The sequence below is a fragment of the Pogona vitticeps genome, chromosome 5 (genome assembly GCF_051106095.1).
Source record: "Pogona vitticeps strain Pit_001003342236 chromosome 5, PviZW2.1, whole genome shotgun sequence".
Taxonomy (NCBI): domain Eukaryota; kingdom Metazoa; phylum Chordata; class Lepidosauria; order Squamata; family Agamidae; genus Pogona; species Pogona vitticeps.
Genome location: NC_135787.1, coordinates 153,936,686 through 154,080,864, shown reverse-complemented (window position 1 = coordinate 154,080,864; position 144,179 = coordinate 153,936,686). Strand labels below are relative to the sequence as shown.

General features: G+C 40.7%; 1 protein-coding gene across 1 annotated transcript; it reads left to right on the top strand.

Annotated features, from left to right (window-relative positions):
* The first annotated feature begins 57,975 nt into the window (after window positions 1-57,975).
* Window positions 57,976-143,840, top strand: KITLG (KIT ligand). The gene is made up of 10 exons (XM_020777503.3): window positions 57,976-58,136; window positions 106,904-107,017; window positions 117,334-117,396; window positions 122,274-122,453; window positions 124,035-124,197; window positions 125,765-125,854; window positions 135,334-135,443; window positions 136,739-136,815; window positions 138,010-138,092; window positions 139,325-143,840. The coding sequence occupies exons 1-9, from the start codon at window positions 58,122-58,124 to the stop codon at window positions 138,047-138,049; spliced, it is 852 nt and encodes a 283-aa protein (XP_020633162.1). The 5' UTR covers window positions 57,976-58,121; the 3' UTR covers window positions 138,050-138,092; window positions 139,325-143,840.
* Window positions 143,841-144,179: the final 339 nt, after the last annotated feature.

Below are 144,179 nucleotides of genomic sequence, written 5' to 3'. Positions count from 1 at the left end.
GCCTATTACATGCTCATGCATAAAAACATGATGCAGATCACCTAACTGTCTGTTGTGAAGATATCAGTTGTATCTGCTTTTATTTCAGTGCTACATTTTTGTGGTACAACTTTGATCCCTTTGACACTGAATACATTTTAATTGGTTCAGCTTGAGGCAATAGATAGAAGAGCTACCACATGTTTGTTGGATGCTGTCCTTGGATCCAGTAGTTTTCATGAAACTAAGATCCTCTATGAATCCAGCAGCTGTTCTGGAACTGAAGCCATCTTTGGCTCCTGCAAGTCTCATGAAACCATGGCATTGTTCAAATCTTACATTTCTTCCAGTACTGAAGTTATTCTTGGATCCAGAGGCTCTTGTGGAAACAAGGCCATCTTTGGATCCAACACCATGTGGAAACAAAATCATCCTTGGATCCAACACTTTTCATGCAGTCAAGATTCTCTTTGACAGCTCTTCTGATAGCAAAGATCCAAAGGCTCTCATGGAATGAAGACCATCTGCAGATACCACAAGGAGGAAATAATGTGCATTGAGAATCCTCCTTCAGACTTCCCTGCTCATTGTGGGAAAGCTAGAAGGTAGAAGGAAACACACAGGCATAATGAGTTCAGAACACATCTATACCTCTGCTTTCCTTCCACATGTTCTTCACATGTGTAGAAGAATAATGACTGAATGGGGTTAAAGGGTCTTGTGTGCCTCTTACTGTAGGCATGAATTATGACTCACCAAAATCCATCGAAGTTCATGCCAAAACGAACAAACTTTTCTTTAAGATGCCACATGTTTTTTTGCTGTTTCCACCACAGCAGGCTAACACAGCTATCCATCTATAGTTATCCTATATGCTGTCACCATTCAAATGTTACCTGGACAGTTGTCCAGATTGTAATCACTGCCCCATCCTTGAAAAAAAGTTTACAACAACAAATAATAATGCAACAAATATTTAAGAAACACTTACGAAATAAAGGAACAAACAGACAATAACAGAAGGCCAGGCAGGAATTGAGGTAATAGATTTAAGATAAACAGGTCAGCCCCTGTGCATTCATTGTAAGTAGAGATGGGGGTATTTGCATAGGAATACCTCTGCAGAGGTGGACATAATTGCCCACTCACCTTCTGCTGTTGCCGCCGGCTCCACACTCCCTTCCGATCGCTCTGGAGCTCACAGTCTGGGAGTCACTCTTCGGCCTGGCAGCGAGGCTCATCCTGCCGCCTCCTGCCAGGAGTGGCTCGCAGACCGCAAGCTCTGGTAGGAAGGGAGTGCGGAGCCCGCAGCAACAGTAGAAGGTGAGTGGACAGTTTGGCCCCAGGGGGCTGGACCCTCATTATGTCCACCTGTGCAACGGTATTCGTATACAAACACCCCCATCTCTAATTGTAAGTCGTGAACTGAGCTTATCTATAGTCCTGTTCAAGCATTTATTCTTGCATGTAAGGCTCTAAGCTGTTGGAAGGATGGGGCTGAAAACAGTGGCATCTTTTCTCACTTCCCAGTGCCAGCCTGCTCCTCATCCCTGATCTCCCTACATTCACTTGAAAGATTTGGCAGGCTTCTCTGCTAACCTTCATTGGAATATGTGTAGACTTTTTCAAGCAATTGGATAGCTTGCTTTATCAGGGTCCCATATGTTACTGTGATTCTTCAAACCTCCCAGTATCAGGAGGATGGATAATCAAAGGGCTGGTGAGGAGGGAATGCAGGGATAAGTGTCTGTTCTGTATTTCTACTGAAATCATATGCTCTCAAGTGCAATTGCTACTTGAATAGGCCCTGATCAATGTTAGCAGCAGTTTGGCAAATAATGACAATATTTTGTGTGCATGTCTTCCACATGTTGTCTCTTAAAATCCTTCATATTGATCTGATTCCTTTGCCCAGGAGCACGCTAGTGAATGGAAATACAAGAATGTCTGAAGAACTACATTGTTTCCTCACTGTATGGTCAATATCATATCTATGTAACAGGGTCTCGTGCTCTCATTTAGGCTGCCAGACTCTGCCAAATTATTTTTGGGAACAGTCTTCGTAAGGCAATTGATGTTGCCTCAAACTTTTGCTGTTTGGTGAAGTACTTTGAGACTCAGACTTTTGTGTTATCCCACAGAACAGGTAAAGCATATCTGCTAGCTGCTCTTCCACTATAGAGTCACAGCTCCTCTTCCATCCACATGTGTGGCTCCCTTGATGGATCTGTTGTCTTGGTAGTAGGCCATTTTTGTATTAATGTATGAGTAATTTGATTTCTGTTGGCTCACTAAAGAAATGAGTCAAGATGAGAAGATTTGTTATTGTTCTTAGGCACGTCACACTTCACACTTCGTATACAGGTCCAGGGTGTTAGGCAGTTTTCATTTACTGTCACTCATAGTAATGACCTTCACAGGTGTGAGAGATATAAACCCTAAATGATGCTTTAAAAAACTGTAAATGAATAGTTCTGAAGAACTGCACTCTGGCAATTTTTAACTCTTTCCACCCATGCCCTGTCCCTAACCTAAATTGCCTGCCTCTTGCTGATAGCTGCTGCCAGATAAACAGCAAAAGAAAAACTGTTAGGGATCCCAACTAATAAAATAGGTAAAGGAAAAGGTTCCCCTTGACATTTAGTCCAGTCGTGTGCGACTCTAGGGCGCGGTGCTCATCCCCATCTCCAAGCCATAGAGCCAGCGTTTGTCTGAAGACAGTTTCTGTGGTCACGTGGCCAGCGCGACTAGACACGGAACACTGTTACCTTCCCACCGTGGTGGTACCTATTTATCTACTTGCATTTGCATGCTTTCGAACTGCTAGGTTGGCAGGAGCTGGGACAAGTGACGGGAGCTAACTCCGTCGCATGGATTCGATCTTACGACTGCTGTTCTTCTGACCTTGCATCACAGAGGCATCTGCTGTTTAACCCGCAGCGCCACCATGTCCCTAACTAATACAATACCTTGTGGAAATGCAAGGTTTTCAGGCCTTTCTCACCTATATGTCTCACCATCTGTTTCCAGCCTTTGAAAGGAATCAGTGTATGGAACTGCTTAACTACTTCTGGTAGTTTTCTTTTTTAAACATACTAGTACAAAAGCATTCTAACACCATGAACTGTGTTCTATGTTCTTTCCGTTGAGGTTGCTGTTTCAAATTATCAAAAGTGAAAAATACAAATGAGCTGCAGCTTCCATCCTCCTCTAATGTGGTAAAATAAGAGACACTTTTTAAGGCACTTCTGGCAGATCCACCTTCCATGACCTTTTTTTGTTCATAGGCTAGGATACGCACATCTCCACATCCTCAAAAAATTAAGTTAGGAAAATATTTAATGTTTGGGCCGTTCTCAGAGGAATAGCAGCATTGTTCCACCTACCACACTGATCAGGATGCATGTTGTTCAAAAACCTTCATAAATCTTTTGTCTAAGATGCAAAAAGAAACTGCTTGGTAAATGATTCCTCAGTTGATGTGCTACAGCAGCTGCCTGGTATACTTTCTTTGAGATGGATTAGGAAGCATGGGACCATCTCTAAGGTTACTGGCATATTTTGGTCATTTATGGAATTTGCAAATCCTAAAAAATCTCTTCTACTTGTAATCATAGGCCCACTTCAGAGATGGTTCTCTTGAATAGTCAAGTATTACTGGGCCAAGTTCACCATGGGGCCAATTTCAGTTTCCACATCGGGATAATGGACTTTGTCTTTGTGACATATCAGTAAGTCTAGAATATGAGGCAGACTGACATGAGAAGAGTCGTAAACAATGAACATCTGGGCCACCATAGATGTTTTAGTATTGCATCTGACTTTTCCTATTTCTGTTTTACTACATTCATTGTAGAAGAAGGAAAGTTGGGAAGATGTAAATCAACTCTCCCATCAATTTCATTTCATCTCCTACTGTCTTTTTCTGGCCCACAAATAGTAGTTGTACTTTTGGTTATTTCAGGAGGTAAACATATCTAGAGTAGGGTTCCTCCAATGATCGGTTATATATTGGAAAACTTGGGGTGATAATTTTCAGTTGTAATTGTGTGCCATCTTCCTGCTGAGGTAGTCTGCTTCATGATTCTCCACTTCTGACACATGTGTGGCCTGTGGAAATAAGTGCTTCAAAATACGCTATACTCACAACTGTAAGGTTGGTAGCAAGATATATGGATTTTGTTTCTCCTTGCTTGCTGATATAAAATATTTTATTGGCGTTGTCTGTGGCTATCTGAACACCTTTGCCAGTTACAAACTGTTTCAAAGCTTGCGGTGCTTTGAATTCTGCAAGAAGCTCAAGGCAATTGATATACAGTGGTGCCTCGCGTAGCGATCGCTCCATTTAGTGACGAAATCGCTTTGCGATGCATTTTTGTGATCGCAAAAGTGATCGCTTTGCGATGTTCCCACGGAAATAGGGGGACTTTCACTTTGCGATGATCTGTTCCCTGCTTGGGGAACCGATCATCACAAAGTGACCATTTTCGCACAGCTGATTGGCGGTTTCAAAATGGCCACCGGGGAAAAAACATGGCCGCCCACTGTGTTTAGGGACGGATTCTTCGCTTAAGAGGCAGCGAAAATGGCCGCGTTATGGAGGATCTTCGCTGAACTGTGAGTTTTAAGCCCATAGGAACGCATTAACCAGGTTTTAATGCGTTTCTATGGGCTTTTTAAAATTGCATTGTGACGTTTTCATTCTGCAGCGATTTTTGCGGAACGAATTAACGTTGCAATGTGAGGCACCACTGTATCTTTCATTGACTGAACAAGCTGCATGAATATCATGCCTTATGCAGTGAGTTCCTGAATTTGTTGTGTTACCATTTGTTGTCAACATCAGAAACAAGTTGAAAGGGATTACTAATTAGATTTGGTAAGTATTTCCTCCAACGAACATGATAAATTAGTTCTTGTGTTATGTGGTTAAAAGCCGGAGTTTTATACAGTGTTTGGCTCTAAAGAAACTGCTGCATGCAGACTGCCATGTGTTTGGCTAGAGATCTTTTCTTTATTAGATCTTCCTTGAGGTCACTGGTCTTGCTGTTGAATAACCCTTCACCATAAAAGGAAGGTCCTTGTTTCTTTAACTAGAGTCTTCAAATATTTCTGAAAACTTGAGTCAATGGAGCCATATCTTCCACCACAGAATCTGGCATGGAGGCCAAATGGATGGTGAAAATTGCTTATCATCCACCATTCCGCCACATCCGGAAGTGCTGATGTCAATCGTTTTTGTAGCCCTTCTGGACATAAAGGTATCAGTGATCTCTTCTAAAAACCCTGACAATTGCTTTGTGTTTTGGTGAGAAACTGATTTCATTAACTGATTTTTTTTAAAAAGGAGTCAGCTTTTGCTCAATGTCTCCTTGTGAGTGGTAGTGAGCATAAGAGGGTATACTGAAGGCCATCTTGAATGCTGATATTGGTGTCCTCAACACTGGTGTCCTCAACATTGCCTTTTGCTATGTGAAACTGATATCTTTTTTTCCTGCTGGCAATGGGAGCATAACATTTTGCAGCCATATTTGGGCATTTCCTCACTTTTGTGCTTTTCTGGGCAGAAAAGCACAATATCCCACATACATAAACTGGAGGATTATCTTGAAGAATTAAATAAACAATTTCTGAAAGAATTCTACGAAGCGACTGTTTTGGGATCTCTGTTCCAGAACTAGCAAATGTCTAGATTTTATTCTGAACAATCATGTAGGAGTGGGAAGAGAAGCTCCTAGCTCATTCTCTCCCACACACCTTATCTTTCTCTCAAATCAACTGCAACATCATAACCCATCTTCTCTACACTTCCTAATTTTTCTGGTCCATTAGGCAAGATGTCTTAAGTGAAGCCCTTCCTCCTCACTGCTGCCACCTTTTTGCCGTCTTCCTTTATACCTGACCCATAGTACCACACACTCTTTTGCCTTGCTCCTGTCACAGTTTCTTTGGAGACAGGTAGTGGGCCCCTTATTGATGTGTAGACCTAGACAGTTGTCCAATCCTGCCATTTCTTAATGCCAGTCCTGACCTCAAGGAAAGTGTCCATTCCTGAGAATCACACAGCTGCCCCACATCTCAAAGATTTGTCAAGCAGCAGTGGCTCCACGACATATTACTATATGTAGTGGTCATGCATTTGAGTGGCTAGCTTTTGGCCACTGATACATGCTGAACTGGAAAATATTACAAACAGTGTTTGGATCCACTGTTAGTTCTACTTAATTTGTTTATGGGAGAAAATGTAAAACTGTTACATAAAGATTTATCAACATTTTTATTGTTAACAGTAAGACAAGAGATGTCTAGAAAACGGAAGGATGGCAAAAATTTATTTGTAAGTAGTTGGTATGCATGGGTTAGGAATGTGGCTCTTGTCAAGATGGTAACACAAAAAGATCAAAGAGAAGGAAACAAATAGATTTGAAAGAGTATGATTTGACATCATCTCCATTTATAGAGTATGCCCATCAGAAGCAGGAAAATGGGCAGTGGCTTCCAGATCCACATGGAACTCTGTGGAGAGATGTATTGAGTTGACTAAACTGGAAGATGAGAGACCATTTAGAGAAGGTTTTATTGTGGATTTGTCTTTGTATAATGATTCCATATATGTCATTTGTCCCTGACACACATTGCCCACTGTCATGCACTGGACCCCCTAAAGGGCCGCTGGGCAATCAGCCAGAGGGTTTGACAGGCACTTATCTACCACCTTTGCACTAGGGCAAGTCCCAAGACCTCAGCAGTGTGTAGCGTAAGCCCTTTGAACAAGTCTGACCTAAAAAGAACACTTTACACTTGCTTAGCACTTCGCAAGTATAGACACATGGGCTTTGTGATTCCTTAGAACTCACTAAAGCTCAGTTAGGTAGGACTCTTAAATGAAAGCTAGTTTGTGGCCCTCTCCACCTCCTGGATTTAGCCAGACCCTGCTGTTCAAGAGACCAGTCCTTTAGTTGAATTTTTTATAATTAATTTTTATTAGAAAAATAAAGTTTCATTAGAAATCAGTTTATATTGCATAAGCATTAGCATCAAGAACTATTTCCCATTTAAAATAATAAACACTAAAAAGCTGAAACTAAGGTGGGCTATAGTAGGCTAGCCCTGCCTCCTTCTTTCTCCTTACTTAGATCCTCTTTCCTTCATGGAGTCGAATCCATCATACAACAGAATATAATCCACTGAACCAACAGAATCACATTTCCATACTTTCAGTTGGAATATCTCCACATAACCCATCGTCCATTTTCTACTTTCCCAAACTCCTCTCTTCTTCATGACCTTTCTGGCTGTTAACCAATTAAATTAAAGAGGTTGTACTCCCTCTCTCCTTCCCTTATTCCCATGAGAGTCAAGGTGTTGTTTATCTCTTCTCTAACAAGCGTGGAATGTTGAGTCTTCCAAGGGCCTCTCCTTTCAGTCTTCAAAACGCTATCTCGATCCAGACTGTAATGGTCTTCAGGAAAGCACTCTCATGACGCTTAGAAAAACACCTTCCAAAGCCTCTCAAATCATCTCCAAACAGAACCTGCCTGACTTCATTTTATATTTCTCTGACTCAATATCCAATCATTGTGACACATTTCTGGCTACATATCCCATCATTGTGACACCCACAAACATTGTCCTGTATTTATCCTGTGCTTCTTCTTCCATGCTTTTCATTCTCTGAGAACTAGATGGATTTCTGAATTGACATGACCACTTCCTTCATTTTACTCAGATAGATAGATAGATAGATAGATAGATAGATAGATAGATAGATAGATAGATAGATAGATAGATAGATAGATAGACAGACAGACAGACAGACAGACAGACAGACAGACAGACAGACAGATAGATAGATAGATAGATAGATAGATAGATAGATAGATAGATAGATAGATAGATAGATAGATAGATAGATAGATAGATAGATAGATAGATAGATAGATAGATAGATAGATAGATAGATAGATAGATAGATAGATAGATAGATAGAGGGGGGTATCTTACACAAACATTTCAAAATTTTTGTCCACATCATGAGCCATCTATGTTGGGAAACATTCTACTCTTAAGTAATTGTTACTTCCATTTGGTTATAGACAATTGAGGATTACAACATTTCTGATTTCCTGAAGTTTATCTGACTTTGAACAGACAACCTATAGCTTGTCTTTTTCTATGATAAAGTTCATTTCTCTCTCCATCCGTACCCTCTTTTTTCCTTATTACTTGCCTCCTATGTGAAGTGTTGGCTATTAATTAAACCCAGGTGTTCTTTTTTTCAGTTAAACAGGTTAGGCATTTTTATGCAGTTAGAATAGGTATTTTCTTAACCTGGCTGCAATGGCTAGTAAGAAATTAGAGCATAGAGACATGGCATTTATAGAACACAATTAAGTCTGATTACTGTTCCTAGTGAAGAAGTAAACATGCATTACTTTGAAGTATCTGCTCTTTTAAAAGAGCACTCCTTTTGATCTTCTGAGCAATTATCTCTTCAATCTCTTAATCAATGTCATGACTTGAGAGTTATTTGCTAATTTAAAAATTATGTTGTGTGAAGCAGTCTTGCTTGGTGTTTCATATGAAGCAAAATGACATATCATTGAAGGGAAGATGTTTTCATTTCCTGGATGGGAGTAAAATGGACCAAGAATCTGGCATTTATTGATGTTTTTTTAGATTTCTTTTATTAAAGAAGCATTCTACTTTGTAAAATTTTGGATTGGAAAAGTAAGCACTCAGTGATATTAAAATTGCTTACATTGTACAATTAAACCTGTCCACTCAAAGTAATAGATGTTCTTGTAAAATAATAATAAAACTAAGGCAGGCACCTTTGTTTTACATGGCATCTACAGTTATATTCTGTCTTCCATCTTCATAATTATAAAGGCCTCACAGAGTGTAACAATACGTTGAGAAAGGACATACCAGATACACTTAGAATACAATGTCATGAACAGGAAATATAATCAGTAATAACAGACAATAATGGAGTTAGTTGCACTGCTTGGGAAAAAGAAGGCTCTTTTGCTGACAAAGACACCTAACCTGTGCAAAATAAGTGTCCCAAGGGCAGAGTGTGCCGTGCAGAGTAGAAATTATAAACAGGTGTTTGAATTCATAAGACACCAGAAGATGACAACAAAGAGTCAGCAAGAAACAGCTGTAGAAAGCATGCCCTAGATATGATGAGAAAGCAGCCCTTAGAGAAATGCACAGAAACATCAAGGTGTGCCTATCCTTCACACAGCCCTTTATTAACCTGGCCAGACAGCATTAATTTTATGTAAATATGGGTGAATGAATATAAGGAGGTAACTATGAACAACTTTGTATGTTGTGCCAATGGATATAAATATATGTGTATGTGTCAATTAAGAACTTTGGATAGAGGCTCGTAACATTATACAGGAGGCAGCAACAAAAACTATCCCAAAGAAAAGGAAATGCAAGAAAGCAAAGTGGCTGTCCAAGGAAGCCTTACAAATAGCAGAGAGGAGAAGGGAAACAAAATGCAGGGGAGATAGGGAAAGTTACAGAAAATTGAATGCAGACTTCCAAAGAATAGCAAGGAGAGACAAGAGAGCCTTCTTAAATGAACAATGCAAAGAAATAGAGGAAAATAACAGAAAAGGAAAAACCAGAGATCTGTTCAGGAAAATTGGAGATATCAGAGGAACCTTTGGTGCAAGGATGGACATGATAAAGGACAAAAATGGAAGGGACCTCACAGAAGCAGAAGACATCAAGAAGAGGTGGCAAGAATACACAGAGGAATTATATCAGAAAGATGTGGATATCCCGGACAACCCAGACAATGTAGTTGCTGACCTAGAGCCAGACATCCTGGAGAGTGAAGTCAAGTGGGCCTTAGAAAGCCTGGCTAACAACAAGGCCAGTGGAGGTGATGGCATTCCAGCTGAACTATTTAAAATCTTAAAAGATGATGCTGTTAAGGTGCTACATTCAATATGCCAGCAAGTTTGGAAAACTCAACAGTGGCCAGAGGACTGGAAAAGATCATTCTACATCCCAATACCAAAGAAGGGAAGTGCCAAAGAATGCTCCAACTACCGCACAATTGCACTCATTTCACACGCTAGCAAGGTTATGCTCAAAATCCTACAAGGTAGGCTTCAGCAATATGTGGACCGAGAACTCCCAGATGTACAAGCAGGATTCCGAAGGGGCAGAGGAACTCGAGACCAAATTGCTAACCTGCGCTGGATTATGGAGAAAGCCAGAGAGTTCCAGAAAAACATCTACTTCTGCCTCATTGATTATGCAAAAGCCTTTGACTGTGTGGACCACAGCAAACTATGGCAAGTCCTTAAAGAAATGGGAGTGCCTAACCACCTTATCTATCTCCTGAGAAACCTATATGTGGGACAGGAAGCAACAGTTAGAACTGGATATGGAACAACTGATTGGTTCAAAATTGGGAAAGGAGTACGACAAGGCTGTATATTGTCTCCCTGCTTATTTAACTTATATGCAGAGTACATCATGCGGAACGCTGGACTGGAGGAATCCCAAGCTGGAATTAAGATTGCTGGAAGAAATATCAACAACCTCCGATATGCAGATGATACCACTCTGATGGCGGAAAGCGAGGAGGAACTAAAGAACCTTGTAATGACGGTGAAAGAGGAGAGTGCAAAAAACGGTCTTAAACTCAACATCAAAAAAACTAAGATCATGGCCACTGGTCCCATCTCATCCTGGCAAATAGAAGGGGAAGATATGGAGGCAGTGACAGATTTTACCTTCTTGGGCTCCATAATCACTGCAGATGGAGACAGCAGCCACGAAATTAAAAGACGCCTGCTTCTTGGGAGGAAAGCGATGACAAACCTTGACAGCATCTTAAAAAGCAGAGATATCACCTTGCCAACAAAGGTCCGAATAGTCAAAGCTATGGTTTTTCCTGTAGTGATGTATGGAAGTGAGAGCTGGACCATAGAGAAAGCTGACAGCCGAAGAATTGATGCCTTTGAATTGTGGTGCTGGAGGAGACTCTTGAGAGTCCCCTGGACTGCACGGAGAACAAACCTATCAATTCTAAAGGAAATCAACCCTGAGTGCTCACTGGAAGGACAGATCCTGAAGCTGAGGCTCCAATCTCATGAGAAGAGAGGTTCCCTGGAAAAGACCTTAATGTTGGGAAAGTGCGAAGGCAAGAGGAGAAGGAGACGACAGAGGATGAGATGGTTGGACAGTGTCACCGAAGCAACCAACATGAATCTGACACAACTCCGGGAGGCAGTGGAAGATAGGAGGGCCTGGCGTGCTCTGGTCCATGGGGTCACGAAGAGTCGGACACGACTAAACGACTAAACGAAACGAAACGTATGTGTCAATGAATATATTGATGTCATGTACTAAGTACAGTGGTGCCTCTCTTAACGGGTGCCCTGTTTAACACTGAATCCGCATAGCGACAATTTTTTTGTGATCGCATTGCGAAGATTTAAATGGAAAAAATTACTTTGCGATGATCGGTAAGCTGTTTCGCTTACTGATATTCGCATAGCGATGTTTTCCAACAGCTGATCGGCGGTTCCCAAATGGCCGCTGGGTAAAAAAATGGCCGCCCGCTGTGTTTTCACGCTGATTCCTCGCTTACTGGGCAGCGAAAATGGTGGCCGTATGGAGGATTTTCGCTTAAAGGTGAGTTTTTGGCCTGGACAACTCCCTCTCTTTCATGGGGGTGACTAGTACTACCAAGAGTGAGGTTCGCAGCTTGGGTGTACATCTGGACCTGGCACTCACCATGGAGACCCAGGTGTCATCAGTGGTCTGTTCTGCACACTTCTACCTTTGGTGGATTGCCCAGCTGCATCCCTATCTTGATGTGGGGGCACTCAGCAGTTTGGCCCATGCACTTGTAGTCTCAAGATTAGACTACTGTAATGCACTCTACATGGGGCTGCCTTTGAGATTGACGTGGAAACTTCAGATGGTACAAAATGCCGCAGCCAGACTTCTAACTGGGGTAATGTCATGAGTTCAGCTGAAGAAGATCTGGAATCTGAGGGGTTAATTACAGCTGAGGAAAATGCTGGGCAATTAGAAGCACAGACAGATGAATCACCACTAGATTCTCCTCCCCCAATAGCTTTGGCAAAGACGCATGACACGAAGATCGCATGAATGCTTTCCATAGGAACATCAGGTCAACCAGCCCTGAATTTTAGCAGGATGAAGTGTTTAGATGACTGCTGCTGCTATAAAATATGCTCGTATCCATGCTCCTGCTTACCTTGGACCGTGTTTTCTGTACCCTTGGCTTTGGACTCTGACTGCTGACTATGGTTTGTGTTTTGGCTTTGGCATTTTGGTATCTGCTATGCATCTTCTGGACTTCTGATATTGAACTCGTATATTGGATTTTTGCCTGTTGAAACCCCCTGGGAACATGACAGATTGCTTCCACCACACACTCTCTCCACAAGATGGAGGGAGAAGCAAGCAAAGTTTCTGATCAGCTGAATGCTGTGCTTACTCAGGTGCAGTTTCTTACACAAACGGTGGCACAGCTTTAGCAGCAAAAACTGCAGTCTCAGGGCAATGCTGCTGCCCAGGTCAAATGCCCTGTGCTTCCTCCAGATAAGTTTGGAGGAAAGATGGAGGAGTTTCCAGCATTCCTGGCACAGTGTAAACTGTATACTGAGCTGCGTGCCAGAGACTTTCCCACGAACAAAACCAAGGTATTCTTCATTGTCAGCCTTCTCAAGGGACAGGCAGCTAAATGGGCTACTCCTCTACTCCTTGCTCCTTCACCCCTGTTAACCAATTACCAGGGCTTTTGGGACCATATTTCAGCAGTTTTTGCTAATCCCTTGCAAGATGCTACTGCCAACAGGAAGATTCGGGCCTTGAAACAGGGTAATTCCCAGTATTCCACTGAGTTCAGACTCTTGGCCCAAGACTTGCTCTGGAACAAGGCAGCTCTCATGGACCAATATATGGAGGGGTTGGCTGATGATATCCTGGATTTGCTGGCACGTGTAGACTGACCCAACACGCTGCAAGAACTAATCACGCTGTGCCTTCACATTGATGCGAGAGAGTCAACGCCTAGTACGGAGCGGTTCCCATCCCTCGCAGCCACCCTCAATGCCCAATAGCACTAGACAAGAGAATTCCGAGCCCATGCAGTTAGGGTCTGCTCGGCCACACCTCACCCCTGAGGAAAAGACACGATGTCATTCCCAGAATCTCTGCCTGTACTGTCAGGAGCAGGCACTTTGCCTCCGGCTGCTTGGTCAAGTGGCGCACCCCCAGCTCCACGCTACCACTGTCAGTAAAAGATTTGCCCCATGTCTGAGTGGACCCCCAGATGTGGGGCACTTAGCTGGGTCCCCTGAACCCTGTGTTAACATCCAGGGTCCATTCCTTGTGCCAGTGAAACTTTGCTTACCGGATGGGCGCTGGCTGGGGCCCACCGCTGTTTCATTGACACGGCCTTCGTGAAACAATACTGGATCCAACACCATCAGGAGCAACTACAATTCAACGTTGCACATATGCCCCGTTTTCCGCTCATTCTGGGACTTTTCTGGCTCTGAACACATAATCCCCTAGTACACTGGGCAGAAGGGGAGTTGCGCTTCAGGGATCCATGTCCGCATCTGGTTCCACCAGCCACCTTGGCTGCAGCAGGATCAAGAGACAGTCCCATGATACCTTTGGAATACAGGGACTTTCCTGATGTTTCAAGAAAAAGGGGGCTGACCAACTACCCCTGCATCAACCCTATGATTGTGCCATCAATTTGGTGCCAAGGGCACCCCTTCCTGTGACACGGATCTACCCTATGTCTGAACCAGAACTCGCAGCCTTGCAGGCCATTTTTGATAAAAACCTGAAACAGGAATTCTTCTGGCCATCCATGTCACCCCTGTCTGCACCCGTTATCTATGTTAAGAAGAAGGGCGGAGAGCTCCACCCCTGCAATGATTACCGGGCCTTGAATAAAATAACCATCTGGGACCGCTACCCCTGCCATTGATTGGTGAACTCCTGGATCATCTTAAGGGGGGCACGTATCTATACCAAGTTGGACCTCCGTGGCACCTACAATTTGGTGAGAATCCGTGCAGGCAACGAGTGGAAGACAGCTTTCGGGACTCATTCTGGCCAGCATGAATACCTGGTCATACCTTTCGGCCTGACCAATGCTATGGCTGTATTCCAGAGGCTCATGAACGTCATGTTTCAAGACCTGCTTGATCACTGTGTGGTCATTTATTTGAATGACATTTTGATTTACTCCCGAGACCCTGCTCGGCACACAGAACACGTTTGTCAGGTCTTACGACGACTACGAGATAACCAACTCTATGCCAAGCTGGAGAAGTGTGACTTCAACCTACAGGAATTCAAGTTCCTAGGCCACATTGTATCACCCCAAGGGATCCAGATGGACCCAAAGAAAATAGAATCGGTTCTAACCTCGCAGAAGCCCCAGAACCATAAAGATGTGCAGCAGTTTCTCAGCTTCGCGAACTATTACTGCCAGTTTATAGCAGCCTATGTGGACATAACCACACCTCTGACCCATCTCTTCCAGCCCAAAGAGACATTTATTTGGACTCTGGAGGCAGACCATGCCTTCACCACACTGAAAACTCACTTTACAACCAAGCCAATTCTGCATTATTCAGACCCCTGAATACTATTTACTGTGGAAACGGATGCCTCCAGTGTCACCCTGGGTGCATTTCTGTCCCAGCGGGAAAACCTCTCACAGCTACTGTAGCCCTGTGCTTTTTACTCCTGGCAGTTCACACCTTCAGAACGCAACTGCACCATCTGGGAGCAGGAACTCCTGGCCATCAAAACCGCTTTTGAGGTCTGGAGGCATTACCTTGAAGGAGCCCGTCACCCCATCCAGGTTTTGACTGACCACTGGAATCTGGAACACTTGCCGACGGCCTGACACCTCAATCAAAGCCAGATCAGGTTATATATCCCGCAGACTCAGAATCGGAAAGCTGACACCTTGTCCCACAAACCTGAATACGCTGTGTCACCCTCTGAAGAGTCTCCGACTGCACCTATCCCATCACCCTCAGTCTTCGCAGCCACTACAACCCACTTGTCCCTGGCTGAGGAAATTCAGGCCAGCCAATCTCAAGATCCCTGGGCCAAGCAACGCCCTGCTGGAGACTTTGCTCACCACCAGGGTCTCCTATTGCACTGAGGGTGCCTGTATGTTCCCCCAGGGCCCCTCTGAACCATTGTGTTCTATTTGACCCATGATTCCCCTCCTGCAGGACACTTTGGTCAGTATAAGACTCTGCATGTACTCACCTGGGAGTTCTGGTGGCCCTTGGGTTTGCGCTGATGTCGCTCTTTACATCGATTCCTGCGAGGTTTGTTATTGAGCCAAGTAGGTACCGGCCAAATCTCCAGGGCTGCTACATCCACTACCCACACCAGCCGGCCCTTGGAACACAGTATCTCTGGACTTCCATCATTGACCTCCCACGGCCACAAGTGTACACCTGCATTCTGGTAATAGTGGACCTGTTCACCAAAACGGCTCATTTTGTCCTGTGTTCCAAGCCTCCCAAAGCTCCTGAAACAGCTCAGCTCTATCTTCAACATGTTTCCATCTACATGGGCTCCCAACACATTTAATTTTGGATTTTGGCTCCCAATTCACCTCCCAGTTCTGGCAAGCCTTGCACACCATGAGTTCAGCCAAAGAATATCTGGTATCTGCTTTGCATCTTCTGGACTTCTGATATTGGACAGATATATTGGACTTTTGCCTGTTGAAACCCCCTGGGAATGTGACAGGTAAAGAGGCACCAACATATTTCCCCCACGCTGGCCATCTTGCATTGGTTGCCCATTCGTTTCCATGTTGATTCCAAAATTCTTACAATTACTTATAAAGCCCTAAACGGTTTGTGACCTCGATATCTGGCAGAGCACCTTCTCCCACCCAGTTCTGCCAGAGACACTTGTTCTAGCCAGGCCGGGCGACTGAGGGGCCTAACGCCGAGGGAGGCCCAGAAGGAAAGAATGAGGAACCGGGCCCTCTTGGCAGTGGCCCCTCGCCTCTGGAACAACTTGCCCATAGAGATCCGCCTGGCTCCCTCTCTGGGTGTCTTTAGAAATAAACTTAAGACATGGTTATTCAGGCAGGCTTTCCCTCCTGCTGCATCTTAATTTCTACATCTTGGATTTTTTTTTTTTTATTTCTATAACTATAACAAAACCAAAATCATATACATAAAACATATAAACTCAAATACAATAACTGTGTTCCCCACCACCATGTATGGGACCTCTTGCCATATTCTTCTTCTTCTTCTTCTTCTTCTTCTTCTTCTTCTTCTTCTTCTTCTTCTTCTTCTTCTTCTTCTTCTTCTTCTTCTTCTTCTTCTTCTTCTTCTTCTTCTTCTTCTTCTTCTTCTTCTTCTTCTTCTTTTGGCCTCTTCTCCAGAACTGCATAGATTCTTGATTTGGAGCTTTCCCTTTCCCCCTTATTAGCACATATTCCAAAAATTTGCCCCATATTACATAAAAATTGTTCTTTTTCAACTCTCCTTTCTTCATCTTTAAATTACAGGTTAATTTATCATTTATTGCTAAATTCCATATTTCTTTATACCATTCTTCAATTTGTAATTCAGTCTTTAATTTCCATTGCCTAGCAATAATCAATCTAGCTGCTGTTATTAGATTAGTCATCAATTCTTTAGTCGTTTCGTCATATTCCACGTTCTCATATATTGATAACAAAGCAATCTCAGCCTTACATTCTGTATCTTTTCCACACATATAGCTTAATTCTTTGAAGATTTGTTTCCAAAATCTTTGTACCTTTTCACATTCTCACCACATATGAAAGTATGTACCACAGAGCTCACCCCCCGCAACACACAAATACCTTTACTAGTTTCTTCCTATCTCTTGATTTAAAGCATATTTCTGACAGTCTGAATATTGCTGGCACCTATCTATAAATCTTTTCAGTTAGCCCTTCAACTAAATACATACTTTCCCCTGCTCTAAATTTGCGTTTCAGAGGAACACCTGCTACTCTGGTCCTTCCAGAGCTTTGATAGCCTTTGATGAAATTCCACAAAATGCAATGAATCAGTCAATATAATAAATAAATATAATTTAGAAAACACATTTTTTTTTTAAATCCTCTGTGAGAGATATCCAGATCTGGTATTAATCTGAAGTGGAGTATGTGAATGCAGCATGCCTCAAGAAGTATGAACAGTTCATAAAAACAAATATTGCTCATACAGTGGCCAGTACTGTAACTAGGGCAGAGTGACAGGGCTTTGACCCAGGGTGCTCCAGCTGCTTCTACCCAAGCAAAAGGAAACATAAAACAGGTGGGTTCAGTGCAGAACCAGTAGGTCCACATACCTGGATCCAGGTGTTCTTCCCTATTCCTTTATTCTCTCTCTTCCTACCTCAGTCTCACAACAGGGCAGCCCAAGCTTAGGCACCAAAACTGCTGGTTATGGCTCTGAGTGTGACCTGTTCTAATAGATACACCTGTTGTGTTGTTTAGTTGTTTAATCGTGTCCAACTCTTCGTGATACACCTACTATTGAGAAATACTAGCTGGTGCCCTTTGGTCAACAGCAGTGATGATCCCTCTTTTTGCAGGCCTGTTTGATTGATTACTTGGATCAAGAGCCAATGAAGAAAGATAAGGCTCCCTTTTCTATTTACAGTATGACTGATGTTTACACCAGTGCTGTAGATCTGTGATTCTCAACTAATGGTAAACATACCATAGGTGGGACACAGAAGTATTCTAATGTGGAACATAGGGTTTTCATACTGATTATTACAAAATACATTCTCTCTCAATCCCCATGTCCTCCTGCATCCATGATGTGGTATCTCCTGATGACTATATTTTGCAACTGTTAATGTTTGACTTCGTTGAAGTAACGTTGAACACACTCCACAGGTGGAGAATGTTACTGCTTAACACCCACTTGGCATTAAGTCCATCTGTGTAAATCTCAATGGTGAATGCTAGTTAAGAAGATGGGGGTGGCATATCCTGTTACACAACAGTCAAGTGTCTTGCTGCACAACAGGAAATACTACCACTGACTTCCTAAACAGCGGCAATTTACTACTGAAATTTAGCCTACGAATTTAGGCAGATGTAATTATTCAACTGGATTTATTTATTTATTTATTTATTTATTTATTTATTTATTTATTTATTTATTTATTTATTTATTTATTTATTTATTCGATTTTTACCCCACCCCTCTAGACAACGTCTACTCGGGGCGGCTTACATCAGTTAAAACAAGTTAAAAAACATATAAAATGCATTTATACTAATTAGTTCTAAACAAAAGGTTTCCAAGATGGTGGTATACAAAAAAAAAAAAAGATAGAGAAAGAGAAAAGGAAAAATGACTTAATTGACTGGGGGGTAGGCCTGTTTAAACAACCAAGTTTTTAATTGGCTTTTGAAAACCCCCAGCGAGGGTGCCAGCCAGATTTCAGTGGGGAGTGTGTTCCACAGCCGAGGGGCAACCGCCGAGAAGGCCCGGTTTCTTGTTTTCTCCTTCCGGGCCTCCCTCGGCGTCAGTCCCCTCAGCCGTCCCTGCTGGCTATGTCGGGTGACTCAGGTAGATCTGGGTGGGAGGAGGCGATCTGCCAAATATTAAGGTCCCAAACCGTTTAGGGCTTTATATGTAATCATTAATACTTTGAAGTCAATGCGGAAACGAATAGGTAACCAGTGCAGCGCAGCCAGAGTGGGGGAGATATGTTGGTGTTTTCTCACCCCACTAATAAGCCTGGCTGCTGCATTCTGGACCATCTGGAGTTTCCGCATGAGCCTCAAAGGCAGCCCCACGTAGAGTGCGTTACAATGGTCTAGTCTTGAGCTTACGAGCGCGTGGACTAGAGTAGTTGATTACTTGCCTAACAATTGGATGTAAATAGCAAATATAACTGAATGGCTGTGAACATATAAATATCTTTCCCAGGGAAAAAATGTGGGTTCTCATTGCCATGATGATGTGTTTCAGGTTCTTTGACAGAACTATTGCTATTATTTCAGCTATTTCCCAAAATCAGACTTGATTAATATTTTACTGGGTCATAAAATATCATTGTTCATGGACTATTTCTTTTTTTGCTTGCTCATTCATTCATTTCCCATTCACATACAGTGGGTACATGAACAGTTGTACAAACTTCTCACTTACAGAAGGAGCTATTCCGGACCTCCCTAGGTAAGTGATTGCTGGCCATCGTGAAGAGGTGAATGGTGAAATAACAAAGGCTGATATTTTATATAGTGTAATCTGCTATCAATGGGACGTGGTGGCACTGCGGGCTAAACCGCACAAGCCTGTGCTGCAGGGTCAGAAGACCAAGCAGTCGTAAGATCGAATCCATGCGACGGAGTGAGCTCCCGTCGCTTGTCCCAGCTCCCGCCAACCTAGCGGTTCGAAAGCATGCAAATGCAAGTAGATAAATAGGGACCACTTTGGTGGGAAGGTAACAGCATTCCGTGTCTAAGTCACACTGGCCATGTGACCACGGAAGATTGTCTTCGGACAAACGCTGGCTCTATGGCTTGGAAACGGGGATGAGCGCTGCCCCCTAGAGTCGAACACGACTGGATAAAAATTGTCAAGGGGAACCTTTACCTTTACCTTTAATCTTCTATCAAGTCTAATTTCCTGCTAATTGAAAAACTTTGGATGAGAACTGCATTCAGAGTAGTATCACACATTTCTACTGTCATTTTCATTAGTTCCTCCTCTTTCTTCCATTTGTCTCATTCATAAATTGGCCTTTAACTCAGTCATGCCTGATGCTTGGTACCAACTATTCCCAAAGCACCACTTTTCTAAATTAGATGCACTTTGTGCCTAACTATAAGGAACAATGGAACAAAACGTATGTGCCAGTTTTGAGGTTAGGTCCAAGTGTTCCTTGGATTCAGTGCAATTAGTGCGGTGGCATACAGTTAATTGATTTCATACGCCTATTTCTAAGATGGTTTCATTTTACAAATTTTCTAATTACCTCAACTAAAGCCCAAAACGTTTCAGAAAATCTATAAATCATATTACTTCTTCACAACTGCTTCTGAATGTGCCGTTTTAGGTACATTATTAACAGACCGGTGCAACTGAATCCAAAGGGAAGGCATTGGTGTGCATGCGCACACTCTCCCTTCTATACTCATATGAGAGCTAAACATTTTAATTAGTTAATTAATCAATGTGATTAAAAGATTTGGCTATAAAACTAAAAGCAGGAATGGAATGTCATAGGGTGGAACAGGGACTTCTTAATAAAAACTGATGCCAGAAATACGGGGAGGCAATGGAAACACATCAAAATAATTTTTTAAACCTCTCCCTTTAATGCCAATAAAATGCACCAGCATGGAAGAAAGCAGCTCGAAATGGCAACTTCCAAATAAGATAATCAGACTAAATTCATGACACATTTGCAACTAAGTGAGGCAGCCACACTCAGGAACAACATTCCAGTGTCCGTTCAGGGCAGAAAATTGATACTGTAAAAAACAGTCCAGAATTGTGACTTTTAAGTAGGTCTGCCCAATGAGATTTTACCATCCCATCCAGATAGATGGAACCAGTCCCAAAACATCAATGAGAACAACATTCTAGTACCTGCTCCAGGCAGGCAGAAAAACTGATATTGCAAAAAAGCCAGCTCAGAACAGTGAGGAGCTCAATAAAATTCACCCACCCCATTTGATTAGTGGGGACTCTTGGAACCAGCCCCCAAACAGCATCAAGAACAGCATTCCATTACCCATTCCAGGCAGAGATCTAAATCTAAGCTGCAAAAAACAGCCAAGAACAACAGTACCTGCTGTGAAGAACATTCCAATAAACTTGCCTTTCCCATATGAGTAGAGGGTTGGAGATGCAACCAGCCACAAATGCTCCTGGGAAGAACACAAGAATACCTATTTGTGGCCTAAAATTAACATTGTAGAGGTACAGCAGTGGTATGATGACTTTTGAGTAGGACAGCTGAAAGAAGTTCACCTATCGCATCTGACTAGAGGAGACTGATGCAACCACCCAAAACATCTCTGAGAACAACATTCCAGTGCCCTTGCTAGGCAGAAAATTTATATTGCAAAAAACAACCTGGAACAATGACTTCTAAGTAGAGCAATGAAATTCACCTGTCCCATCCAGCTTGAGAGGACTGATGCAGCCAGCCATAAAACAACAACACTCTAGCCTGCCTCCCCAAATTGGAAGCCCCATAGCTTCACCAAAAAGGCCCGGTTTGGGCTCAGACTGTGGTTGAGCTGAAGCACATTTTCACACATGCCATGCAATTGCTGGGAAATATATTGCACCAGACTATTCCACAAATGGTCCAAATTGCAACCAATTTCCCTTTGTAAGCACACCCACTATCACTGTGGCCACAAGCAGTTCTATGGGGATCTCTTATCATGTTGCGCATTGCTTTCATTCCGGCCTTGCTTATCCTGAATATTTAGGGGTACATAAGTGCATGATTCACTGGGCAAACTGATTTTGATTTATATATGTACTTATTTACTCTGATGACTTAGTTACATGTGTATCCAACCTTTCCTCCATAGAGCAAGACATGGCAAACAAGGTTTTCTTTCTCTACACATTAGGACCTCCCAAAAACCTTGTGAAGATCACACTGAGAAAGACTGACAGACTGAAGGAACATCTCCAAAGTTCCAGCCCTGTACTCAAACACATAAAATGCTCGCCATTTAGCTAGCCCCATTTCAGTATATGCTGGGATTCACAAAATTGTTCCTAAGCACTGTTTTTTGCTGAATGAAGCCTGCTTGGATCCCTGGTATGATTAAGAGAACTGTCTTATTTATTTTGTTTGTTTATTTATTGAATTTGTACCCTGCACCATCTGGCAACCACTCTGTCAATGAAGTGCAGAGAACGGAGCCAGAAGAACACAAGGACACTGGAGAGAATCCTTGACAGTTTGCTCTGGTTTGTTCACTAAACCTATGGCTGATAACATCACTTGCATCTGGTCCAGTCTGGCTGCCACTTTCAATGCAGCACAAACAATGGATGTTGCTGGAGAACCAGATCCTTGCATGATTTGGATGATTTCACTTGCCGTAGTTTGAGAGGAATGATTGGTGGTGTGTATTTATCTCTTCGATCTTTCGTTGGGAAAATTCAACTGAGAGATTATTGGCTGGGTTCAGAGGTAATTAACACATCAAGACATGAAAGAATAACATGTCCTTCTATTAGGAAGGGTTAAGCAACTGCCACAGGCAGCAAATGAAGGAGAGGGAAGTAGGGACAACCCCTTGCATGTGATCTTTTTTGGACGACAGAGCTGTGTGAGCTATGTGGTCTCTTCCACATCCCTAAATTAGGCTGCTGCCCTCAGGTGCAGCAAAGGACATTCTAACAACACCAGTGTAGATGTAGAATTTAAATGTTGGCCCAGTTAACATCTGGCTGTGGACTGATGCAGAGGTAGAATTTTATCCTCAGGTAGCGAAATGTTTTGGATGTGAAGGATACCTTCGTCTTCACACTCTGTTTCTCCTTTACACCAGCAAACCCCAACGGCAGTGGTTATACTAACACATTCTGAGATTTAGTTTCTCTTTTCTTACTTTGAGGAGCCTTGTGGCACAGTGGTTAAACTGCTGTACTGCAGCCTAAACTGTGCTGACAAGCTGTGGTTCAATCCCAGGTAGCCAACTCAAGGTTGACTCAGGCTTCCATCCTTCCGAGGTTGGTAAAATGAGTACCCAGATGCATAATTAACTTGTAAACTGCCCAAAGAGAGCTTTAAGTGCTACAAGGCAGTATATAAGCAGCATGTTTTACTTCTAATCAAGATGCATGGATGCTGGATTTAATGTGAGGGGTCCATGGGTGTGCTGCTCCATCTGTTAGTGCCTCAGGACTCTTTACTGGGGACATATTATTTTCCTTAATCTGGACACTGAATGAACGTTGATGCAGCCTAGAACTGAGCAATCCGCACTTGACTTATGCTTTGTTTGTTGTGTCTAGTAAGATGTCTAGATCCTTCTTATACTCATGTAACTAGGTGTCACCCTTATATCTGTGCAATTGGTTTTTCCTGCCTAAATGTAGAACTTCACCTTTTTTTTCCTGTTAAAACTAATTTTCAGCCTAGTTTTCCAGTTTGTCAAGGTCCTCTTAAATCCTGATTCTATTTTCTGAAATATTAGCTGCCTTTTGAGTTGCTTTTACAGTATTGATTTTCTGCCTGCAACTCTTACTGGAATGTTGTTCCTGGAGGTGCTGTGTGGCTGGTTGCATTATTCCCCTCCAGTAAGATAAAGCAGGTGAATTTGTTTGAACTCAGTCACAGTTCCAGGCAGTTCCAGTCAAGCATATATATATATATATATATATATAACCCCCCCCGCCCAAATAAGTACAGTACTAGAATGTTGTTCCCAGGGGCATTTGGGGCTGGTTGCATCAGTCCCATCTAGTTGGATGGGATGGGTGAATTTCATTGGGCTGTCTTACTCAGGAGTTGCAGTTCAGAGTATTATTATTATTATTATTATTATTATTATTATTATTATTATTATTATTATTATTATTATTATTATTATTATTATTATTATTATTATTATTATTATTATTATTATTATTGCACTTTATACCAGAGTGCATTCCAGTGGTCAAAAACAGTTAAAATACAACCACAACATAATTACAATGAGAAAAACATACAGTAAGCAATTATTCAATAAGGCAATAAGCAAACAATCAGCATAACTATAATAACAGTATAATAATTCAAATATAGCAATTTTATCCCAATAATTGCCTATTTCCATGGTCAACCCTTATGGTTTCAGGTTGAACAAGTAGGTTTTTAAGTCTCATTTGAAATTGTCCAACTCTGTTTCTACACAAAGGTATTGCGGAATTCCATAATTTGGGGGCCGCATGAGAATATGCTCTAAGTCTGGAGTTAGCCACCATGGTCCCAGGGGCTAGTAAAAGACCAAAATCTGCAGACTGAGTCCTCTATGAAGATTATGCCACAATTTCTGCTAAAAAGCTAGGGCAAGAGAAATGTAATGCTTTAAATATCAGAACAAGAACCTTATAATATGTTCTTGATCTGATGGGTATCCAGTGCAATGCCCTGCAAGAGTAGTGCGGCAGGTTTAAAACTACTCATACCATGCTATTCTGCACCAAGATGAGAGAACGAAGTGCAGAAGAAGAAAGACCAGCTAACAAGCTGTTACAATAATCCAGACGTGAAACCACTAGGACATGAACAAGACGTTTTGTAGTTTCAGGAGTCAGGAAGCGACAAATTAGGTGAATATTTACCAAATGGAGATTACATGTCTTGGCTGTCGCAGTCACAAAGTGATAGCTGATCATCCACTAGAACAGCAGTTCCCAACCTTTTTCGGTCTGTTTCGGGTGTGTGTGTGCTCCATGCACGGACCGGTTGGGGGGTGGGGCTCCCCCCGCTTACTGGTGGGCATGTCATGCTTGCTGGTGGGTGTGTCGCACTTGCAGGTGGGTGTGTGACCTTCATGCTAATACTTCCCCCAGCGCCGCTTCCCTATGGGGAAGCTGCCGTGGGGCAGCCAGCCCGGGAAATGCCCCGACGCACAGCTTTGATTCTTTGCTGGCTCGCTCCCCACCCTCCCTCTCCAGGGAGCATCCGGCTAACAAGCAGCCACTCTCCCACCCCCGCCCTTGCCTGCCTATGTCCTCCTTCATCTGCAAGTAGCCGGGACGTGGAGTTACTTGCGGGGAGTCCCTTGAATGCTATTGCTTAGTGAGACAGTATAGTTTAAGATTAAACATGAATCACACATCAAAACATATCTTAAATTGGTGACCTTCTTCATAGTAAAATATGTTGAGCTCCCTGGGATAAGAGTTTTAGAGCTATTCGGTGAGAAGGGAACAAGTCAACCAACAAGGGTAATTAGAACTACTATTTTGCAGATCTTATAAACTTGAGATTAGGAATCATAAAATCAAAGAATAATGGAGTTGGAAGGGGCATATAAGATCACCAAAACCACCCCCTGCTTAATGCAGGAATCTGGGTCAAAGTATATCTGACAGATGGCTTCCTAACTTACTCTTGAATGCCTTGTATACCCCTCCTCTGTATGACAGCCTTTCAAGTATTTGAACAGTGCTATCATACAGTTTTTTCTTGAGGATAAACATGCCATTTCATTCAGTCTTTCCTCATAGGGCTTGGTTTCAGTTCCCTGATTATCCTTGTTGACCTTCTGTGAACCTGTTCCAGTTTGTCTGCATCTCTCTTAAAGTGTAGTATCCAGAACAGGACACAATACTTAAGGCCTAAGCAGTGCTAAATAGAGGGAAATTAATACTTCATGTAATATGGAGAGTGCACTTCTCTTAATGCACTCTAAAATAGTATTTGCCTTTTTTGAAACCATATCATACTATTTGCTTATATACCGCTTGTGCTTAACAATTCCAAGATCCTTCTTGTATGTAGTATTGTTGAGCCAGGTATTCCCCCGTTTAGTAACTGTGCATTTGGTTTCCTTTCCTCAGATGGAGAACTTTGCATCATTCCTGTTACTGTTAAATTTTATTCTGTATGTTACTAATAAAAATATGCTATTATCCACACCAAGAGGCAAATTCTCAGAAAGCTCTTACTATGAGCTCATTATTGAAAAGTTTATTCAATATTTAAAGGAACAGAAAACCTATAAACATCTAGACATCCACAAAAATCTCAGTATAAACCACAAGGAATTTAAATTGTTAGACAGAAACAATTACTTTGATAGAGTGAAGGTGGTACTCAAAACAGAACTTGATACAAAGGGAAAAAATACTGCTGTCAATACCAAGGAAACCCTAGTACTAACATATTCTTTTAGATTTGTAGATTGTAAGTAGAGTAATCATGTTAACAGGAAAACTTGAGTCCTCCTCTCCATTATCAAAAGGCATGTAAGGATCCCTTTTATTTCCCATAGAGCATGAGCAGACATGGACTTGATCTCAAGAATCTCTGTATGGGTAAAATAATCAAACTTCAAAACTGCTTCCATGGGAGCATGGCCCCACTTTATCAGATGATAGTAGACAATGATAAAGGACTAAACAGTATAAAAACTTGCAAATGAGAACCAGCCATGTTAATGAAAAACCGACAGCAAATAATTTGCACTAGATATTATCAGAAAATAACTGTGAAACAAGATGTAAATGATATATGAAGGACCTGTCATGAAACCATAGAAACAATTCATCATATTATACCTGGACGCCTTAAGGCAGCATCAACAGATTATATGTGCAAGTATAACTAATTTGCAGAGATAATTTTTCTTACAGATTGTTCACATCTTTTCCTCCTTATTATGACTTCTAGACACTTTCAGTTTCAGAAAACGAAACTGCAACACTACATTGGGACAAACAAGTTATCACTAGTAATACAGTTCATTTTAATAACTGGATATTATGCTTCTGGATAAAGAACAAAGAAAAACATATCTTATAGAAATGATAGTTTCATCAACAACAACCTCTATAGAGTACAGAAAATACAATTGCAAAGTACCAATTATTAAAGCAAGAAAGTAAAAGAATATGGAAGCAAGATTAGCCCCTCCTCCTCCTCCCCATATTAATTTCAGCAACGAGCGTTGTTCCAAAATCTTGGGTTGCCAATAGTTGCTAATTGGGCGTCTGAAGTAATAAAATCTGTGATTTTTCAAAAATGTCATCTCACTTGCAAATCTTTTAGACTTGATTCCAGATTTTTAGGATTGGGCCTTTGGTCTGCCCCCAAGCACCACCGATACTGAGAAATAAATACAAAAATAGTAGCAACAGCAACATTTTTTCTGAGCACCTAGCTGGTGGAATGGTTTGGCCAGCAAAAGCTTTGATAATGGCATTAAAGGACATGACTCATTTTCCCCATTGCATCATGTGCATGGAAGTCATCTGCACAATCTAATATGTATTCATTATCAGCTTAAGATCCTGGTTTGTCACATGGCTTCATCTTCAGCATCTATGGACACAAAAAAAGTATTACATGGTTTCAAAATTGCTTCTATATTAATCTAGTTGAATAGTGCTGAAGAGTTTTAATCTTAAGTATACCTTGGCCTATACACACATGGTTTTAAATCCTTAAGATATCATTGATCTTTAAAATATTTTTATTTATAATACTTCCGTTTGAAGATCCAATATGTCAAAGCAACTATGGAAATCTTTTTCTTTTTTGTGTATTCGTTTGGTGCTTTTAAAGGGCAATTTAATTTTTTACGACCACAAAAATTAAATGGAAAAATAAATATTTTACCAAATGAGTTTGATAGACTGTTTAGATGAAAACGGCATTCTGGCCTCTCCTCTCTGAAATGTGTTCTGTGATTCTTCCCCAAAAGAGCAAGTATACAATGAATGAGAAATCTAGCTGGTGACAAATAAATAAATTTTCAGCATGTTGTATTTTGTGAGCTGATTTGCCAAATGAGCTATTGTCAAAATTGAGGAGAGCATACTGGATCATGCCTTTTCATTAAGGTCACCCAAGGCAAAATGGTCACAGCTAAGACACCAAACTAAGATGCATCCACCCTCCAAGGAAGCTACTGGGCGGCATCAGTAGCTGAAGGGGACATAGGTGGATGAGGCAATGGTGGCAACACTTTTGCTAACTTTTTCTAGTACTGTGCTGAAGATGGGAATGGTAAACCCTTGATGAACTTTCCTGACCACAAATCAGTCCAAAATGAAACAAAAGATAATGCTGGAAGGAGACTCACACGTCAAAAAGCACTCAGTCAGCTCCTGGGCAAGATAAAAGGACAATTAGAAATAGTTATATTGCTAATGACACAACTATATTAAACCCAAAAGGACATTTAGTGGCTGACATATGTAAAAGTGAAAGGAAAGACCAATGCTGCATAACAGAATTGGAACATGGCACATTAGAACTATGAATCAAGTTACATTGGAAACTGTAAAGCAAGAAATAGAATGGTGTATTTTCAGTTGGATAACTATAAAATGTTCTACTCTGGAAATGATAAACCTATAAAAATGGAGTGGCTCTAATACTGAGGCAAACTGTAGCACAGCAGTTAGGGGCTTGTGAAGGAGAGTTGGTAAAAAAGAATGTGCCGTCTCCTCCTGAGGAAAAATATTGTGATAAAGAAAGAAGGGGAGAAAGAATTGAAGGAAGAGAGAATCAAAGAGGAGAGGGCTAGAACAGAGATCTGCCTATTAGAAGAGGAGAAGGGAAAAGAGGAGGAGCTAGAGATCAATGTGTGGGAGGAGGAGATGAAAGGATCGACAGGAGAGCGGGTTTTTTGAATTCCGACAGGGATAAGGAAGAGGGAAGACAAGAGCCAAGAGAATGTGAGTGAACTGTTAAAGGATTTCCCTAATCTAAAAGTGGGAGGACTATTACCTGACCCGCTACCTGAAAGAGATGAGGTGACGATTACCGAGACTTTGGAATGGACAGTGGTTGTCTTCCCGAGAGGATAGGGTCGCTGGAAGAAGGTGGTGAGTCCTGACCCTCTCCACAACAAACCACCTCCCGAGGGGGGTTGGGCACGCCATCCATGCTGTGGCACAATCTGCGCAGTCAGAAGTGCCCCCCCCCCGAGAAACCCTACCAATAAGGACCGCTTTGGTCCGGCTTCCCAGTATTAAGAAATAGTACCCATTCTGGAGAGTATACAGAGTCTGAAGGACAATTACAAGGACTGAATTATGTATATCCGACAGAAGTTGTCACTGATACCCCTGAACACAAGTTTAATAGATCTGTTAATAGTTTGAATGAGCTGATGCTTTATTTTCCGGCGCGAAACCCGGAACTGTCTGGAATTTTCAAAGAACCCAATCACAGGGCTATAAAGATATAAAGGATTTGTATTACTAAAGTTAATTGACTTGAACCAGAAGAACTGTGGATTGAAACAAGAGATAATACTAGAGAAGAATGCAAAAATAAGATTCCTGTAGTAAAACAAAAAAACAAAACCAAATAACTCTAGATGAATGACAGAAGAAAGATTTAAAATTGTAAAGGACATGTGAGAAGCAAAAGTAAACACTGACAGAAATACTGTAGGGTCAGAACCCTGAATTTTATTTACATTAATATGCGTATTTCTGTGGGAATTTTCCTCTCCATACAATTCTGTATGCAACTTTTTCATGGAAAAGTCTGTTGCAAAATTGGAAAAGTGAATGTTTCCACATATAGCAAGATTTTGGCTTTTTAGATTTCTTTAAAAAGGGCAGAATTTGACAAGTTTGCATTTAAAGCTTCAAACGGAATGAATTTCTCTCCCACTTCATACTCTGTTGAGAATATTAACAGGTGTATGAACACATTGCCTTCTTGAACATATGGACTCCCTTCCTGTTCTTAATGTATGAAGGGACAAAATATAAAAGAAAATGAAACCTGTCTCTGAATTCAACATCCGTTAATGAAGAAATCTCAAAATATTTAATCAAGCTATTTTATTTTGCAAAATTATTTCCCATTGTATAGTGTCATGAAGCACAGCATTCCGTTTGTGAATATCATAGCTTTCTGTCAACTGAGATATGAATGAAAATATTACTAGTAATTCAAATTGGGGAAAACCTGGAAACATTTTTTTCATGTTGTAGATCACAGTTTCCCTTGTGTTTAATCCATATAAAATATGTTTCTTCATTATGCATGGGTAAAATCCACATTTTCCATTTTACATAAATGGCTTCTGAGCTGCTTCTGGTACTCTGTAGGGAAAAAGCCTCATGTGTGGGAGTCTTCCCATTTCTTGAGCACTACAAATAATGTTGAGTGATGCAATTAGAACAATTCCTGGCAGGAAGATGGAAAACAACATACCAGCAACGTTTCTAGGAGCCAATTTTTTTGGCAAATAAAAATACATGAGAGGGCATAGTTTGGATTTTATCACTGTTAAGACTTAGAATCCATGCTTTAAACACCCTTAAATGAAAAACTTAGGAATTGCCTTAAAAGACCATATCAAGAACTGCTGGGTAGTTCAGTGGTTTAGGTATCCGGCTGCAGAGCAAGAGATTGGCAGTTCAATTCCCCATTGTGTCTTCTTAACGAGGGCTGGACTTGATGATCCATAAGGTCCCTTCCAACCCTGCAGCTTTAAGATTATTCTAAGATTATTATAAAAAGACCACCTAGTTCCATGAACTGTGTTATTTTGTACTACCCATTCCCTTAATTGAGGTTTATTCATATGTATATCTGTAAAAATCCAGATCATGTTACTCCCAAAAATAAATTAGCACAAATCACTGGTTCTGTGGTTCCTAGCCCCACCTCCCATGGTGAATGCCCAACCATAGGCATGCCCCTGGCTTCCCAGCCCCCCCTCCTCCAGACGCTGCCCCCCAGAGGAGGTTGGGCTGGGAACTATCAAACACATGTTTGTCCAAAGGAGACACCAGTGCAAACCACCAAACCAATGAGTTGTTCCCGTCTCTACTCCCAAATCGGAGTGATGCTTTCTTTCTGACACGGTCATCCCACCTTCTTCAGTTTCTGATTTGTAACTATTTTTAAAGCTTCTAATGAGACTGCAGCACACACTGTTGCAGATGTGGATTTATGAACTGAAGTGAGTGGTGACATGATTGGCAACGATGTGTGCAAACCTACTGTTCTGAATTACATGCACTCCACTGCTAGCTTATGCTTCTACCAGTACCTGTTCAGCAGTACAATCCCATCTGCCATGATCTGTTCAGAAGCTGGTATTTGCACTAAAAATAAATCAGTAGGTTTATGTGCTCAAGCATATAGGCACACAAGGCAACCTTTGTGTTTTCATGTAGTATTTTAATTGAATTAATATTAGGCACTCAAAGTGATCAATGCCTGCCTGCTGGATGGGTCAGACAATGTTGTTGTTTCCCAGGCACTGCTGTGTTGCCTTCTTTAGGAATGGATGGTCTGTTGCCTTCCCCCACCCCCCCACCCCCCCCACCCCACTGCCTTAGTGAAGTAACTTGGAAATTCTGTAGAGCTTAACTTGGTACAGCACCAGGGACCCAAAAGGGAAAACTAAAACAAAAACACACACAAAATTCAGGCTTTTGGGGGACCTTACTGGAAGATTGGGCACCAGAAAGGATCCTAAGCTGAATAAGAAGTCCCCCTCCACCCAAAGACCTGAAAGAACAGTGAACTGAATGTTTTCCCATTGCACATCTTGAGTGATAATGCATATAAGCCCAGCCATTTTTAATTTTACTATATCAAAGAACATCAGAGTTTTGGTTTTGCTTGCCTTGAGATTTGTCCTCCAGCCAGGCAATCCAGGCATACCAGTTTCCTAAGATTTCAGCTGGGGCCCTGAGACCTGGCAATTGTAATGAAGGCCAGTGTTTTCCCTGGAAGATTTATGTACATGTGGGAGGTTTGTGTGTTTTGCTACATTTTATGGTGAGGGTGCAAGTGGGTGCTTTGTGTGTTTCTCCTCTGTCATTGTTGATGTCAAAAGCAATCCCACAGTGTTTTTGCAGTGGAACAATAGGCCAAAAAGAAGCTGCCATTGCCCAGGGAAGCCCAAATATGTTCACCATCCTTACATTCTCCTTTGGTGTCTTTCATTTGCTTTTTGTGAAATGGGTACTTTGTTGAGCTTTTGAGGGGCAAATATGTAATTTATCATGGAAGCCTTCATCATACACTTAGATTCTTGGGCAAATTGCATCTTTTAAAGCTTTATTAATTAGCCTTCTGGGAAATGTGCATTTTGAGACTGAACCTATGGCAGCCATTTTGTGAATTAGCAACCCCCTCCTCCCCATACTAGCCACTTTGCGAGAGTACATGTAACACAACCTCAAAATTTGAAATAGGCACACTTGTTCAAAATCTTGGGGATTCCTGTGTCATTATATTTTGTACAATGTTTTTCTATCACATTTAAAATGTCCTCAGAGAACTGTGATCGCCTTTCTAATTAAGAAAGAGAAAGCTCATAAAAATTATATAACTAATGTTAAGACCAGACATACACATCATTGGTGGTGATTAGAGCCCTCTCCACAACACATAAAGGCACTAAATAATTACTATCTTTCAGTGAAATGTAGCAGATGGTTAGAGTGAAGATACTTCATCTGTGCAAAAGCTTACAAGTTTGTGACTCAACCTTTAAATATTTTACAAGGAGCAGAACAGGTTTGATGGGTCTCTTTTAACTTCACAGCATTCTTTTGCTAAATTTGTGCTACATGGTGATTATTTTTTAAAAAGTTCTGTGTAAATAAGGGTGAAATTAGAGGAAATTTACCTCAAGCTTTGCCTTAGGTTAAAGATAGGTGACTCCAGGAAAATCTAGGTAAGTAGACTAAGCAAATCTTTTTTTTTTCCTTTTTTCTTTTTTGGCAACCGCCATGCCCACTCAGACATTCAGATAGTGAGATTGGTGTTTATTTGTGGTAACCATTTTTAATGCAGGTGAGCAATGCATGTCATAGAAATATTAAACACTCATCAGTTTCTTTACTTCCTCATGCACTGTGGAGAAGGTTGCCTTTTCACCAAGAGAGTTGTGGAATATGCAGTATCCCTGATCATTTTTTATATTGATTTATTTGCATGTGGCATGACTTATTTATGCTTTTATCAGTTAGTATGAATGTTGTCAGTCTGAGACTCAGGGAAGAAGTATTGTATTTGGAGAACTCCGAACATACCTACTTTGAAAAAAGGTTTCCAAGGAGATCATTGTGACTTTAAAGAGCATCTATACTGCAAAGTTACAGCACTTTGATGTGGATTCTGCTACTGTGGTTCCATCCTTAGAATCCTGGGATTTGTAGTTCATTAAGACAGTGGTTGTGGTGGCGCCGAGAGTTAAACCACAGAAGCCTCTGTGCTGTAAGGTAAGAAGACCTGTAGTTGTAAGATCGAATCCACGCGATGGAGAGAGCCCCCTGACACTTGTCCCAGCTCCCGCCAACCTAGCGGTTCGAAAGCATGCAAAATGCAAGTAGATAAATAGGCACCACCACGTTGGGAAGGTAATGGCATTTCATGTCTAGTCGCGCTGGCCACATGACCACGGAAGATTGTCTTCGGACAAAACGCTGGCTCTATGGGTTGGAAACAGAGATGAGCACCGCCCCCTAGAGTTGGACACGACTGGACAAATTGTCAAGGGGAACCTTTACCTTTAAAAACAGTGGTTTAGGTATCTGGCTAAGGAGCAAGAAGTTGGGAGTTTGATTCTCCACTGTGCCTCCTTGACAGGGACTGGACTTGATGATCCATAGGGTCCCTTCCAGCGTTGCACATCTAAGATTATTTTCTGCTGTAGTTCAAGTGAGGAGACTAATGCTCTCTAGCAGGAAACTCTTAAGTGCAATCTGTGACAAAGTGGTATCAAATTCTGTAACTATATTTATATTTACTGCAATGCTATATTATGTGGGTGTGCTAATAGCAGTCTAATTGTTTAAGTACAACTCAGCCTGTACAAAAGGATTCTTAAAGGCCAATATAACTTCATCCATCATCCTTCTTTAAAAATGGGTGGTAACCCTCATGAGTAGTAGGACTGGCATTGATTAGGAACTGGCAAGATAGTGTACCAGCACCTGTTATGAAATGACATGGTGTCTCTCATTTGGCTCTTTATAATGAACTCCCCTAAAAATAGGGGAAGAAAAATCTCTGTCACCTCTCTCTGAGAGGGGTGTTTTAAAACACTGTTTGATTGCTCATAATTAAGAGGAATACATTTGTTAATGAGCAGCTCTGAACAGAGTTGGGATCCACCCAGCTGGCTCTTTATCTATTAGACATATGATACTTTGAGAATTAATGAGGCATGTATTTTCTCATCCTTTTTTAATTTCAAAAATCTTACATAAGATTGCATGTAATTCTGATCGTTGCGGCAGTATAGCAAAAGAGTATGCAACAAACTCGGCATTTTGTGATTTCTGCTCAGACAGGAGCTCACTGAGTATACTTAAAAGCACCTCAATATTGTAGTGCCTTTTCTATAATATGTCCATGGTAATACTGGTTTAACTTCTAGCAGAAGTGGAAACATGTGGCCTTCCATATATCATTGGACTGCAGTTTCCATAATCTACAATCAAATTATTTGTGATTTTTTTAAATCCAAACAATTCTCATTTTAGATATTAGCTGATAGCTGATTACATTCCAAGCTGATCTGAGTACTATTCCATTGTGGATAGTGAAGTAGAAACTTACATAGACAGATAGTTAGAACAGTATATCAGTAAATACAGCAGTGGCAGAAATAGCAATTGTTGTTATTGTAAATAATTGTTACCTTGTGTGTTGCTCCTTACTACAGATGGGCACAAAGTTAATATCAAACCGAGAAATTTGTCAAAAATCACTAATTTGTTGATTTGGATCAATTTGGGTTCTTTCAAACTGGAGAACCCAAACTTTCCCAAAACAACAATTTTTTGTATGTGATTTTCACAGAGACCAGCCAGTGGCCACTCAAAATGGCAGTGATGGTGGAGGAGGAGGCAGCAACAGGAAAAGGTAATAGAGGAGAGAGGTGAAGGCAGGCTGTGTGGGTGGGGAACCATCAAGGTTCCTTCTTCTTTCTTTTTTTAGACAGCCACCAGGCTGTCAAAATATATATAAATAAATAAATCCTGAATCAACCAACAACCTGATTCATGGTTCATTCAGGAAAATTCATAAATTTGTTCTTCATGAACTTACACAAACATTTTGCTTTTGCTTTTGGGGGGAGAAAGACGCCTTGCAACACCTTGATTCTTTTCTTTTTCAGCCATTCTGTTGTAGATTTGCTGGTGTGCTTGGGAATCATTCTCCTGTTGCATGACCCAATTTCATCTAAGCTTTAGCTGTTGGTCAGATGGCTTCACATTTGACTCTAGAATAGTTTGGTATACAGAGGAGTTAATAGTCGACTCAATGACTGCAAAGCGTCCAGGTCCTGTGGCTGCAAAACAAACCGAAATCATCACCCCCTCCAACACTGTTCTTGACAGCTGGTATGAGATGTTTGGGCTGATATGTTGTGTTTGGTTTTCACCAAATGTGGTGCTGTGCATTGTGGCCAAACATCTCCACTTTGTTTTGTTTATCCAAAGGACATTGTTCCGGAAGTCTTGTGGTTTGTCCAGATGCAACTTTGCAAACATAAGCTGTGCTACCATGTTCTTTTTAGAGAGAAGAAGCTTTTTCCTGGTAACCTTTTCAAGCAAACCATACTTGTTCAGTCTTTTCCTAATTGTAATGTTATGAACGTTAACATTTAACATGGTAACCAGGACCAGTAGAGTCTGAGATGCAACCCTTGGGCTTTTGGGAATTTTCCTGAACGTTACATAGTTTGATACTCGGTGAATTTGCTAGGATGTTCACTTATGGGAAGACTGGCAACTGTCTTGAATGCTTTCCATTTGTGAATAATCCTCCTCACTATAGTATTATGGACTTTAAATTGTTTGGAAATGGCCTTCTAGCTCTTCCCAGATTGATGAGCAGCAACAAGTGCTTCTCTATGATCATTGCTGATGTGTTTCCTCCTTGGTATTGTGTTAATACATACAGTGGGCCCTTGACTTACGAACGGCCCTAGTTGTGAACGTTTCGGGTTATGAACCCGATCTCATCGCAAGTAGCAGACCTTACTTGTGAATGCAGATCGAGTTACGAACCCAAAAGGCAGGGAGAAAGGGTGGGAAATTCGAATTTCCTGCCTTTCCTCCCTGCCTTTGGAGCTTTCAAAAGGCTTCCTCCAACATTGGAGGAAGCCCTTTGAAACCTCCGAAGCCAAAAAAGAGGCAGCCCCGGCAGCATTGGGTGAAAGGAGGAACCGATTTCTCCCCAGCCGCCTGGCTTGCTTTTCCAAATGAGAAACAAGCTGGGTGACCGGGGAGAAATCGGCTCCCTCCTTTCACCCAATGCCAAGTCCCCTTCACACCGGGCTCAGCTCAGTCCCTGGCCCGGTGCGAAGGGGACTCAGCAGCTGCGGCAACATCAGGTGAACAGCCTTGCTTCCCCAGCACCATGGGAGGACTTTGGCCGGAATGTATTAATTGGTTTCCAATGCATTCCTGTGGGAAATGCTGGCTCGATTTACGAACTTTCTGATTTACGAACTGACTTCCGGAACGGATTAAGTTTGTAAATCGAGGGTTGACTGTACCTGAATGCTCCAGATCAGCAAACTGCTAAAACTTAGAATTTTTATTAAAAAATAATAATAGATCTTCAGTACTGCTAAGGACCAGATAATTTTTATTATATTCTGATACATCAAACCATAGACTTCAAAGAGGGTGTCCTTTTTTTCCATGTAGCAGTATCTGTCCGTCCGTCCGTCCGTCCGTCCGTCCGTCCGTCCGTCCGTCCGTCCGTCCGTCCGTCCGTCCGTCCGTCCGTCCGTCCGTCCGTCCGTCTGTCTGTCTGTCTGTCTGTCTATCTATCTATCTATCTATCTATCTATCTATCTATCTATCTATCTATCTATCTATCTATCTATCTAATCAGTAAAATCCAACCCAAAGAACTTTATCCATGCTCCCACTATACTAGGAAGCATCCACTCAGATCATACATACCATGCAATCTCCTAAGAAATTGCATCATCTTCCCAGCCCTTCCCAAACTCATTTGATTTCCTAATCTGATCAAGCTTGGAGATGACAACTCTTCAAAAACAGTGGAACCCATCATAGAAAGGCATTGAAACCACCTTCCATTGCAACAGGTATATCATTATCATACAATACTGTTACTCGCATAACAAAGAGCCTCATGGCACCAACTTTGTCTCTATGGAGATTGTTTTCCCATCTGAGCATTATGGCAGGATTTGCTGGTAAATTGTTGCCCTATTCAAAGGGTAAGAGATTTCTTTGCTCCTATAACAAAACAACAAAACATTTGCAATGTATTCAGATATGGGAAAAGTTAGGTTTTTTTTTTTTTTTTTTTTTTTTACTACATCTGGCTCAATCCCTAAGGTAACTTTCCAAGAGTATTTCTCCCCTTCTCCGTGGAGGGTTTAATTCTTAGATGGAGCATAAAGTTAATCTTTTATGGTTTGCATGCACATAGTGGGCAGGGCTGGAATATATGTTGACATAGGCAGGGTCACATTTGTCTTCTCTTCCCACCATCCCTTTCTTGCCTCTGTTGCTCGCTATGATTTAGCTTCCCCTTTTACCTTTCTGCCCTTCTTCTCTATCTCTGGCCTTCATCCAACAGTGTCAGTGAAGTTACTTCTTGGACTCCAATTCCTAAAATTTTCTATCATGGCTGGGGGATTCTGGGAACGATATTGCAAACAAACAAACAAACAAACAAACACTTCTACCTTCTTTTGTTCCCCATGCATTTCATTAGACCAAGGAACTCATGGAGCCTTAGGCCAAAATCTGGTGAACGTTCTCACATTCCCAGTTGTTAAAAAATATACACACAAACATATATGTAAAAATTCTCATGTTTCAGTGGTTCACATTTCTCAGCAAGAAGCGCTTGACAACTGGTTCTAAAAATAATTTTCCTTTCTCCCTTGAAGCATCATTTTGTCTGCTGGTGCTGATCTGAGTACAATAATTCAACATGAGAAGACAAACGATTTTTTGCCAGAGGCTGTTTGTTGGCATTTTTAATTCTAGAACAGGTTCATTACCTTACAGGAGGTACATAAATTCCAAAAATAACTTTCAGATAATGCAAAGAGCAGGTTTCAGCATGAATCAGCAGACAATCCACTGAATGCGAATCCAACAAAATACTCCAGGTGAACGACTGGCTACGAAAGTGATGCTGATGTGAGGGATTTGGATTTTGGGACCACAGACTATGCTTTCTGGAAGACAGGCTGCTGACAAGAGATGGGTTGCATCTCACAAGGCCTGGAAAAAATGTGTTTGGCCGCAGCATGAAATACTGTACTTCACTAGGAGGCCTGTAAACTGAATTGGAAAGGAGGGAGAGATGCAAGCTCACAGGTAAATATGATGAAGGTTTAACACACAATAAGGGAAACAGACCAAGCAGTTCTAAGGAGTTCCAATAATAATCTTCATAAAAATAAGGGTTCTCTGCAAACATGGAACAGTGAGTCTCTGTTGAGTGGGAAACGGCTAACTTTTCTAACTTACCCTGTTTAGCCTTTGGAGTAGAGTTGCTCCTCAGTTCTTCTGGGTATCTTCAGATTCTTCTTCTCCTCAACATCATTTATAAGAGTCTGTCTTAAATACAGCACTATAGGCTCCACTGAAGGCTTCAAAAAACAAGGCATTCCAGCGGAGGCCTTGTCAACTATAACTCTAGCTTCCCAGATAGGAAGTATCTTCTATTAGAGAAACCAAGACTTCTCAACAGTAAGTCTTTCAAAGGATGTAGGGAGCAAGTCTCTTAAAAAAAACAACTTGTAGAACAAAAAAGCATATATCTTGGAAAGGAGACAGGAGCAACAATCAGCACTAAGAGATACCTGGCAACACCCACATAGCAGATTGGCAGATTAATAGTCTAAAAACAGTGGGCTCATTAAAATAATAAAATGATGAAAGAGAGAGGAGAAGAAATAAAAGAAAACAAACTGTAAGTAAAGTAAAATAAAGTGGGGAATTAAAATAATTTTAGGGCTGTAAAGAGAAAAACTCTTGCTACCATCCCACACAGGAACATGAAGTTGTAGTAATGACAGACTTCAAGTACCCTGAAATCTCTTGAGAGGCAAATTCAGCCAAATATGGACCTTCTAAGAAATTCCTAGCTTGTATGGCTGTTCATTTTCTCCTACAAATTGTGGAGGAAGAAACTAGAGGAGTAGCTACCCTTGATTCTAACCAGTGGAGATGACTTGGTGGAAGATATGGCACTAAGGGGAACTAAGGGCAAAGTGATAATATTCAACTTGAGTTCTTGATTTCAAAGGAAACAAAAGCAGCAGAGTGAAACCACACAAGTGTGCTAGATTTTAGGAAAACAAATTTTAATAAACTTAGAAGAATAGTGAGGCAGATTGCATGTCAAGAGATCCTAACAGAAAACTGGGAGGATTATGTGGATGAGAGGGTGCAGAAAATGCTCACCAGATTTGTGCATGACGCAAAATTGGGAGGAATAGTTAAGACAGAAGACAAAAACAAAATTCAAAAAGATCTTGATAGGCTCAAGCCCTGATCTGAAAACAACAGAATGAAATTTAACAGGGTTAAGCGCACAGCTCTTTACTTAGCGTTAAAAATAAATAAATGCACAGTTACAAGATGGAGGATGCTTGACTCAGTAATACTATGAGCAAGAAGAATCTCGGAATTGTTGTAAATCATAGGCTGAATGTGAGCCAAAAGCAGCTGTAAAAAAAGGCAAATGCTATTTTAGGCTACATTAACAGAAGTATAGACTCTAGATCCAGTGAAGTACTAGTTCCCTCTATTCGGTAGTGGTTAAGCCTCATCTTGAGTACTGTGTCCTGTTTTGGACACTGCACTTTAAGAAGTATGTTGACACAGTGGAGCATGTTCAGAGGAAGGCAGCAAGGATGATCAGGGGACTGGAACCCAAGCCCTATAATGAAAGACTGGACATGTTTAGGTTTGAGAAAAGAAGGTGAGGGGAGATATGATAGCACTCTTTAAATACTTGAAAGATGGTCATACAGAGGGACACATAATAATGGACTCAAGTTACAGGAAGCCAGATTTCAGTTGAACATCAGGAAAAACATCCTAACTGTTAGAGCAGTACAACAATGGAACCAATTACCTCAAGAGGTAATGAGCTCTCAGCACTGGAAGCATTAAAGAGAGAATTAGACAGTCATTTAAGATATACTTTGATCTGGATTCTTGCATTTTGCAGGAGGCTGGACTTAAAGGTCTTATAGGATCTTTCCAACTCAATTATTCTATGATCTTATGATTCTATAAACTAGCATGCCTCAAATCTTTGCTCTTTCATGACATTTGACTACAATACCCACTTATTTTAATAATTTGTATTTATTTGAGTTAAGTGGCTTTTAAATGAACATTTTCAGCTATGTCCTGCCTTTAATACCAAAAATCAACTTCGGTATAATTATTAAAAAGTAAAAAGCAAAAGCAAAGCGTGCTGCTTATATACTGCCCCATAGCGCTTTAAGCACTCTCTGAGCGGTTTACAAGTTAATTATGCAGGCTACACATTGCCCCCTCCAGCAAGCTGGGTACTCATTTTACCAACCTCGGAAGGATAGAAGGCTGAGTCAACCTTGAGTCGGCTACCTGGGATTGAACCCCAGGTCGTGAGCACAGTTTTGGCTGCAGTACAGCGGCTTAACCACTGCGCCACGAGTTTTAATGTCCCAAATCTTGTTGGGATTGGTTCACCTGTGCAACAGGAGTGACATCAGCAGCAATAGGAGAGAGCTGCTGATTATAGGCCTCCTTTTGCAATTTTGGGGGTGCAGTCCATTGTACTGGGAGCAAGCCATGTACATGCCAAAATTTCAAAGAGAAGCTGGCAATGACCATCGGCTGCTGCCATTGACATCATTCCTTTTTTACAGATGGAGCTGCACAACAGGATTTCAGCCAATATTTATAATGTATTGTTTATTAAATGTACTTTGGGTTGATGATGATGATGATGATGATGATGATGATGATGATGATGATGATGATGATGATGATGATGATGATGATGATGATGGCAACATAAATTACTTGGAGTCCCAGTTTCTGGGGGAAAGGCAGGATATAAATAAAATAAATATATACATAAACACATTCAAAAGAGCCCCACTGAAGTACTGCTGCTGTTCTGCTCCCCTTTCACCAAAGTAAAACCAGTGACAGCTCCAAAACCTTTGGAGATAAGAATGAGGAAACAGACCTGAACACACTAACAGAGGTTCAGGGCATTCTTTTCTTGTGAGGAATCTGGGGCATACAATCCCCTGCAGACAAAGGAGCTCTGCATGTTTGTGCAGGCCTATTCAAGTCTTTGAGACAGGACCAACCTGAGAAAGCATTTTCCCCTTGCTTGCCATTCTCAGGGTTCTCTTCAAGGTGGAAGGTGATAGCCTGAAATGGAGAGTCTCCACTATGCACGGAGGCTCTCTATGAGATTTGGAACTCTGGAAAAAAATATCATGGCTTCTCTGCCACATATCTTCTCTACCCATCAGTCCCTGGGGAATGAGAGAGATAAGATGCTGTTGGACTCATTTCTTCTTTGTGTGATTGCCACAACTAACTGATGAGCACTATGTGACCAATAAGCTTGACTACATCAGGTTTTTAAAAACCACCTCTTGCATTCTTAACTGTAATGCTTCTATGTAAAAGGTACTATCCTGGACACCCACCAAATTTCCAGTTCCAGGAGTTAGATTCAAAACAGGAGAAAGGGAACAGATGGTAGCAGCAGATTCTCAGGAGCTGTGATCAGAAATAAGAAGGGTTGCTCATCCTGATTCAGCCTGCAGAAATTTTAGCAATTAAAAAAAATAATTCAAATGCCTATCCCACCTCTATTAAATTGGGATATTAGCCTCATAGTTTCTGATTCACGTTGAGACTCTGCCATAGATTCACTAATGATCTTATTCAAACCAGTCTCTCAACGAGAGGCAGTGTCCAGAATGAAGAAAGAATAATATTGACCAGATAAGTGGGATATTAAATAGATAGATAGATAGATAGATAGACAGATAGATAGATAGATAGATAGATAGATAGATAGATAGATAGATAGATAGATAGATAGATAGATAGATAGATAGATAGATAGATAGATAGATAGATAGATAGATAGATAGATAGATAAATAAATAAATAAATAAATAAATAAATAAATATTAAGCTACTTCACATAAATTATCATGATATTGCAGATGAACAATTTCCAAATGTGTGTGTGTCTATATATAGCCCTATCAGAGTCTGTAACTACTGTAACTAATTATTTGTAATTTATTCCTTTTCTTGGAGATAATAAAAATATGACTGCTAGTTATGTGCACTGTCTTCAGATATGTGGAAGAATGACCCACACTGGGCTAATCTGCAAATTTCTGAGGTAATCATGAGCAAAGAGCTCATAGGTATTAATGGGGAAGAGTGACACAAACATGAAACTCTTGTGTTAAATGCAGCATTTAGAATTAGATATATAATTAGAAGTAGGGAAAGAAAGAAAAACTCCTAAAGATGAAGGAGCATATGATGTTTACATTACAAATGATTCTTCCTTGCCTCTTCTGCTACCAAGTTATTGATTAAATCACCAAACTCTTGTGTCTGCGGCAAAACATACCTTTTGTTGCATAACTGTATCTTTTCAATTATAATTATAGGGTTGTAATATCCCTCTTCCACCTCACTAGATATTACAGGGCCCAAGTATGAACCCATTTTGTACCTTGTACTCTGTTGTGTGTGTTTAGATCATGAAGAAATGAACAGAAAAAAAAATCGGTTTTCTGCCAGAGCCTAGTAACATGTGTGTGACGGACAGTTCAGTAATCACTCCTGTCCATCACAATGGAATCCTGACTTAACAACCAATGGGTGAACGAAAGAGGCAGAACTAAGGATATATAAGAGAAATGGAAGACAGTTAAAGATCAGTTAGAGATGAGTTAGGGATATGAGTTAGAGTTAGGGACTTCAGTTAGGGATGTCAGTTAGAGAGAAGCAATATAGACTGTTAGGACCAGCCTGGTGTTAAAGAAGAATAAAGGGATAGAGAAAAAGATAAGAAAGGAATAAATACCTCGATTAGCATGATAAGCAAATATAAATGTTACCAAAGCACAAGTTATTGAATGAATAAAATAAGACCATCCATGATTTACTTTATATGATTTACTGATAAACACATAAATAAACATTGTTATATTGGAGAACTGTGATTTAAGAGTCATATTTAATAGAGTGGGGAATAAATCCTCTGGTGGCAGTGGAAAAGGGTTGAGAAATAAATGTCATACCCAGAGGTGAACCTGGGTTGTGTGGAAAAACGAAGAGGGGAACTGTGTGTGTGGGTGTGTGTGTGTGCGACAATGTGTAAATCAGAGTTTTAAAATAGCTAAATAGTAATTATTTCCATTACTTTTGAGAATCAATAAATTGTTAATTTTAAAAAGTGCATTCCTAATGACAATGAACCACTTTTGCAAACCATTTGAAGAAAAGTAGTAACTAATTACTTGTTTAAAAAAGCACCAACCTTCTGCATTCATTGCTATATACTGTATTTCATACTATGATTGGGTAGCCTTGGGAAATCAGTATTGTTACTGTTCCTGACCTGTTCAATGCAGTGCTGGTGGGGGTCATGGGTTTTCTTGTGTTTTTGTTCCATTTTAAATCCTGCTGCCATGAAATTAAAATGTGATGATGAATTAAATGAAGCCTTTTCACTATTAACATATTAACAGCTTCTTTCCCAAAACTCATTACGGTTACCGGAGTTAATCAATGCTGCTTTGTTTTAAGCTGATGTAAAAGGCAAAACCTTCTCTTTGTGGAACAATATGTAACTCTAAGAGGCTATTTCAACTGGCTGTAGCTGCACTAACGCAATAGAACTAACACATTGGTTTCCATCACCTCTACTGCCAACTCTGATGTGGCGGAACTTTGTACTTCATTAAGCAAAAATAATGTGGTTATGATGACAAAACCCTGATACAGTTCTGAACTGTGTGCAGATCACTGCTGATTTCATCAGTCATTGTTCTAACACGCTGTATGCGTCATTTAAATATTGATGTACGACAGATGCACACCTGACTACTGATGTGCAACATAGAGTAGATTACATGGTCCGTGTAAGCCTCAGCACTTACCACTCAGACAATTCATTGTGAACATATTTCAAGCCCTGTCAGCATAGACATTGAGAGATAACAGTTCTCCTTCTGCTTTCTATGTTTCACTTGAATTTAAATACTGAGAAGTCTCAACAAAGAAAGAGAGTACAAAATCTCCTCCACCTCTAGTGAGGCTACACTGTAATTGTAACTGGAAAAGTATAATTTTTTAAAGCTCTGATCAGAACATAATTTTTTTTCAAAGTTCTAATGTGAACCTAACCATTTAGCAGGATGGAATATCTGAGCTAGGTCTAGCATAGGCATCCTTCAGTCTCGAGAGACTATGGTAAGGTGCTCTGTATCGAGGAGTGTCCTCTCCAGAGCATGAAGCCTGGATAAAGTAATATGGAGGATAGGCTGTTACCCAAGCAGCAGATTCCCCCCTCTCCACATTGCTGAAATGGTCCAATGGAAAGGCAAGAGCCAATACAACTGGTTCCAGCAACGTCGCAGGAGTTGGCAGAACGACACAAACTGCCTTTGGGACTCCAGCTCCCGATTTTGCCTCTTGGTTAACTCTTGAAGCCTTTTCCATGAGTGGATATAGCCACAAGGCAGTGGAGGTTTGAAATCAGAGTTTTCCTTCTCCTAGATGGGCTGCCTTCCATGGCTGACGAGTCCCACCTGCACGGCCTGCTCTCTAATAGTGCGGAAGTATGATCGGACCCTTAAAATTTTCCTGCCTCCTAGGTGTAAGCAATGCTAATTGGCTTTCCTATTTCCATATTAGGGTCAGCGATAGAATCAGAGAACTTGAGAATTGAGCTAGATCTAATTGCTAATAATAACTAGAACAGAACCAACGACGGGGCTCATATAAGTGAACTTACCAAAATCTAGAGTTGACATATTCTGGTGTTCCAAATCTAATTAGTTCTTTTAAAATGACTTTATAAATTCATTGACATTGTTTTGAACTTCCCCAAAAAATGAGATTCACCTCAATTATATATAATGATTGAGAGATTATATTCATTATATTTATTTAATTTCTATCCTGCTCCCATCAGTGTCACAGCACTACTCTGGGAGGATTACAATTCATAAAATTGCAAAGCCAAAATGAAAATAAAAATATTTAAACTGATAACAATAACCCTTAAAAAACCCCAGATGGCACCGAGTAATCTCAGAGCACATGGAGGAAAAAAGGAGAGGGAATAAGAGGAGGGGAGAGAAGAAAAGGGGAGGAAACTGGTCAGCTGGGGTCGGTATGGAAAGCCTCCCTGAAAAGCAATGTATTTACCGGTAATTGCTTCCAAAAAGTCCACAGGGCGGGATTATATATATATATATGGTTCTTTATGGCTGCCAGTATTTAGAGTGATACATTTAACAGCAATTTTACTGGTAAAAGCAGACCTGGGCAAAGTGGATCCCGAGGGCCACATACGGCCCACGAGCTGCTCCTGTCCGGCCCGCCGGACATCAAAACCATTTATAGCTTTTTGTCTAAAGTTGATCAGTTGCTTATCTTTAACATACCACAAAAAACCTCTTTAGTATTTGTGAAGATTAACAAGTTTAAAATAAAAACAATCATAACATCACTGTTTCATTTTATTTTTAAGTAAAGTTGGTTTGGCCCTCAAGCACAGTTCAGATTTTTCATGTGGCACACCTATAGAAATTAATTGCCCACCCCTGGGTAAAAGTGTACTCTGTTTGATAGTACTCTATATTGCAGACAATTCATTTTATGTCTTATTTAGTCTTTGAATATTGATTGTTGACTGCAGTAAAGAAACTGACTAAATAATTGATAGATGGACTGCTTAACTGACACAAATGACCAACAGTTACCTTATATCTCTGGTTTTGCGAGAGAAACTGTTATTTCATAATGAACAACAAAGACTGTATGTTAATAAGGTTACCATCCGTATTTGCAACTGGAGGCCTAAATCCAGTGGTTAGTCACAACTAACACAGACCCAATGAATAAACTGAATTGATAGAGATGGGCCAGGTTTTACCCAGAATTCAGGCATGCCACTGTAAACTCACTTGTCCCGTCAACTGGCCTGGATTTCAGGCCTTCATTTCCAGCAACATTTTGTTATAAAGGAATCCACTATGAAATGGAACATTCTTCTGAGCAATACTCCATGAACTAAACTGGTTAACCAAGTACTGGAATTGATTAAAAACCCAGAGGGTGTTTGTGATAAAAGTAATTAAGTCTAAGATGTGTTGGAAAGACCTTGCTGAAATAATAAGCATGTGTGCACCTATATGTAAATAAAAATGAAGGTGGCTGGATAGCTCAGTGAAAACCCGGTCCCACTAACAAAATAAATTGAGAGAAGGGTTGTTGTTTTTTAATTTAGCATCAAGTCATGTGGTACTCACATGGCTTTTGGGTTGGTATATGGGTCCTCACCACCACACCTCTAGCAAAGGAGAGAGACATGGGCTGCAAGCGGCCACTGCTGCTGCCTCTAGCTGCTCTTGCTGCGGTGGTGGCCACCTGCCCTGTGCCTCAGTTGGCCAAGTGTGTGCCACATCCTCCACGGGCTGGCTGCGACCACCTCTGCCTCTTCCAGCTGCTGTTGCTGTCTCCTGGTGGCCACCTGCCTTGAACCTGGGCTAGTGGAGTGGGTCCCCCATCCTCCCCATATCCTCCCCTGCTGCTTCCCAGAACCCCCAACCACCCCCCTCTGGAAAACCTCAAACAATGGGTTGGATGCTGGGAAGAAACCAGCTGTGAGGAGCAGGACTGCCCATCAGCTGTTTGGCATGGCACCCTGCCTTGCCAGTCAGCTAATCAGGGCTTCAGAAAGCAGACTGCAATGTTTTAATTCTTTTAATTCTTTTTTTTTTTAAATATTGCTATTTGGTATAGTGGTGTACCAGGTAACAGGATTTTTAAAAAGTGTGGACTAAGAGGCATTGACATATATGAATTGATTCCATATGTGGCTTAAAATAAGCAGACCTCTGACAAAGGAGCAGAAAAAAAAATCATTGCCACCCCAAAAAAAAGACACAATGCTCTGTCACATTACTGTCAGCATGCAGGTACCTCGTGTGTTCTCTAAACTTTAAATTGATTTTTTTAAAAGCAAAATCTGATTTGATAGTGGTTCTTATTGTCAATGGGTTGGGGCTCACAGTTAGGTATCTTGCTGCAGAAGTTCAGTTCCCCACTGTGTATCTCAGAGGAACCAGCCTGTGTGGCCTTGGGAAAGCTGCAAAGTCCTAGGGTACCTCCAGAACAGTAAACCACTTCTGAATAGTCTTCACGTAGAAAAACCTGAGAAGGGTAAGTCACAATTGACATGATGGCACAAAATTAAGTAAGAATGACAAGCACAATAAAAATAGGCAGCACAATATAATTTTTATTTATTTATTTATTTTATTGATACCCCGCCTATCTGGTCATTGCGACCACTCTATTAAATAGATCTATTAAATAGGTCAGGGGTCTCAAACTCAATTTTCCTGGGGGCTGCTGGAGGCAGAGGCTGGGTGAAGTTGGGCTGCATTGGATTTTTCGCCAAGCAGAGCAAGTGCTTGAGGAAGCCGCCCAGGAGTTTCCTGAGCCCGGCTGGGGCTCCGAGGAGGACAAGGAGGAGCATGCGAACTGTTGTCGCCAGCCATGACCCCCTCCGGCTCCTTCTTCACTACTACCACCACCACCAGCAGCAGGATGAAGAAGCAAAGAAGGGAGGGAGTGCCGGCAACCGCCTAGCTGGCGGGGAGGAGGGCCTGACATAAAATTAAAAAAAACCCTCACAGAATTTGCCTTGCCAAAGGAAAAAGGCCCCCACCGGTACCCGCAAAACTAAACAGAACGGGGGGGGCACAGGTGCGTGCGTGTGTGTGTGCATGTGCACACACACACACACACATATGGAGGTCCGGCAACCTTCCTTTGAGGGGCCCCCTCAAAAACAGGCACACTCAGAAGCAGCAGCTACCCCCACCATGACAGAGGGGCAAATTTTGCGAGGTGAGCCCAGGCAGCCTCCAGAGCCGAAGTGGCTGAAGCAGGACAAAGAGGAGGAGGAGGAAGCACTGCCGGGCGCTGAGGTGGCCGCTGGCCAAGCTGGTGCTGGGGGTGCCGAGAGCGAAAGAGAGCCAGAGAGCCACTTCTCTGGAAGAGGCGGTGGTAGCAGCTGTTGGAAGCTAGGAGACATTCTTCAAGGACAGGCCGGGAGCAAGCTCCACTCTCAGGCATCACTCGGTGGCAGCTCGGGCACTCGGGGGGGAAGGGCCAGCTGTGCGCCTCACTCGACAGCTCTCCCCCAAGACAGCGCCTCTTGCGCCCTCCATCTGGAACTGCAGCCTGCCAGCCGGCAGACAGGCAAGCTGGCTGGCAGGCTGCAGTTCCGGATGGAGAGACAGCCGGTGAGCGAGGTGAGCCTCTTTTTTTGACTCTTGACAGCAGAGGACGCGTAGGCGCTTCAGGGCGGGCAGGCAAGGCAGGGGCGGCAAACTATCATCCGGCGGGCCACAAATGGCCCCTGGGCCACATGTTTGAGACCCCTGAAATAGATAGTGCCTTGCTAGAAAGAAGGGTTGAGAGAAGTCACCATCTGAAAAAGATACCAGTGCCTACCTAAATTATACATTAAATTTTAACATTGTCTTATTTGTATTGTACAAATGGCAGCCACAAAGAATTAAGATTCAAATCATGCCAAATGTGATGTTCACATTAGACCTCCTTCCCCAAATTCTGCCAAGGGTCTGTCAACTTCAGTGTAAGCTTCCTTTCTGGAACTTTTAGCTTGAGTGGAGATAATTTTTATTAGTAGTGCAGCAGTAGAGGGGTTAAAGCCCTCCTTATTATAACACAAAAACAAACTGTGCTGCTTATATACCACCCCATAAAGGAATAAATGTGGTTTGCAATTCAATTGTCCCCTCAGTAAGCTGGGTAATCAGTTTACTGACCTTGCAAGCATGGAAGGCTGAGTGAACTTTGAACCAGCTACCTGCTATTGAATTTGGATCATAAGCAGAGGTTTGACTGCAGTACTGCAGTTTAACCAATGCACCACAAGGCTCCTAACTATTGTAAGTGTCAGTAGTTGCTATTTATGGACAAACCAGAAAAGCTGTGTTTCATGACGGGTCATGGTTTGTACCCATGAACCACGAACCATCACAACCTCCCTGCAAAACCAATCAGTTCACCGTTTGCTTTTTTTGATTCATGCCAAGGGGAACTGTCTGCTCACTCTTCCTCCCCCTCCTGCCCCTACTGCCTCCCTATCTTGTTTTGAAGCTGCCACCGCCTCCTCCACCCCCTTCCAGAGAGGCAGCAGGACTGGGTCCTTTCACAGAAGCCAGGCCTGGTGCTTCTTAGGCTGGGAGTGGCGGAGGTGGCTTGAAGACAAGGTAGGGAGGTGATGGGCCAGGGGTAGGGGGAGGAGAAGGGGTGGGCATCCCATTTAGCAGAAGCAAAACGAAGTGCTGAGGGGGGTGGAAGTTCAGTGCTTTATTTCATTTCAGCAAAACGGGATCCCTGATCCAAACCACAAACCAGCCCAGTTCTGTTTGTTTGTTTGTTTTGTTTTGTTTTTGTTTTTTGTTCATGCTTTGGTTTATAGCCATATCTAATGTTGACCAGAACATATTGGCCAGTTATGGAAAAGTTGTGAATTTTATAGGTGAATTGCCATTAGTTAAGTAATCTCTGCATTATTAAGTGTACAACAGACAAATGTCTACAGAGATATCTTAATTTATGGCAATTCACCTCTAATAGTTATTCCTTTTGCTCAACTATGCAATAGGATATAAGTCTCAGTGATGACACATTTACAGGCTTATGCTTGCTTATTGCCTAAATGGTTTTTTATTGAGTGGTAAAGGTCTCTTACCCTCATCTCCAAGTATGAGATGTATGATATTTTGATTTAGTTTGATAAGCACTGCTACTACATTATTCAGTATTTTCTTTCAAGTGAGCTAATTATAAAAGGGAATTATGCAACTAAAGCTGGGAGACGGAGCACTCTACAAGGTGAGACATGTCAAGCTGGTTTGACTTAGTAATTAATAAAACTGAATGGATTATGAAAAATTCTTTGCTAATATGCTAAATAGCTTATATGGTGCCCTGAAAGAACAGTGGAATAGCTAGTGGACTTTGGGATTTGAATCCAGTTGCCTAAAACTTAGCCATCTCTTGCAATAGCAAACTGAATCTTGAAACATTCTCTGTGTTGGACATTTGCTTCCTTTGAGTTAATATTTCTCCACAATACTTATGAAGCCAATGAACATGATTTACTGAGCGCAGTCTACATTAAACTACCCTACTGCCATCAGTCATAGATCACTCAGAGGTGCATATATTCAGAACACGTATGACATGTGTCTACTCTGACAGCATACCATGCAACATGGGACATGACCATAAAATATGATGGATGTACTTCTATAACTATTATGGGGTAATTTTAGGTATGTTGTTCCTCCATCCTGTAGGTCCTCCCTTATATTCTGTTCCAAAGGAGTTCCAGATTTTTCAGATTTTCTGATGATGTGCTGTTACAAGTAGAGACTGCTCTCCTACAGATTTAGTCTTTCAAGAGCTAGGACACAGAGGGGCTAGGACACGTGATAACTGAACTTCTCTTGGTGGCATTCAGAGAAATGTTAAGAGAAAAAAGAGTGTAGGATAATAAAATTGTGGTATCAAGCAGCACACAGGGCAGAAACAAGAACAAATGAACAGTAAGTATTAAAAACAATGCAGCACATAATAAAACCAGATGTTAAACTGGATGTAAGGGACAAAAACAGCATTAAGAACTAGAATAGTTCCTAAAACTGTCAGGAACACAGAAAGCTGTTCTTCACTGAGTGCCAATAAGACTTATATTATGCTTAGTGAGATGTATCTAAGTGAGATGTATCTGTAGCATCAAAAGCAAAGCAAAGCAAGGCGTGCTGCTTATATGCCACCCCATAGTGTTTCAAGCACTCTCTGGGCGGTTTACAAGTTAATTATACAGGCTACATATTGCCTCCCCAGTGAGCTGGGTGCTCATTTTACCAACCTTGGAAGGATAGAAGGCTGAGTCAACCTTGAGCCGGCTACCTGGGATTGAACCCCAGGTCGTGAGCACAGTTTTGGCTGCAGTACAGCGGTTTAACCACTGTGCCACAAGGCTCTAGATTAAAACTAGCATCAGTCTGGTTTTAATCTAGTGTAAATCTTCTGGAATTTTAGTGACTGCATATTTAGTTTTAATTGCTGTTAGCTCCACTGGATGATGTGAAAGCATTAAAAGAACAGATTTTCTGTGACATAAGATTGCAATCAGATTGTTGCAAAAGCGCACATCTGATCACACTAGAAAAGGTCACTTTAACAGGAGCAATTTCCCATGAAGTGACCCTTCCATCTGCTAGGAATTCTCTACACCCCAGTGCCCATCAATAGTAGCTCTACAGCTAGCCCAAAAAGGTCCAGCTTAGGATGGATCACATTTCCCTGTACATTGTGAGACTGCCAGGAAATAAATTAGACCCAGACTGCTCCACAATGCAAATTGCGATCTACAGTATTTCCCCATGTGATCACACCCTAAGACAAAATAAAATAGCAAATTATTTTATTGCATTTCAAATAACATGCCCTGTTCTTCTCGTCAGGGCTTTGAAATGCAATGCAATCAGTTTGATTAATGGTTTTCTTCTTGGCACTGCTCAGTTTTATTTATTGCTATTTATTACCATTCCTTTGATTTTTATCTTATATTGCTGCCTCTCAGACACTGCCCTTCTTCTCCCCTCTCAGTACACAGAGTTATTTAAATGGGAAAGATTTTAATTACCGAGGGATATAAGAACAACTCAGCACTCTGGCTAGTCAGAAATAGGAAGTGACAGACTGGTCACTTCCAGTTTCTAAAAAAAGGCTAACTCTGGATTAAATGAAGCCTGAAGGGAAAATTACATTAAAATGCCATATTTCTCTCTCTCTCTCTCTCTCTCTCTCTCTCTCTCTCTCTCTCTCTCTCTCTCTCTCTCTGTGTGTGTGTGTGTGTGTGTGTGTGCAGCAAAGTCATAAAATCTCTGTCTCCTAAAGTTTGCTGCTTCTCCATCACACTGCTTGTTAGGTCATGTACTTTTCAGAACCAGACCGTGCACTTTAGCTCCTCCCAGAGGGGCAAAAAATAGTTACAGAAAAAGATCTCAGTGTGTTTTTAGCCTGGAGCTGTTCTTCAGTGGAGAAAAACAGTAAGTATAGTCCAGGAATAATTCTGTACCTTGAATATGTTCCTGTATGAGTGATAAACCTTTAATGTATGGTGTTTGCCTGCCTCTGAGCATAAGCAGTAAGTCTAGTTTGTAGGAGGGAAATTGGGCAGGGTAGAACTCTGGCACCTGTTAAAAAATAATGAAGACACTGAAATAGATATTTTGTATATGTATTTTATATATGTTCAATCATCAATCCGTATGGAGATGACAGCTAAGAAAGCTGACAAGAAAAAACTGATTCATTTGAAATATGGTACTGACAAAGACAAACAAGTAGGTCCTAGATCAAATCAAGCCTGAACTATCCCTGGAGGCCAGAATGTTGAAGGTTATCCTAATTTGGGCACATGATAAGAAGGCAGGATTCTCTGGAAAAGAGAATAATGCTCAGGAAGGTGGAAGGCGGCAGGAAAAGAGGGAGACCAAAATGGGCTGACTCCCTAAATAAACCCACAGGCTTGCGTTTACAAGAGCTGAGCTGAGCAGTTGAGGACAGGACATTTTGGAAATTGCTTATTCGTAGATAGGGTCACCATGAGTTGGAGGTGACATGACAGCATGTAACAACAGCAAATTGGGCAGTTCCCTGTTAAGTTCAACTATGCTTTCTAATATGTTTCTCTGTGTTTGGTTTATAAGGATAAAATTGGCAGTGATGCTCATCTTTGTGATCTAAACTGGATAGTGCAGTGGTTTAGGTGTCTGGCTGTGGAGCCCGAGGATGAGAGTTGAATTCTCCACTGTGCCTCCTTGACTAGTCTCAGTGATCTGTAGGGTCCCTTTCAGCTTTGCAGTTCCAAGATATTTCCTTCAAAAACTTCGTGCCTCTTATCTTCTGCTAACAGAATTTGATATTTCCTTCTCATTTCTGTGCTTGTGTCCACCACTCAGCTTTGTTGCCATTAGCCTCTTCCTCCCCTCCCCCGCATTGTTTTTCTTTGTCAGTACCGTATAGCGATGAACTTTTTGCCATCGCAAGAGCAATCGCTTTGCGATGGCCCTTATGGGGAAATTTCGCTTTGCGATGATCGCTTCCCCGCGATCATTGCAAAGCCTCCATTTTCAGCCAGCTGATCGGCGGTTTCAAAATGGCTGCTGGGTAAACAAAATGGGCGCCCCGCTGTTTTGCCTCGCTTTAGAGGCACCGAAAATTGCTGCCGCAATGGAGGATTTTCGCATGAGGTTAGTTTTTAAGCTCATAGGAACACATTAAACGCGTTTTAATGCACTTCTATGGGCTTGATGAAATCGCATAGCAGCGATTTTTGCTGCATGGATTAACATCGCTAAGCGAGGCATCACTGTAGATGTTTTATATACATGCCTTGGTTCAATCATCAATCCATATGGAGATGACAGCCAAGAAAGCTGCCAAGAAAAAAACTTATTTCTAGGTGATGTACTGCTACTGGAGGGGGAAGGAGCATAAGACATCCCCATTCCCAGAGACGCATGCACACATACACAGATGTCCCATAGCAATTAGCGTTAGGGAAAGAAACTTCCACTGATGTCAGTCTTCTGTGAAATTTGGCAGCTGGGGGAGGAAATGGTCGTTCTCTGCAAGCTGCACACCACCCAATCTCCATCATAGCAACTACTCTTAGAGAAAGAAACTTGAAATGTTGTAACAAGGCCAGTGGGGTAGAAGGGAAGTACAAGAAATGACATAGGTAATGCAGAACTTGGAAAAGTTCCTACAACCCCCGGAATCCCAGTGATTCTGCTGGAAGGGAGGTTCTGGAAGCTGCAGTCTAAGAAGTAACTTTCCCCAGCATTGCAGGAAGTGGGATTGGAGAGAGTGAACACTGTGTTTTCCTGTTCTGCAGGGAGGGGCTGGGAGAGATGCCACTGAGTGCTTTTCTCCTTGACCTGCTGGTGTCTTCCTCTATCTCTGGTGTGGGCTAGGGGAAAGGCACAGCTTTAATGGGCTTTTTAGACTTGAACTCCAAAGACCATGCTACCTGGGATTTGCAAGAATTGTAGCCCCTTCCCAATGTTCTCAAGTTCTGGAAGAATGTCACTAAGTCCTCTGGTATTGCAAGAAGAGACAAGACCCTAAAACCCACAGAGCATAGGACGGAAGGGAAAGAAAGCCCAGTTTCTTACTCCCTTAATCCTTGTTTGTGCTCCCTTTCCCTCTGTCTCCTCTATGTTGCCTAGTTCTTTCACCATCTACTCTGCTTCCACCTTCCACCTTCCCAACCCTGCATGCCTCTTCCCTTTCCTTCTTCTCCCTCATCCTCTCCCTATACTGCTCTTTCTTCTGCCTAAAGCTCCAGTCCCCTCACAAATAACATTTTGATTCCCTGTCCCTTTCCACTGAATTTTACTTTATTCTGAATTTAATCTGTAGAGGTCATGATGGCTGATGAATAAGGGTAATTAACTGAAGGAAAATGCTTAGATTTTGAAACAAGATCTGGGAAGGAATTGGGAAAGTAAATTGGAAGAGTGACCTTTGGTTTGAGATGCAAATAAATTACATTTTTCAAAAAGTGTGATTTTGAGGGAAAATGAATTGACGGGCTTTGCCATCTCCAAATGGTCACATAGCCTACCAGTTATGTGTAATTTTGTATATATGAGTACAAATTAGCATATGCAAATTTCATGCAGGTTTTGTCCAATGGAACTATTTTTCATCTCTCTTACATGCCACTCATTCCTGGTTTGCAGTTAAATCCCAGTACAAATGGCATGGTAGAGGTCTGTCACATATGAAGCTATCCAGAACAGAAACTATCATTCCCTCTTAAAGCGAAGGCTGGTGGTTGATCATCGATCCATTTGGAAGGGAAACAGCACAATCCAGAAGGGAGAAATTTGCACATACAGATGAGACATTTGCACATGCCCTTCTGTGTTCCTGAAATGTCCCTTCTACTTTCTTCATTCCACAAGGGGTGGACAGAAATGATAGGTTCCTAATCTAGGAGTAAGCACACTCCAGAAGATAGCATATTATCAAGGGATGGTGTCCCATATCTGCCTTTCTAAATGGTAGATGTGGGGCACCATCCCATATTTTGTACCCTTGTGCTACTCTGTATGCTGAGCTGATGATTGAAGAGCATGACCATTGCTCATGCATCTTTGAAGAAAGGAAAGTGGTTGTGGGCAGCCTTAAAGATCATGAAGGTTCTGCCCTCCTAAGAGCATTTTCATAGGGCACGTAAACAGGCCTGAGTTTAGTTAGGTGGTCCTAACTAAAGGAAGCAGTTTGAATCAATGGATGAACATATGTGTAGACTCACTATTCAGCTGTTGACTTAATGGCTTTGCTGTACTTGTGATTACCCAATATATATGTTTAATTAGTTCTATGCCATCAAGTTGAAACTGACTTAGGGCTTTCAAGGAGAGATATTTAAGGAGTGGTTTTACCCACTCCACTCCCCCAGTGAGCTTCCATGGCTAAGTGGGGATTTGAACCTTGGTCTATCACTCTATCCACTACACCATACTGTGTAGTGTGGTGGCTTATTTGAAATAGGCCATTGTTAATGGAGAAAGTTATGTAATGCAACTGAGGCTTTGGATTGTTTTTCACATTCCTAAATGGACTTGTGTGTGTGTAAATACCCTTGCCATGCACTTGAGCCTTTTCAGCTGATTGTGTGCATGTGTGGATTCTGTTGGTATGAGAAAGAAAGAAAAGTAGAAACATCTTGGAATAAAATGCACATCCTTGTCAATGCAGACAGCATATTGGAATCACACGCATGGGAAATACAATTGTGAAAATAATATGGTTTTCCTCCTTGCCTTTGATAGCTACAATCTGTTTAGAAGGATTCTCTTTACAACTTGTGTGGCTATGTATTATCTTGCCACCATGACTGCAGTGATGATATGCAGCACAAAAATTAACGTTCTACGTGGCAATTCTAAAAATTGGGTCAGTCCAAACAAAAAAATATATAACTTTGAAACTGCAATTGATACCTAGAGAAAGTTTCAAAAAATATTCTTCATAATTGCTTTGTGTTTAGGGGAGAACTGGTTAATTGATGAAAAAAGCAGTTGGGTTCTGGGATTTTCTCTTGCTTGGTGTCTCTTTGTGAATGAGCACAAGAGACACCTGCAGAACATCTTGTTTGCTGCCCTCAGTGTTGTCAACATTCAGGGTGCCCTTTGCTATATAAAGCTTGGGATCCTTTTTTCTGGCTGCTAAAGCAGGCATGATATTATGCAGGAATAGCGGACCATTTCCTGGCTTTTTGAACTGTTTGGACACAGAAACACAATATCCCACATTCATTAACTGGAGATATTCTGAAGAATTTAATCAATTTATTCTATCCACTTTTTATCTTCTCTTTATTTTACTGTTAATCCAAATTGGAAGTCATGAGATATTTGTCGCCCACAGCTGATTAATTTCTTGGATCAACTGTTCAATGAAGCTATGCCTCCCAGGAAGGGAAAATACAGAACCAGGCGATGCAAAAGATAATTTTAAAAAAGACACAAAAATGGCTGATTGTTGTGCCGACGTTCTTGTAAACATTCTCAAAGCCAACTGGTTAGAAACTGTGTTGTTGATGGTGAGGACATGCCGTGCACACACAGACGGAGCCAATGAGGTTACACTCTATCTCATGTTTTGTGTTAATTTGGGCATGATGATGTCAGGTCAGCTATATTTTAGTCCCCCACCCTCCCCCCCACACCAGCACCAAGACTGGTAAAAAAATCTGTGACATTGTTGAAGCAGAATAGTAGTCTGGGAAAATATACAACATGGTGCATTTGTGGTTTTCTTTTGTTCCACCTTTCTCCCACCTATGATGCCACCCTAGCAATTGCTGGAAGCTATTCCAGTTGTTGACGCAAAGTATTTTGGAATGACTTGGTTTGAAGAGGCAGTTAAGACCCAGTTGCTTTACAAAAGACGAGTTTCCCCTAGAGAGGAAAACTAGTAACCTGGTCATAACAGATCCACCTAGCTGTCAGAAGTGTCAGGGAGCTTGGCTCTGGAGGGCTTAGGTAACAGGGATGTAGCATCATCATTCCAACAGCCCTTCTTTCCCGGCATCATCACTTCATGGCCTTTGACCTAAGATAACCCTTTTTTGTGTTTTTCTTTTCGCCCTTTGCCTGGCTTTCTTTCTTCATTAGACCTCATTCCATTATTTCCTCCCAAGACGGCAATGGCTGTTCTCCTCAAGTGTGGTCAAGTTGCTTCAAAGATCCGGCGACCCTAATAGGAGTTGCACGTCGGAAGGTACCGCTGCTCCAGCGAAGGAGAGAGCCAGGATGGTCCAACCCCTATTGATCAGGATGCACAGAGGGAGGGACGAGACCTCCAAGACAAGGGGATCCTTGAAAGGGAGCGCACAGAAGCCCCCCAACTCTTTCAAGACCGTCTCAGAGTCGGGCTGCTTTCCCTTTGGCTCGCCTTTTGCAGGGCAAGCAGCTCCAGCTTTTCCTCCGGTGGCCTGATTCGGTTCCTGCGCGCTTCCTCTCTGGTTCCTGAAGTTCCCTAAAGGTTTCCCCTTCCCTGGCAAGAAGACAGGGAAGGCGTGTCCTTATCTCTTTCCTCCTCCTCCTCCTCCTCCTCCTCCTCCTCGTCAAGGCAGCCGCTTGCCGCTGCCGCTGCGGGAAGCAGTTTGGAGCTATAAAAGCGCGGATCCCACGCCGCCGGGAGCTTCACTCGCCGCTCGAGCTTCCGCGTGTTTTGATCCGCACCGAGGAGGCTACGCGGAGAGGAGCGCAACGCCGGCGCCTCTGCGTGTGTGTCTCTCTCTGTGCGTGTGTGTGTGTGTGCGCGCAGCCCGAGGGCACAGGAAAGGGGGGGCAGAGCCAGGGAGGCGCAGAGTCACCGAGGGCGCCGGGCAAGCCCAATGCGTGGACTAGGTGCCTTTGCAACATGCTGGAGCTACAGAGCCGCTGAAAGGAGTTTGCCCGCAGCTGCTGGAGCCGGATTGTAGCGCTCTCGTTCCTTATGAAGAAGGCACACGTGAGTAGCCGAGCGGGGAAGCGCTGCGCCCTGGCACGTAGCCGGACTTGCCCCCCCCCCCCCAGTTTAGGATCGTGATCGTCGTGCGTCGCCTCGCCCGTTAGGTTTGCGCTCGAGGGTCCGAGGACGGAGGGAGGGCGCCGCTTGCCTCCGGGAATGTCGAGGAAGGCTGCGTGACTCCTGAAACGGGCGCTTCCTTCGCTGGCGTGTCTCCGGCTCGTCTGGCAGGAGCTCCGAGCGTCTTTTTTCCCCTTCTCTTTTCTTTTAACCCCGCATGGGATCGGGTGGCGCAGGAAGATCACCCGTCGTCGACCCCGTTCGCGACCGACGGGCACGGGGGCGGGGGACGGGGCGCTTGGAGGCGCTGTTCCGAGTCCGCTGCACCCAGCGGTGCCTGCCGGGGGGCGAGCGCGGTCCCCCAGGCTCTCCTTACCGGCTCTGTCCTTTGTACAATTCCTACTCTGCGCGCGTGTGGTGGGGAAATTCCTGCCTAGCGTTGATAGGACGGGGCACTATTAATAGAGGATGCATTATAAAGGATGTGAATTATGCACGGACTAGATAAGGAGCCGCAGAAGCAGTTTTCACGGAACCCGCCTGGTTTAAACGTAGCTGGAAGACAGAGGCAGGCATGCAGCGGCATCAGTCCAGCAGCCCTTGGTGCTGGGCATCCATCCCTTCATGGCCGTCGACCCGAGGGCCGGACTTGGTGCCTTGATCGGAGCTGCTTCCATTCTTTCCTTCCGAAAGGGCGATGGCGGTTGTCCCGAAGTACCATCAAGTTGCGTCAGACTTAAGGCAACCCTAAGAGGGTTTTCGAGTTCAAGGGGGTGGCTTTACTAGTTCCACCCCCTGAGTAAATTTTCCCAGCCAAGTGAGAGATTTGAATCCAGTTCTCAGGGCACTCTTGTCAGCTATCCTGTGCTGGTTGTCACAGGCAATGACTGTACCTACTGCCTGGGGTGTGGGGCAGCATGAAGGAAGCATTTGCAGATAAAAGAACTGGAAAAATGAACACTCTGGGTCCCCCCCCCTCTTTCTTTTTGGATAATTGTAGGAAACACTGCTGTGTGAGTTGTAGGAGACAGGCAACATGCTCCAAACTTGGGTCTGATCTCGCTTGGAAGGAGTGACATGCGTCTCTTATCATAGGCACAAAGTCAATGCCTTCCCCTCCTTTTCCCAGAAACGTGTGTGTGTATGTGTGTGTAATATTCTATAATATATATACATTGGTGGTATGTTGAAAAGTGTACCAGTCAGTCCTTCCCCCCCCCCACCACCACCACCAAGGAGAGTGATGAAACAGGGAGCCTCTCCACTTTGGAAAATTTAGAATTTTACCTCACACAAATTTGTCACCATCTGAAATCTTAGCGATGTCATTTTAATATCTATTATGGAGAGTCTTTGGCCTTGCAGATGTTTTAGAAAATAGCTCTCATAATCCATTCTCATTGGCTGTGCTTGCCAGGATTTCTGGGATTGGCAATCCAAAACTTGGGCAGGTCTGCTGCCCTGTAGGAAAGGCATATTCCTGCAAGCTTTACTTTTGATTGGGCAGCCTTTAAAACTGCAGGAGGTGCACAGAAAGAGTCTGACTGGGCAGCATGCTGAGAGGCAAATTGCCAAATGCCTGTAGAGGCCTAGACCTGGAGGAACGCTTTAGAGTCATCAATCTTCTGAGAGCTAGCTTCTAGGCAGCAAAAAAGGCCAGTGAGGGACTTGAAAAGGAAGACGTTACAAAGCACAGCAACGATGCGAAAGGACGTGCAATTCATTTCATTGTACTCTTAAGACCTGGCTTCAGATCCTTTGGCAAAAGGGGGGGGGATTTTATTTTTGAAGAGAAGGTTACATTCTAAATTAATGAAACTGACATGGTAGGTCCTGTCCAGTTAGGCTGGGCAGCCAGCCTTGGCTATTCCAGACCATATGGCTCTGCTCAGGAGGACCTTTCTGGAATGCCTCTTTCTGACCCAGCAGTGGAGTATCTACCAGACCTCAAGCAATTAGGCTTCCCACAAGCTGAAATTCAAGGAGATAAGACTTGGTTGAGCATGCTGCAGACAGATTTGGAGTTTCTGGCTTGTAAGGAAGGAGAAATTACTTGGGCAGAAAAATATCTCTTCCTGCTGAAAAGAGTTAGATGTTCCATTGACCCAAGATATAGAGAAGGGTATGGACAATGGTCTAGTCCCTTGAAGGTGTTAGGGCAGAAGAAGCTTTAAGCAATAAGCAGAAGAGGCATGTACTCATCAGAGGACTTCTCCAGACAAAGCATTTGTTCCCTGAACTGTGACTGGTTTAGCACCGATGTTGTCAATAACTGTCCTCCACATCCATCTGACAAAGTTTTTCTTGGTAAAAAAAAAAAGGGGGGGGGGAATCCCTGACTTCCTATGCTTTTTTGCTCTCTTTTGAAGGCTAGCTTTTTAGTGGTTGTTGTTTCTGTTTGTCATGGAGGGTGGTGTGTGGTGGTAAGGCATTTGCCATTAAGTTCATTTCTGCAGTTGTACCATCTTGATTGGAAGGTTTCACTTTGACATTAGTGCAGAATAGTAGCCCCGGAACAGGAGACCCAGCAGGGGGGTTATTTTACATTTATTTTTGAAAAGGGTTTCTGCATTTTCGTAGCAGAGAGCTGGAGAGAAGCACTTTTAAAAGAAGGTGCTTTTCATGTTCGTTACAGACATGAATCTCAGTAAGTCCAGCACTTTATGACAACCTAGACAAACTGAGGAGATTTTTCCCTGTCTGGAAGAGCTGAGGGTGTGGAAAAGATTTTGTTCCGTTTCCTTTCCCTGCCGCCCTCCCGGGATCTGTAGTCCAAAAACAACTTCTCCATGCTCTGCCCCCATTTTACCAACAGTAATATTTTACACTCAAGACAAATGGAAACTCATCCTGTCGATAGTAAAGCTAAATGCCCCTCATTTTTTCCTGCTCTTTGCTCATGATAACACTGCTGAATTCAAGAAGATAGAGGTTAAATTGAGGGAAGTTTCCCTTAAGGTATGCATATAGGTTTGTCATCAAAATAAGTTCTTGCCATACTGAATGACCTCTAGGCATCTTCAGAGTATGATGTAACAAGGCAGTAGATCACACTACATCATCTGTTGTTTCATGTAGTCTCTACAATATGCCTCTAATGTTACCATACTTGGATCTTTCTTGTTTCTACTGCAGCATTTTTGTGTTAGGAACTTGCATTAAATATTTAAATTGCTGTTTCCAGATTCATCCTAGGCTTGTTTACTCTTAAGTAAATCCTTCGTGTTGAACATGGCTTGCTTCCTGGTAAGCATGCTTAGTTTTGTAACTTAAAGTTGAAATGCTAAGTGTGTTTGTTTAATGGAGAGTAAGTGTTGAAAAGGCCAGTGATAGTGTTCATGATCAGCTGTAAAACCTAAGCTTTTGAACATCTAGTATACATTGGGCAGGAGAGGAACAGATCAGTGAAATGATTTTTTTAAAGAAAAAAACTTGAAGTTTCACCTGGAAAGATATCTCAAGAAAGATATGACTTACTCTTACAAATGCTTTCATATGCAAATGTCCAAGTGCATTGTAAATAGAACATTGAAGTTTTATTACAGTTAGGTGCCTAGCTGTGTGGCTTATATACTTAGAAGAATCAAGAACACTGTTGCAAATTTAAGAGTGTGATACAACAGGAAAGCTTTATTGTTGTGTAGTTTATGCACTTGTGAAGAAAAGCCTGGAATGAGGTGATACTAACTCACGCTATGTGTTAACGGTTTTCAAAGCTGAGAATTCTGCAATATGCCTTTCTATTTTTAAAAAAGCCACACAGTAGTAACATCTTTCAGATTAGGTGTTGAGTGTTCAGTCATAAACATTCTCATTGACAGTAATCACACTGACATAATCCCATTGAAGGATTAATCTGGTGAGAAAAGTTGCAAGATGAGAAACTTGGTAAATAAATGGTGTATGTGTGTGGGGAAAGGAGATGTGTGTAATTTTCATTCTCGTATTCAAGACAATAAAAGAATTTACAATAATTCTGATAGGCAAGGGGGGAAGCTGGCTCATAGGAGCACGAGAATATGTTGGACTCAGGACTATATATGTGTCATTATTGGCCAAGGTGCAGTTCTGTATGATATACAGTACTGTATTCTGAAACATGCTTTTCTAGAGGCACCTCACACAGGCTGCTGAAACTGTATGTCAGGCAGTGAAATATGAAATTTCGTAGCAGAGAAATTTGGTGATACTGGGGACAAAGAGTGTCAAAATTTAACCTTCTGGCTAGACATGCAAACTTTAGGAGCCCTTAGAAGTGGAAAAGAGCTAGAGGCAAAAAGAATGCAACTCTTTTTTGTTAAGTGGGTACATTCATTGCCAGCAGTTACTTGCCCTCCAGGGCTTCTGTGTGAGAACACAGGCCTGGTCATACAGCATTCTTGCTTCGGCAAGGGAGTATTTGGGCAAAAGTAAGGCAGCCCAGGTTGTGCAAGAGAAATCCTGAAGGAACCATCAAGTAGGGGAACAAGAAATTTTATTCTGGCCTGGGAGAATAAGTGAATAGGACCTCAAAAGCCTATTTTCACTTATTTGGGAACAATTCCTGCTGGCTGTGTTATTAAGAAAAAGCAAGTTTCTATGTGACTGAATGACTGTTGCATTTTGGCTCCAAAGCATGTGGAGAGCTCCAGTTTTTTTGGGTTCAGTGCAAGTCAGTCATTATGAGCCCAGTTCTCATGCACTCGTAGGAGCAAACGGCAGTCAAACCTACTGACCTGTATTACTGAGATGGTTCCAAAAAATGAAATGTCAGACTGAAAAAACTTGGAGTGAGGGAAAGAAGCAGAACCAGTTGAGAAGCACAGAAAGAAAGGCCCAGAGATCACCTGCTTTAATTACCACAAGCAGTTGCAGATTTGCTGAGCTGGAAATAAAGCTGGATTTTAAATTAATTCAGCTTCTTGATGAGTCAGAGTGAGACAATTCATTTTGCAGAGGTAAGCCACAGAAATATTGCTGCTGCTGCTACTACTACTACTACTATGTAGTAATCATAATCAGAATTACCGTACTCTATGGCAAAATACCATCAGGTGTCACTGCCTGGCCCTTGCTTTGCTTGCATGATCAGAACTCAGTGTCTTTTCCTACGTGTCCTTTCTTTAAAACCTTTGCATTTGTGGGTAGGAGTCAACTGGGGCCTGGACTTAGCCCCCAAACCTATTTTCAGTACCAACATGTGGCCTTGAGACATGCAGAATAATAATAATAAAGCAACATGATTTTTACCTTGTGTGGAGTGACTTTTCCTCAGGGAAGATCGAACACAACCATCCTTGCCACCAGTTGTGTTCGACTACAACTGTCAGAATTAAGAGTTGTTCATATTTGCACTTTTGGACCACAACGCCGATAATTCCCCGTGGCTAGTAACCTTGGGGAGTCGGAGACTCTCTGATGCCTTAGGACACCATGCTGCTTAGGGAATTGTGAGAGTTGTAGTACAAAATCACAAGTAAGGTCATCTCCAGTAAAAAAACCAAACACCTTCAGGCAGTATTCTGTGAGTTTGGGGCAAACAAAGAAGAAGTAATGTTTCCAACCTTTTGGGATTAAGGGAAAGAATTAGCCTCTCTGCAGAGGCACTCCTTTTGCTCTGATACAGTATCTTTATTAGGTAGTGCTTTGTATGGCAGCCTTGTATGTTGCCCTGAGACTTCTGGCTGCAGTTGACTGAATCAATGAGTTAATGAATGAATAAAAGAATGAACAAATCTTGTCAGTGGAGCTTGCTGCCATCTTCTGTGCATTCATAATTCTCCTGTAGAGCTAGTGTTAATCCATGTATAGATGTGGTCCGATCTCTGTCAATGTCCTTGGAAACTGAGTTTCCTTCAAGGTTCCTTATCACATGGATAGCTATATTTATGCATGTTCTTCATGAGTAGCATTGGTGGAAAAGAACCAATGAATACATGGAGGCAAGTGATAGGATGTGTTCTGAGCTGAGAAATTTACTTTTTTAAATATAGTATTCAATTCTTTTTTTTTAAAAAAATTCTGGTTTATGATTGTGGGATATTGTGCTCCTCTGTCTGTTATTCAAATTCCAGGAAATAGAAGGATATTGCTGCATAATGTTGTGCCTGCATTGCCAGCAAGAAAAAGGATGCTAAGCTTTACATAGCAAAGGCTGGAATGAATGTTGACAGCACCAATTGCAGCAGTCAAGTTGGTCTACACAGGATACCCCCTTGTGCTCAATTCCATTCATGGAGAGACACCAAGCAAGGGAAAATCCCCAAAACTGACTCCTTTTTTCATCAGTTAACCACTTCTCACCCAAACACAAAGCAATTGTCAGGGCTGTTTTTCACTAAGTTCTCTAGGTATCTGTTGCTTGGGGAACAAAGCAATCCAAGTGCTTAGAAGAAATTTATCTTTCAGGTCAGCTGTGTGGATGGAAGTACTTCTCTGTACATCCGGAAGTTACTGGATTGTTTATCCCTATGGAATTTATATGAATTTGAAGTGCCTCTGCTGTATGCAACACAGTGCACACCACTCCCATCGAACTGTACTGAAAAGGAAGTCTTTGCCAGATTCCTTTCTTGTGCTATTTAGGCCCAATGTTCTTTTTATGTTCAGCAGTGGAGCAGAATACATCCAAATTTAGGTACAAGGCTGAAGGAAAGACATAGATACTTGTTGCAAAACATGGTTTTAAATTACTTGCAGGTGTGTATAGTGTGGGTCTTTGCAAAATGATGCTTACTGGGGATTTGCTTGAACCTTTGGAAAGGAAGTGAAATGACTTGAATTAAGAAACCTTGACTGTGTCTTTCAGCCTGAGTTCAACATCTCCACCTTTCATTATTTGCTGATTTGCTGCTCTGTGTGAAGATGAATGGAGCAGCAAATAATGTTAACCATTTTTCTAGCCTCCTTTTTAATATCAGAATTTATGAATCATCATCTTGTTTTTCAAACACTGACAGTGTCTAGCTTCAAAATTAAAGCAGCATCAAAGATCAGGTTAGGCTGTTACCATGCTTCGTCAAAAAGAAGCAAGTTTCTTAATGCAGATATCAAGAAAGAAGTAAAACCTCCATCCTCTGAATCTGCAAAATCCAGGATCTCAGGTCAAATCTGCCCACCTCTAAATGCTGACAATGAGTTCAAGGGCCACTTCGCACATAAATATGTTTGATTACATGAATAAATAACTCCCATTGTACTTTGTCAAAAACAACAACAACAACAGTCTTGACAGTTGCTTTGTGTTTGGGTGAGAAGTGGTTAACTGATGAAAAAAGGAGTCAGCTTCTGGGATTTTTTTCTAGCTTGGTGTCATTTTGTGAATGGCAATAAGGACAAGATAATATTCTGTAGACCATCTTTATTGCTGCCTTGGTGTTGTTGACATGAAGACTGCCATTTACTATGTTAAGCTTGGCATCCTTATTCTTGCTGGCAATATGGGCATGATATTGTACAGCAACATTGGGGTATTTCCTGGCTTTTTGAATCATGTGCACAGAAGCAGAGCATCCCACATTCATAAACCAGAAAGACCCTGTTTCCCTGCCCCTGCACATGATGTAGCATAATGGAGGTCTACTTGTATGCATCTGTGTATAATCAGCGTTCTGCAATGACCTAGAACTGACAAGTTGACTTTCTTTCCACAGATATTCATGTTATACACAGATATTCAATATACTGTACATTCTCTGTGTTTATATGTATAACACTAGGGATGAGGCTATGGAGTTTATCACTTTATGAGTATAGCCCATAGTGAGTGCCACTAGGATACTGGAACTTCTGTACAGCCATGTCAGGGCTATAGCTAATGCTGTAAGTGGCAATGTGGAGATTCCACTCATTTCTGCATTGCAAAGGTATTCAGCAGGGCACATTCTTTTTGTTAGCTGCATACAATATACAGAGAGTGTAAATGGACACAGGATACTTTTCCAGGAAGCTTCCCATCCTGAATCCTATCAAGAATATTTTACTGTAAGGAAAGGGAAAGTTTAGGCCTGGAAATGATAGCCTGTCGCCATTCTAAACACACTTGATCTTGCCTTATTTCAGAAACCATGCCAAGTCAAACCTGTATTCAGATGAAAAACCACCAGGAAGTATCAGATGTTGTCTTAGGGAAGGGCTCTTGCTCAGAGCATGTGCTTTGCATGCAGAGATCCCAGGTTCAATCACCCACATCTCCAGGAAAAGCCAGTACATACTTCTGCTCTAGATCCTAGGAAACCTCTGTTGACAATAGTGAGCTAGAAGAACTAATTACCCAAATTGTTAATCGGGCAGCTTTTCATGCTGTTGGACTATGCTTGCTAGGTATGATGAGATATCTGGAGGGCCCTACATTTCAAGTCCAAGTTTAGTAAAATGTTCAGAGGTCAGATCTGAGCCGACTCGTGTGTGTCAATAGCGTGCCAATAGTTCCTCCATGTCTATTCTGGGAGCTTCCTCTACTCCGTCTTCACTTCAGGGTCAAGAAAAGTAGAACTGAACATGCATTGAATATGGATTCATTTAATTGGCATACAGCAATTACACTGATCATTTCAGAGCTTGGAAGAAGCTCCTTGATTTGAATTACAGCACTCAGAATCCCATAACCAACACAATCTTTGGTTCTGGTTTCATTTAACATACTAGTAGCATTAATAATGGTGAGAATATGCTAAGCTGACAAATGGCTATTATTTGTGCTTATTGAGGGACTCCAATTTTTCTGAGCATTCCTGCCAAATCTGGCATTTTTTTTTCCTACATTGCTATTTTGCTTTTCCAAATCCTTCCTCACATTTTTACCTGCTGTGCTTCTTCTAAAGTCTACTGCAATACGTCTAGTAATTGTGCCTCTTCAGGGATATTCCCGCTGACCTTGATTATGCGTTGAAACTCCCTGGACTTTTCTTTTCAACCGGCACCTTGAACATATTAGAAATTGTCGATCGAATTACATTGTGTGAAAACAGCAATTTCTTGGGGTGTGAAGAATTTCTTTTGAAGCTTAATAGAAGATAACACAGGGTGCCTTTGGTAAACAGATGTTCCGGTTATTCAAGCAAGCAGTGACAAAAGAAGTGAAGAAAGCAAAATAAGTAAATAAGGGTGAAATAAGAATAATCATAAGACACTGTGAAAATGGAGGAGGGATTAAGAGTTCTTACAAGAGAATGCAGTGGCACTTATTAATTACTTGGCTTGGCTTTCGACAGAGTGAGCATCTTTTTAAGTTCTGCTGATCACGTTGTTCTCCACTGGCATATGGTTGTTCTCTCTAGTGGCATACAGTTCATATCAGCAGCTGTCTGTGAATGATCATCACACCTGTGTCCTACCTTGAAGAAATGCAAGGTGGCAGACACACAGCAACCCTTCTTTTTCCAATAATTCTCTTGGTCATTATTGTCTTAATATATTGGCAGAAGTGATTCTCCAGCATTGCTAATATGGAAGATGCCATGCCTTCCCATTTTTTATTCTCTCCCTTTCTCTGGACCAGTGTATTCTGATTAGAGACAATTCTAACTTACCTATAGGAACTCTATTTTGGTCTTCTAATATCATAAGGAGGAAATCAGAGTTTGGACATGTTACTCTCTGGAATACAGGGAGTATTGAGAATATCTCAAACAACAGAGTGTGTTGTCCAGGAAAATCAGTTTTAATTTTTTTCAGGGGAAACCTAGGATACATTGCTTAGTTCTTCCCCCTCTGTTGCTTTCTAATATCTAGATGTGCAAACCCCCCCCCATGAATATTTGCAATGGGGAACCTACACAGATACTAAAGACTCTCTGCTGGAGATACTGTCCAACATTTGGAAGAAGCTGAGGTCGAACACCAGAATTTTTTTTATTTATTTATTTATTTATTTATTTATTTATTTATTTATTTATTTATTTATTTATTTATTTATTTATTTATTTAATTGAATTTCTACCCCGCCCATCTAGACCAAATAATGTGACGGGGTGGAGTTAGGAAACTTGCTCCTGCTTCCCCTCACATATGTTCTGGAGTGGCTCCAGAGATCTTTTATGTCCTAAACATCCGGAATGCAGGGATCTATAATGTCCGAATTAGAGATTGGCACTTACTGCAATTGAGTGGTTTTGTGGATTGGGCCCAGAGGTGTGGCACGGGTGCCCTGGATGTATGCCCCATCTCCTCCTGTGAGTGCCCCATCAGAAGCACTGCCGTGGGCTTCCTCCTCTGAGTGGATGCCACAGAAAGAGGTGGAGCATGGAATCCAGGGTGCCTGTGCCACACCTGTAGGCCCAATTTGCCAAAGCCTGCTGAGTGCTGAACCTTCTTAAGTGCCCAACTCTAGTCTGAATACCAATTTAGCAATGATTCATAAGATAACCTGAAAAACTGTAGACTGTTTTACAGTAATCAACTTAACAAATGCATGTGTATTTTGACCTGGAGAATAGGATACGTATTAATGTCTGAGACTCAAAATGAAAGCAGCCAAGTAGAATCTCATTCCTATCCCTTGAGGGGGGGGACTCAGATTTGGAAGGGAGAAGAGTTATCCTTGTTTCTGTCTGTCTGATGACCACCACCATTGAATGTGATCTTTTATTGGGACTCACATCTCTCAGCTTGGAGATGTTTCCTCACTGCTACAGTAGTTTGGTAGCATTGGGGAAACTGATTCTGGGGCTCTGTTATGCTCATGATCTTTCACTCTAGCTTTGGAAGATCTTCCACTACAAGCCCAGATACCAGTGCTAACACACACAGGGGCCGGTCACCTATCTTGACCACAGAGGTGGTGTACATAACAAGGTATGAACCAAATTGTGTGGAAATAAGATAATAGCCAGAATTCTATGTGTTAATTGTACCTGCATATATGTAACAACATAACCTGAAGTTCAAAATTGCCTCTAATTAACAAGTTACAGCTTGTATCCCTCATCATGTGCCAGTTATGTGAGTTTTTGCATGAGGGGGGATACAAGCAGCAACTCACTAATTAGTGGCAATTCATAATTTCAGTTTACATCATTGCACTCACACGGATGTAACTGGTGAATAGGATTCTGGTCACTATTTTATCACATCTTGTCCTACTTCTGCATTAATAAGGTACTCAAGATGGTTAACAATACTTGTGAAAACAAATCAAGCAATAAAACATTTAAATCACCACTGAGAAAAAAGTCAAAGAATGAAGCAATTGAAGTAAATAATTAGAAAAGCTCAAAATACTGACTTTTAAAATTTCTTTAAAGAATCTTCTTATTTTGGTAGCAGGTAGTAGGATTAGTAAGTATCAGACAGCAGATCAGCCACATAGTTCTGATCCTTCCATTTGGGGAATTACGGTTCCCAAATATTTTGCTTCTTCTTCATGGATTGCTGCCTTGATGTGGCGAAGGGGCTTGAGTAACTCAGAGAAACTACGGGCTATGCCGTGCAGGGACACCCAAGACGGACAGGACATAGTGGAGAGTTCCGACTAAACGCAATCCACCTGGAGTAGGAAATGGCAAGCCACTCCAGTATCTTTGCCAAGAACGCCCCATGATCAGAAACAAAAGGCTAAAAGATATGACGCTGGAAGATGGGCCCCTCAGGTCGGAAGGCGTCCAACATGCTACTGAGGAAGAGTGGAGGACAAGTACAAGTAGCTCCAGAGCTAATGAAGTGGTTGGGCCAAAGCCGAAAGGACGCTCAGCTGTGGACGTGCCTGGAAGTGAAAGGAAAATCCAATGCTGCAAAGAAAAATACTGCATAGGAACCTGGAATGTAAGATCTATGAACATTGGGAAGCTGGAGGTGGTCAAACAAGAGATGGCAAGAATAAACATCGACATCCTGGGCATCAGTGAACTAAAATGGACAGGAATGGGCGAATTCAGCTCAGATGATTATCATATCTACTATTGTGGACAAGAATCCCGTAGAAGGAATGGAGTAGCCCTCATAGTCAACAAAAGAGTGGGAAAAGCTGTAATGGGATACAATCTCAAAAATGATAGAATGATGTCAATACGAATCCAAGGCAGACCATTCAACATCACAATAATCCAAGTTTATGCACCAACCAGCATTGCTGAGGAGACTGAAATTGAACAATTCTATGAAGATTTACAACACCTTCTAGAACTGACACCAAAGAAAGATGTTCTTCTCATTCTAGGGGACTGGAATGCTAAAGTAGGGAGCCAAGAGATAAAAGGAACAACAGGGAAGTTTGGCCTTGGAGTTCAGAACGAAGCAGGACAAAGGCTAATAGAGTTTTGTCAAGAGAATAAGCTGGTCATCACAAACACTCTTTTCCAACAACACAAGAGGCGACTCTATACATGGAAATCACCAGATGGGCAATATCGAAATCAGATTGATTATATTCTCTGCAGCCAAAGATGGAGAAGCTCTATACAGTCAGCAAAAACAAGACCTGGAGCTGACTGCGGTTCTGATCATCAGCTTCTCATAGCAAAATTCAAGCTTAGACTGAAGAGATTAGGAAAAACCACTGGGCCACTCAGGTATAATCTAAACCAAATCCCTTATGAATACACAGTGGAAGTAAAGAACAGATTTAAGGAACTAGATTTGGTGGACAGAGTGCCTGAAGAACTTTGGATAGAGGCTCGTAACATTGTCCAGGAGGCAGCAACGAAAACCATCCCAAAGAAAAGGAAATGCAAGAAAGCAAAGTGGCTGTCCAACGAGGCCTTAGAAATAGCAGAGAGGAGAAGGGAAGCAAAATGCAAGGGAGATAGGGAAAGTTACAGAAACTTGAATGCAGACTTCCAAAGAATAGCAAGGAGAGACAAGAGGGCCTTCTTAAATGAACAATGCAAAGAAATAGAGGAAGATAACAGAAAAGGAAAGACCAGAGATCTGTTCAGGAAAATTGGACATATTAGAGGAACATTTTGCGCAAAGATGAACATGATAAAAGACAAAAATGGGAGGGACCTAACAGAAGCAGAAGACGTCAAGAAGAGGTGGCAAGAATACACAGAGGAATTATATCAGAAAGATGTGGATATCCCGGACAACCCAGACAATGTAGTTGCTGACCTTGAGCCAGACATCCTGGAGAGCGAAGTCAAGTGGGCCTTAGAAAGCCTGGCTAACAACAAGGCCAGTGGAGGTGATGGCATTCCAGTTGAACTATTTAAAATCTTGAAAGATGATGCTGTTAAGGTGCTACATTCAATATGCCAGCAAGTTTGGAAAACTCAATAGTGGCCCGAGGATTGGAAAAGATCAGTCTACATCCCAATCCCAAAGAAAGGCAGTGCCAAAGAATGCTCCAACTACCGTACAATTGCACTCATTTCGCACGCTAGCAAGGTTATGCTCAAAATCCTACAAGGTAGGCTTCAGCAGTATGTGGACCGAGAACTCCCAGAAGTACAAGCTGGATTCCGAAGAGGCAGAGGAACTCGAGACCAAATTGCTAACTTGCGCTGGATTATGGAGAAAGCCAGAGAGTTCCAGAAAAATATCTACTTCTGCTTCATTGACTATGCGAAAGCCTTTGACTGTGTGGACCACAGCAAACTATGGCAAGTTCTTAAAGAAATGGGGGTGCCTGACCACTTTATCTGTCTCCTGAGAAACCTATATGTGGGACAGGAAGCAACAGTTAGAACTGGTCATGGAACAACTGAGTGGTTCAAAATTGGGAAAGGAGTACGGCAAGGCTGTATATTGTCCCCCAGCTTATTTAACTTATATGCAGAATACATCATGCGGAAGGCTGGACTGGAAGAAACCCAAGCCGGAATTAAGATTGCCGGAAGAAATATCAACAACCTCCGATATGCAGATGATACCACTCTGATGGCAGAAAGTGAGGAGGAATTAAAGAACCTTGTAATGAGAGTGAAAGAGGAGAGTGCAAAAAACGGTCTGAAACTCAACATCAGAAAAACTAAGATCATGGCCACTGGTCCCATCACCTCCTGGGAAATAGAAGGGGAAGATATGGAGGCAGTGTCAAATGTTATCTTCCTGGGCTCCATGATCACTGCAGATGGAGACAGCAGCCCTGAAATTAAAAGGCGCCTTCTTCTTGGGAGGAAAGCGATGACAGATCTGGACAGCATCTTGAAAAGCAGAGACATCACCTTGCCAACAAAAGTCCGAATAGTCAAAGCTATGGTTTTTCCTGTCGTGATGTATGGAAGTGAGAGCTGGACCATAAAGAAAGCAGACCGCCGAAGAATTGATGCCTTTGAATTGTGGTGCTGGAGGAGGCTCTTGAGAATCCCCTGGACTGCAAGGAGAACAAACCTATCAGTTCTAAAGGAAATCAACCCTGAGTGCTCACTGGAAGGACAGATCCTGAAGCTGAGGCTCCAGTACTTTGGCCATCTAATGAGAAGAAAAGACTCCCTGGAAAAGACCCTGATGTTGGGAAAGTGTGATGGCAAGAGGAGAAGGGGACGACCGAGGATGAGATGGCTGGACAGTGTCTGCGAAGCAACCAACATGAACCTGACACAACTCCGGGAGGCAGTAGAAGACAGGAGGGCCTGGCGTGCTCTGGTCCATGGGGTCACGAAGAGTCGGACACGACTAAACGACTAAACACACACACACAAATATTTTGCTTACTTTGGGCATTTTAGGATAAAGGATTGAATGCAGGACATTTTAATTGGTTTGATCGGCCAATGAATGTTGGAGTATAACAGTCATAGAATATCTTCTCTGTTGTCCATTTCAAATGCTAATATTTTACAAGTAGCATTTGTAAGAGATGTGCCGGCAGAGATTTTTTGAAAGAGAGCAAATTTGTCAGCTGGGAAACATAAATCAAAGCATGAGTGCCCCAGCCTTCCCTTATAATAATCCTAGAACAGCAGGGCTGGAAGGGACCTTATAGATCATCAAGTCCAGCCCTTGTCAAGGAGGCACAGTGGGGAATTGACCTCCCAACCTCTGGCTAAGCCACTGAGCTATTATGAAGAACACAACACCTGTCTTACGCATTTACAGCATCACACAGTGACTAGTTTCTTCCCTGTCTTCCTTTCCTCCGGCTTGTCTGGGAACAGGAATTTAAGACTTATGCAAGCAGAGGTCGATAGTTGCATAAGTTCATATGTAAATATAGTTATAACATCTAACAGCAGGAGAGGAAGACGCTGTTAGATTTTGCAGATTGGGCTTTTCCTTTTTCTTTATTTTCGTTTACCCTAAGTAGTTAAATTGCCACACAGAGCAGTGTTCCAAGTATTATTAAACCCGCTCACAGTCCTATGCCTGACAGAGACGTGTCCAACCTTTTTATCATCAAGCTGCAAAAGCGTACAGGCAGGGCAAACAAAGCTAAAACAACTCTTTTTCCCCCACGTTCTTAGTAAAAAGACGACATAAAATATTTCAGCAGGCAAATAGGCATGAACACAATCAGTATGTTGGATCAAAGCTGTCACCGTAGTGAATGTTAACCCTTTCTGTTGCTGTTTCTTTTTCACCTTGTGCCTTAACACTAATGCTGCCACACACACACACACCAATCCCTCCCCTACAGCAGCCATTGCATTTCTAGGAGTTGAGGTTTAAAAATAAACCTGCTCCATTAGAGAGGGAGCATCCACTTGTGAGCATACCACAGAGAGCAAGACAGAGTTGCTATGTTCTGCTGTGTGACATACCATCAGTGGAAAAGAAGGTTGTGGGTGGGGAGAGGGAAGAAAGGGTGCATAATAAGCCCAGTCCTTGTATGATTTTCCCCTTGGTCAGAAGGAAGCTGATGATGAGAATGCAGGGCTGTTGATGCATTGTTCTCTCTCTAGGCTCATGCAGAGGCTGGGGTACATACAAGGGGCCTTTTAACCCTGACTTGGTGTGTCTTAGCACATTTGGTCTAGTAGTTTATATTCACACCCTCTCTGTTTTTTGAGGGGTTTTGTTTTGTCCTGTTTTTGTTTGTTTGTTTGTTTGTTTGTTTGTTTGATTGATTATGACATTCTTGTTTAATTTGTCAGGAACATGAAGTAGATAAACTGTTCATTTGTGGGGGAATTGGTACACCTGAAGTAGGCATTCTACCACAGATTCTGCTTTCTGAACTCTAATATATTAGCCACTGAATAAGGCAACAGACAGTTCTATGGATACTTAAGACAAAGCACTAATTGAACGCAGAAGAGATCCAGTTACACCGCAAAGAAATGTGGATTCCAAGGGCATGCCTGATCTCCAAACTGAAGATCACTGAACCTAGTGACTGTATGGGGTGTTTATATTATATAAACAGCCTGAGTAGTGATTTCACTAAGTTGGGCAGTCTACAACCATTATAAACAAATAAATAAATGAATAAATAGTGACCTAGATCAGGGCCTGCCATAGTTGTGTAGAAAACCTAAGTGGCTGAGTTACAGTTCTGTGGGAACTGCCAGGTTGGAGAAGAGAAAAGCTAAGGCCATAGGTTTGTCAAAGGTTTAAAGAGGAGGAGGGGGAGAGGGAGAGGGAAAGAGAGGCTGTAGTAGAAAAATGGGGGGGGGGGACGGACTAAATTGTACACAGAAATGGTCTGCTGTGCAGTATGCCAATTCCTGATCTGTTCTGTTTCCCGGAAAACTCCTTAAGAAGCATTTTGCACAATAGGAGGAGTGTTCATGCTTTGGAAGGGATCCAAAAAGGGAATCTCAAATGGAATCCTGACCTTGATTCTGTTCACTGGCACAACACAGAGAAGATGCACATAGGTTGGCTGGGCTTTTAGCCAAACACTTGTTAAAAGTTAGAACACCTAAGAACTCTTATGAACAAGAAAAAGGGTAAAAGAGAGGGAGGCTACAGGCCTTAAAGAAAGAACTTTCAGGAAACAAGGCAGAGTTCTGGAAAATTCCATACTGGAGATTTCAGCAGATCTTTTCTGAAGCTAGAATAGAGTTGTAGCTGCAGAGAAAAAGACTGTGTTTGCGCTGGTGCTTCAGCAAACACGTGTTGGCTAGAACTGAGTATACTGAAGAAAAGAATAAACAAGGCTTTCTGGAGAGCCATCTTGTAGCTAAGTGCTTTGAACAAAGTGGTATCGAGACCATCTGAAACAATGAAAATGGCAGTGACTTGTAGCATCAATGAGAGTAAGTACTGGAGCGCAGAACCTTCTGAGTTTCTATAATCATTTTTTTAGACCAAAGCAGACCAAAGAAAGAAGCAAACTCAGTCCCAGTGGATGTTCCTTTGAGACACAAAGGAGAGATGGAGAAACACAACTTTGGCCAGAATAAACAGTAGTTTCCATAGTGCAGATTTATCAGCCAAATCCAAATGGAGTCAGTCTTGTTGCATCACTGATTGCAACTCCAAATGAGGAATTTTGCCAGCCCTAGAACATTGTGGGAATGCTCAACTCTATAGTTTGCCATAGTCAAGCTATTTTCTTATTGACCACATAATTGAGTGATACACACTTCAGGATGGATAATTAGGTTAAAGTGCCAATCCTTTCCTGGGTCCTGACGTTCATTACCTAGGAGGCTGGCACTTGATTAGTACTGTTGGACCATCTGGCCCTTTTCATGCATGCTTTTACTGGTGTGGTCAGCCTTTCATGCTTGCCTCTCCACATGGGGGAACAGAAGGTTCTTAAGGCAGCATTATTACATTATTGAGTCAGGACATCTTCTAGGCTGTTAAGCAGAGTGGCCTGCCATTGGGACTTAATATCTTTTGAGTGATAACTAGGATTAAGTCACAGATACTAAACAGTTCTTGAGTGCTTACCTAATCAGGCCTTTCTCATGCTGGAGTTCTGCTCGTGAGGGTTAATGATAATTAACATAGACCCTCTGTTTTAGACCAATATAGAATAGAAGTAGTGTGGGAAGCTTAAGGGATATATCCTGCTGAAATTTCCCCATTAACAACAACAACAAAGATTGTCCATAAGCAATGATGAGCTTCCATACAGTGTTCACATGCAGATCTGCTGAGACTGTTGATGAGGCCAGATTCAGATATAAAGGAGATCTTTCTGCTGACCCACTGTTTTTTCCTATTTATTGTTTATATCAGATGTGTTTGCATCAGATGGTGCAGCCTTCAAGACTCTTGTGTGGCCCATGGTGACAAAGCAGGAAATCTTCAGGGTAGGAAATTGACCTTCAGAACTTGCCCACCTCTTCTGTATACCAAGGGTGGAGGATGTCTTTCAACCCAAGGACCAACTCACAAGTTCATTGTGTGTGGGGGAGCTGGAATCCAGTAGTGGGGGTGGACAGGGCTAAAGGAAAAGGGCGGGATCAAGAAACTATATTTCAGCTGCAAATCCTTGTTAACCAGTAGCTAAGCCTTGGTGTGAAAGTCCAAGATATCACAGGCAGCCTCTCACCAAGGACAAAGGCACCAGGATCCAGTCTGCCACACAGGGTGTCAAATCCAAAGACACTCACTGCGCAGCTGGCCATGACCAAGCAGAGGCTGGAGCACCAGGCTGGGAGCCAGGTTGCAAGACCAGGAACACAGAGCCAGAACAAGGTGCCAAGATGCAGGAGACCAGCAGAAGCAGCAGGGACCAAGGCAGATGCAGGAACACTCGAATCCAGATACAGAGATGTAGGGGCCAAGGCAGGAACATGAGCAGGTGCAGGAACACTGGAGTCCAGACGCAGAGATGCCAGGAGCAGAGCACTAGAAAACAGAGACTCCAGAGTTCAGGAGCAACAAGGCACAGCACAGCTGAAGATCTTTGTTGCTGAGGCAAATTCTGGGAGGGAGAACCAGGCCTTCCCTCCAGGTTTCCAAGTGAGCCTCATGAGTGGCCCAGCAGTTGCTACACAGGACAAGGCCTGAGCTTGTAAACACCAGGCCATTCCTGGGTCAGGCTGGCCCTGATCCTGCAGCTGCCAGGGCATTGTGGATCAGATCCTGACACTTGGGAGAATGTACCAAAATGGGGGGGGGGACCCAAAGTAGAGTAAGCAATAGCATCATGTGGAAGGGCCATGGCCATGGCAGGAAGCTCAGAGATCTGGACTGGAATCCTAAATGGCCTGGATTTGGACCCTGTCTCTCATCTACACTGGCGTTCTGCTCCTGATCTAGTCTGGCTGATATCCAATAGTAAGATGCAATTAGAGTAGACCCATTGAATCAATTACATTTATGGAAGTGATGACTCACCACTGTCAATGGGCCTACTCTAATTCCAACTTACTACTGGATTTGAGCCACTGGTTAGCAGTTGTCATTTGAGAGAGGAATATTTCTCACACAAAACATGTGCTGTGTTATTGAAGTGCTCTCGCATACTGCCCTGACATTATGCTGCCTAAATCTACCCTTGGCAAAGAGCAGCTCCCACTCTTTTTATCCTTCTCTGCTTATTCGTGCAAGACATTCTAACCCCTGATGAGAATGGGGGGGGGTGAGGTGAGGGGTGTTGTTTTACTTGTGAGGAGTCTCTGCTATTCAGCTCCCTTTGACAGTGCTGATTTGTCTGTTAAATGTGCAGTGTTAGTTGTGCACTTAAAGACATGCCCACAACTGAAATATCTGGACTAGGACTTCAGACCTGCCTCCCAGCATATGAGTCATATGGGAAACATCCTGACATAATAAAATGTCTTATATTACTTCTGCTTTCAGGTGTGTGGCTGTAATTTGGAATACTCCCCATGTATTGCAAGCACATGTCACTGCAGACAGAACACTGGCATACTGAAGAAGCAAATGGAATATTGCAAGTGTTCTAAAATTGCTTCCCCCCCCCCCCGAAATGGGTCATCATTCATATATATCAACTCACACAAGCAGGTTGAAGTCTGGGTCCTAAGGATTTCTTATATTTTCATCCTGCTGTCTTTGTAATCTAGGCTTCAGAATTTTTCAAGGCAAATCAGTATTGCCTTTCATAAAACGTGAGTCCTGCCAACGCTCTGTCCATGAGCGCTTGTATAATATATTCTGTTGTTCCAGAACCTAATGCAATAATTACACGGCAACATCTTTTAAAACTGTTACAGATTTGGATGTCAAGTCTCATTTGAACTGAATAGCAACTGAGCTTTTTTTAAAAAAAATGCTTTGAGTCATATGTGGGAGGATGAACAATAGACAGCTTAATTTAGAATACTTGTATAATACCTCTTGGCACACTCCCTCTTTGGTGTGTTTTTTTAAAAATCATACACACAAATTAAGCTCCCATTTGCAAAAATGTAATAATTTTTTTTCTAATAGATTGAGATACTGTTTAAAGCTGTTTAATATTTTCTATATTTTATAAGAATTCTCAGGCAGCAGCACAGTATTTCCCAGTGCAAGCAGATTGAGCTCTCATTGGTTACATATTCATGTGCACTGTTCAACTGAAACACCGTTCTTTTTTCTTTTACCCCTTTTCTTTTTTGAGTTCTTCACCATTCTTAAGACAGTGTCTCTTATTTCATGGACCTTTGTTCCTTTGACCACTTTGGAAGAGATGCAGCCGGTTCTCACGTTCCATTTTGGAATTGTGTTTTGTAACTCTGAACTTCATAAGCAAAGTGTCCTGTTGTCATTTCATGACTGTCACTCCCTAGCCTAACACCACACTCCCAGTCCAAGCTACTTCTCCAAGATCCGTTACATTCCTCTTCTCCAGTTATCTGTGCTGTCTATCAGCTGAGTTGAGCTAAAAATCCCAGATAACTTTCACAGAATCTCAGAAGTGATTCTTTTCAGAATTCATTCTTATTCAACCCCCTACCAATGCCAGAATCTGTCACAAAAGCATCCCTGACCATCGGCTTCCATCCTCATTTGAAATCTCCAATAAAGGAGAATCTAGGTTCAGAACCTGGAAATAGTTTCTTATATACATGGGTTTTAAATGCTCTGTGTGAATGTGTGTGTGTTTAACTCTTTATTGCTAGGTTTTACCCCCTATATTATAAGCTTTCTGCTTTATACATAAATGTATACCTGTACATATGCTGATGATGTAACCAGGCATGGGTTTGTATCACTCATTAGAAGTTTCCTATTCTACACCCTCTCCTTGGGGCCCCTTTTGACCTAGGCTTGGGACCTCTCTTGTCCCAAGCCTTCGGGAGCCTTGGGACAAGAGAGGTCCCAAGCCTAGGTCAAAAGGGGCCCCAAGGAGAGGGTGTAGAAGGTGTAGAGGGTGTCCCAAGGCCTTTGGGAGCCTGGGGACAAGAGAGCTTTAATGTCCCCAAACCACCATGGCTTGGTGATGAATAGGAGTTAAGCCACTGTTTCGTAGTTTACAAATATTGTTAAGAAATTTGTTGGTATTTGTGCAAAGTTTGGATAACGTGCTGTGGCTAATTGCAGGTAATTGACAGGGTGCTTGGCTGTGTCCTAGTCACGTGCCTTGTCACAGATCTAATTGCACAACCAAGATATGGGCTGAGAATTTGTCAATTAGCCACAATTAGCTATGGCCAATTATGCAAATTTTACGCAAACACCAATAGGCTTTCAGCTATTCATTATATATGCACACACAGAGTTTCTGGTGGATTCTGGTTATATGGGTGTCTATATATGCAGTCAGTCAATCAATCAATAAATAAATATATGAGATTATTATGGTGTTGCCTTGTTTTCTATTGTACCTTTGCCTCTCCTTCCATAATCTCATTTTGAATCAAACTTTTAATAATTATGACTACCTAATTACGTTGTGGCGCTGCGGGCTAAACCGCAGAAGCCTGTGCTGCAGAGTCAGAAGACCAGCAGTTGTAAGATCGAATCCATGCGATGGAGTGAGCTCCCGTCACTTTGTCCCAGCTCCCGCCAACCTAGTGGTTCGAAAGTATGCAAATGCAAGTAGATAAGTAGGGACCACCTTGATGGGAAGGTAACAGAGTTCCGTGTCTAAGTCGCCCTGGCCATGTGACCACAGAAGATTGTCTTCGGACAAAAACGCTGGCTCTATGGCTTGGAAATGGGGATGAGCATCACCCCCTAGAGTCGAACACGACTGGACAAAAATTGTCAAGTGGAACCTTTACCTTTACCTAACTGTACTACTTGTTCCCTTGATGTTCTTCTTCCTTGTCTTGTTATTTCAACACAGGTGTTGCAGTTCTTGTGTAACGTCTGCCATCAAACTTCCTCTATGGATGTTACTAGTAGTGTTTCTGTTAGTAACCATTCCAAGTCTTGAGTGAATGTAATCCAGTTGTAGTTCATTGCTTAATTTTTATTAGCAAATGGAGTCCAACTCTCCTGGCCCACCATGGCACCATCAAGTGACAATAAGAAATCTACACTTGAAGCATTAAATGTGATTTTTGAACTGTGAAGTTTCACAGTGAAACTACTGTGCGGGGAACAAGAACTGCCACAAAGGGTCTCTCTAACTGTAGTTTCTTGCTTTTGTATTTTTATTTTTGAAGGAAAAGACATTTCTTTGGAGACATTTTATTATAGATGCAGAAAACAGCTGAAGCAAAACAAATTATTAAATATAAATGAGAAATTTACAGCTAGAAACCCTGGAGTAATGAAAGAAAGATTTCAGAAAAAGCTCATGCTAATACCTCTTTTTGTTATTAAAGCACATATAGCAAAAGTTCACATTACACTCATTTATTCAACACATCTCAGTAGGGTTGCACTAGCTTTTTATATAGCAACTCGCTTCCTTTGTACTGCTGTTCGCAGGAGCCAAGGAAACTGCATGCTTTTGCAAAGCTCTCTTTAAAAGGAGACATTTACAGTTGAATTGTGGGAACGATGGAGCACTGGCCCGATAACAGGTCACCTTGCAATGTGGAAGAGTGTTCTTAAAACTGCTTCAATGGATTTGCATGTGACAGTGGTGTCTTTAATGATGGTATTAAGAGAAATTGTAGGGATCCTCTTCATATCTAAGAAAAAATTAATTAAGTCACGAGACCTTTGCAAATGAAAATACATATGTTTAAAGACCAAAAAGAAAAAAAGAAAAAGAAAAAAAAAAGAATTTTAGCAGTATGCCCAGCAAGTAGAAATATTAAGATTATCATGGTATAAGGAAAGAAGGTCAGGATACCTATATCTTGAGTCAGGATGTCTGCGTATCACACTTTATGTGGGTTCCCCTCCCCCCCATTTGATATGTAGGATCTAAAACAGGAATTGGGATTGGCTTTGACACAGAGCCCACAGATCTGAAGGCATCTAACAGAAATTTGTGAAAATGTTTAAAGGTAAATAGAATGGGATGATAATGATGTTATGAAGCATAGATTACTATTGTGAGCAAATATCAAAATATAGGGTAATATAGATAACTGGAAATCATAGTTTAAAAAATTTAGATTTTGGAACTGCTAGTCTCAACTAGACTCATCCCTTGCTAGACGGTAAGTGATGGTTCATGTACATCCAAGTTAATTCAGTGGGTGTACTCTAGTTAGAACCAGCAATTGGATTAAGGTCCTGTAGTCCCCTGGCCAGTGGCTGGGAGAGGCTGATATTTATAGTCAAAATATTGCCTTTGGGAGTACTTTGCTGGAAGTACAAGAAGAAGGATGGAGAGAGCATTGCCAGAGGCAACACTCACTATATCTTGACAACTCATTCCTGTGGTGTTCGCCGTTGGTAATTCTAAAATCTCTAACTAGTTTTAGGTTTTAGAATTTTAGATATATGACATATCTTTATACATCTGAATGTGATACAAAAACAGAGGTTGCTTTATTGCAAAGGGATCCCTTCAAAAAGGATCCTTCATCCATTTTTGATACTGAAGAATTCAGAAGGAAGGGAAACTATGGAGCCCTAGTGGAGAATGACTGGAATGAAAAAAACAAATAAACCAGTAAGGTCCATTATGCCATGCTTTGCTATCACCAGGAGTTGAGCTCTCTAGGCATTCTCTTGTTGTCTTATGCCATTGGTTTCTTTTGTGATTCTGGTTATGAACTGTGATGTCCAGCTGATGCCACCATCACTGTGCCCAGGGCAGTACAGTAGTACTGTTGCTTGAAAGGGTAGCTGGGCCAGCAAGAGGAGCCAGCAAGTGGAATGAAGAATGAACACAGTCGTTCATGTTTTCCAGATTGTCATTGGACCTCTGTGAGGATTATTTCATTCTGAGGCGAATGTTTGTGTGAATGCCTCCATTGTCTGTGCGCATTCCAAACATGATTTACAAATGGAGAAGCTGCAACTTGCTACATCAGGAGTAATTTTGTATTTGAAAGGGCTCTTGGAGACTGGCAGAAAGACACAGCAAGGTAATCTAACTGTCATCCTAGACGAGAGGATGTAGGTTTGGCAGCCTCTGTTAATTGTATTGTGAAACACTGCATGCTTTATAACAGCACATCATGTGATTTGATAATAAGAAATGTTGTTTCCTTAGAAACATATGAAGTGCAGGCATGAAGCCACATTATATTAGAGTTTCCATAGAAGCATAGTATAGCATCCAGAATGTTAGGAAGTATTTAAAAGCAACCTGAATCACAAATACTATTTTTTTTAAAAAATGAGAAATACTTGCAAATAGGCAAGTGAATTCATAAGTGACTTTTATGTGGTCCTTTTTAGTTTACATGAGACAGAGCATACAACTTATTTTTATATAATAGATGACTAACTTTGAACATGCCAGTAGAATGACAGGGCATGAGGAAGGAGAAATAATACTGTCCTTACAGTTCTACACTTGATCTTAGCCAGAAAGCCAAGAAGCCTTTGTTGACTAAGTTTTTATTTTCAACTATGAGAATTTGCAAAACGCTATAGCAAGATTTTATACTATACTGTGTATTCTGTGTATTTATCTTTGCATAATCAGTTCTATGACCGCATAATAAAACTTTAACTACCTACCTTGCAGTTCAGAAAACATACTGTGAAACAGCTGTTACTAAGAGATTTTCAGCAGTGCATACCAAAATGGTGTTTAGGCATATAATTAGATATAAATTGTTATGGTGAAGAATAAATATGCCCCCCACTGCTTGGAAGAATTGTTAGAAGAGATAAGACAGTCTGGCATGTTTCTGTAATTAAATAACATTTTAAGTTTGTTCAGCTATGCATAATATATTCAGAGCAGTACTGTGTTGTCTGTGATTTTCTAGATTGTGTTCAGTCTTTAGGTTGCCCACAGTTTTCTGACACCAAACTCTGAACTGCAAGGGTTCCATCCTTTGAACTGTATACTAAGTGGTTAGATGGTGCTCAGGTGGTTTGTAAAGATAGTTCAATTTTGGATAAAATTCAATTTTCGAAATGTTAATTTTGAGGACTACAACTCTCATAAAATTCCAAAAGTGTTTTTGTTAAATTCTGCTGAAGTCCAAATTTCCCTCAAAAGGTTTTCTGCCTCAGATTGCCTTGACATATACAGACCTCATTATTCAAAGACCTGTACAGTTTCCCAATTCTGTTTTAATGACATCTAATCCTACCTCTGCAGATATACAGTCGGTCCAGATAGCTTTCTGTGAGTTCTTGTTTGAATCTGGGAAACTCCAGCTTTCTTAAAAGCAAAAACAAAACAAAACACCTTTCTATGTTCATAAATTAGTCTGGGATATGATGAATGTTGTCTCTCACATTTCTGATACTGCTCTGTTAATGATAAAGAAGTTGTATATGCCTGAAGTTTGGGTGATGCCAGTCTAAAGTGCTATGGAGGCAGTTGCCAACTCATTCTGTTGTCTATTGTGTTTTGCCTTAACTCTTTGTGAAGTCCTCTGTAATTATGACAAACACTCCTTCACATTGCATGCTGCAAGTGGCAGTGTACATAGACCTGGAAGAATGCATCTAAAAGGTATTCCTCTAAAATCTGCATTTAATAGCTGTTAAATACAGGCTAAACATTAACCCAGCACAGGATCCTAAAAGTCCTATTGATCTAGGTTTAACAACTCAGCATTGGTTAAAAAAATGAATACTTGGCCCACAGTTCTTTATACCACAATCCTCCAAACATGTGACTATAGATCAGTCTCTGGTAGCCACAACCTATCTGTTTTACGGACCATGTAAAACAAGCACAGACATATTTATTTTGAAAAGAAGCCTCAGTGGGACTCAGTCCTTGGCAGGTATTTGGAATAGTAGCCTTTGGACTAGATCCAACTAGACCTATTGAAATTAATGAGAAATGTAAAAGAGGAGACTAAGACTGTCATTGAATTAATGTCACTGAATGTACTATAGTTGGAACCAACAATTGGATTTTGTCCTTATTTTTTATTCCCATCTTCTGGAATAAGAAGGGATCAAAATGTTTTTGCAGTCTGTAGGTGGCACCACAGATTCTGATAGATTGCTACTCATGATTATCACATGGACCTTGGAAGTAAGCTGTTCCAGTTTCTAGGCAATCCTGTGATCCTACCATACTAAAGGCCCATTTATGAGAGATCTACCTCAGATGTTCAGTGAGCAGAATCTTATTGGCTGGATAGTTATGAATATGGACTTATGCATATTGAATCTACACTTTGAGGGCTGTGCCCTGGCCCAAAGAATCATACTAGTCCTCCAGTTGGTCCTCCTGGATTTCAGCACTCATGGGACAGTAGCAGCAATCTCCCAGTTTCACAGTTATTGGCCAGTCAGTTGACAGGTCTGTTTCTTCACGTTCTGGCAGAACCCTGATTTCATATCTGCTCCAGTACTGAAGATCATGGGATTCCCAATATAATCAGGGGCTGTAGTTTGTAGATATGTGGCCATCTCTGCCCCACATACTATCCTGTATTGCGTTAGCCCACACCAAAACTGGCATCACCATTTTATAAACTTCCTGAGATATGGAGGAATCTTCTTTGGTATCCTTTCAAAGTATCCTTGTGGTATCTCCCATATCCATCTGTAGGATACATTAGTTCTGATACCGAGGCAGGAAACGTCTCTGATATGGATGTGGATTGCCAAAGGCTGCAGTGGAATAGTATTGTGTCTGGCATTTTGCTTTCACAGTTGTTGTCCATTATAGCTGTATGTCCCGATGTGATATTTTTAGTTGCATGTTACACTCATATATGCCTGCAGAGCTACATGGTGATGAAGCAAGTGTTTGTGAAACTGAAGATGTACTTATATTTTATTTTATTTTTGTCACACTAGGAAGTGTTTGAGGATTGCCAGAAAAAGAAACAGATGAGCTTTATGGTCTTTTAAAATGTTTGCTATTGCACACTGAAGCTGTCAGGTAGAACTTTATCCATGAGGCCTATGGGGTCAAGCAAAGGAAGGAGGAACTGTATCATCTAGGATGCATCACAGGATATTTACTATGTATCAATACATCACATAGTTGTACTTTAGCATCTGTGGGCGACTCTATTCTATGTAGTCTCTTGGTTACATCCTAGCACTCCACCATAGGCAATGGCATGCTGCACCTATGCTGTGCTATGTTTTTGTCTGCGGTGGGTTGCCATGTCATATGTGTGACTGATTCAGGGCCTTCCAATTTCCATCATTGCTGGTATGTACCACTTATGTCAGTGGAATGGATGCTTGTTCTGTCATTCCAAAATGGCTGACAGAACAGTATTTCAGGTTGTTTGGCATGCCAGAGCTAGCCATTAACTTCTGAGGGCAGGAAGGGGACAGCCATAAGATTTTCAACTTCCATGTGTCTTTGGGGAAACTTCCCTCTGCCTTCTAAGGTCATTATCCCTTCCCTTGTAAATGAATTTCTATGAGTCTGTTTGCCAAGGTTCATATGGCTAACTGTATTCCTCCAGAACAAATGAAACAAGGAATGTTTGGTTAGCAATAGTTCTTGCTTTCTGAAGGCTGCACTGTGTTCTGTGTGACTCTCCTCAACCTGGATAGGTTATAACTGCAAGCAGTATGTGTGCCTGAAGGTATCAGTCAAAGGATTGGTAGTGAGGTAGGAGAAATAATATGATCCTTGTGATTCAGAAAATATACTGTGAAACAAGTGTTTGAAGAGATTTTCAACAGTGCATTCCTAAATCGTGTTTCGGTGCATAGTGCATTCAACAGAAATTGTTGTGACGATGGACATTTTTAGACAGTAACTATTCCCTCCACCCACCCAGAAGAATCGTCAGAAGAGATTTTATAAAACAAGCTGACATGTGTTTTTAATAAAATAACATTTTAAGTGATTTTTCATGTTAAAGGATTTTCTCTCTTCCCATTCATTTCCTGTTGTCATTTTAAGCTTTTTGAAGCAGATGTTAATGGCCATGGTCCACAGTATCCCTAGCATTTCTTCCTGAAGGAAAGAATACTGAATTTTTTCATTTATTTGCTCAGAGTACACATGCACAATACACAAGATCCCGATCTAGATTGTGATCATCATTACTAAATACGACTGTTCAGATTAATAACATATACAAGGTTTCTTTTAGCTTGTTAAAAAAACCTGGGAGATATCTCTACAAATGGCAAATTGGACTAATGCTTTCTGCATAAGATAGTGCAGCCATTTTGTTCCACATGTGGGTGTGAGTGTCTTATTTTTCAATAAAAAAGATTCTCTTCATGCCATTTCTAAAAAATTTGCCCAACAGTGAAATAGATATCTGAAAAACAATAAATAATCAGTGATGTAGCTAGATAATTTTAGATCCAGGACCTAACACATTTATGGCACCTTTAGATGGACATCTGTATTACTTCATTTGCAAAACACACAATGACTTATCCAACTGTTTCTACTTCCTGATGTATTAGAACAAAAGACATGAGAAAAAACTATAGTGGTCAATATGACCAGATATGTGGGGTATAAATGGAATGAATGAATGAATGAATGAATGAATGAATGAATGAATGAATGAATGAATGAATAAATAAATAAATAAATAAATAAATAAATAAATATTTTTCAAGTCTGTCTTTTTTTAAAGAACTGATCTACATTAGCCTGAGCAATTTAACATTTAAATCTTCTTAATCAAGGAATTGACATGATCGAAGGAATAAAATGGAGACTGCTTCTGCTGCCTTGATATTAAATATGGGAATAAGCACCATTTTGTTGTAGGTAGTGCAGAAACCTGAAAAAAAATAAATTTTGGGATCCCTGCTCGAGAAACTCTTAAACCAATACGGTCAGTGTTGCTCAAATTCTGAGAAACTAATAATATATTGTGCAAAATATATATAATAGAGGGAGCTTTTATAACTATATGTCTGCCTTCTAAGCAGCCGTGCCTAAACCATGGGACATCTGTGAAGATTCTCAGTCATCCAGGTGTGGCTGTCTGGAAGTTGACTCCCACCTATTCCACCTATTCAGACCAGGGGGAAGTGAAACCAACATGGAGGATATATCAGGGATCTCCTAACAACTTTCTTCAGACTGAAGAAGCCAATGCAATGAGTAGTAAAATGTTTCAACCTAACAAGAAAGAAGTCCAGTTGCCATGACTCAACTTCCAGAGAACTATGGGACATTGTTCAAAAGAAGAGGAGAGATGTTATGCTGTAGTGGCCAGTATCTGTCCCAAATGGCCCCTTCGTGCTCCTACCACCTCAGAGACTCACGCTGGATTTATTTGCTACTGTCTCCATCTTTCATTTTAACTGTGATATTTGAGAGGCCCTGGACTTCCATTGCAAGGTTCAGCTATAGCTACACTGCTCTTTGTAAAAACTAATGCACAGCTTTTAATCACTGTAAGTATTTAGATAATCCATTACCACCTCAGATAAAGAGCTTATTACCCTTCTCACATTCCTGTTGAAGCTAAGACTTACTCAGATTTGAAGATTAGTCTTAATTACTGGTTTATCCACTTTCAGGCGAGATAGCTTTTGGGCTTTCAGGATTTGCTTGGAGGAGTCAAACGCTAGCTTCTGCCTGAGATATTTTAATGGTGTAGTAAAGGTATCAGCCCCCGTTTTCTTTGAGTTGGCTTCCATTAGTGTCACTTGAGATAAGCAAATCTTTGTTCTACAGAGAAATGTCCTACAAGATTCATATGAACTCTTTGAACTGCAAGATAAACAAAAATGAGTAAATGGATGTGATCCCAATGTTTAAAGATGAGTGCCAAGTTGCAATATTACATTCATAGATAATTTCTAAGTAAGTTGAAAGTCTCTTCCTATTAGTTTATTTGAAAGAGTTCCTTATTTTCAGCCATTAGCTCCCAGTATTCCAAGGCCATCATAGATGCCTGGTGGCCAGGCTGGCTGGGGGATTCTGGGAGATGTAGTCCAAAAAAAAAGAAAGAAAGAAAGAAAGAAACTCTCCAAGCTTGTGTACTTAATTATTTCCTAAATGGAAGACTACTGCTGGAACCTGAGCAGGTGTTTGCTTACCCATAGTGAACAAACACCTGTAGTATTTAGCCAAGGAGGAGACGGCAGGGAGCAGGCCCTCACACGGTCTAGCCAGGGAGGAGAGAAAAAAGCCAGGAAGGAGTTCACAGGTCTTGTTTCCTTGTGGAAAAAAGAAGAAGAATAAACAAACCACTACCCCCAATAACAAAAAGCAGAGGAAGGTGAAGGTACAAATGTTCTCTTGTCTCATAAAAGGAGAGGTGGAGAGAAACATAACCTTTGAGTCCAATTTCACCTCTGCCAAAGGCTCCTTTAGTAGTCAGGGCAAATAATGGCTCTCCCATTAGATACTTTGGCAATCTTGTGCCTTCACATTAAAATCCTTCCAGGTGAGAAATGGATTTTGAAATTTGTTGCAGGGTGGAGAAACAAGTGAAAGGCAGCAAGGATGCTGATGTTCCACTGCTTCCTGAATTATTCATTGGCTCCTGTTTGTACCAAAAAATTGTCATATGTCAAAACATCGTCTCAGTAATTCCATAGATAAAAGTTTTGTGGAGAGCAGCGTGCTTTCATTCTCCAAGCTTCAAAGTGTAACTGCTAAATTTCTCTTTACCAACCATCATAATGCCAAGTATGGGGAACATACGCAAGGAACAGGTATATTTTTAGCATTCCTGGGTAAGATAGCTGAATGGATTTTGAGTCAGTCTGACTCGATTGAACTATTCAGGTCTTCTGAGAACATTGCCTGAATTTCTGTGTGGATTTTAACTTTTCTACCTCCCCTTTTGCAAAATAATCTTACCTTAGAGGTCTAGTTTCTGACATGTGGGACAATTTTCAGACATCTGGAGCATTTTGATTCAGCAGACCACGCTAAGTAGTTCAATCTTCCTACACAGTCATCAGTGAGAAAGTGTACAACCTGGAGAGAATACAGTTCAAGTGGCCCAGCAGGCTTCTGGTATGCAAAAGGTCCCAAGTTTGATTACTGACATTTCCAAGTAAACATAGGAAGGACTCCTCAGAGAGTCTTTAACCATCAGTTTAGAGTGTAAAGTCTAGACAGTGTTGAAGTGGATAGTCTATTGACTTGACTCACTATTTGGCAGCTTTCTAGGCTTTTCTGGACCAATGAACAATGTAGTGTAGGCATCCTTTAGTCTCAACAGACTGTGGTAATATGCTCTGAATAGAGGTACCAATGAATAAAAGGAAGTGCATAATGATGAGTCAGTATTATGAAGGGACTCTATGTACAGTAGTTTCCCACAGACTTCTCTTTGACATCTCTCCTCCCCTGGGAAGTCTACTTTCTTTTGATCTGACTGGCTTTGTGCTTTGGTGGAGAACGTCATGCTGGTTGTAGGATACTGAGATTTGTGGCACCAGAAAAAGTAGTGTTTTCAAACGTTGACTCTTGTTCACGGTATGTCAATACTGTGCTTAGGCTCAGCCCAAATAGCACAAGGTAGTGCACAGGGTTTGATTTTTCCAAAATTCTTCATTGGGTTGATCAAAAAGCAGCAAATGAGGTGAGATGGAGTGGAGCAAAATAGAACAAAGATTTGATCAGCTTACTCTTATTCAACCATTATACTAACTGGTAGTGTGAACACCACCCCTTCTGCCACCATGTTCTTTGTGGTTTCAGCCCTGGTTCTGAAGAAAGGAAGGGTCCTGCTTGCATGTACCTCCGTGTAGACCTAAATATTTTGGGGAGCCCATGATGATAGAGAGCAGGGCTAAGTACTCTTTTTAAAGCACTTTCACAGTATCACATTGAATTGTCTCAGTAGGGTTGTACTATGGTGTGGCCATTGTGTTTTAACTAAGACGTCTGTATTTATATTCAGTAGTCACTAGTTTTTTTTTCCTTTCCTTAACTAAATGTATCTGTCTAAATGAATGAATGTCTCACCAGACAGTTATTTTTAATATGCTGTTTTCCCTGGATATTTTTTATTATTCCATCCTCTCAAGCGACAGTGTTGTTATATCCAATGCCTTTCAACAATGAAGACCAAAGGAGATTTAGCACTTCAGGATACTTTCCCCACCCTTTAGAGGAAAAATTTACTTAAAAGCATAGTTTTAGGGGCTGAGGGGCTGGTTTAACCCCCCCCCCCCCATTTAGTCTTTAACTGGGAAGAAGAGTTTAAAGAGCTGCATGTGTTTTCATCAGTAAAGGAAAAACAATCATAAACTATCTCTGTGTGAGAGGCAGAAGTCTCAACCTATTTGATGCTTACCACATGTTTTGCAGAGGTGATCTCTCAAATAGTAGATGATAGCTGCTTGTCAGAGCATATGAATGATTTACCTCATATCTTGTCTTTAGCATGCATTGTTTTGTGACTGATCATTAGAAGACAAACCTAAGAGGTTTGATTTACAAGTTTGTTTTGTGGAGCATGTATCTCTGAGGAAATCCCATTGTGGGAGGAAAACCAGATTCCTCATAAGGAATACTCAACAATATTTCCTCAGAGATGTGTACTTCAGAGTAAGTCTATATTTGTATTCCAGTAACCAGTTACAAAACAAAGCATGCTAAATGCAAGGTATAGGTGAGGAAAATCATTGTTATTTCCAAAGCATGTCTTTGGAAAAAGAAACAAATGAACATAATAAGCTTGTTTCCTAGTTCAATCCAGAATGATTTTGGGTAATCAAAGTCTCTTAGCCTAACCTCTAATGAGAATGGAAAGGATATTTGATAAAACCCTCAGTGCAGTGTAGGAAACAAGGGGATATAAATGCAATGCAGAAATTCACATAGGGAAAACTTCTCTGTAATCAATGTAAAAGCAATATTATTTTCTCTTCAGGGTATCTCTTTTCAGATTTTGTGGCATCCAGATCCTGCAGAACAGTAAAAGTGACCACTGTGCAGTTTCTCTCTGCATGCAAAGGTCTTCATCTAAAAGAACCTTGAGAAATATTCTGGGGTCCTTGTATCTGTTACTGCAATAAAGCATCCACTCCTTTGACCTTATTTGCAAACACAGCTGGAAAAATGACATTCCTGTGACAGTTAATGTTCTGCCTTCTGTGGGAAAGTAGTTCTAGTTATAGCCCTGGACCATGTGCTCTTAGGTTAAGTCAGACTTTGCTGAGCTCCACAGACATAATTTATCTTTGGGACACTTTCTTAGCAGAAGCCAAAAGAGGGAGTCTGTATCGGACAAGTTTCTTTCTTTCTTTCTTTCTTTCTTTCTTTCTTTCTTCTTTCTTTCTTTCTTTCTTTCTTTCCTTTCTTTCTTTCTTTCTTTCTTTCTTTCTTTCTTTCTTTCTTTCTTTCTTTCTTTCTTTCTCTCTTCTCTTTCTTTCTTTCTTTCTTTCTCTCTTTCTCTCTCTCTCTTTCTTTCTTTCTTTCTCTCTTTCTTTCTTTCTTTCTTTCTTTCTTTCTTTCTTTCTTTCTTTCTCTCTTTCTCTCTCTCTTTCTTTCTTTCTTTCTTTCTTTCTTTCTCTCTCTCTCTTTCTTTCTTTCTTTCTTTCTTTCTTTCTATCTATCTATCTATCTATCTATCTATCTATCTATCTATCTATCTATCTATCTATCTATCTATCTATCTATCTATCTATCTATCTATCTATCTATCTATCTATCTATCCATATCTGCCACTGGAATGATGGTGATAACAACATTATCATTGTATAAATCCAGGATTACTGTGGTGATACATTGTAGTAAAATAATTGCAGCAAGGGCTGGCCTGGACATCAGCCAAGGTGAGGCAGCTGCTTCACAGAGCAAAGTACTGGCCACCACTATTTTCCATTGTCTGACACGGACCCCACTCCCAGTCTCTTCCAACTGCCACACTACCATAGCATGGCTTCTTCTCAGTAGGCTATGTGCATAATGACTATCCTGGCTGCAGAAGAAAGCAGTCCTGGAGAAAGCAGTGCTGCAGCCAGTAGCACTCTCATTGTTAGTGTGGCAGTGAATGGATTGGTGGTCATGAGGCAGTGGCAGTTTTCTTCCTGACTTAGGCCATGGGAGGATGTAGCAGCCAACACTAGTTGTTATGTTAGGTGGCTTAGCCTTTATATGTTCTGTTCCTCCTTTTTGTCTAGAAGAATATTATGAGAGATAAGTGTGTCATTCTTCTTAACATCTATATATGGATGAAAACATATGTTTAACTGCTTTCTGCAAAAATGTGGACAAGCAGAAGCAAAAAAATGTTACTGGTTTCCAACAAAGTTATGGAGATTCATGGTTTGTTGCCTCTCTCCTCTCTCTCTCTCTCTCTCTCTCTCTCTCTCTCTCTCTCTCTCTCTCTCTTTTTTTTTTTTACTTTTGAGCTTTGGATGTCACACAAAGGGCCAATTCACAGCACCAAGCTTTTCTACATACAAGTGCATCCTGATATACTTCTGAAGCAGTTGCTGCAGCACGCAAAGCACAAAGCCATGTGTGACAACCCCAGACCTACCGGAGTATACCACACTTTAATTATGCTGCCACCAACCATTCCCTATAAGAAGTCACACAGACCAGGAATGGATTTTTAACAAACAAAAGAACAAGGTTTATTTAAATAACAAACAGGGTAAATAAAAAGATCAAGTAAATAAGATACTGTAACGTGGCTTAGTCTCAATCATACATACAACAGTTTGGTTCACACAGAACACTTTAAAGTAAAGCACAGACCCTGAACCTATCAGTTCTGGCTACCTATAAAGAAACCTGAACCTATCAGGTATGTACCAACTGACACACAGTTGTACTCAGTCTGACACACAGACTCCAACTCCTCCTGCTTCTAAACTTCTCCACACAAGCTCCACATATATATACAGTACAGCTCCTCCCCCTGATGTCCCGCCTTCCACTCCCCATAGGATGGAACTTTCCCTCCAAACCCATGACAGACAGGTACCATCAGTGCTGTATGTAACACCTCCCCTCTTTATAAGTTGTTTTGCAGGGGAAAAGCTAAAGTGCTTTTCTCCAAAAAAACAACCAGGATCAAACACATAAAACAGTTATACAATAACACACAATCCCATACTTACACTCTAGGTTAAACATATCACTTAGGCATTTAACATTAACATTTACAATACATTAAGTTACCTTTATTAATACAAACCAAGCATGTTTAATAAACAAGTACATTTAACTTTTGGTCACCAAAATATACATAGTCCATGTTTCTTCGCCGTCTTCACTCTTCGGGTCTTCTTGACAAGGCGTCAGCAACACAGTTCATTGACCCTCTGACCACCTTCACTTCAAAGTCATAATCTTGCAGGTTTAAAGCCCACCTCATAAGTTTACTATTGTGGGTTTTCATTGTCTTTAACCACTGCAGTGGTGAGTGGTCAGTGCACAGAACAAAATGTCTTCCCCAGATGTAAGGTTTGGCCTTCTGAATCGCGTATACTATGGCCAGGCACTCCTTTTCCACAGTTGCCAAATGTCTCTCACCTTTCTGGAGTTTCCTACTCAGGTAGGACACTGGATGCTGGTCACCATTTTCATCCTCCTGGCAAAGAACTGCTCCTACCCCGCTGTTAGACGCATCGGTGTAGATGATGAACTCCCGGTCGAAGTCTGGAGCACGCAGCACTGGATAATTGATGAGCGCCTCCTTCAACCTCCGGAACGCCTCCTCACAGTCGCTGGTCCACGGGATGCGGTCATCAGTCTTCTTCCGCGTCAGATCGGTCAGCGGAGTCGCCATCTCGCTAAACCTCGGGATGAACTTTCTGTAGTAGCCCACCAACCCAAGAAATGATTTGACTTTTTTCTTGGTGTTGGGTCTGGGCCAATCACGAACGGCTTCTATCTTGGCCTCTAGGGGTTTGATCACTCCTCCCCCTACTATGTGACCCAAGTATTTTATTTCTGGGCTACCCAGCTGCAGTTTGTTCTCTTTGCAGGGCCTAGGCCAAAGCACTTCCTCCCCTGGGTTAAAGTGCCTCTCCCTGGTTTTCTGGTCATACCAGGTTTTCTGTCTAACCTTCTGAGCTTGCAGGTTCTCTGCTGCTAGCTCTAGGTTTCTCTTTAGGTCATTCATTAAAGAGTCTATATATGTCACAACATCTTGTGGGTCATCCTGGGTGATCTTCCCAATTTTGCTTGATTAAATCAAGTGGCCCTTTCACCCTTCTCCCAAACAAAAGTTCAAACGGACTGAACCCGGTACTGGCTTGGGGCACTGATCGATAAGCAAACAAAAGGGATTGCAGCTTCTGGTCCCAATTGTTTGGATTCTCTGCCAAGTAAGCCCTAATCATGCGCATCAGAGTCCCATTGAACTTCTCCGTTAACCCATTACTTTCGGGGTGATAGGCAGTGGTTTCCTTGTGTTTAATTCCACAGATTTGCCATAACCGTTTCATGAGCTTTGATGTAAACGATGTGCCCAAATCTGTGATTATTTCTGAGGCAAATCCCATCCTGGACATATACCCCACCAAGGCATCTGCCACTGTGTTAGTTTCAATGTTAGTCAAGGGTATGGCTTCGGGGTACCTCGTGGCATGGTCCACAATGGTGAGAATGAACCGGTTCCCCCTCTTTGTGGCCTTGGGCAAAGGTCCCACAATATCCACTCCTATACATTTGAACGGGGTGTCAATCACAGGCAAAGGGCACAACTTCGCTTTGGTCCTGTCACGGTTATTCCCCTGCCTCTGACACACATCACATTGTTTACAGAACTCCTTGATCTGCTTCCCTATTTCAGGCCAGTAAAAATTCTGTGTGATTCTCTGCTGTGTTTTGTTCACCCCTAAGTGCGCAGCAAACATGTCAGAGTGCCCCCTTTGTAAGATCATGGGGCGATACTTTTCAGGTACCACTAGCTGACTTCTGATCCCATCTCCCCCTTTTGAGATATTCATCAGGGTCTCTCTATATAAAATTCCCTTTTTCTCACGAAATCTCGCTGTGGTTTCAGGTGTTAGCTGGGTGTCTGTCACCTGTTCAAAACACTTTTGGAGAGTGGCGTCTGCCTTTTGCTCTTGGCCAAATTTGCTGTCTGTGGTTAAGGTTTCTACCACAGCTTCGGGACTACCCTCATCTGCTTCCGCCTCGGGCTCTTCAGTACCCCCCTGAACTGTCCCCGTGGTAGCTTGTGAGCGTGTAATCACTAGCACCCGTTTCACATGTTCAGCCAGGTCATTTCCCACGAGCACGGCTGCTGGCAGAGTCGATGAAATCGCTAGCCGCCAAACTCCCCTCCAGCCTTGAAAGCTCACAGGTACCTCAGCTACTGGCAGTGAGATCACCTGTCCCTCAATCCCTGCCACCTTCAAGCTCTCATTTGGGATTATATACTTCCTAGGAATAATATCTGGATGGCACAGGGTCACCTGGGAACAAGTATCCCTTAGCCCCCTATACTGATGGTCAAGTATTCCTACGTCCACCCCTGCGGTCTCAAACAACTGCGAATCTGTCCTCACTAGTAAGCAGCGCTTGACCTCCACAAGAGGACCATTTTCCCCAGCCTGATCAGCAGATGTAACTGTTCCAGATTGAGTAGCCATGGCAACAGGCTCCCTCAGTGGCAAGGAGCTTTGCTCTGTCTGGACACAGAACACAGCTTTTGGCTTGGTTCCACTCAAATCATGAGGCAAATTTCCCTTTAGCTGCTTTAATTTCTCACACTCTGAGATTAGATGGCCCTTTCCTTGACAGAAATAACATTTTCTGCTGTACTTGGAGTCTTTCTCATCTTGTTTTGGTTTTCCCTCCAAAATCTGAGGTCTTTGTGGTTTCATGTCTGAGGGCTTCCCTTCAACATGGGCCCCTCCCCCTTGCTGGTTTTTCCCTGGTCCCTGAGAGTACTTGCTGTAGGTTTCTTTGGGTTTACCTACAGATTTCCCCTCAGCACCTAAGGGCTTTCTTATTTGGTAAATAAAATCTGCGATCTCTGCCGCCTCTGTCACAGATTTCGGTTTCCTCTCCCTCACCTGGAACTTCAGTTCCCCATGCAGGACTGAATAAAACTGTTCCAGCGCTATCAGGTCTTTGAGCTGCTGGAAGGTCTCTGTCCCCTCCTGAGACAGCCATTTCTCTAGCAGCCTCACCAGTTGGGCCCCCACTTGGGTAAAAGTCTGCTCTGGTTTTTTGGTGAGTGACCTGAATCTTTGCCTCAGCTGTTCCGCATTTATCCCATGTCTGGCAAACACCAGTTTTTTAAACTCAGCGAAATCTTTCAACAGCTCCACTGGCATCTCTGCATAGACTTCTGCCAGGCTGCCACTGATCAAAGATCGCATAATAGTCATCTTCTCAGTTTCCCTTACTGAGAAGTCCACAAACGCTCTTTCCACGAGGGAAAAGAACACCTCAGGGCAATCTCCCTTGTGGTACACAGGGAATTTCTTCAGGTCAGTTTTAGACAGGCCGCCTTCCCCATTCCCTGGGTTCCCCTCATTATTATTGTTATTACTATTTCTATTCATTATCTCCAGCTTCTTCAGCTCAAACGCCATTTTCTCTCTCTCCAATTCAAATTGTCTTTGCCTCTCCCTTTCCTGTTTCTCTTCCTTTTCCCTTTCAAACGCCATTCTTTCTCTCTCTAATCTTTCCTCCATTTCCCTCACCCTCAGTTCATGCTGTTGGGCTAGGACCATTTTTCTGAGTTCTGGGTTCTGTTCTCCCGTGCTCTCATCCTGCACTGAGCCAAATTCCTCCTCAGAACCTTGGTCTACCTGTGGGTCCCTTACTTCCCCCATTTCTGCCATTTGGCTTCGAGTCAAGGGCATAATCCCCCCCCCAGAACAGGCTGCCTTCAAAAGTCAAGCCTCAAAATAAAGCGACGACTTTTTTCCTTTTGCCTCAGGAACAGCCTTCTATAGATTGCTGCTGTTCCTTCAGCACTAACTTGCTACTGTTGCCAGGCAGAATCCACCCCCTCTGCTAGGCCTCTCAGCAGACAGGCTAGATCACTGTTACTTCACACAGCTTTGCCTCAGCCCTTTCCCGCCAAAACGGGTTGCCTCAGAGCTCCCTAATCTAGTCCCCAATCTGAGGTGGCACGTTCTTCCACTAGCGTACCTCCCCGTAAGCCTAGAAGATTACCTACGCGCTCTCAGATTTTCCCTGACTAGACCCCCCTTGCTCTGGGCACACTTGCCAAGGCTTTGCTGGACCACTGGACAACTGGACCAGTCGTATCCCACACGCTGGACACCAATCAATGTGACAACCCCAGACCTACCGGAGTATACCACACTCTAATTATGCTGCCACCAACCATTCCCTATAAGAAGTCACACAGACCAGGAATGGATTTTTAACAAACAAAAGAACAAGGTTTATTTAAATAACAAACAGGGTAAATAAAAAGATCAAGTAAATAAGATACTGTAACGTGGCTTAGTCTCAATCATACATACAACAGTTTGGTTCACACAGAACACTTTAAAGTAAAGCACAGACCCTGAACCTATCAGTTCTGGCTACCTATAAAGAAACCTGAACCTATCAGGTATGTACCAACTGACACACAGATGTACTCAGTCTGACACACAGACTCCAACTCCTCCTGCTTCTAAACTTCTCCACACAAGCTCCACATATATATACAGTACAGCTCCTCCCCCTGATGTCCTGCCTTCCACTCCCCATAGGATGGAACTTTCCCTCCAAACCCATGACAGACAGGTACCATCAGTGCTGTATGTAACACCATGTTATCTAGGCATAGCAATCATCAAGAAGAATTCTTTACAGGATACCAGTACCATAAAACCCTGTATGAGCAAGAATGCAGAGGTCGTCTTCTTCTTCTTCTTCTTCTTCTTCTTCTTCTTCTTCTTCTTCTTCTTCTTCTTCTTCTTCTTCTTCTTCTTCTTCTTCTTCTTCTTCTTCTTCTTCTTCTTCTTCTTCTTCTTGCTGTTTATATTTCATGATTTTCCTGCAGTGAAAATCTATGTATTATTGGGTGTACTCATTTCTGAGACATTGTTTTCTTGTTGCATTGAACAGGTTGTATAACTGGAATTGACAGCTTGGCTTTGTGCAGCATGCATAAGACTTCTTAACCTAGATATGAGCTTTACCTACACATGGGCATTGAATGATAAGAATGGAAGAAAAACAATAATATAACCCTCCAATTTCAAATGAATTCCACATGTGCATAATTGTTGATCTTTTGTAATCACTTGGCAGGATCAAACAAGGCAGCTGCAATACCTTGGACAAATAATCAACACAATGTGATATTAATCTGAAAAAGAGCATATGGTGGAAGGCTTCAGTTTTGTTTGTGTGTTGTGAAAATTGCTTGGCTCTGTACAATTAATTGCTTCTTTTCTTCTCTTCCACTTCATTCCTTTTTAACTGAAAAAGTTGAAAGTAGAATCCTGGGACACCACAAAATAGATGCAGATGAAGGAAGCACACACTGTCTTTTTAAAGTTATTTGTTTTGCAGTCATCCATTTGCAGTAATTTTTTTAGTTGTCTATTTTGTCATTTTTAAAAGAGACAGATAGCTAAGAGTAGGCCTAATTGAACTCATTGTCTAGAATCCTGTTGTTCAGTGTAGTAAATAATAATAGAGGAGGCCCACTGAAGATTTAATGAGTCAACTCGACCATAAGTTCAGTTGATTTAAATGGGCCTACTCTAGTTGTGAAGGCTGAAACTAGAATTTGTGTGCACATGATGAGCTACTGAGCTGCCTGTTACAACATCTGCCTTGATGGTGTACTGTTGTGAGACTCTGTTCAGACCCTTCCTACTCAGGCTGCCTGTTGAATTCTCCCAGACAGAGAGGAATATGAGAGGAGGCTTCACATCCCACCTAAGCTTTGTTGGAGTGACTACATTTTTCTGATCTCAAATGTCTATCTGTTATCTTCTGGTGATTCTTAAATTCTAACTGCTTGCTGGTTTCTTGATCCTGCCTCTTGCTTTGCTCTTCAGTTTTGGCCTCCTATTTTTTCCTGCTGCCTGGTTTCTTGTTTGGTGCCAGTTTTACTTCTCAGTTCAGTAAGCAGATTGGCATTGTTCTGTTATGCCAGGTTTCGGGGGGGGGTTCACTCTGCTTGCTGCTTATGGCCTCATCCTTGATACTCTCTGAAGGTTAATTTCATAGTGAACTATTTGGACAGCATGGAAGTTTTTTCATACTGGAAATATCTGCCTCAATTTCAAACACAGTTTACATTGCGTAGTGGCATGAGAGGGGTGCAGTTAAAACCCCACCGGACCATCATGTGTGAACCAGAGGCTCCATCTGAACACGATGTCTGGAGAGCCACAGTATGCCTTTTCTGTTCCCTCTGTATTATTTATACCAGTGGTCCCCAACCTTGGGCCTCCAAATGTTCTTGGAATACAACTCCCAGAAGCCTTCACCACCACCTCTGCTGGCCAGGATTTCTGGGAGTTGAAGTCCAAGAACATCTGGAGGCCCAAGGTTGGGGACCACTGATTTATACTATCAATGGGCCATGCAGATGTTTCATACTGCACACCATTCATAGGAGCTGATGTTACACAACTGTACTGCTTTCGGAGTTTGAGGCCAAAGTAATACAATTCAAGACAGAACACAAAGCAAGGTCTCACTAAGCCTCAGAACCACAGTTACATATTCTAAAGAAAATGTGACACTGGAAAGCCATTTAAAAAACAGCCTCATGTACTCATGCCAGGTGATCACATGCAAAATGTTTAATTAGAGCATTTGCCACACAAAAGAAATTTTGAGAGGACTCCATGTGGTGCTTGTGTAGCATGAGAAGCAAGCACCAGAGAGTCAAGAATTTGTGGCTCTCTGTCTCCTTCCAAGTTCTCATTTGCCTCAGCGTTTGAAGTGATCTTGACTTCCAGAGCTCTTGGCATCTGGAACCACAGACAGAAAACTATTCTAATGAAAGAGGCTGATCATTTTTTGTCCACTGACTCAGTTTCAACATCTTGGCATACTACACATGAACATTTAAAACACACACACACACACACACACACACACCATGTGGTATGCACCCAACATGTTTGTGCAAGAATTTTGGTTGAGCCTCCGATCTAGCACTGCATCAGGTATTTTATGACAGGAAATTAGTGACATAAACCTCATTTTCATTGATAGTTTACACATTTTAGAAGGAGGCAAAATATACAGCGTAAACTGAGAAAAACCATTCCAGTTTTCATTGTCAGTAGCTGCTGTGAACTCAAATTCTTCAAAAGTTTGTTATAATATAGAGACAATGACTGTGGACTTAAACAGACTGGCTGAAACACAGAGCAATCCTGTGTGTGTGTTTGCATTATTTTTAGGAGACTTAACTCTCAAAAAATGTCTGTAGGTTTGTTAGGAGTCCTGATCATATTTTCTTGGAAGGAAATGCCATTGAAATAATCAATTTTATTTCTCAAGATGCACTTGGGATTACGATTTTGTATTAAATAAGCCTGAGCTGTCAGAATGGAGTGAATGGTAATAATTATCAGTTCACAGTGACATACTATACATTTTTCTTCATTGCCACTTTGTCATCACATTAGTCCTGAGAGGTAAGTCAGTCTGAGAGAAAGAACTGGCAACTATGGATATTACGTATGTATCAGTGGGGAACAGAACCTGGATCTCTTAGATCAGTGGTTCTTAACCTTTTTGAAAGAAATGCCCCCTTGAGCCATTGAGGAAGTTATCATCGCCCCCCTCTTATTTCTTATTATATCTTATTTGTTTGTTTGTTTGTTTGTTTGTTTGTTTAAGACACTTAAATCCAATGACCCCTGAAAACAAAATTCAATTCCAAGAAAATGAAATGCCCCCCAAAATTAACATTTAATGATTTAGTTGCTAGCAAATTTTAAGACTCAAAAAGAAATATAAAAAGGGCATAAAATGCAGGAACTAAAAATTTCAAGACGAAAACTCTGAAACTAAATTAAAATTGGAGGAAAATATATATTCATGCACATTGTAAAAAGGCTGCAGCCATCTTCACAGGTTTGGCTTGCTCCAGCACCCCCTACTGCCCCCCTTCTGCTCCAGCGCCCCCACACCGCCCCTTTTCGTTCTACCGCCCCCCTGAAAAATGAAATCGCCCCCTGGGGGGCATTATCGCCCAGGTTAAGAACCACTGTCTTAGATCTCAGTCCAAAATGCAAATCAAAACATTAGTGGTTTGGATTTTGTCCTGGTATGATGATAGTGGTAGGTAGATAAGCTTGGATACATTAAGTAAATTAGTTTGTGTTTGGAACAATTGGCCTTGGTAAATTAGTAAATTAGTTTGCATTTGGAACAATAGGCGACACATTCCTCAGTATGGGAGCAGCTCCTATCTAAAGCCCTGCATCCTGTATAAGCAAGTCTTTTGCTACTGATAAATGGTTTTCTTGAACAAGGAATTGAGTTGTCTACCACAGATATATTATGAAAATAATTAGTGAATGTACCCCTGGCTTTTCCTGGACTAGAAACTCATTAGCTCCAACCTCCATCATAGTGCTTGTCCTCTCCCTCCTTCCCTTTATCACAGTGTTTCCTTGTCTCCATGCTGATCTATTTTCTCCCTCCAGCCAGTTCTCATTTCCTCTGGTATCCACTCCACCATTTATTTCCACTCACATGGAATGAAATCTCCCTGTTTAGAAGTTTGGGATTATCAGTTTCACAATGATATTCAAACAGTTCTTACAGTTAAAAGAGCAATATTTACAGCTTATGTGTATTGTCTGTACGTTTTGCTTATGTTATAGTTTGTCATCACCCAAGCCACTCTTTGGAAAGAGTTGTATGATAAAATTTCTTTTAAGTTGTATAATAAAATAGAGTTGACAGAAGTCTAGTGGACAACAGACAAACCATTCAGTTTGTAGCCAGATATAAAGGATCTCATAGGTACATTTTATATTGCACACTTAATAGGAAAGTCCACCAAATGCTTATTACCAGGCACTACCAGAAGCTAATTATCAAATGGCACAATCAGTGCTCTAGGGAGATCAATTTCTGATGTAAACAAGCCAGTTATTTAAATGGAGAAATCAACAGAATCTTTGCAAATCTGTGTTTCTATTTGTTACTGTTGAGAATAGAAATTTTTTTTTTAAAGTTCAAAAATTTTGTAAGATGTAAACAACATCACTGCAAATAGCTGCTGGCTACTGGAACACACCAAAGAGCTTAAGATAGTCTGTGCTTTATAAACTACAGCGAAGTCTTTCACTTTGTGGATCATGAAAAACTCTGGATTGTTCAGAAAGAAATGAGTGTACCTCAGCACTTAATTCTCCTGATGCATAACATGTATTGTGGACAAAAAGCTCTTGTTAGGACAGAATAATGAGACAGAATGGTTTCCTATAGGCAAAATTGTTTGACAGAGGTTTATTTTTATCTCCTTATCTATTCAATTTGTACTCAGAACGTATCATGGAAAGCTGGACTAGATTCAGACGAAGGAGGAGTGAACACTGATCAAAGAAGCATCAGTAATTTAAGATACACAGATGACTCCATCTTACTGACAGAAAGCAGCAATGACTTGAAATGAGTGTTTGGGAAAGTGAAAGAAGGAAGTGCTAAAGCAGGACTGCACCTAAACATGAAGAAGACAAAAGTCAATGACTGTAGAAAAACTACACAACTTTAACATTGATGATAGAGAAATTGAAATAGGTATTTTGTATACCTTGGTTCAATCATCAATACAAATCGAGACTGCAGCCAAGAAATCAGAAGAAGACTAGGAAGGGCAGCAATGAAGGAATTAGAACAGATCACTAAGTGTAAGGATATGTAATTGGAGACCAAAATACAGTAGTCCACACTGTTACGATACCGATCACAATGTATGAGCGTGAAAGTTAGGTGCAGTTAAGAAATGGTTTGTTTGAAATGTGATGCTGGAGGAGAGCTTTGCAGATACAGTGTACTGCCAGAAAGACGAAGTGAGTCCTAGATTAAGTCAAGCCTAAACTATCTCTGGAGGCAAAAATGTTGAAGCTGAGGCTGTCCTGCTTTGGGCACATCATGAGAGGACAGGATTTCTGAAAAAAGATAATGGCAGGGAAAGGTGGAAGGCAGCAGGAAAAGAGAGAGGCCAAATATGAGATAGGAACCACAGGATTGAGTGTGCAAGAGCTGACCAGTGCTGTTGAGAACAGGAAATGTTGGAGATTGCACATTCATAAGGTTGCCATAGGTGTAAATCGACTTGATGGTGCATGACAATAACAAACCCATATCATACATTAAAAATGATGGAATTCATCTATAAATTGACAAAGTGTTGAGAAGCCATTAAAAAAAAAAACAACAAAGCCTGGAATACTTCATTACTGTCAATGCAAATGTTGTGTGTTTGGTGTGTGTGACAAGAATTGAAGGAGAAGCAGCTCCCCGCCCCAGCCTAGGTTTTTCCAATGTTCCTATTGCTTGTGGTTTCCAGAAAAGGGGTTTTGGAATATTTTATTTTAGAATGATGAATTATAAGATTAAGATGATGCATTGCTCTATTGGTCTTCCTTTCCCAATGAATGGTTTCTGAGTACACGTGATGTTGGTAATGATCTTTCAAATGTTGCAGAACATGGGTAACCTTTTGGGCACTGGGTCTAGGAATGCAGCCTGGATTTCTGCCAACCATGCCTTTCCTACAACATACTAGCAAGGCCTTTGCATGACCCAGTGTCTGACTCCTTTTGCTTCCTTTTGAAGAGCCTTGTGGAGCAGTAGTTAAACTGCTGTACTGTGCTCAAGACCCAGGGTTCTATTCAGAGTAGCCAGCTCAAGGTTGACTCAACCTTCTATCCTTCTGAAGTTGGTAAAATGAATACCCAGCGTGCTAGGGGGTAATGTGTTGTGTAGCCTGCGTAATTAACTTGTAAACCAGTCAGAGAGTGCTTTAAGCACTAAGGGGCAGTATATAAGCAGCAATTTCAAACCTCCACTGCCTTGTGGCTATATCCACTCATGGAAAAGGCTTCAGGAGTTAACCTCGAGGCAAAATCCGGAGCTGGAGTCCCGAAGGCAGCTCGTGTCGTTCTGCCAACTCCTGCGACATTGCTGGAACCAGTTGTATTGGCTCTTGCCTTTCCATTGGACCATTTCAGCAATGTGGAGAGGGGGGATCTGCTGCTTGGGTAACAGCCTATCCTCCATATTACCTTACCCGGGCTTCATGCTCTGGAGAGAACACTCCTCGATTCAGAGCATGTTACCATAGTCTCTCGAGACTGAAGGATGCCTATGAAAAAGTTGCTTTGCTTCCAACCTGCTAACAAATCTTCCCTCTTCTGCAACATGCCACAGAAATGGTTTGGTATTTCAAAATATATCAATGGGGGAAAACAGAAATGGGAATCTCTAATAGCAATTGCTTAGAAAATGAGATTGATTAGGTAACGTTTCATGAAACAACACTAGTTTTAAGTGTGATTTGCCAAGTTCACCCATTTTTTATCTCTTTTTCTGAAAATGAGAGTGTTCTGTGCCAGTTTGACACAGAACAGGACAGTAAAATCAGAGCACATTTCTGATTAGGTTATGTTGGTTTTCTCTAATGTTATGGTGTAGCATCATGCAGAGCTTTGAAAAGTAAACCAGCACTCCTAGAATTCCCAGGTGGATTTGTCAGATCCAGAAATGTAACTTATTGGTTGTTGTGGGTTTTTCGGGCTCTTTGGCCATGTTCTGAAGGTTGTTCTTCCTGATGTTTCTCCAGTCTCTGTGGTCGGCATCTTCAGAGGACAGGAGTAGGAACAACACTAGCTTTAAGACTGGTTCTTACTCCAGTCCTCTGAAGATCCCAGCCATGAAAGCCTTTGTGAATGCAATGTAACTTATTGCTTCTTTTTTTCATTTTGCCACATTCTACTTGCTTATCATAAACTGGGGAAAATGTAGAAACATTAAATTTCTCAGAATTCATAAATTTGTCAAAATTACCAGGAAGATTACTTTTTACTTTTTCTTCTTTTATTTTTTTTTAATTTTATTTTTTATTATTTTGGTCTAGCCTTCTTACACCTTTATTATTTATGCTTGCACATTAGTGGCATGTATGATGATTTACCCATGTACTTCTACTTTCCTGCATTTAGAAAACATCTGGTGTTTGAAATTCGGGAGAAGTCATGTTGGCTGTAAGACAAATTCCAAAATCCATGTTGTGGATTTTATTAGATCAACTGAAAGAACACACACACAAAAAAATCTATGCAAACTTTCAGAATTTAAGTGATGAGGAATCTCTTTGTCAGGCATGTCAAAGAGATATTTTATCCTGAAAGCTTGCACAGAGACTTTTGTGGGTTTTTTTTTTAAATAAGCCTAAAAATGGTATCTCCACAACAAAGGTAATGTTTGGAGTGCCCTTCACTATCTTCATTTCTTGAGGCATTCATTTTGAAGAAATCCAAGTGGCTTTGGACAAACTTAACTTGACTGTCATGGTGTGCATGTTCAAACTGATATCTCGTGGTATTTGTAATATGGAGTGAACATTATTGGGGGATGTGGGAAGGTTTCCATGTTCAAGTTGTCAAGTGTCAATTGAAGACATTTCTGCACATCAATGAAAGCACAATATTCTTCATGACTCCTGGAAGTCCTTTCTCAATTAGAAATAGAGATGGGCATGACTGCACAGTTAGGAAAGAATTCTAACTCGAGATGGGCACAAACCTTATCTCACCTCCCTAGACAATGCCCTATTCACCAGCTATAGTGCGCTTCTCTCCTACTCTTTGTTTGTTCGCCCAGTCCCGAGCAGGAGCATGGCCTTGCCTGCCTCCTTGTCTGAGGCAGGGAAGCCTGTGTTCCTGCTGGAAACTGGTTGAACAGCTGAAGAGGAGGAAGAGAGATGTGTATGCCAGCTGATGAGTGGGAGATCCAGCAGGGAGGCAGGGGAAAGGAACAGGTGGCAACTGTAGTGCTATGCATATTAACTGGCATGAGCCTCCAAACCAAGGTTCGTGCCCATCTCTAATTATAATTCTTTCCTAACCCCGCTGGAGATCCTGGTATTATGTGGTAGTCTCCCATTCAAGCCTAATGTTACTTAGCCTCTGAAATCCAACAAGATCAGTGTGTTCAGCGTAATAAATGACATGCATTGCCTGAGCAATCCTGATGCCCTTCTGAATTCCCATCACAAGTCCTAACCGTGGGCCAGGCTGATCACAACCCTTCTGCACAGAATACTTTCATAGAGAAAAATTTCAGATGACGCTCTGTGGTGACAGTAGGGTTAGAACTGGCTCCAAGCTGGGGGTGAGTGACCTGTGGCTTCTAGATATATTTAAACTGCGGATTCCACAGTGAGTGAAGGTGGGAACTGTAGCTCAGCAACATTTGAAGAGCTATCAGTTTCCTACCCATATTCTAAGCTACCCCAAGGGTGTGTGCATTTTACAAACCTACTATACATGCCTTGTCTTAACCCATTTAAACTGGTTGTGGCTACATATTTGGCTGGATTTTGAGATCTTAATCCTTGGTTTAATGGTAATAGTTAGGAAAGGTTATAATTCTACTTTATACTTGTATGTATTTAGTCTTTGTAAAGGTTACCAAGCATATATTCCCTCTCTCTTACAGACCTGGATTATCACTTGCTTTTATCTTCTACTGCTCCTTCTTAATCCTCTTGTCAAAGCCCAAAGTCCCTGCGGGAATCCTGTGACGGATGATGTGAATGACATTCCAAAACTGGCAAGTGGCTATTCTTTTAAATTCTTCTCTAAACACTGGCAGATAGAAGAGGGAGAGACCTTCTGGGGAACATGTTGACTGATGCTCTTCTTGACTTACACAGATTGGAGATGGGTTCACAAAAATAGTAACATTATATGACATACAAGACAGGCTCCATCCAGTGCTCCCTTTTCAACACAAGGTTTATTTTAACCACAAAGTACCTCCAGTAATCTAAGTCTGTTTTCTTTGGATCATTGTTACACCTATCCATGATTTCCCTTAAGTGCTATTTTTAGCTTTCCTCTCAGACCTTAGCTCCTTTTCCTGAAACCGAAACCCAAGTGGTTTTAAATTAGCGCACTTATTTGTTTTGATCAGGGAATATCTTGCCCATGATCTCACAGGTGTTCCAGAAGAAAAACTGAAATGTGTCTTACATTTTTATTTTAAAATTTGGTGTTCTGTTAATTGATTGTATCAGCTTTCCCTGAATTTCTCATAATGAAGTTCACGGAGGAGGGAGTTGCATATACTGTACCATCTCACTGAGAGACAGACAATGGGAATGTCATTGGAATGCTATTTATAATGCAGAGTTGGCTTGGTATGTTGTATCCCCAGAGTAGAGTGGAAGAGAAATTGCATGTAATACAGTCATGAAATGTTGTATAGCAATGCTGAGAGCTGAACAATTTTAAAAACATCTGGGTTCTAGAAGGGTTTCTTCCCTAAATGCTATTCACTTACTTCAATTATTCAGTAAGAAACAGATAACTTCCATTTTGGAAATGAGTAAACAGACATGGTTTTATTCTCCATAAGCAAACAAGAAGAATTTCACTTGATACTGCTCCACAGTTTGCCAGGGTGGGGAGTTGGTAAGTCCTGCTGTTTTTATAAGATTGACTTTCTTTCAGCACAGCAGGTTTCTGAAGTCCTGTGGAGCTCTTGAATATTGCACGTTCTCTTGTAATCCAGCTGCATTTAGATTCCCACCTGCAGGTGCCCACATGAATCTCACTGTGATAGAAGAATCACCTAGTCCAACATGTGATGAGACTGATCCTCTAGTTTGTGTTCGTAACTTTAATTGGGGCTACATTATTTGAAGCAGTTTTAGATCTGTCAATAATCTTTCTTCAGGTCGCTGAAATCTTAGCAGACCAGTGGATTCTTCATCCTTCCTATCCAGTTTCATGTGTTTCCCTTATCATCTTCACTATTTACCTTTCTACAGTACAATAGACTTTTCAGGTTTGGCAAACTTTGGTTTGAATTGATCTCACGGGCCTAAATCAAATTTTGCTCTGGGGAGATGAGGGAGGTTCAGCTCTTTTTCCCCCTCTCTTCTCCCTGCAGTCCTCTGGGCTACCCAAAACAGTTCCAGAAGATTTCTCAGTTCCCCAGAGTCCATTGGAGGTGGCTGCCCTTCAGTGGAAGTCTAATATGGGATAACATCCTCTCTTTTTCAGTAACATTTTAAATTCTATACATCTTCTTCTCTGGGCTTAAAACTTCAAAGGAGCAATGCTTTTCCCATTAGAGTTCCACAAATTGTATTGAAAACATTGTATTACATGGAAAATAGGCTATTTTAAAATATGTCAATACAGTATATTTGTATGATACCTATGCTCTTCACAGGTTGGGTCTACAGTACACAGCTTGACCAAACTAGAATAGATGCTCTGAAATGGGCATTTGTGACCACTTACACAAGTTCTATAAATTTCAGTGGGTTTGTTTTAATTGGGACGAACACTGGATTTGCCTATTGTTTTGTCTTCCTGGAATTAGTTGAGCATAAATTGTTTCTGGTTTGCAGTAGTGAATTAATAAGTACTGTCTGCAATCCTGTTGATGTCTAAGTTAACTTGTGTAACTTATCTGAACAAATTGCCAACAACCGATGAGGTACCAGTCGCATGACCAAGCATGCACCAGGAATCCAGACTCTGACGTTGCAACACAATTAGCACCTCACTAGTTAGTGGCAGTGTGTTATGGGGAAGAAAAAGTGTGCTGCTTATATATTGCCCCATAGTGCTTAAAGAACTCTCTGGGTGGTTTACAGCTTAATTATGCAGGCCCCAGCCCAGCAAGCTGGGAACTCAATTTACCACCCTCAAAAGGATGGAAGGCTGAATGAACCTTGAGCCTACTACCTGGGATAGAACTAGGTCATGGGCAGAGTTTTGGCTGTAGTACAGCAGTTTAACCTCTGGACCATAGGTCTCCTCATGACAAGTGATGCAGTTTAACTTAGGCAGTTAGTTGTAAATAGCCAACAGGATTCTGGTCACTATTTCATTTCTTCACTTAGGTAGCAGAAAACAATTTTGTTGGCTCCAATAGAAAAATAAAGATATTTAGGAATTATTGGTGAGAGTTGTAAAATGGATAGACAGGAAGGAAAACGAGGCGTTCACAGAAAAATCTAAGAGCAAATATAGGACTGAGGGAAAAGAAATAAAAGGGAGGACTAGCAGGCCCAAATGAAGTGCAAAGCATTGTTCAGCTCTTTGTTAATATAGCAACCAATCTGCTATGACACAAAAGCCACATATAGGCTTTGTGGACATACCTTCTTCGCAGATCTATTATTATTATTGAGCAGATTAAAGGCATTAGACCTGCAACAATGCAGGTTCCTTCATGAATCCCATATAGGAAAATACTTGGCTGTCATACTAAAATGCATGATTAATTCATGTAAATAAACTGGTGTGGTGAAATTTCTCTCTAACAATTCTCTGTTGTGGCTGCATTTCTGTAACAAATTAACTTGACATTTTTATGAGGCCACCAACACCCCATGTCTTGCTCAAATGATATTGACATCTTTCTGCTTAACAATTCTTTAACCTCTCTCCACTGCAGTGTTTGTTTCCACTATTTAAAACAAAGTTGCCTTTTTAATGACTCTAGGTGTATGTGTGGGAAAATCATATTTGAAGAGAATGGAATTCTACATTTTGTGTACAGTATATACGTTTTGCTTGCAAATATGCTGGCTGAGCACTCATCCCCCACCCTTCTGAGAACTCCTCTTGCAAAGCTCTGCCTCCGCCTTTGTCACATGATAATGAAATCTGTGTGCTTGTCATGGGCGTGAAAGCATTCAGGCACGCCTGAGGCACGTGTGAATTACCCAGATTCAGCTTGCTTAGTTCCCCCTTTGCTGTCATGATACAGAGAGTCAATTTCATATGGCTTTTCCAGACATTCCGTTCAAATTCAGTAGGAAAGGAGATGCTTGGTGACACAAGCCGTCTTGCCCATGTTGGTGTCCATAAGAAAGCCACGTCACACATTGATTCATGTGTACACATCCAAAGAGACAGCTGAAACTGCAGACTATACCTTGTTTATGGTATAGAGAGATGTTGGGGAAAGTACCACAGGAAGTAGGCCTGAAGTTAGCATTCTGAATGTAAGGCCAAGGCCTGCTAAAAACAGGCTATGGGAGTTTAGGATTTGGCCCAAGTCTCTTCTGCTGACAGAAATCCTTTTCTGCCAGGAGAAACACTATTTCTCCTGGTAAAATCCTCTTCTGCTGATAGCAGTCTTCAGACAGAAGAGTCAGAAGGAGTGGGGAAGGGACAAGGCAGAGAAAGAGCCATGTTTTTCCAGTACTTTCTGCCCGAACGCTTGCACTAATCTTAAGTAATTTCTAGCACCTCTTGTATAAGAGGGGATCAGTTGGTCTACTGTTGGATGAGCTAGCATAGTCTGCTTTGTTATGCTAGGAGTGTTATGTAGGAGGTCACCCATGCTGTGAAAATCGAATTCAAAGTAGCAATGGTGTAAATCACAATAAAAGTGAGCCTCCCTTTTTGAGAAAATCTTGTTGCTTAGCATCGTATGTCACACCCAGATCCTTTGAATCATTGGGGATTTGGTGGGCCAGCTTATATGTAAATCCCATTGGTACAATAGGCCTACTTTCGTTATGACTTACTATGGTAAGCAACAGGATTTCAGCAATGAGTACAATGTGTGGGAAGGGGAGTTCAGTACAACAGTGGAAAGGGATTTAAAAAGTGAAATTTCAGTCCTCTTATTTTTCCTCCTTCCCATTTTGGTTGCCCAAGTCATAAAACTCTACTAACCATGCCATAACCCAATAAATGCCTTAAGTAACTACTGTGGGATCCAAGGACCAGCGCATGCATTAAGTTATTGATATGATTGTAATTTATGATATGTAATTATATAATATATTTCTTCATCATGATGTTACACTGCAATCTAAGGTTATACAATACATAATTTTAATAATTATAACAATTCAAATTGGGATTATTGTGATAAGGGGGGTGATGGCCTGTCACTATGATTAATGGGTGTTGTAAGCTAGTTTTTTGTGTGCAGTGATCACTGGTCCTTATGACTACACAGCTTTTTGTCCTTTTCAAGAGATTGGGTGATTATGGTGATCAGGGTGTTTTTTGTTACGGGTGTATTGTTGTGATAAAGGGGAAGATGGTTGGTCACTGTGATTGATGAGTGTTGTTAGCTAGTCTTTTATGTGCAGTCACACCACTTGTGACTACAGTGGGGTCTTGACTTGAGAACTTAATCCATATTGGAAGGTGGTTCTCAAGTCAAAAAGTTCTCAGGTCAAATCTGCATTTCCCATAGGAATGCATTGAAAACCATTTGATCCGTATCTGCTCTTTTCCGTCCATAGAAACTAATGGGAAGCTGCTATTCTGCCTTCGACCACTAGAGGGGGATATTTTGTTTCTTTTTTTCTTAGGTCAAGAAAAGTTCAGGGAAGGCAGGGAAAATACAGTCCAGGCAGTACCAGGCAGTCTGAAGACTCCCAATCCACTCTCTAAACGCTGGGAGGAGTGAGGAAGCAGACAGGCACCCTTTTCACTGGCCAACAGTTAACTGAAAGTTCAAATTTTGCACTTTCCCTGCCTCCCACGTGGTTTTTTCAGTTCTTAACTCAAATCTAAGTATGTAAGTCAAGTCAATATTTTCCTATGAGAGTGGTTCTTAAGTCAAAATGTTCTTAACTCAAGCCGTTCTTAAGTCAAGACCCCACTGTACGCAGTAGACTACACAGGGAAGCCATTGAAATCCACATACACCTGCAGAGCTTCAACAAAAAAAGAACTTTTAAAACTCAACAAAGCCTGGCTTTCAGCACTAAAAAATACAGCCTGCAAAAGGCTAATGAACTCTACCCGGCCACAAGGACCGGTGATCACTGCACACAAAAAACTAGCTAACAACACCCATCCATCACAGTGACAGACTATCTTCCCCTTTACCAAAACAATACATCCATAACAAAAAAACACCCTGATCACCATTAATCACCCAATCTCTTGAAAAGGACAAAAACCTGATCCCACAGCTACAAATACTCAACTATCCCACATACTACAGCAGGACACAGAGTTCTGAGTACTGTCCTCTGAAGATGCCAGCCACAGAGACTGGTGAAATGTTAGGAAGAATAACCTTAGGAACATGGCCAAACAGCCCCAAAAACTTAAAACAACCATTGGATCCCGGCTGTGAAAGCCTTTGAGAATATAAACAATTTACAGTTTTGTAGACAGCTCAGGAATGGGAAACATTGCTTAATCTATTAATGTTAGCCAAACAATTTTTAACAGTCCTGAGAAGATTTCCTAATACATGTGTGTTTGTCGTTTAGTCTATGAAGCTACTTATAATTATCTCTGTAGACTTTTAACATGTGTTTCAAAAGCAAAACATTCATCTGGGTACTTCTTGTGTGTTTTTCCCTTTTCCCAATGAGAAAGGCTACTGAGGTGGAGAAAGAGGAAAAAGAAAAAGTGATTAGAGATGAGAATGCAAAGAGTTGAGAGTCATTGGGGTACAAATAGACAAGGGAGTAACGGAAGAGCTGTTGTTATAGAAGCAGGAAATGTCCTGTCGTGTTGAATGTGGGAAGGGGATGCAGAGAGAAGAGGGGAGAAGAGGACATACACAGTGTAAAATACAGAAGAGCAAATGGATTATCAGAAAACTAAGGGCTAAATTTTTTCTCAAAAAAGATAAATTTTCCAGTGCATATAAAGCAGTGTTTTATGAATAAACATGTGAATCAGTTCCCGTTGGATTAGATATTTTTCAGAGTTTTAGCTTCTTCCCTTCTATTTCCCATGTTCACATGGGAGTGTTCTCACCTGTAAGTGGCTAAATCAGCACTACCCACTTACAAAAAGCAGACTGGGTAAAGCCCAAAGTTTGCACAAGTAGGAAAGAATTTTTAGGGGGAAAAAGTATCTCTCAAAACAAGCTGATGAGGACTATGGAAAAAATGCAGAAGAAATAGATGTGGAAAGGAATGAAACAAAGTATCATGAAGAAGAGCATGGCTGGCTGACTAGCACAATGAACCTGAAAAATCTGCACAAGTCTTTCTTTGTAGTAGTTTAAAAAGCATAGTAAATGTCGCTGGTCAGATATCTACTGTTGTCTCAGTACTTTTATAGCATGTGAAGGTGAAGGTACTGCTCATTGAGCTTCAGCCTCTGTTGCAATTTTTCCGATATCTTTAATCTCTAATTTACCAGCTTTTGCCCAATGATTCTTTCCTTTAAATTACAGAGATCTGACAGGGTCTCCCTTAGCAATAAGGTTGCAGGCTGTCCACATACGTTGTGACATGCTAAAAGGTGAGAGGAACCACAGCTGCTTTTGTGTTTAAAGCTTTACTTTGGCTTCGGAGACAATCAGCCAGTGATGAGATATCAAGCAGGAAACTTTTATGCAATTCAGAAAACTATTGCAAGGTTATGAGACAAAGAGTCAAACTAGAGATGACACTTATCATGTCATTAGAAGCAGAGGTTCCTTAAGAAATAAAAAAAATTCTGCTAAGTAGGGGTTTTCTGCAGCTCCATGTATTGCAAATGAGCTTGCTTTTATCTAGCGATTGGTGGTTGGGAGATAAACAGATTTGTAAGTCTGGTTTCTGAGATATGGCACCTGAACGGAAATGCATGCCTGAAGGGAAAATGTTGTAGGAGCAGGAAATGCAAATTTCCCTTAATGTGCACTTTGACTCTCAAAAGATTGGGATGGAGTGTGGAATTATAAAAAACTGGGAACTTCCTGGGAAGTTCAAATATGAGATTTCTGCCAGTTGCCTTTAATATAATGTTCATGTGATGCAATTGCTCTGAAATAGACATGGATGACACAGCAAATTGACAAGTATATTTAGACAAGCAGTTCCATAAGTAATTCAAAATTAAGGAAACCTATTGAAGATGACATATCTTCCAGAGGCAGATGAAGAAGTCTGCTGTCCAGTGCTATTTTGAGCTCAGAGGTTATTAAAATGTTTTTGTTCCTTGAAATTGTACTCTTGGCCACATGTTTTTTTTAACTGTGCGTGAAAAGTGCTTGGCAGGCTTTGCTGCCAGTAAAGTAGATTGTATACATAATGCATGTCAAGTCTTGTAGTGTTCCTTGATCTGGAAGAAATTTAATCTTGCAGTGACCTTTTTTTAAAGGAATATACACTTGCTGACATTGCTAAGGATCAAGTCACTCCCAGCATATTGAATGTGGAACACCATCTTTATTTTTCCTTTAGGTGAAGCTGATGTTGTATTTCAAGATCACTGTATTTGGATGTTCTGAGATAGGAATAGATACTCAATGGTTGAGTATGGTCTATACTCAACCATTTTGCTTCTCCCTTCATGTAAACTGGCAAACAGACTAGGAAGTCTTCCATTAACTGTGGTTTCCTATTTCATCTGAAACAGTAAACCACTATTTACAGCTTTGCCAGGATATTAAACTGATTTAATGTTGGTTCAATATCCTGGCTTCTTCAAAAGCTTTTAAAGCCTAGATTGCTGATTTGGATAAAAAAGAAAACTACAACTAGTGAAAGGCATCTTGGTTTCCTTGCTGGCTTGCACAGAAAGGCTGCATGCACAAAACAAAAGGCTCATTCGTATATTAGCCACACTGTTTTACAGCCAGCCATAGAACTTCTTACTCAGCCAATTTTGCAAGCAGTGAGAGGCTAGGTATATACAAAGGGAAGCCTACGGATGGCGGAAGAATGCTTTCCTGATTACCCTTCCGTGATCACATAACATGACAGGATACTGGCTAGTATGACTTTTATTATACAGAAAGCTGCATTTTACCATTTTCTTTCTGGATATATATGGTGTCCTGAGCTTTAAAAAATGAGGCACAAGGTGTAGGTTCTTAGAGTAGACCTATTGAAGTCAACAACACCTAAATTGGTAATTTTTACTTATTTATTCCATTAACTTCAATGGGTCTACACTATGTATGACTAAGTCTGCATCCCCAGCCCTGTCTGGTTTTACTTGAAAGTCAAATACGGGCTCTGTGTACATTTGTGATGAATGAACCTGAAATGCTTCCTTTCTGCACTAAAACAAAACTAAAAAGAGAGAAGATGAAATTACTATTTACATGTTGCTGCATGCTTTCCAATTGTTTACAAATCCAGCTTGTAAGAGCAAAGGGGCAGTTCTCAGGAAATGTTCTTGCTCAGTGACATTTCCTAGAAATGTAAATTTCCAAGTAATTGCCAATTTTCTCTTTTTGTTTGGCTATCATTTATTTGAGATGCTTGTCAAATGTAAATGAAATTTATCTTTCCAAAATGTTAACTCTTCTTTTAACTTAATGGGAAATCTTGCCTGTTAAGACTTCTAATCTTATCAGAAACCTAAGTCAGAAAATCTTTTATGTGCATTAATATATTAAATGCATTTTAGCCAGAAAGGTGCCACTGCCCACCTGTCTGTGGAAATCTTGTTAGCATTGGCTAATGCTAAATGAGCTTCTTAAATTAGCTCCGTCCTTCTGGAAATTGATTGGATGAGATCCAAGAAGCCGTTATCCTCTTGCATCTTGTTTGAAATAAAGCTTTTGGTGCCCTGGGGGGAAAAGAGGGAAACTTTAGCTATCATTCATTCTAGTGGAAATGATGTCCCTCATATTATCCGATACAGAGATCTTAGTACTTGAACCCTATCTTACGACCAGTTCAGGTCAGAACTAGATAGGGCAGTTAAAAGTAGTTTTTCCTTTTATTTTCTGTGGTATATAGCGTAAATCTCCATCTTATTCCAAAAGCTCTAGACTGGCATATATTATAGGTTCAAACCTGTATGATATCTCATGGATGAGGAACTGTTGTTGCTCTTGATTTTTCAGACTATAGTTCCATCATCTATGACTGGCTTTGTTGACTTGGGCATCTGGAAGTTAAAATTCTTGGAGCGTCTAATACCATTGTGTGATTATGTGAGAGCAATTGCACAAGCAGTGAAAGGCTCTATGCTGGCTGGTTATCACATAGCTGGTCATCCTCTGGTTGTATAATTAATAATTTGACTGGGCACACAACTGAGAGCTAGTAAAATGTGAAAATTGCTCCCACCATTAGTCTTCCATTCACAGTATTTCAAAATATGATTTTGGCCAAAAAGCCTACATTCTTTTTAAGTGTCCACACGATTGGCAGTTTGTGCTGGTTCAGCCAAAGGCCCACCAACTGTTCTGTGATTTAGCACCCCATCCTTTCCGGTGGGCACCCACTTGGAAGCAGTGCTCCGACTTGCCTGATCCATCTCCTCTGGGCACTGCCAAAGGGGGCAGGGTGCCAAACTGCAGAAGACCTATTGGGCTGCCAGTCAAATTGGCATGAAATGCTGAACCAGTGGTTGGTGCCCGTCTCTGCTCTGCATCTAGGAAAAAAATGGACTTAAGGATGGTTGCGTCAGTAGCTTTTTTACCAAAAACCTCAAGGGTGAAGGAGCCGGTGGCCTTGCCTTAAAAATAATGCTCAATGAAGAGATCAGACATAAGAAGAAATTAGAAGCAACTACGACATGCTTCATGTTCATACAAACCCTGTGAACAAGAGGAGGATATTCAGCAATGACTTATTCTAATTTGGAACAAACTATTGCTTGCTATTTCCATCAGAGAGTGGCAGCTTGTTCCTGGTTACTTTGTTCTCAAATAAGAAACCATTGTCTTGTCTCAAATGAAGATCTGGAAGTGTGGTTGAAAAGTCTCAGTGGAATGTTTATGATAGGGTGGGGTTTAATTCATATAAACTTCACTGTCTTGAAGTTTTGTTGCATCTTGCTGCTAAAGATCATATGGAATCATTGATTACTGTGTTAAGCTCCAACCAGCACAGAGCCATTTGGTATGTTAGACCTCTTGTTTAAAGAACAATTAATGACACTATTCCACAGTTCCCGATTATATTTAAATATTATTTAAATGAGAATGCTCAAATAACCTTTAATGTCCTTTGCTGTCTGTAGGTTGGAAATCTTCCAAATGATTATATGATAGTCCTTAAATATGTCCGGAAGATGGACACTCTGGTATGTACAGTTACTTGAATTCTTTTGTATTAAATAACTAAGTGGCACTTGCTTTCTGATCTTATGAAGTTTGATACAATTCTTTGTAAAAAGACACAAACCTGCCAAAGTGGAGTCCTGTTAAAACCTGTTGGCTTCTTTGTGTGAGTTCTACTTTAAAAATTCAATGTGAGAGATTTTGGTGGGATTGTGCCACATATTTTTTTTCTTTAGATATAAAATGCAATAAATTCTAATTAGCATGCAAATCCAGGGAACAATATCGTTTTTTGATTGAATAAATTATTTGAAATAATTATTTAACTTTTAGATAAATAATTCATGTTGTACAGTGCCTTTGGCAGAACAGAGAAACAAGTATGCAATTATCATTTCTCAAGTGAAATCCATACAAGAGATTGCCAAAGATAAAGGGATGAACAGCTACTTTTGTTCGGATAATTATTACTATTATTTTCTTAATGAATGTGTAGTGTAATCAAATGTGTATTTTGTTTTTCTGACATATATGCCCTGCTTCATTGTTTTCTTGCATAATTTTGTAGTTTATGCACGCTTTATTTCAGTGCTGCTCATGTTGTTTTGGAAATATGTATTTTCGTCTTCTCAAGAATAACATTTTCATACGTTTCCTAAAGGTCAATTTCTTATCCTTAGTCAGTTTTCAAATGCTTTGTTCCATTTTCCAAAGACTATTAAAACAAGGACACTATCTCTCAACACTCAGAGCAGTTTTGCTAAACTTAATAATTACCTTAAATGGCAAAAACCAATTAATCTGATTAATTAATTTAACATGTTTCACATGATAACAAGCAAATTTAGAGGGTTCAGAAAATGGCTACTGAGTTAATGATAAATGATACTGGGTTGTATTGTCTTCATCTCGAAAGCCTAAAAGCCAACAGATAATTGACATAAGCTAATTATCTACTGCCAGGATGTTTACGTAGTCAACACTTTGAAAGTTTGCCACTGGTGGTGATAATGGTGTCTGTCATCTTCTGTATCCTGCCCCTGTAATGACGTGCACTGTGTGTATAAACTGTGGCCTAAATATTGTATTCCATACATCTGAGGAAGTAGATTGTAATCTATGACGTTTGTACTGAAATAAGTCTGTTAGTCTTAAAAGTGCTATAAGCCCCTTTCCTTTACTTTCTTCTTCTCTTCTCTACTTTTTTCTTTGCCTTTTGCTTTGTCATGCTTTGCATCCTTGTTTCTTTTAGAAAGAGTGTGAAGATGTATCTTTTCAACATTTTATTTTATGCTGTCTATATTATTGTGATCACAGTTTTTATTTTTTAAATGATTTTGGCTTGTCCATCAGCTGCTCTTGAGCACTATTTTTAAGAGAAAGGTAGAATTAAAACAAAGACAATCTTAAAAATAAATCAATAATAAATAAATTACAGTATATTTAAAAATAATTAGTGGGGGTGAGGATTTAGTGAAATAAAAACTACATACCAAAAAAGGAGAGACTATTGTGATGGCCAGTCATGTTAATGTCTCTTCTTGTCTAATTTCCTTTTATGTGTAGGCTATCATGTGAAGCACGAACACTACAAGCTACCTAATTCATAGGTGGAGCTCCTGTATTCATAGCTACTATTTGACCCCTTCCATCCATCCATCCATCCATCCATCCATCCATCCATCCATCCATCCATCCATCCATCCATCCATCCATCCAATTTACAGTATATCCTGTCCATCCTCATAAGAGTTCAGGGCAGCTAATGATTTACACAAAAACACAGTTAAAATTATAGTCCAGAATCACAGATCTAAACCCACAGATTGTGCATAGCTAAAGGGCAAATCTCTGAGCAAATTATCTAATTTGAGTTACTAAATTAACACTGATTCTATGGGCCTACCCTAGTGTGCCTTACTATGCTAATTAACAGGATCTCATACCATCCACTGGTAATAGAAAAAGTTTGTGTTTTCCTATTTATAAAGTTTTTTTTTTTACTTTGATGTTCCATATTGGGGTCACGAAGAGTCGGACACGACTAAACGACTAAACAACAATGTTAAATTAAAAATCACAAAATATTGGAATATTGGTCCGTTCATGACAGTAGCTAAAATATGCCTAAAATTGAAGCAGGTATTCTTAAATTTCATTTGTGTAACTTTTCACACTAACCTGTCTGTACAGAGTGCAGCATGACTTTGAACAATACTCAAAACTGTGCTATCAGCATTCTGATAGCATTGTGTGTCAAAATCACCTAGTGACTTGTCTAGGTCCTTGCAAGCTAAAATCAATAAGTGGAGAAGGTAAAAGCAAAATGAGAGCAGTAGCCTCATTTTCAATTTGGACAAAGGAATCTACTGTGTTTTTCCTTCAGTATCACAAAATGTTTCAAAGTAAGTGTGAGTAGTAGAAATCTGTAAGATATATCCTAAATGTATTTATATTATCTTGCAAGTTACTCCCAAATTTTCATGGTATTCAGGCCATATGTGATTGGACTTTTGAACATTATGTATGGTCAGACATACTTTTTGTTGAACCAAGTTGTAGGAACCCTAATAGAGCTTTCAAGATAAGTGAGGTATTTGGTTTTACCAGTTCTAGCTCTCCAGTGAGTTTCCATGTCTGAGTAGGGATTCAAACTCAGGCCTTCTGAGCCTAGTCCATCACTCTATCCATTACACTATACTCAATATCTTCAGACATATTTAGATCTTTGTTATGTTTCTGATAGTTAGAATCTAATTGTCAATTGCACTTTTATATATGAAATGATATAAACTGTGGCAGCAAATCACTACAAATTAATGAGGGGGTGGTTGTGATCTTGTGCAGTGAACAATCTCAAACACATGTGTAGGAATGCAACCAGCAGCTCATTAACCAGTCATAGTTCCCCATTGTGTCTTATGCCATTTAATTCATACAAACATAAATCTGCAGTTTGATTCTGGTCAATGACCTATATTTTCTGTATTAAAAAACAAATTAATGCAGGACCTGCTGTTTGAATTTTTTTTCTTTCTTTCTTTCTTTCTTTCTTTCTTTCTTTCTTTCTTTCTTTCTTTCTTTCTTTCTTTCTTCCTTCCTTCCTTCCTTCCTTCCTTCCTTCCTTCCTTCCTTCCTTCCTTCCTTCCTTCCTTAAGTGCTGGTACTTAAAAAAAAAAAAAACAGGTGCCAAGAAACAAAACAAAGTACCCAAGCTGCATATTGTGTATTACCTCCTTTTCTCCCCTATTCCAAGACAACTTCTGTTATCCTTAGTTTTGAATGTCAGAATCAACACATTCCTGTTTATTCCATGATAGATATTATATAGATCTTGCACTGAAGACATAACTGAATTTGGTGGTCTCAACAGATATCCATTAAGTTGGTTGTATATAACATTCTTCCACTTACTGCCAACCTAATGAATGGATACATTCATGAGAAAGAGTTTTTGTGTCTACCACAGAAACCCTTAAATAGCATCTGCGTCTTACTAAGTCAGGATGCTGCAGTGCTAGTGATTGGGCATAACAGGGCAATAAATAAGTTTGGTTTGAAGATCCACATGCCTATCTATTTGATATGCTTGTCCTATTGGAAGGCACTTTGCTCCTGTGGAGCTTTCCATCAGTAGAGTGGTGAAGAAAGCTTTGCGGCCACATTCTCACTATCCTTTGCATTCCTCCCATGCCATCCCAAACACCCAGGAACAGATTGGCAAAACAGAGGGCTCCAAAGAAGAGAATGTTGTTGAAAATGGACTCCCTTCCTTTTTCCATTGGCAAAAATCTTCACTGGATCAAGGAAGGAGTTTTTCATTAGCGAAAGAGACACCGATTGGATCCTATGACATGGGTGTCACCATTTGTCATGTGTATAAACCAGGTCACAAATACCCTTTAGAATGCTTTTTTACAGTTACAATGAATTGTCCAGGGAAACTTGGTGAATTTCACATCAAGCTACTTCATTCCGATCAAGACTCTCTTAATACATGCTCTGCAGCAAAAATTTGTGCATCATCCATGGCACAGTGCTCCCTTATAGTCTCCTGAGTTCACAGGTTGACTGGTTTTAGCATGAGGGAGGTTTATTGTTAAGCATAGAGAAATGTTGTGGAATAAAATGTTCCTCTGAAGGGAGGAAATGCTTACAAATCTTTACAAATCTGTTGGAAAGACTCCCTATAACCCAAAAACCAGTTTGCCCTAGACAATCCAGTGGTTCAAAGGATAGCTATAAAAATGCTGTATTTGATTCTCCCCATATTTTATAATTACTACGCAATTAATTATCTGTTGTACACTTTTTAAATTGCATTTTGTATATTTTAGACATAAATATGCTTTAGGAGCTGGTCACTCAACTGTAATAAATAAAGAAAGAAAGAAAAGAGAGAGAGAGAGAGAGAGAGAGAGAGAGAGAGAAGTTACAATGATTTTCTAGAACAAAATATGAAGATACATATCTTTTTAAACTTTAAAATAATTATGACAGTAAACAAATATAATTATTAAACTAATCATCATTAGGTAAAGAAAAGCAAGATTATGTCACAGATTCCAGTTTACTAGGGTATAACTGTAGTTGAATCCTGATAATGGGATTTTTTGAAAGGTTTGAAATGGATAGACACAGGAATAAAGTGAACTGGCAATATCTACTAACAGTTATGCTTGACCTGGTTATGTTAAGGAGGTTTGTCAGGAATTCCGAAGAAGTTGAGGAAACAGCAGGCAACCTAATGGTAGCTGAATTTCAATTTAACAAAGTGCAAGCTAATACTGATTGGAAAGGACACATTAATCTGCTTTTACACATTTTAAATTACTTAAAACAGTTGTTGTGAATGAAGTGTAATCTTTCTCTCTCTTTTTCTTTTCATCATCCCTGACAGCCTAATCATTGTTGGTTGCATTTGATGGTCCCTGAATTGTCAAAGAGTCTGAATAATCTTCTCAACAAATTTACAGAATTGCCAGAAATGCCAGATGTCTTGAGTAACTATTCAATCATCAATAATCTCAGAAGGATCATTAATGATCTAATGCAATGCCTGTCATCTACTAAATATAAGGTAATATTCCAGCACTGATCTATTGTCATTATATCTAAAGATCATTATATGGCTGTTAGTATGTATGTAGAAAAAATCCAGATAGGACATATTCTGCAAAATTCCACAGTGCTCTATCAGCTTCCTTCTAAAAACTTTAAATTGTTTTTTGTCCTTATCTCTAAATGTTTCTGCTCTTACTGTGCCTGCAACTTAAAAATAAGGTATATGTTCTCCACAAGCCTTGTTTCAAATTGAAGATGGAGAGATGCTACTGTGCCACTTAGACTGGGCAGTGTGGCAGGAATTTGGTGACAGGGCAACAAATCTGGGCAGGAAGGCATATAGCCATATGTCCTTCCCATTGATCTAGATGTTGGCTGCATTTTAAGAATGGACTGGATTGGATAACTTTTGCATTTGCTCTCCTTTGTGTAGAACAAGGATCTCCAAACTTTTCACATGGAAGGCCACATATTTGCAATATTTTCAAGGGCAGAAGGAATGGGGATCTCCCCCCACATGCACACGCACACACACTTTCTCTCTCTCTCTCTCTCTCTCTCTCTCTCTCTCACACACACACACACACACACACACACACACTCATGCACATATGCCCGCCTGCCCGCCCACGCTCATGCCTACACAAATGGATAAAAAGGCCGGGCAGGCCGTATGTGGCCCACAGGCTGTACTTTGGAGACCCCTGGTGTAGAAGAAACCCTATCTGCCACTTCTGCACCATATCAAAGGTCCCAGTGGGACACATTTTATAGCAGAATGCATGCACACAAACTTTTGTATTCATAAAAGTTGATAAAGTATTATATATACTGTATGTTCTGTAATGTTATAGGAAGGACATGGCTTGGAGGCTGGGCAGACCCTCTTCTCCAGCTACATGCATAGGACCAATCAGTGTATCCTGTGTTTACCAAATTATTGTGGAATTAGGAAATTCAAAACCAGAGGTGGTTAACACCTTTGTTGAACTACTACAATATCCTTTTAAAAGGAACATTTTTGTATCCTCCAGGACATGCCCAGATTGGGTATTACAAGTCTGGGGATGAAGGAGAGAGAAAAGCCCCCAAGTCATCCTGGCTGTCATATGTTGACTTTTGTGTTTCTCCCTCCATCCCCCACTCCAGCTTTGTTTAACCAGCTTGATAAGAAATCCTGGATGATAATTTTTTTGGTAATGTTGTAGTGGTTCTATAAAGATAGTGTTTAACCCTAATTTACCAATGCTTGTAGGCTGTGTCTCTAGTAATAAAACAAAATGTCCCTTTACTGTAGAAGACAGTGGAAGATGTTATAGTCTGAGGAGGCCATATTACTAAGAGTTCATTTTGAAATTAGCTGCTTAATTTTGCAAAGTGAAAGAAAAAAAATCCAAGGACTGTGTGATGTTCTGTCAGGGAAAATATTTTCAACTGAATTTGACTTTTGTCATTTATAAATTTAACCTCAAAATTGCTTACCTAGTCTGAAATTTGTAATTTATATGCTTTGTGGCATTCAGTCTATTTACACTGCATTGTGATAGCCTTTGGTGATCGCCTTTCTTTTAAAAAGATTTCTATAATTTTTCACCAGAATTTTAGACTACATCATGACCATCTTTATGAAGAGGGTACATTTATTCCAGAAGAGTTCTTTAGGCACTTTTATAGCACTATTGATGTGTACAAAATCTTTGCAAAAGCACCAGTACACAGTGATTGTGTCCTGCCGTCAACAACAGAAATTCCCCCCAATGGTAAGAGATTTTTTTTCTGTGTGGAAGCATCCTGAGATGTCAGAAGATCTGATACTTTGGGATCAATTCTGTATGACCTTGCATATGTGAAATATTAGAATTAGAATACTTTATTACGATCAACAGATCAGATATGAATAACACAGAATAACCGCACAAGGATAAACAGAATCAATACAATTGTAATATACATTATGTGCAGAAGACTCTTAGGGGGAACAAAATCTGTAAATAAATCTTAGGACTATACCCCTACTCCCAGTTCATACATATTCATATATGGGTACATACATGTATATATCTACGGGATTAAGACACCATTTCTCGCCTGCAGACTAGTGCTGCTGCACAGAAGCTGGCCACTTTAATTGTTACTGATGGACATTGGTCTGCCTGCGGATAGCATGTATAGTACTCATCATCTCTACCGGGGATGCATTGCAAAATTGGACGAATAAAAGTATCACAGATACCAGTATAGAAGGAGCAATACAACAGAACATGGCCAACTGTCTCCACCACTACATTCATAGGGAATGTTCTTGTATCTGCCTTCCAGCAGGACTGAAGGAAATAAAGTTTGAAAATGATTCTGTTCCTCATGACACATCAACATGAGATGGTTAAACAAGTCAAATTAGCGTTCATTATGACCATTTTATGAAATTAAGTTGTTAAGTAATTGATTCTTTGAATAATTAAAACAGATTTAAATTAGTAGAAGTGGAAGCATTAATTGTTTGCTTTAGCAATTAAAATAATTGTAATATTGTTATTGAAAATTAAAAGATTAGGTGTAATGAATGAATATTTGATATCTTGTTTCCAGTTTCTCACTAAATATTCTTGACGACATGTGGACTTAGATCTCACTAGTCACGAAGCCAGATTTAGGCTTGACTTAGTAGCCAAATAAAGTCTGATTCCATTTGGCAGCTATGGAATATTTTCATCTGTATGAAGATAGTTGGAGAGGGATGAGGGAGAATCCCCCAGGACAGGATTGCAGTGGGGGTCAAAAGCCTCCCAACCATCTGCTGCCATCTGCTATTTACTCTTTAAAAAACACTTACATGGTGGGTTGTCATGTGAATATTGCTATGTTTAGTTTGGCACTCTGAAAGCTAACCAAAGATGGCCATGAACCACTGGTTCAGCAGTTCGGCATGGTTCATTTCCTGGCTGGCAGCAGTTCAGCCCCCCATCCCATCCAGTGGGTGCCCACTCAGTGATGATGTCATGCCCCTTCCAATCTCTGACTCTGAGCGAGCACCCACTGGAGGGAGTGGGGCACTGAACCACAGATTAGCTATTTGGCCAGGAAACAAATTGCGCTGAACTGCCAGAGCAACAGTTTGTGCCCATCTGTACAGCTAACCATAAAAAGTTCTTAATCATTACAGAGATATATAATAAAAGGACCTGGGATTTGGTAAAGTTGTGTATCTTTAGAATATAGGCATTTTTAAAATAAGTTTCCATGTTCCTTTTGACCAGTCTTACTTGTGAACCCCCCCTTTTTTAAAATAATCTAAATCCAAGAATCTGTGATTTCCTTTTGTCATAGATTCCAGCATCAGTGTTACAAAGCCTTTATTGTTACATCCTTTTGCTGCCAGCCACCTTAGGAATGACAGCAGTTATGATAATGACAAAAGTAAGTATAAGAAATTGTTTTCATTTTTATTATATTTACGCAAGAGGTATGGAAATGAAAGGGGGAAAGCTCTGTATTATGCTAACTGGATATACATTATCAGTAAGGTAAAAGTAAAGGTTTCCCTTGACATTTAGTCCAGTCGTGTCCAACTCTAGGGTGCAGTGCTCGTCCCTGTCTCCAAGCTGTAGAGCCAGCATTTGTCCATAGACAGTGTCTGCGGTCACGTGGCCAGCGTGACTAGACACGGAATGCCATTACCTTCCCACCGTGGTGGTACCTACTTATCTACTCACATTTACATGCTTTCGAACTGCTAGATTGGTGGGAGCTCACATCATTGCGTGGATTCGATCTTACGACTGTTGGTCATCTGACTTTGCAGCACAGAGGCTTCTGCGGTTTAACCTGCAGTGCCACTACGTCCCACACACATTATCAGTATCTGTTGGCAACTGAGCATCAATAAATGCTCAGTAAATAATCACAGAAATTGAATTAGCTACAAACATATTTTGTACTTTATTACTGTATAGTAATATAAATGTTATTATAATTAGATATTATAATTATATTATAATGTAATTATCATATCTACTATTGTCGGCAAGAATCCTGTAGAAAAAATGGAGTAGCCCTCCTAGTCAACAAAAGAGTGGGACAATCTCAAAAATGACAGAATAATTTCAATATGAATCCAAGGCAGACCTTTCAACATCATAGTCATCCAGGTTTATGCACCAACCATTGGAGGGAGTGGAAGACAGGAGGGCCTTGCGTGCTCTGATCCATGGGGTCATGAAGAGTTGGACATGACTTAACGACTAAACAACAACAACAATATAATTAATATTGTGTCTCAGCCTGGGCATAGAACTGACAATATTGTAAGAAGAAGCATGTGGCTCAGAGCAGGACAGAATGTTAAAAACTGGAAACTGAAGTGAAAAGAAGTGGGAGAGGGATCTACTATAGGCTGTGGTTGGTGTGGAGATGATCCAGCATCAGAATTGTACTAAATATAAATGCATGTTCACTGATGGCTACACATCAGATACGTAATTGGTCATTAGGTGTCCAATCCTTAGTAAAGAGGAACTGCAAAAATTACTTTGTGTGCATTTCTGGGTGCACAGTTTTAGAAAATCCAAACAAGCTGAGGACACCACCACAGTCTTCACTGTGAAATTTCAGTCAGTTCTCTAGCCTCTTGAAAGTCTGTGTACATAGGAGACATCTGTATGTCCCCAGGATTGTTATACTGTATATCCATAGGAAAGACCAAGGTGAATGATGCTGGTATGAAAGCTAAGAGGATTAGTTTCTTGTGATTTTCTTTGAATCATATCATATGAGGAGAAATCTCAGTTATTTCTGACAATTGAGGAAATGTCTGAGGAAATGGACTTGTTCACAAGAGCCTGCAATTAGTCTTTAAGGTGCTGCAACATTTTTGTTTTCTCTATTTTTTTCTTTTTCTTTTTTCTTGCCTGATACTGTTTCCCACAGTCTTCTTTTTTGGATTTTTTTAAAAAAATTTAAAGACATGGTGTTTCTGCTTCATGGTTTAGCAGTCATAGCTTACATGTATGCTACCGCTTAATAAAATAGTTTAAAATCACACTAGCAGAAGCTTATTAATTATGCCTGTTCAGAAACAGCATTATTCTTGGTGGTGAGTTGCAGCAAGTTAAAACATTAGCTTAGTTCTGGAGCACTGAGTCTGTGCCGTAGTACACAACTGCAAATACCTACACTAACATCTTAACTTGGGGCAATTTGCTACTGCAGCATAAAAGCAACAGACTGTTACGTAATCCATTTATTCAGAACACTGAGGCATTTTAAAGCACTACAACTGTTATTTTTGATTCCTTTACTTCATAATATGCTAACCATACACTGTCTAGAATCTTGTTGGCAGCTTAGACTTGCGTAAGGCAAATCTCAGACATCTTCGCAGAAAATTGCTATTTAATGAGCTGCTGGTTATGTTCCTGGTGACATACATGATTGTGCCGTGACATACAATGAACTTATATGAAACATAAATTCATGCCTTAGGAATAAAGAAACAAAACCATTATCTGCAATGTAAAGCTCCCTCTGTTGAAATAAGAATGACTTTTTGCATTGCTATCCTATCGTACAGTATCATCGGCATTCATCATAATAGCAAACTCGGATAGTTAGTGCCATTAGGAATGAAACCAAAATGGAATTAAGGCAGAGACAATGGTTATTAGAGATGGTTATTAGACCAGTTGAAAAAATATGGTCCAATGACGTTTGAGCATTCCAGGATGAAATATACAAAGAAACCAACTAGAATCTCAATAGAAGTCTTGTGAGGAGATGAACTTACAGTGTGTTGCAACATTCTGTTGCAGACCTCAGTTCTACCATCCAGTGGACTGGTGTGTGACAGTCTGGCATGGAAACAAGGCTATCCAAACCTGATGTACTTTGAGTATGCAAAAATATGGTTAATTGTAAATTAAAAGAAAATAACTGTCAAGGTCAAAAGGATGACACCTCACCAAAATCACTATAGAACTTTATAACACCCCTTGGTAGTTTGTGTCTAAGGTGGTCTGTCACAGCTAATATTTCTTCATGAAGGGGTTAAATACCAGTGTTAACCAGATAATTATGACAATCATATCCCAGTCCATCTGGCTATCAAGGTAGAAATCATTTACTTGCTCCTGCCTGGTTCACCAGAAATATAGATTCCCAACTTGTAGTACATTGCTACTTACACAGTTGTGGTTTTTTTCCTTTGTCTTGAAGTAACCACTGCCGGACAGTTCATTGTTGTTCAAACTTCCATGTAATAATCACATTTTACATTTCCAGGGTTACATTTCTTATGCCATCACTCTTTTAATACTTTATTTATATAAAATTCAAGCTGTGACAGTTCCCCCTCTTTTACAGGGGTGGCGGTTGAGGACCCACTCCCCATTTAAGAGAGTGTTTGTTTGTAATGGCCAGAGGCAAGCCCCCTGGGCTGCAGTTTACCCATCCATGCTTTAGACCCTTGTCTTTCCTTGATGAGGCCATTCATGGGCCAAGCAGATGAGCACGACACCCCAGAATTGTTTAAACATCTCCTTGGTCTCGTCATAGACACCCTGTGTTCCTTCTTCAATAGCAAAATATATGGATGCTGGCCTCAGACCCGAGCTTGGCACGCACCATGGTATTCTTCAGAAGTGTGGACCTTGGTGGGGGGTGGGAAGTAGAATTTTTTTCCTTCTCTACTGGGAGCCCTGAAGAATGGTTATACAAGGTCCTGTTGCAGACTGGCAGGAAACCTTTTCAGGACTAGGAATATACTGCAAAAATTTGTTGCCATCCCAATTTGTTTGGTATAACCCCCAAGAGTCACATTTCCTGAAAGGAGAAGTATGAACCAGAATGTAATCACAAAAAGAAGGCAATGAAAGTGGGGCAAAATGCCATCTAGGAACCTGTATAGGTAGCAAGCTGTGGCAGTGCACTAAGCTTCATCATAATATAGACAGGGGCTTGTTTAAAAGATGTTTCCAAAAAACTTAAGTGTGATAAGTGTTCAGAGGCTGAGGTATTCCTGCAACCATTCTTTTGGTGTGTGGACACACATTGAAAAGTGGAAGCTTCATGCAACTGCTTTTATGATGAAAACACCCCCTCATCTTTTTGAGGCTGGCAGACCCTTCACGTTTTTCATATAAAAATCCAGAGGAATGAATTTATATTACACTTTGATCAGCATTAGGGTCACAGGCTGCATTCTGCATAGAGCTGCACTCTCAGCCAGCCCTCACACATGGATCATAGCTTAGCATTAATGTGACTTTCCAGAAATCATCCTATGAATTCTGCGGCTACAAGTTCTCAGATGTTCTGTTATCTGGAGAGGGAAGGGGGGATTCTCAGAATTAAATCAGTAATCCATGTATTTATAGATCTGCACTTTCTGAATTGGTATTTTGTATTTGTTCTTTTGCCCATTTTTTTAAAAAAAATTACATAACCAAATTAATTCACAGGTGCAAAATGCATTGAAGTAAGATAGATAAAAATCTTAATTAATTTAGAGCAAATCCCTGGGTGATGTATGTTGCACTAGAATTAGTATGTGGTTCGTTATGTTAATTTGTGTGGCTTAACCCACCTCGCCTCACCCCAGTTGGGAACGTGGTACATTCCTGAAGTTCAACTTTTTTATGGCTTAAGTGTTGAAGATGATATCTTTTCTCTATTCACTTAGAACAAATCAACATATTAGACTTAATAATTTTTATTTCAGGTTGACTCTGATCAGCATTTTCTACATACAGTATAAAGTACCAGAAGTGGTTTACCAGTCACTTCTGTTGGTGTTCTGGAACCATATAATTTGCTAAAGCTGCACATGGGAAGTCACATAACTCCATGAGCCACACATTGTGCTGGTGATCTTGGGAGGCTCCTCTTCTGGAAAGCATCTGCCAATTCAAACTGGCCCCTAAACCAGGCTCTCTAACCCACTGAGCCAAATTGTCATTCACATTTATCAAAAAATAGCCCTTACAGTTGCTTTGTGTTTGGGTGATAAGTGGTTAACTGATGAAAAAAGCAGTTTGGCTTTGGGATTTTCCCTTGCTTGGTATCACTTTTGAATGATAGTGAACACAAGAGGGTATCCTGTAGACCATCTTGACTGCTGCTATTGGTGTTGTCAGCAACTAGGCTGCCCCTAGCTACATAAACTTTGGCATCCTTTTATCAGCTGGTAATGCGGGCATGATATTATGCAGCAATATCGGCCCATTTCCTGGCATTTTGAATGATGGGTACAGAAGTGCAATATTCCATAATCATAAACATTTTGATGAACTGAATTTTATGGGTTTTTAAAATGGAAGTTTAATTATACATATAGTATACACAAATTCCAACAGAAATTTCCCTATGTAGAATTATTTAATGCAAGAGAATAACAAAATATGAGTGCACAATCCATACCATATTTTCTGGGGAAGGACAGAAGCAAGAGCAACTGAGATGTGGCTATAGCCCCTCTGCCAAAATATTTTGAAGGCTGTTTTGGAATTAATTAAATGGTGAAGCAAAGGTGTGAGGAAGTGCAACACATGCAGTGGAGAAACATACACAGCCTTTAACTTCTCAGGTAAACTGATGTTGCCATGCCCATCCAAAGAATGCAGACTAGAAAGTTATTTCCCAATTTCCAAACCCTTTTCTTAGGGTAACCAACAAGAGGAGGAAAAGCTACATTAGACTGAAAGCTCTTTGAACATGTTGTGTGCATACTTTCCAAAATATGCCATCTCACTTCTTGAAAACAACAACAACAATAATAACAACAAACAACAACAGCAATGATGATGATGATGATGATGATGATGATGATGATGATGATGATGATGATGATGATGATGGAGAGCTGGGACCTAGCAAAGGTCAAAATCATCCATACTATGTGGAAGAAAGACAGTGAAGAAAGACAGGGACAAAAATCAATTCATTTGAAATGCGGTGGTGGAGGAGAGCTTCACAGATTTCCTGGAATGCCAAAAGGTAGAAAAGTAGGTGCTCAGTCAAGTCAAACCTGAACTATCACTAAATCAAAAATGAGTAAACTGAATGTATCCTATTGTACACATATAATAGAAATACAGAACTGACTAGAAATGGCAGTATGACAGGGGGAAAAGGATATGCAAGATTGGTCTTTTCTATTTGTATGATTTATGTCTCGGGATGTAAAAAGTTGCTTTTTTCTGCATGGGAGAGGAACAATTTTACTTCTTAAAAACTCATAACTCAAAAGCCCTTTGTCCGAACTTCCTCAAATTTAGCACTGAGCAAGAGCAGACCGTCTGCTATCCAAAGTAATTTCAAAGTTACTGTATTTTTACCCCTTTGGACTGCCCTCATTTTTAAAATTGCCTTGTAGAATGTTGATGTGCACAATAATATAGCTGCATTTTATATAAATGTAGCACATAATACATGTTATGTGCTACATTTATATTCTGCCTTTCGCCACTGAATTCAGAACCATGTACAGTAGGAACTCCCATATCTGCAGAACTGGTATCTGCAATTTCAGTTATCAGCAGTTTATTGCAGCCCTATATACATTATACAACGAGGCAGACCTTTGGGCTTTTTCCTTTCTCCTTATATGTTATATAAAGGGTTGGTTACTATCCATGGTTTCAGGCATTCACAATAGATCATGGAAGGCATCCCCCACAGTTATGAAGGTCTTAGTGTACATCATTCATTATGTACTGTTCCCCATTTCATCCTCTCAACAACACTGTGAGGCAGGTTATACATTGGCTGACCCAAAATCACCCGGGACGTTTTACGTAACTTTGGGTAACTTTGGCAGCCCACATTTTCATGACCAGCTCATTTGATGGGCTGTGCCACGGCCCACATGGTCCATCAGAATTGCAAATAAAACAAATAGGAAAATGCCCAGACAACCATTTTCAGGGTTAGTTGTTTCGTTGGTTGGTTTTTACAGTGCAGTTTGGAGGACTGAGGAAATCCACAACTCCACCCAGTTTAAAAAAAAAACTCCAGGAAATATGTCCCCCTCCCTTACATGTAGTATTCAGAGCATGGGGCACTGTAAGGTGGGTAAAAAAACATGCCTGCATTGCCTCACTTGATACTCAAACTGCACTTCAGCTACCTGTGGTATAGAAACATCTTGCTGAGGAGATATCAACATGGCTTCTGTAAAGGAACATCTTGCTTCACTAACCTTTTAGAAATCAAGTGTATGTCAGTTGGAAAGTAGATCAGGGAGATCAAGTAGACCTACACACTGGGTCTTTCAAAAGAGGGGGAAGAAAGATGGGGGAGATATAAAAGCAGTGGTCTTGCTTTCTTTTGGCCCTCATCCCATCTGCTTTGCACTTTAAGGCTACCCACCACCAGCATGGGGACCCTGACAGATTATCCCTGAGGCAATTGTATGACAGGCTTATCACACAAAAGGTGGTTCACCTACCCTGGACAGTACTGAGGAAAATGAACTCTGGTCTAATTCAGGACAAAAGTTGTTTCCTGTGCTCCTGATAAGATTGTTCAGGGGAGGAGTGTTTAGAAAGAGAAAGAGAGAGAAAGTTTCCCCTTTTCTCCGCTATGCTTAGTTTGCATGGTATAAAATAACCACCTTTCAATTATGCAAGCATGAAGTATCTGTTCTGCTTGACTAAGATTTCCTTTTAGACTTGGCACAGGCATATAGGGTCTAAACAAAGTTCAAACAATGTTGGCTAGAAATCTGATTTAAAAAACAAGATTTGGTCTCTGAGACAGCTTTATAACCTGTAAATTATCAGGCTCTGTTTGCACTGAAGCTGAAGAGGTAGTTTGAACTGGAGTAAGCAAGTTCTTTGTGACAGGCGTAAGGTAGGGAATAAAATCTCACAAGCAGCAGAAGCATTTCTAATTAATCACATTTGTTTCCTTGTTTCAGCAAGGAAACCCAGTAGTCAATATAGTCTGGGGGCATATTATATTGGTGGGTCTTAGCAACTGCTTATCTTTTTTTTTTTTCATTTTTTCTTTCTTCTTTTTTTTTGAGTGTTATTAATTTGATTTTGTTTCAATTGCATTGTCAGCTACTTTTCTATTTAGAAGAGTTTGGTGTGTCATTCACTTGCACTGGGACAGGAATAGATAGCCCCAGTTTAGTGTCAGTAGCTCCCATGCAGTCCACAGACAGGAGAGTAAAGTCCTCCCAGTGAGTTTGCAGATAATGGCCTAAATTTAATATACTGTTGATGCTTGGGGGAGTCTTGACACCCCACCCCAAACTCTTTAGAGCAGAAAACCTGCTTTGGAGAATTTCCACCTGTCTAGGGCAGATTTTCAGGACAGGGGTTTGCTGCAGAAGGGGAAAGCTGCTTTCTGTGAGGGCAGTGGCTGTACTAGATGCTGGTCACTGTGTAAAATTGTATGAACTGCCTAGTTCCTGAGGGAAAAATATACACATTGAATCAGAATCATACAGATTATGGCAGCCACTCATACAGCTGTATACAGTACATGCAAACACAGAAAGACATAAATGTGTGATGGTGTCATATGCAAACAAAAGAAAGAAAAGTATTCAGAAGTTTCACATTTGCAGAGGACGTCTGGAGCACAATTTGCAAGTGGGGTTGCTGTCGTAACCTCTTAGCTCCCTAAACCAAGGCTAGGGAACATATGGTTCCCCATATGTTGATAGGCCACAACTCCCATGATCTCTTACTGCTGACTGCATTACCTAGAGATGATAATGTAACAGTCCAGGAACATGTAGAGGGTTTTGCAGTCTGCACTCCTAACACCTCAGGATATGTCGAACAGAAATAGGCCAAGAGCCACATGTCACCCATGTAACTTGTTATTGCAACACAATTATACTGCACTGTGATAAGGTTAAAGATTTGGAGCCTCTGGGCAAGACTGAAAAGCAGCATGAGCTCCAAAAGCTTATCCTAATAGACAGACCGTTATATCTTCAAGACATATCCCCTACTAAGAATATTTCTGACTGAAAAAGTGAAAGTACATATTGCACACATAGATGCACACATACACACACGTAGACAGACAGACAGACAGACAGACAGACAGACAGACAGACAGACCTGCCCCTCACATGACTTAAATTGTAAAATGAGAAAGAAGCATGGCTGAAATGCACACATAAAATGAGAAGGTTGCATTGTTTGCTGCATAATCAAATTGCTTTGACAAAAGCAAGTACAAAATGAAATGCTGAACTTCCACCTAAGTGGGAAAAGAATGTATTAGAAAGAGGACTTGCATAGGAATCAGTATTAATTTTGCATTGATTTAGTGGCTGTCTTTATGTAACATTCTTATTTATAGCATGTCTTTCATGTATTTCCATGTGATCTACGGCCAGACTACTAATTGTTAATAAATGGATTGGTGCATGTGCGTATTTTGACCCAGCAGTCACTAGTTCAGCACCATCACAGGTGGTGCTGTACTGCTGAAGGGAGTTATCTGCGACATTCAAATTTATATTGCTCTGTCTCTGGAGAGTTCATAATATGAAAACTGCTCAGCATATTTCCCTGCTGAGTAATCTGGTCTGGTTTGTTAAACTGCCTGAAAGGTGAATTAAGAGAGGAGGTCCTTAACTGAAAACCCAGTGAAGAGGACAGAAGAAAAGAGCTTGTCAAATGTTGTACTGCAGATGGTAAAAATGTGATTACTGCAGTTGCCAAGAATGTTTGCCTTTCCAGATTCAGTGCAAATAAAGCTGTGAATATCAGGCAGCCAAACACTTACTAATGACAAACAAACTATTGGGAAGGTGTATTATATGGTCTGCAAAGGTACTATGGAGCAAACTGGCTTCAATCAAAAATGTGTACTGTCAGGACTGGGGGGAAAATAATAGCCTCTTGGTAAATAACTGGAAATGCTTTTCTTTGCAGAAACAGAATTGGGCTTCCTCAGCACCCCCAGCATGCAAGGAATAAGCATAGCATTAACATCACTGGTGACTCTTTGTATTGGCTTTATTTTGGGAGCCTTATGCTGGAAGGTGAGAAACTGACAAGTTGAACTGTGGCTGAAAAGTGTGCTGCATTTAAACACAATAAAAATTAAAATACTATTGTGGTCGACGTATTAGAGATCTGTTTTTGTAGCCAGACAATCTGTTTCTGAAGCATTGGGTTCCTCTCAAGTAACAAAATAAAATCCAGAACAAAGCACACTGTTGTATTCCTCTCTAGGGAAAATTTTCCTACTTGCAGTTGGGAAGGTTGATGTTTTGAGGTGGCAGTTGCTGATCAAGATTAGACCACCAGTCCAGATTAGACCAGGAGGTTCTAATTTAAGCCAGAGAATTCAACTCCCTGCCTTAGTAGATGAACCTGTAGGTAGAAACTGCAAAAAGAAATGATCAGGAGAACCTGGGCTTTCAAAATAGTGTTACTTGATTAAATGATGAGAGGACAAGCCTATGGTTCCTCATTCCATATATGTAAAATCTAGAAATCTATAAAGCAAATCTTGGTTTAGTAGATACTTGCATCATTCATTGTTTGTTCATTTGCTTAACCGTTTTGTGATTTATTTGTCTTTGGCTGAATATTTCTATCCCTTTTTTTCATTGGATCAAGGATTCTGAAAAGGTGTATTGGAGAGGGGAGATTTTTTTTAATCACTTTTTGTGGGTTTGGAGCATTGTCTTATACAAGACAAATAAGGCTGTTTTGTCTTTGGGGGAATTTTTAAAAGTCACTACCTTAATTTAAGCAATGGTGAGAATCCCTTGTTATAGTCTCCCAAATGTGCTGCTAAAAGTGAGAGAATATTCCTGTTAATTACTATTTGATTCAATGAGAGGCATTCTGTGTGCTCTAAGGACCACCTCTGTGTCATACAGCCTAACTGCTGATATTACAAGCAGTGATGAAGGAGGTTTTAAAGTGGAAAAGGGGGATGGATCAGCCAATTTCTATATGTATCAGAGCTTGGCCAACTTGGCTGGATGATTCTGGGAGTTGTAATCCAAAAAGTATCCAAGCTCTGATACATCTAAACTGAGGTAACACCCAAGTCTTTCCCAGCACTGTGAAAAATTATCCTGCCCTCCAGTCTCCAGGATTGTTTTTACACACATCACCATAAATACCCGAAAAACACTTTTTCAAAAAGTTAAGTCAACTGTATTCTTTAACATGTGGGAGTAAATTAGAACTTGTGTTTCACCATAAGCCAAAGATGCTTTTTAAAAAATAAACAACTCAAAGAAAAGTAAGCAATTATCTTTTATGTTGTACATACATGTTTTATATACATACTCTAAAGCATCTAATGTTTTTTCTATAGAAAACAGCCCACAAGCATACACTAGAAAGTGGCCCAAGTGAACGATCTAACATCTGCCAAGAGGATAATGAAATAAGGTATTTTGATATTTTTATATTTCTCTATGGTTTTGAACCAGTTGTATCTTTTGATCTACCAGAGTGTATTCATTGTTAAAATAATATGTTACCACACTGAAACATATATGTTATTGTTATATACCATCAAGTCACTTCCAACTGATGGCGATCCTATAAGTTAATGACTCCTCAGAGGTCACTTGGCCAACAGCTTTGGCCAGATCTTGCAAATGAAAAACTGAGAGAAAACCTCCATAACTGCTGTGTTTTCCTTAGAGTTAACACTTTTCATGTTAGGGCTTCCTTTTTTCCTGCTGCCTTCAACTTCTCCTAGCATTACTGTCTTTTCCACTGAGTCTTATCTTCTCATGATACATCCAAAGTACAGCAGTTTCAATGTAATCATTTTTGTTTCTGCTCAGTTCAGACTTCATTTTATCTACAGAGCACTTATTTGGCTTTCTTGCAGTCAATGATAGCCATACAGCTCTTCTCCAATGCTTCACTTTTTCCCTTGCCCGTTTTCTTAGTTGTTGAACTTCCACACATATATACAATAACTAAGAGTAACATATTGCAGAGAATTTTGTCCTTGTTCTCTAGTTAAACATCCTTGCTCTTGAGGATCTTCTCTAATTCATTCATAGCTACCTTTCCATGTCTGTCATCTTCTGATTCCTTGGCAGCTGTCTCAATTTGGATTGATTATTGAATTGAGATATTGAAAATCTTTTTAGCTATTTCTATGACATGCTTGTTAATCTTAAAATTACATAACCTGTAGTCATTATTTTTCTCTCCTATTATTGTAATCCTGCTTTTGCACTGTCTTCTTGCATTTTCCTCAATGGCTGTTTCAAGTTGTTGCTATGTTCTGCCAGTAATACGATGTTATTTGCATATTCTAAACTAATGGTGTTTCTTCCACCAATTTTTGTTCCTTTTTAATCTGAATCTAATCTAGCCTTCATATATAATGACACACACACACACACACACACACACAGAGAGAGAGAGAGAGAGAGAGAGAGAGAGAGAGAGAGAGAGAGAGAGAGATCTGGGCTGTATAATATAGCACTCTCCTGTGACCTTTGAAAATAACTATTCATCTTCTGTTTTCAAGCATCTTTTAAGACTTCTAAAATGGATTTTCTTGCCACATGATTGGAAAAGCACTTCTGAGTTGTTCTTTCTTTACCTTTTGTCTTTCAGTATGCTGCAGCAAAAAGACAAATCGCTTCTACAAGTGTAGCTGTTGCTTTTTCTACTATACACTGTTACTGTTTCATGTCTAGGTAAGTTCTGAAAAACCAATCAACCAACCCATGTAGACTTCCCACTATTGTTTTCTAGCAACTGGGATGTTGAAATGTATAACTATTCTTAAAGTTTCCTTTATAAACTGGTGAGCCACCCTGACATTGATCTAGCCACTTAGTTAATAACAGAGTCACTCTGCAGAGTGAGATACTTTTTGCTGCCCTTCAGAGAAGTAGGCAAGTGAAGAGGCAGTGGCTTTCTAGGTAAGACAGATGAGCCTTTGTACAGTTGTAAAGGCCCAGAGCATGCCCTTCCTAGACTCCAGCATGTAATCTATTGCTGGCATAACAGCTCCCTTGGACACCACCAGCTTCTGTGCAACATAACTATATGATGCCAAAGGAACACTCACCATTCTGTGTGGTTTTCTTGCCCATTGCCCATGGGCTGGTCTAAGGCCTGGCCACTATAAACAGCAACGAAACTCTGTTTTGCTGATGATGTTGCTAGTTTGCAATGTTGCAGCTACAAGGCAATTCTATTGGATTGGGTGATTAGGTTCTTCACAAAAAAAGTTTTGATCATGCTATGCAATATCAGATTCATGAAGAATTTGATTCTCCTTGCTTTGGTCAAGTTCACACTTTTTAAAATAGAAAAATAGAAGGCAAGCATGCCTTTCTTTAACCAGGCTTTCTACGGGTTGAGAATTTTGATTATATAAGGCTGATCTGACTAATACAATACAATACACATTTATTCTACAGCCAAAGGCCTGATAAAGATCTGCCTAATAAATTTGAGATGTGAGCTCAGCTGGTATATTTAAGGTTAAAAAAGTTGAAGTGGCAATCAAGAAGGTCCTGATCTGTTCTGCCCATACTGTCTGCTTTGACCTTATTCACCTCTCACAACCTAATTTCCCCCACAGCCTCCTAAGCAACCATCACTTCAACCTGTCACAGATCTCACTCTCTTTACGCCATCAAACCAGTTCTTCTTGGCCTTCCAACTGTTGTTATTCCATGATACTCATGCTCCCTTCCCACACTTCCCTCTGTGATGGCAAAATGTCATGGCTATAAACACTAGACAATACAAGGTGGGATGAAAATAAAATTTATTACAGAGAATAAAATGTTCTAACTATTGTTGTTTGAAAGGAAAGTTCCTTTTAATTTGTCTAACTGAAAAAAATATGTTCAGCAAAATATCTTCCAAAGGCTATTGAGATTTTTTCTTCTTTTTCCCAATTGTCCCCTACCAGGCAGCTAACAGTTCCATGTTTGCTTCATACATGAAGCAGCTTTAAGCATATTTGTATTCCTTTTGGAGTGACAGACTGAGTCTGCATCTGTTGTTTGTTGCCCGTGACTCCATATTGAGGATCTAGAGCTGCACACAAAGAGTGTGCTACTGTGAAACCGACGTTGAATTACACATCATCAGAGAAGAGTCTGCACTGACAAGGACTGTTATTTTTCTACACGCAGACAAATATGTGTTTCATTGCATCTTGGGATTTGAAGCAGATCTTGGCAGAAAACAAAACAAAACAAAATGCATGAGTAAATGATTCCAGAGTGATGTGATCCAAACCAAACGTCATAAGGAAGTTTGCATTTTGTAGACAAACTGAGACTCAGAATAGAATAAAAACCTTCAGCACTGTACATACGACTCGCAAATGAGGTTACGCAGCTGGACGAATGTGCTTGCTTTCATCGGTGGAAATGGGTTCATAGCAAGGGAAGTTTTCATATGAAACAAGGTTGAATATCTTTCAAATTGTAAGTGAAATTGAAATTCCATGTCGAAGAAAGAAAACATGCAGTTTGGCAGAGCTTGAAGTATCTGTTCAAGAGAAGTAGACATTGGATCATGAAAACAGGGCGAGTGTAATAGGATGGAAAATTGACTGCTTGGTGTAGGGAAAGTCCCATGAATGTTTCGGTGAGATACTATAGAATAAAAGCAAAGCATCTGGAATAGAATATTGTCATGAAGCCTATTTAAAATGTTTAAAAACACGTACCTCTCTTCTTGAGATTTTTTTTTAAAAGAGAATCAGGTCATCTCGATGATATCAAGGTTCAGTTTAGCTTTTACTGTATGTCATTTACTATTTTCAAATGAATTTTAAAAGTAATACACTTTCCATCACTTAGCATTCTCCCATCAGTTATTATTACTACTATTATTGGTATTATTAGTTCAGCTCAAATAAAAAGGAAAATACCTTCTTAATAGTTGTCAGCCTCTTGATATTATTTGTAACAGAGCTGTGGAAAGCCAATCTGATGTCACAAATAACCTGTTGTTCACAAATGTTAAAGAAGACACTAAAAACTACTTACAGCCTGTATAGAATGTATTTATTTTACCTCTCTTGAAAGCAAATAAACAGGGCTCTGTGTTCTGCAAGACAGCTGGATTGCTTCTCACTCCAAACTCTTTATCCAATAATAAGGTGAAATTTTTATAAGATTAGTCACACTATTGTTAAAAATTTCATTTAAAATGCATTGATAAAGCTATCTGTACTTTCAAAATTATTTAAACTGAGAATTTTTTACAGATTTATTTATTTTCATATCTACCACAAACTATTAGAAATAATATATAGAAACCTATAAAACATATGTAGGATTGAGAAATATAACAAAAAATGTGACATTTCTAAAGCCCTGTCTGATTATTTTTGCTGAGTGGTTAAGCTAATCTCATAAGGACTGCAACACAACATATATTATTGTGAAAGAGATTTGTGTTTGTACAGAGATCTGTGCATCAATCCTATCCTAACGCTGACCTATTGCATTGGTTATGGAGCCCCCAGAGCCAGTCCACTGCATAGCTAGTTGCTTACAATAACCGCTTGGGTCAGGACCTAACCTGACCCAGCTTGAAAATCAGATTTGAAATTTCTTTTCAAGAATCTAGAAAGTTTTACAGGAATAATGGTCCAGTACAGGTCTTAACAAAGTAAACCAGAGCCTTATTCAACAGTTAACATGCCCCAATAAATCACTAAACCCATTATAAACATGACTACAATTTTACATTCCAGCAAGTTCTAAATGTGTGCAATAAGTGAAACCTGTTTTTTTTTAACTGTTCACAAAGGAACAAGGAACATAGTTATTTGATCAATATGGCTCTGAAGACATTTGCAAAATGATTGAAAATTTATAGTACATCTTGTGCAAAGCTTGGTTTACAATGCAGGGTTCATAACAATGCCACTTCCTCTCTGCCCTGAAAACAGAACAACACAAATTTGAGGTCAAGAAGCATTAGCAGAGCCAACTAAAATCCCAAGTATAATCCTGCTTCCATTACTATTCTTGCACAACAGTCATTGTTCTTGCTTTTGAATGTAAATAGCCTCCATTAGCACAAAGTGGAATTGTGTCCTATCAAAATTTAAGCTGAATAATCATTTGGGCAGTTAGTAACATTTCCTTGACATTTTCTACTTAAGAGGTTTGGCTGAGTATTTCAGTTAAATGCCACAAGGAAGAAATGTCTGGGGAGTACTGCTGCACCTAATTCTAACTCTAGTTTCTAATGGATTGGAGCCAAAGGTATTCTTTTTCTGACCAATAGAATCCTTCACTGGAGCAAGGGAACCTTGGGATCCAACCCAGTTTGTTTATTGGACACCAACTGTTGGTTGCGCTCACAGATCCCCTCCTTTTCTTGTGCTTTGCCATGACTTATGGCGAGATTTTGAATTCCAGAATCTCAAGATTAGCTGTTGCTGAGTTTAAGGAATCCAAACTCCACCACAAAGGCAAAATCCTTGTCTAGGATCAAGCCCTGTCATTGGAGTGTGATGGTTAGAGTGGCCTTTAATGCCCAGTAGTTCAGAGTAGTCAAATGGTCCAGTGTGTTTTGCTTGTTAAGGACAAGCAACCTTCCCTCATGGACTCCCCACAGCTAATCTTCCTAATCAGAATTGCACCCACTGCTATGCCACCAGCATTCAGAATCAGTAATGTATGTATACAGTACATGTGCAGAGCACATGTCTTGTTTTAAAGCAGAAATGAAGCCTCCTGATGCATGAGTCCTCTTAAAAACAGAGTGTACACTATCCATACCTCCTTATAGCAAATATAGACTTTTTGCCAGTGGAACAGTAGCAAATCTTTTTTAAAAAATTAGCTTTCTGCCTGCCACATTTCTGAAATTCAACAAGGGGCTGTGGATCTTTGTTCGCAATAGGCTCCACATGGCATACAGCCCTGAGTTTAGAAAGTTAACAGTACTTCATGACATGCCAGACAGAGCTGAACAGCTTTGCGAGGCACAAGAGTCTGTTTTAACTTTCAACAGTGTAAATTGTACCCCCAATATTTCTTTAGAGAGGCTTTCACATATACTTGGAGAAAGAGCAAACACCTTTCAGAAAGAAGGCAAAGAGGCTTGTAAAAGGATATCACTGAAGACCACCTAGCACAAACTATTTGCCTAGTAATACTCTTTAGGCATTCTACAATACTGTGTTCCAACACTGGCAGCATTCAAGAGAAACATAGACAACCTCCTGGCAGATATCCTTTGATTTGTATTCCTGCATCGAGCAGGGGGTTGGACGTGATGGCCTTATAGGCCCCTTCCAACTTCACTGTTCTAATCAGAACAGAACCAGGATGCATATTTCTTATAAGAAAAGAACCAGAGTTTATATTTTGACCTACAACAGTTTTTCTGGACTGCAGAACATCAAATCAGTTTTGAGTAATCTGTCATTATCAGTTCAAAGGTAAATGTTCAGACAGCTTGGATTAGGTCCCGAGATGTTGTTTCAGAAGCCGAAGGTTTTACCCCTGATTTAGTATAAGACCCTTGTGTGAGAAAGGCCAAAATCCTGTTGCTTAGCACAGTAGATCACACTAGAGTAGACCCAGTGAATCAAAGGGGATTTTGCGAGTTAATTCCTCCATAAATTCCTTTGATTCAAGTGGCCCTACTCGTAACTGTGAAATACATAAGTTAGAGTGGGCCTATTTGAATCAATGGAATTTACAGGGGAATTGACTCATTAAATCCCCATTGATTCAATGGGTCTACTCTAGTGTGATTTACTTTGCTTAGCAACAGGATTTTGGTAAAAAAAAAGAAACAGTGGTGGTTTTCTGTTTGCGCAAGGCAGGGCCTTGTACATCTCAAAATTGTACTTGTGGCGTGAAAAGTATGCTAGCTCTTGCATGACAGCTCACAAAATAGTGCTGGAATCACTTCCTCTTGTTCATCTCTGGATCCATCTCCTCTTTGGGAAGGGAGTACTTTTTAAAAAATGGAGCAATATATGTCTTTAAAAGAAGCAGCAGGATTTATATATTAAAAAGTATAGATTATTTAAAACTCAGTTTTGTTAATTCATTATCAAGATCATGAAAGTGCATATGGTTAAATAATTATGTTATTATGTGTTATTCTCTTCTCTGGAAATTGGAGAACAACTAATGAGAGTAATGCCTGATTTGCAAGGAATGTTACTTGAAAAACTGAATGGTACTAATTTCACCATAAGACTGATGTTCAATACTAATGTGCCATACAATACATATTCCTTTCTTTTCTAAATATGATAAGATTCTCCAGACTATATGCTATACACATGTTACATCAAAGAGCTCTTTCTATTTTATTTCAGCTATTTGGAGTGACATTTATGTAGTAGTTTCCCCTGCATCTCTAGGAATTTCATTCAAATGTACTTTTTGAATAAACTGTGTATAAATAATTATTAAATATATTTAAGTTCTTGGAAATCGGAAACTTCTCCTTATTGAGCTAAATTATCTATTTGTTGGCTGATCCATGGGTTGAGATTGTGTATATTTCATGTAAACATAGCATAATCTTGTGAATTTGTAATCAGACTGAAGTTGAACTGACCAAGTTTATAAAATACAATGTGCATCTTATGTGTTCTCTTAAAAACAGATGTATATCTAGTCTTTTTTAATATATTGATTGAATCTGGAATTACATTATGTACATTTACATTATTATTCTGAACAAAGAATTACAGTATATACATTGAGGTTTATTGAATGCTTTACTTTCATTCATCCATAAAAATAAAAGAAAAGCCTTACTGGGAAAGA

Coding starts and splice junctions, on each gene's coding strand:
- KITLG (XM_020777503.3), top strand. Junction 117,397..122,273: donor TCCGGAAGATGGACACTCTG/GTATGTACAGTT, acceptor CATCCCTGACAG/CCTAATCATTGTTGGTTGCA. Junction 125,855..135,333: donor CAGTTATGATAATGACAAAA/GTAAGTATAAGA, acceptor TTTTCTTTGCAG/AAACAGAATTGGGCTTCCTC.